The sequence below is a fragment of the Oncorhynchus nerka genome, linkage group LG5, assembly GCF_034236695.1.
Source record: "Oncorhynchus nerka isolate Pitt River linkage group LG5, Oner_Uvic_2.0, whole genome shotgun sequence".
NCBI classification, from domain to species: Eukaryota; Metazoa; Chordata; class Actinopteri; order Salmoniformes; family Salmonidae; genus Oncorhynchus; species Oncorhynchus nerka.
Window position 1 is genome coordinate 61,799,762 of NC_088400.1, and position 140,369 is coordinate 61,940,130.

Genomic DNA, 140,369 nt, shown 5'->3' on the forward strand with positions numbered 1-140,369 from the left:
ATCTTATGGGGACAGTTGAAGAACGCTTTTGGAACCCTCTTTTCTAAGATTGTATACTTGTGCACATACAGGAACACATACAGGAACACATACAGGAACATACAGGAACACATACAGGAAACATACAGGAACACATACAGGAACACATACAGGCACACATACAGGCACACATACAGGAACACATACAGGCACACATACAGGAACACATACATGCACACATACAGGAACACATACAGGAACACATACAGGCACACATACAGGAACACATACAGGAACACATACAGGCACACATACAGGAACACATACAGAAACACATACAGGCACACATACAGGAACACATACAGGCACACATACAGGCACACATACAGAAACACATACAGGCACCCACACACACACACACACATACAAAGGCGCATACGCATACAAACACTCTCCTACTCAATCACTGTCTTTATCGCTCTCTCCAGGTATACTGTCAGGTGATCAAGCAGACCAATCACGTACCTCAGCCCAATCAGCCCAATCAGCGGGCTCATTGGCACCTCCTCACCTGTATGAGCTGTACCTTCCTCCCAAGCCGGACCATCCTCAGATACCTGCGCTTCCACCTCAAAAGGTGTGTGTGTGTGTGTGTGTGTGTGTGTGTGTGTATTCCCAAGAGGTGAGTGCATGTCCCAGGTGTTAGTTTTTACTTGGTTTATTTAGAACCTAACAGACAACTTGGAAACGCTCAAACCAAGTTTATTCACCTAATGGGTCAAACAGCTGAACAGACAAAGACATGTTCCCACCAGCACAAGTAAATATACCCCACTTTAGGTGAAGTCTCCTCCTTTTCTCTAAACATGACTTCTTTGTTGCTTGGCAGGAAGTTAGGTGATGTGGGTAATAAACTGCTCCTTCTCCCTTCATGTGACCCGACCTGACCTCAGCCCACATTCCTCACTAATCCACAGCTCTCCACCCTTATCAGTGACCGCAACCATGTGCTTGGCTTTCCCTTAACTCAGTAACAGTCCAAGCCCCTGGCTCATGTCCAACCTTTAATTGACCCCCACCATATACATTCCTCCTACAGACAACCATTCACTTCTGGTGTAGCAAGTATTTCAAATTACAACCCATCAACTGAAACCAGACTGTGGCCCTTCTCCTTTCCATTGGATACCTGATGTCAAACCATAACATGTTCTGACAGAACGTAAACGTTCTGCCTTCCCCTCTCTCCTTCAGCACCATGAAAGAGGATATTTCAAAGTTCAAGTGTAGAAGTCAGAACCCATCACAGTTTTAGAGATGTTTTATTAGTGTGTGTGTGTGTGTGTTGTGTGTGTGTGTATCATGACTGTCTCTGTGTGTGTTCTCCCAGGGTGCGAGAGCATTTCCCCAACACAGAGATTGAGCGTTATTCTGCTTTTATCAATGAGTCTCTGAAGAAGACCAAGACCAGGGACTTTATTCCGTCTCAGGAGGAGATCGTGGCCCTACTGGTGAGGCAGGAGATGACAACTACAGTCTACTGCCATGGAGGAGGCTCCTGCAAGATCTCCATCAATTCACACACCACCGCTGGAGAGGTACACACACACACACACACACACACACATATACTGCCAGACATACACTGACTGTACAAAACATTAAGAACACCTGCTCTTTGCATGACATAGACTGACCAGGTGAAAGCTATGATCCCTTATATATGTCACTTGTTAAATCCACTTCAATCAGTGTAGATGAAGGGGAGGAGACAAGTTAAGGAAGGATTTTTAAGCCTTTAATTGAGACATGGATTGTGTATGTGTGCCATTCAGAGGGTGAATGAAAATATTGAAGTGACTTTGAACAGGGTACGGTAGTAGGTGGCAGGCGCACCGGTTTTTGTCAAGAACTGCAACGCTGCTGTGTTTTTCACACTCAACAGTTTTTTTTATGTGTATCAAGAATGGTCCACCACCCAAAGGAGATCCAGCCAACTTGACACAACTGTGGGAAGCATTAGAGTCAACATGGGCCAGCATCCCTGTGGAACACTTTTGAGACCTTGTAGAGTTCATGCCCCGACAAATTGAGGCTGTTCTGAGAGCAACTCAATATTAGGAAGGTGTTCATAATGTTTGGTATACTCAGTGTATACACATACACACTCACACGTCTCTGTAACATCTCTCCTTTGTGTGTGTGTGTGTGTGTGTGTGTGTGTGTGTAGGTGGTGGAGAAGTTGATCCGCGGCCTGGCCATGGAGGACAGTAGGAATCTGTTCTCTCTGTTTGAGCACAACAAGGTGACGGACCGAGCTCTGGAGAGCAGGGTCATAGTGGCTGACGTCCTCGCCAAGTTTGAGAGGTACGTAACGTGTGTGTGTGTGTGTGTGTGTGTGTGTGTGTGTGTGTGTGTGTGTGAGCGTGTGTGTGTGTGTGTTGCTAACCCTATCTGTGTGTATTCCAGGCTGTCAGGGACTGAGGAGGAGGAGGAGGAAGGACAGTGGAGACTCTATTTTAAACTTTACTGTTTCCTCGACATGGAGAGCATGCCTAAAGAGGGGGTGGAATTTGCTTTCATGTTTGAGCAGGTGAGTACACACAGACACACATACACACACACTCCTTGTCCTACTCCGTCTCACTCAATTTCAATAAATGTCTCTTTCCCCCTCCCTCTCTCCCTCCTTTTGACACCCCCTCCTGCCTCCTCCCTTCAGGCCCATGAGTCTCTGATCAGTGGTCACTTCCCGGCCCCAGAGGAAACTTTGCAGCAGCTAGCCGCTTTACGGCTACAGTATCTCCATGGAGACGGGGCCAGCCGCGCTGGGTGGAGCCTCGGTACTGTTTACCCAATGGGGCGCCTCCGCTCGCGCATCTTCCACTCCACCAAACAGGGAGGCGTGGCAGGAGGAGAGGCAGGAGGAGGGCAGGTGGGAAGTGTCAAGGGGGACGGGCAGGATAGAAGGAGAACCCCCAGCTTCCTGGATGGAAGTCTGAGGCGCAGCTTCAAGACGGGCTCGCTGAAGAAACAGAAGGTGGCGAAGGGCACACACACAAACACACAATTCATTTGCATAAAACATGCATACACACATGCTGACATCACTATTGCAATATTTTTTCCTAGCTGTAGTTCTCAATATGTCCCATAGATGGCGCCTCTTGTAAATCACACATGATCATCTATTGACTGGAGCGTCGCATATTCCATACAGAGATATCTTGCCCTGTCGCCTCTGATTGGGTTTGGGATTGATTGATTTGTTGGTTCATTTATTGATTGAATAATTGATTGATTGATAAATATGTTTGTAATCCTGACCAGGAGGAAGAGGGGCAGCAGGTGGAGATGTGGGTGAAGGAGGAGACATCGGCCACCAGAGCCCATGTTCTGGATAAATGGACCAAGTTACAGGGACTCCCCCAGCACCAGGCTCTGCTCAAATACATGTCCATCGTCAAAGAGTGGCCCGGATATGGCTCTACACTGTTCGACGTGGAGGTGTGTGTGTGTGTGTGTGTGTGTGTGTGTGTGTGTGTGTGTGTGTGGACCTTTGTGTTTTACTTCTATCTCCCTCTCCTCCTCTGTCCGCTTCTCCTCCCTCTCTCTCCCCTGCAGTGTAAGGAAGGAGGTTTTCCCCATGACCTGTGGCTGGGTGTGAGTGCTGACAACCTGTCTGTGTATAAGAGAGGGGAACCCAAACCTCTGCAGACGTTCCAGTATGAGCAGATCACCTTCTTTGGAGCTCCACAACCCTGCACCTACCAGATCACTGTCGACGGCAACGACTTGTTCTTCCACACTCCATTGGTAAACACACACACACACACATATTCTGAAACACACACACACACTTACACACTTAACACACATACACACACGCATGCATGCATCAGACAGTCACAACAAAAACAACCTCACACAATGGAAGAGTGAATCCCGAATATACTGCACAAAAACACTGATGTGCTCTCTCTTTCTCTCTCTCTCTCTCCTTCTCTCTCTCTCTCTCTCTCTCTCTCTCTCTCTCTCTCTCTCCTTCTCTCTCTCTCATTCTCTCTCTCTCTCTCTCTCTCTCTCTCTCTCTCATTCTTCTCTCTTCTCTCTTCTTGCTCTCTCTCTTGCTCTCTCTCTTTCTCTCTCTCTTGCTCTCTCTCTTTCTCTCTCTCATTCTCTCTCTTTCTCTCTCCCTTTCTCTCTCTCTCATTCTCTCTCCCTTTCTCTCTCTCTCTTGCTCTCTCTCTTATTCTCTCTCCCTTTCTCTCTCTCTTTCTCTCTCTCTTGCTCTCTTCTCTCTTTCTCTCTCTTTCTCTCTTGCTCTCTCTCTCATTCTCTCTCTCTCTCATTCTCTCTCTCTTTCTCTCTCTCCTTTCTATCTCTCTCTCTCTCTCTCTCATTCTCTCTCTCTCTTTCTCTTATTCTCTCTCTCTCTCTCATTCTCTCTCTCTCTCTCTCTCTCTATGCAGGTGATGGAGATTGCTAAGATCATGAAAGCCTACATCAACATGATGGTGAAGAAACGCTGCAGCATCATGTCTGCTTCCAGCGTTGCCAGCACCTTTGTCAGGTGATCAACCAGCAGCCAGTCAGAGCCCTCTATTCAACAGTACAGGCCTATCAGAGAGAGGCAGGAAGTGGATACAATCCACGGATTGGTCGGTCGGTTGTTGTTTTGGTGGAGTCAGCTGATCTTGGAAAGGGGTAACCACAAAACAGAGGACAGTCAAGGATCTAAAATGGCATCCGATTTCACAAAACTAAAAGGGGATGGACACTGCAGCTAACTATTCTAGACTTGGGAATTGGGTGGATTGGGTTAAATATCTGTTCGTTAACAATGAGCATGGAAAATGACCCATTTTGGGGAGGACAACTCCAGCACCTCCCAACCCCCAGTTACCCTGCATGTCACTGTCTTATAGACAGCAGGTCCAGCACATTCTAACTCAACCTTACTTCATCTAAATATCTCTTATTACTCCTTTTATATCAATCTCTAATCTCTCTCTCTCCTCTGTCATCCCTCTTTCTGTTCTCTCTGGACCAAACCCATACCAACGACAAGCACAATAGCCCAGTCAAGCCATACCACCCGCAAAGCCCCTGTCGCCCCCTTCTCAAACCAATAGCACACCCCCAGTCGCAGTCCCAACACACTGCCAGCTAGGAGAGATCAAATGAAGCCTGTTACTATTTCTATCTTCCTTCCTCTGTCTCTTACCCTCTCTCCCCCATTTGATATAACTCTCTCTTTCTCTGTCTGTGTGTCCCCCATTTTGCCTGCATCACTCTCTTTACAGTTAAGTGTTAATTTATTCTCTGTTGCTTGCTTCCTTTCCTCTCTCTTTCTCTCACTCAATCTCTCGTTCATCTGTTGTTATCCGTGGTGACTGAGATAAAGGACTGTTTTGTGTTTTCATCTCGGGGTCGAATCAGAAAATCCGGTCCCTTCTTCATCAGACTGCACAGTACTTACTTCCTGTGTCAACGGAAGTGACATCACATATGGTCAAATGAAGTGGCCTCAAACAAACCCCCTCAGAGAACCAGGGCTGGAGGCCCATCCAGGGCCATCTCCCCGGGATCATCCTGACTCAGAGGCTCTTTCAAGGGGTAGCTGTCTGGCTCGGTCTGGGGGGGGGGGGTCTCCATGGGAGGAGAATGAAAAATGTTGACTACAAGATCAACCAAGGGAGATTGAGAGAGCTTTCTCCTATAAAATGTCCACATACTATGAACATCACATATATTACATATTCATGTCCAACCTACACATACACACATACACTTATCAAACACTTGAATATCGCACCTCATAGGAACCCTACATAGATTTTGGTGGTCACTGTACTGTATGTATATAAATATCATTATAAATGCCATTTGATTCATTTATTGTATGTGTAAACTAAATGCGAAGGAACAGAGATATTCACTGCTGTGTGTCTAATATGCCAACGCACCCTTATTCACTAGCAGTGCCATCTGACTAAATCACAGGTATATAGAGGGGTTTCACTTCTTGATGTAGAATGAGTAGAGTTCAGTCGCGGCGGCCATATTGGTAGGGCGGTTTGGGATGGTTGCCTGCATGCGTTTCTCTGTGCTCTAGTGAAATGTAGCCTCTAGTGAAATGTAGCCTTCGTATCATCCTTCTGGCTCACGTTTCCATATCGGGGTGGGTACTTTTTTTTTTTAAACATGAGGAATCTACAATCTTGTCTTCTCTACCCATTCTGTTTCTATGCTATGTGACTGTTCTCGAGTTCATGAGTGAATATAACCTGTTTTAAGTCATGTGACTAGTGTACTGTGCGTTCCCAGTGTCTCCCCTCCTGCAGTGCTGTGTTTGGAATGCTAACGTGAGCGTGTGTATCTGTGTCATAATGCAAGTGACTGACCAACTACCCCACCGGGGGGAAGAAGGGAACCATATGAAGAAAAGAAAGAAAGTGTGTTGTTGACAAATAAGAGTATTATCTATCTGGATAACCTTTATAAGAGAATGGTGTTGTGATTTTAAATGGGGAAGAGTTTGGGAAGGGAGGGAGAGGGGAGGATGGGGTATTTATTTGTTATAATTATTGCAGAGGGAGGGAGGGGATATGGTTACAGTATGGAATTCTGTGAAAGAAGAGAAGATCACACATTGAGGAGGTATGCTTCTAGGAAATAGGAATTCAGAATTCTGGGAACATGGGAATTGTGTTTGTTTCTGACTGTGTGTCGTCACTGCTTGTGGGCCTAAGCCCACTGGAGGACCAGTCTATAGAATGAGAATTACTGGAAAAGACATTCCAATTCAGAACGACATTCCATCCAGTGTTCCACTGGGCCATTTGGAATGACTGAAAAATCCTGTTTTTGCGGACCAGTGTAGCCTACATGAATACATGTTTTTGGCAGACAGGTTGGAATGTCAATTATCATCACATCCAGTGAAATTCGGGAACTGTGTCCTATCTAGGTATTCTCTTTCTATGGCCCTGCCTCTCACACTGCTAGTACACAAAGTAAGATGAAGTTGCCTCTTGACACTGATCTAAGGCAGTGGAGGTTGCTGAAGGGAAGAAGGCTCATAATAATGGCTGGAACTGAGCAAAAGGAATGTCATCAAACACATGGAAACCATGTGTTTGATGTATTTGATACCATTCCATTGATTTTGCTCCATTACCACAAGCCCATCCTCCCCACTTAAGGTGCCACCAACCTTCCTGTGATCTAAGCTCAGTTTTGCGTTTCACACCCAAATGGTAAGGGTAAACTGATCCTAGATCTGTGTCTATGAGCAACCTCTATGCCGGGGTCCTTTTCCAGCCGCAGGCGGCCAGAGTAGGGCCTGACTGTAATCTGTCATGGTTCATATGAATTATTATCATTATATATTGAAACATTGTGATTGTTTTGAGAGAAAAAAGAGAAAGAGAGAGAAACTTGTTGTTCTTTTTTTTTGTAACTGGCTTTACAAACTTATGATTTAATAAATTATCGGAAATTGTCCAGTCTTCTCTTCTATACACGCACGCACGCGCACACAGCTGACATGATTGTTCTATTTCCGCTTGGGTGACCACATAATGGTCCATATTTAAAATACACAAATGCGGGACAACGGAATGTTTTTGCGGGCCAGTGCAGCCTACATGAATACATGTTTCTGGCAGACAGTTCGAAATGTCAGTTATCATCAAATGAATAGGAAGTCTGACTGAAATACGCAACAAATCTAACTTTTTTTGGTAAATGAGTGGTATTTTAATTTGTTGATAAAATACGAGACAGCAGACAAATAGCCAACATTTGGGACTGTCCCGTATTGTGGACATGTGGTCATCCTAATTCCACATGATATTGGTTGGGCGCGCTCCAGGAGAAGGGAGGACAGACCTTTTTGCCTTATCTCAACATCACTTCAAGGGTTTATTTTCTTAAAACGGATTGCCTCTCTCCGTGTTGTTACTTAAATAAGACAACTTTTTTTCAACTCAAGAGTGGCACCATTCACGGGCGGGATATTTTACTGTCAGATTTTAAAGTTTCGAATAAATGATGGGTTTAATAAGGAGTTTGGTAGGCCGACCTGCTGCTACTCTTCGGTGTAGTCGCTGTGTTCGCGCAAACCGCCGCACCAAGGATAGTTGAGTTAGTGACTTCTTTTGTTGTTTTTCTTAACCATTGATTTGTCGCTTATAGATTATTTTGATGTATATGACAACATATTATAGTTAATTATGTTGGCTCTAGTTAGTCTATGACGTTAATCTCCGAAAATACACCTGGTAGTGAAGTACCCTCGAACCAGTATTTCCCCGATTTCACATTGTAGCCTATTTCACAGTGACTTTGCCTTTAGGTAAAACAGAAAATGACTTAATGTTTGTTTTCAGTTCCTTTTATAATGGTGTAATTTAGACTTTCATCAACCTCAACGTTTATATTATTATATTCAGATAATGGCTCTTTAATTTCAAGTGTCTTGGTACATTAGTAACGTATTTGGCCTTTTCACTGTTAGGGAGTTGGCTCTTGCTTTCTGCTAAATGCTTGTGTAACTGAAACCTTTTTAGCGGGAACGTTGGAGTGTTTTCAGTTCCTTCTCAGACACATTTCAGTAGCTATAATCGTGACTGGCTGGCCCTTTTAACTGTTAAGTGTTTGGGTGAAACCAGTTAAAGTGTCCAAAGAGACACCTGTTTCCTGTCTTGGAAGAATCCTTCAGCCTTTTATCCCCATAGAAACCAGACTACCAGGCTTCCACTTCTTATCTGGAGCCATAGAACTAACAGAATGTACACAAACAATTATGTGGAGTCATACAGTCTAACAACCAATGGAAATATCTACAGTAGGCTAGGTCTTACTGCAGGTGAGAAGGCTTTATTACTGCCTCTAACTGCAGTTGTTTAGTGTGTTATGAACTACTGATCTAACGTTGTTTTTTTTCTCAATCAACCGGTTTTCTCTCCCTCCCTCTCAGTGTGTGTGAGACTAAGAATGGAACAAGCTGTGAGGAATGTGTGACGGTGAGTCTGGGATTAGTCTGTCACGTGAGTCAGGCACACTTTTGGGTTTCCTGGTCCTGATTCCCCCACTATACCTCCTGCTCATTGGTCTAACAGGGTCACATGTGTTCTGGTCCTGATTCCCCCACTATACCTCCTCCTGCTCATGAGTCTAACAGGGTCACAAATGTGTTCTGGTGCACATGAATCAGCATATCAGCTCCACCCTCCACACCTGTCAGACAGGTCGGGGGACAAACTGAACACACACCTCTCTCTCTCTGCCCTCATTTATCTCTCTGCATCCCTCCATCCTTGGCATTGTGAACTCTATCCCTGCCAATCCTGAAACCCCTACCCACCCCTACCCATTCATAGTTCACATTCATAGTTCACATATACAGTTGAAGTCGGAAGTTTACATAGACTTAGGTTGGAGTCATTAAAACTAGTTTTTCAACCACTCCACACATTTCTTGTGAACAGACTATAGTTTTGGAAAATCGGTTAGGACATCTACTTTGTGCATGACACAGGTAATTTTTCCAACAATTGTTCAGACAGATTATTTCACTTATAATTAACTTTGCCAGCAGCATACCACTGCTGGCTTGCTTCTGAAGCTAAGCAGGGTTGGTCCTGTTCAGTCCCTGGATGGGAGACCAGATGCTGCTGGAAGTGGTGTTGGAGGGCCAGTAGGAGGCACTCTTTTCTCTTGTCTAAAAAATATCCCAATGCCCCAGGGCAGTGATTGGGGACACTACCCTGTGAAGGGTGCTGTCTTTCGGATGGGGCGTTAAACGGGTGTCCTGACTCTGCGGTCATTAAAGATCCCATGGCACTTATCGTAAGAGTAGGGGTGTTAACCCCGGTGTCCTGGCTAAATTCCCAATCTGGCCATCAAACCATCACGGTCACCTAATAATCCCCAGTTTACAATTGGCTCATTCATCCCCCTCCTCTCCCCTGTAACTATTCCCCAGGTCGTTGCTGCAAATGAGAATGTGTTCTCAGTCAACTTACCTGGTAAAATATCAGTGAGGAAGTTAAAGCTTGGTCGCAAATGGGTCTTCCAAATGGACAATGACCCAAAGCATACTTCCAAAGTTGTGGCAAAATGGCTTAAGGACTACAAAGTCAAGGTATTGGAGTGGCCATCTCAAAGCTCTGACCTCAATCCCATAAAAAATGTGTGGGCAGAACTGAAAAAGCATGTGCGAGCAAGGAGGCCTACAAGCCTGACTCAGTTACACCAGCTCTGTCAGGAGGAATGGGCCAAAATTCACCCAACTTATTGTGGGAAGCTTGTGGAAGGCAACCTGAAACGTTTGACCCAAGTTAAACAATTTAAAGGCAATGCTACAAATACTAATTGAGTGTATGTAAACAGGAATTGTGAAAAACTGAGTTTAAATGTATTTGGCTAAGGCCATGACGTCATTTTCTGGAATTTTCTAAGCTGTTCAAAGGCACAGTCAACTTAGTGTATGTAAACCTCTGACCCACTGGAATTGTGATACAGTAAAATAATCTGTTTGTAAACAATTGTTGGAAAAATGACTTGTGTCATGCACTAAGTAGATGTCCTAACCGACTTGCCAAAACTATAGTTTGTTAACAAGAAATTTGTGGAGTGGTTGAAAAACGAGTTTTAATGACTCCAACCTAAGCGTATGTAAACTTCTGACTTCAACTGTATATTATTATTATTATTATATATATCTTTTTTTAAATATCGTTGACTGCGTGAGTGCATTTATATACAGTTTCGGCCAAACATATTGGCACCCATGCACTTTTCTTAAATAAGTCTCTATTTCTTATTTGTTTATTCAGATCCCCATTAGATTTTGCCAAAGCAGCAGCGTTTCTTCCTGAGGTCCACAAAACATGACACGTAACGAAACAGTGATAGACAACACAAATTTAAAATACAACGATACACAAACAGTACTTCAACAAAATAATAAACAATACAACTAAAACATGATGTGTGTGTGTGTCCCCTTCTAAAATAAGTTTAAAAAATAAAACTTCTGGTCTTCACACCTGATTAGATTTTCAACATTGCAAATCCAATTGTATTTTTGTAAACTTAAATTGACAATTTTTTATTTAGAAAATAAAAAGAAGTGGCATGGACTAAATGAGTGGCACTCCGGAGCAAATACTTGGTTGCACAGCCTTTGTCCAAGGTAACTGCAGACAAACACGTCTTGTAGCAAGCAATGATGTAACCCACTTTTCAGCAGCAAACTACTCTAAATCTTCAATGCTTGAGGGGTGCCCACATCAACTGATGTTTTCAGATCTCTCCACAAAGCTTGCCTTCCACAAGCTTCCCACAATAAGTTGGGTGAATTTTGGCCCATTCCTCCTGACAGAGCTGGTGTAACTGAGTCAGGCTTGTAGGCCTCCTTGCTCACACATGCTTTTTCAGTTCTGCCCACACATTTTTTATGGGATTGAGGTCAGAGCTTTGTGGGGCGGCAGAGTAGCCTAGTGGTTAGAGTGTTGGACTAGTAACAGAAAGGTTGCAAGTTCAAATCCCCGAGCTGCCAAGGTACAAATCTGTCGTTCTGCCCCTGAACAGGCAGTTAACCCATTGTTCCTAGGCCGTCATTGAAAATAAGAATTTGTTCTTAACTGACTTGCCTAGTTAAATAAAGGTCAAATAAAAAAGGTTTTGGATGTGATTCAAATCTGGACTCTTGGCTGGCCACTCCTGAACATTCCAGCATCTCTTCTTGAACCATTCCTGGGTGATTATTCATGTTTGGGGTCGTTGTCCTGCTGGAAGACCCACAACATTCCATGGAGACCCAGTTTTTGGACACTGAGTTGAACAAAACACCTGATAATCTGCTGATTTCATGATTCCTCGCACACGTTCAAGGCCCCCGGGACCAGAGGCAGCAGAGCAACCCCACAGCATTATCAAATCTCTCACATGTCAGACAAGAGTCCGGAACTAAATCGCATCCAAAACCAATGGCGAGATCAGTAGTTGGAGGGAACCCCCTCAAACATTTAAGTATTAGAACAATTTGCTGCTGAAAAGTGGGCCAAATGCCAGTAGAAAGTTGCAGCAAGCTCATTGGTGGCTTCAAGAAGCGTTTGTCTGCAGTTATCTTGGCCAAAGGCTGTCCAACCATGTACTAGCTCCAGGGAGCCAATTTAGGACCTGCCATTTGTCTTTATTTTCCTAATCAAAATTCTCAACCTAGGTTTACAAAAATAAAATTGTCTCTGCAATGTCAAATCCAATAAATGTTTTATTTTTTTCCATTTCAATTTATATTAAAAAAAGGGGTAATAATTTAGTGCAAGGGTGACAATATATTTGGCTTCAAATGTGTAGTGTGTGTGTGTGTGTTTGCTTTGTCGTGGTCAACTAGTGTGAAATTATTCACACTCACACGCACTGACCTACCCCATGGACTGACCTCCAGGTACATGCAGAAGTACTTATCCGCCCTAACGTGTGTGTGGTGTGTCAGGTCTACAAGGTTCGATGCCAAGATGGAGAGGCGGACAAATAACATGAAGGGAAACCAGGAAGAGAGGTAAGACGTCATCATGGCACACGGACATCTGTGTATTTCTCTATATATGTGAAGCAATTTTCAACTAAAGAATGTGTTTTGTTATTCTATGTATCTGTATTTACATGGCTGTGTGTGTATTCAGCTGGCCTACTACAAATCCCACAGGGAGATATGGTAAACGTTACCCAGTCAGGCCCTGTGTGTTGCTGTATTTGACTTTAGTGTGTCTCTGACGATGTGACTGCGATCAGAACAAGGCCCCAAGTTTATTTTGTTCGTTTCATATCAGTTACAGCCAGAGTGACACAAAATAATTACTGGAGCAAACCTTTACATACGTCACAACCAAAGCTAACCGCCCAAACCGGCTTGTGCTCTATTTATGACTTCTTACCAACCTGGCTGGTCTGAAAGGTTGTGCAGTTCTCTTAAAATATGAAGTGTGTGTCTAACCAGCTGGTTGTCTTTGTGTTAACAGATGAAGATGAGGCATGAAGAAATCAGAACGAAATATGGTACGACTTGAGATACACAAACACACCACTCCTGTCTGTGGAAAAACACAATCACTACTCTGATGGAATTTGTTATGAAAGATGATCTCTAACTCCTTGTCTCTCCCTTCCCAGGTCTCAGTGGGTTCAACCCGTACTCCAAATTCTCTTGAACTGATATTTGAACACTGTACTGTATCAACTGCCTGCCTTCTCTTCACCTCTGACCTTTCAACCCCCCCACACACACACTTATTGTCTGTTCTATGCTCAGCTTACCCTCCCCTAAACCATTCATCATAAAAGTCTTAGAGGTGTTTTAAAGGATTTGTATCATTTCAGACTAGTTTTGAATGTAGCGCTCACAAGCCAAAACGGGTCGCCAAATATTGTGCACAACGTCACTTATTTCGTATATGTTACATCCTGCTAAAAAAAAAAAAAAAATCCTGCAATTTGTATGATGTTACGAATTCCAATTCACACAATATGTTACGAATGTGTAAGTGCTTAAGATCCCGTTTAATTTCTTTAACCGTTTGAGGAGAATACATGAAACTGGCCTTAGATCAAAGTTTTGGTACAACCTGTTTATACAACATTATCTGCCCATGCAACACAGGTCATTAAACATTGTGTTGAATGTAATGAACAAAGTATTCTACGAATGCTTAGCTAGAACAAGTTCTGCGCTGCTTGGTGAGTGGTGCAGTGCTGAACATGTCTTGTAGTGCTGAACATGTCTTGCAGTGCTGAACATGTCTTGCAGTGCTGAACATGTCTTGCAGTGCTGAACATGTCTTGCAGTGCAGACTGTGAGAGCAGTGGAAAGGTGCAGTAGCTTTAGCAACTTACCTTATTTATACCATCTTCCTTCTGTGACTACTACTGTATTATAAACTCATGATGGTATTTGAGGGTTACTACTTGGTTATAGGAGATCTTGCCTATGCTCTACTTGATTGAGAAGATGCACTCCAGAAAAGTTGACCTTTTCTACGTATATTTATCTTATGGGGATCTATCGTTAATGTGTCCAGTGCACACCTGTACTCCATCAAACAATAAACTTGTATAGATGTATTGTCCTAATTTAAACCAGAATTGTACTTAATGATGCACTATGCAGAAATCCCTCTGCCATTTCCTGCTTGCTAAAATTCTAATAGTTCACCTAATTTCAGTTTGTGACAAAACAAGCAAGCATAGTTTAGAGAATCATTGTACCATCTAAACAGCTGTGGAATATGTTTTCCATACGCTAAGCATAGAAATATTGCACATACAACAGGTCTGCCGCTTCTTAGACTTGCTTTCAAAGAGAGTGACAGATCTATAACTCACATTTCTATTTGAATTTGGTCTGATTGCCCAAAAAGTTACATATTGCAGCTTTAAATAGGAGTGTGTTCAGAAGAGTTGAATTCTCAAAATTGCAGATAGAAATGTACCCTATCATATAGAATATACACACCTTGTACAATGAGACAAAGAATGTCAGATCTAAGTAATACATTTCTACCTGTGACAGCTTTCTCATTACAGACACCAGCTACTTCCGTTAGAATCTTGTCAGGCCAAATTAAGCCATTTTTTTATTGATGTCAAGTTGTGTAATAAACTACCCTTTGTCTGTTGATTTGAGCAAATCTATTTTTACTTAAATTAAACTTTCCACTATGTAAGACTTGTCTCTTTGGATCTTTTCAACTCCTAGTTCCTACAATAACCTCTACCTCATATTGAGAAACCTACAACAACCATATCAGACCTGTGATCGTAACCTCAATAATAGTAGAGATAAAAAATAAACAGGAATTCCTGCAGTTCTGACTCAATCTCAATATACTATTTTTATCAAGGATACGTATACTCTTTATTCAAGCATTTTCTATGAGCAGAGCCACAGAGAGAGAGAATCTTTCTGGAATTGGAACCCAGGCCTCGATCCCTACCAATCCTTCCCTTTCTTCCTTAAGAGAGAAATGACATGTTGACTTGGGGCGCCCCCGATTGGTCATCAAAAGCCTTGTTTCGGGTAGGCAACGAGACTGGAGATCCACTATCACCCCTCTACTCTCAGTTTGCTTCCATGTGGTTATTAAACGGATTCTGTAATGAATACACCCCATTTCTCTATCCATTATGATGATGGAAGATTTGGCTTGATATAATTTGTATTTTACAATATTATTCTGGTACTCCCTGTACATAGCCATGTTAATACATTTTCAGAGACTCCAGTCACCCAAGTCAGACTGTTTTCTCTGCTACCGCACGGGAAGCACCGGAGCGCCAAGTCTAGGACCAAAAGGCTCTACCCCCAAGCCATAAGACTGCTGAACAATTCATCAAATGGCCACTGGACTATTTACATTGACCCCCCCATTTGTTTTGTACACTGCTGCGCTGCTATTCGCTGTTTATTATCTATGCATAGTCACTTCACCCCTACCTACCTCGACTAACCTGTACCCCCGCACATTGACTCTGTCAGGTTCCCCTGTATATAGCCTCGTTATTTTATTGTGTTACTTTTTATTATTTTTTACTTTAGTTTATTTGGTAAATATTTTTTTTAAACTCTTCTTGATCTGCAGTTGGTTAAGGGCTTGTAAAGCACGCATTTCACGGTAAGGTCTACACTTGTTGTATTCGGCGCATGTGACAAATAACGTTAGATTTTTTAATGTTTATTCATTATAGTTATTCACTGTGTATCCCTTGTGTCAATATTTAAATGTTGTATCTTTAACTCTGCATTGTTGGAAAAGGACCCGTAAATAATAATTTTATTGTAGTCTACACCTGTGGTTTACGAAGCATGTGACAAATTCAATTTGATCTGAGTGTAATGTGTGTATTTATTTGAGATTAACCAAGGTTAACCATTAGCCCTGCCTTTGGCGGGTTCTTAATGTCGCGTGGCCGAGTATTTGGCTGAATTGCGCGTCCCCGAATCCGCGTCCGAGAGAATATGTCACGTGATTCCACGAAAGCCAATCAGTGTCTGCGGAACGAGAGACCAAAGCGCGTTCCCGTGTTTGCGGAGGAGAAGAGCATATAGCTTAAAGAGGTGCAAACGAAAACATAGCCAAAATTACATTTTAACCCGAAAATCCTTTAAAGAAAACCCACCAAAATGTCGGAGGAGAAACCAAAGGTAAGGCTAGTCGGCTATCAACATGTGATGGCTATTTAAGGTGATTAAAACAGTCTAATGCTGAATAGCGCCTGAAATATGCAATCAAAAATGGCCCGGTTTGCACGTTTGTCTGAATCGGCGCACTGTTTGTTTCGTAGTTAAATGAATGGAGTGCTGCCTCCGGATACGATATTTCTAAGTTGGTCAGATATACAAGCTATTAGAGATGTTATGCGAAGTATTTCAACCAGAAAATAGAATTGTTGAAACAAATTCCACTTACATTTCGAAGTTGAATACACGGATAGCGTTAGCGGGTTTTTCTTTGTGGAAAAAAAGACCACGCTAGCAGCTGGCTAGCTAAATGCCGCAATAATAGCGGCACAAAATGTAACACAATTTGGAAGCCATATTCGAGTGATTTGGATGCATTCGTCGGCATCCACTTATTGAAATGGATAAATAACATAATTAGTTAACGCACTGTTTGTATATTCTAGGCCAGTAAACACGCATGGCGTTGGCCAGGCGCCGGTAAGACCAGAATTAGCTAGCTTGTTCATATCTCGTCTGTACGAAATAGTCCCTAACCACTGATTGATACAGGATTCATATTTTTTTTCTCGATTTGCGGTACTAGGAAAAGCTGAACGTGGGTTTTGCTACGGATAACGCCTGGGTCTAGTAGCTGGCTGCTTCAGTCACAGCCTTCGGGTTTCGCACATTTCCCAGACCCAGTACCACCCGCAGGCAACCCTAATTTTACAGACAAGAACACTACCTTGCTACATCGTCCAGAGACGTGTGCGGAGTCTTAATAGTGGTTGTACAAGTCAATTGTTTGGCTCTCCAAGACAGGTGTATTGAAGACTGAATAACTACAATGTTAATCCTTTCATTGCTGTTTGGTTGTGTTTCAGGAGGGCGTGAAGACTGAGAACGACCACATTAACTTAAAGGTAGCCGGTCAGGACGGCTCTGTGGTTCAGTTCAAAATCAAGAGACACACTCCGCTCAGCAAACTGATGAAGGCCTACTGCGAACGTCAGGTCAGCACAGTCGCCAATCAGACACCTTGCCCTCCTACCTGCCGCCTCAATGGCGAAGACTGGAGCAGGGGGCACGCTGAGCATTGGGCATAAATATTATCAAGAGCTGACCTGATTCCCAATACTAGAGGAATATCTGTCCCATGTATTTTTTTTGTCTTTCTCCTGCAGGGGCTCTCGATAAGGCAGATCAGGTTCAGGTTTGACGGACAGCCAATCAACGAGACAGACACACCTTCACAGGTACACTGCACAGACAACTGGCAGCGCTCTATATTCTTTAGAAACACCCTCTACTCACTTCTCTTGGCCCGTTCTTAATCACTCTAAAGCACAGCATATCTGGCACCATTATCATTCTCTCAACTAAAGCACACCTGCTCTCAATGAACTTGATTGCTTTCTCGCTGTACTTCCCACTACATATCCCCCTCATGGAATCACTCTTTACTAGATCCCTCTCTCCTTCCATCTCACACATGTTAATTCTCTCTCTTTAGCTGGAGATGGAGGATGAAGACACCATAGATGTTTTCCAACAGCAGACAGGCGGTCTCTGCTAAGCCCCTCCCGTTACAGTGATTGACATACCCAAACCACGCCCACTGCTCCTCTCCTCCAGTCACTTCAGCTTCTGTGTTCCTTTGTTGTTTTAAAAAAAAATGTCTGTCTCAGTTTTGTCCTGGGGTGTAGGATTGGGATGAATTTGCCCCCTAGACACTGATTTAAGGTCAGTTGTTAGTTTACCCCATATTGGATGAGGTTAGGTTTAGGACACGATGAGCTGATCCTAGATCTGTGGTAAGGGGCAACTTCTATTTTGAGGCTTCCCCATCGTCTGTTTCCTTGATCTTATTTTAAAAGATGTCTGGCACGTTTTTGGATGGGGTGGGGGGAGGGCTCCCCTCAAATGTCTGTCTTAGTCAACATTGAACTCTTGAACTGTCTTGGACAGCTTCTGGGTCTTTCCAATGCTAAGAATCATGAGTTTTGATCTAGAAACAACCCCCTACACCTAAGCCACTTGTGTAGTGTTTTGTATTTATCCAACACCTTAAATCTACACGAAGTGCCTAGGCGTTAGGGGGTGGCTTCTGGACCCTTCCAATGGTTTGACATGGGGGACGCCCTGGTTTTTCAGAGGGTGAAAACTAAGGGTGCATCTCAAGTCTTATGTTCCCTCCTTCATTAGGCACCGATCTGAACATTCAGGCTAAGGTGGATGCTGACCATGGAATATGCTTTCACCTGTCCAGTTCTTTAGTGTCAGTTTTACGAGGAGACCCCTTGTCTCAAGGAAGCTACTTATACTGTTGAGATGCACCCCTAGTTTTTTAGGGCAGTCAAACGGGAATATTCCCTGATACCATATGGGGCCATTTCTTTCTTTTTTCAGTGGTCAGTTCATACAGCAGCCCTGTCAGTGACTCTGCTTTCGGTGTTTGGGTGGGGGTGTAAGGCAGGAGGGAGAAGTCATCCTTGAACACTGATACAGGGTCAGATAATTTGCATCCCCGGAATGGTTAATGTTTTGTGGGTTCCGGTTTTCTGATCCTAGGTCTGTGGTTAGGGGCTACGTCTACTTGGAGCATAAGGGGAGGGGCAGTTAAGTTCTTTACCCACATGTTTTGTCATATGTTATTTGTTTGGTTTCTCTACTGATTTGTACATTGTTTGGCGTCTTTTACTACTGTAAACAATAAATATAGTTTGGTACTCAGACTCCTTGTCACGGCTCCTCCTTTACAAGTGTGATATAAAATGGGCTCATTCAGTGGACTGCCGGCAGTCATGAGAATCATGAATTGTATGTTCAATGTATTGTTTATAGTCGTATCTACTACCAATTGTGTATGTTGGACCCTATCCAGCACTATTTGAATGTACTGTACTGAAATGTTTTCTCAGCTGCATAAAAAGACCAGCAGGGGGTGCTACTGTCTATTGGTACAGTTGTCTGTCTCCCCATCCCGGTCTTTCCTTTCTATCAGCAGAAGTAAAGCGGGGACATTATCCCGAGTGCCTGTATTTGTGTGTTTGCATGTTTCTGTTCAAGCGTTTAATCATGACGAGGGCCGCTGTGATTAGATTCTTATTTGGGCCAAAGCCGTCCTTTCCTCCGGGAACCGATAAGTGGTTGAGGACTGTCAGTTTGTTATTAGGTGACTGGAGAAGTCTACCTCTTGTCCTTGAAGTCTTCCCATGGAGGAAGCACAAGTTCATCCTTGGAGTCTTCTCTGCCGAAATCCACTACCCTCCTTTGAATAAGCTGCTGCTTTCTCGGAGGACCTGCATGCTTACATTTAAATACATTCAAATTCATTTTGACCACTTTGGACTCTTATTTTGGGATTCCTCTGTAAACAACATCCTAGTGGAGAAGGAGTATAATTGAATACAACTGCATTTGTTTTTTCTCAATCTTTGACCGTTTTCAAAAGGAGGAGAGGACGGAGGAGAATCTCCCTCTGTTTTCATTACATCTCTGCCTGCGGTCAGCCATCTGTCAGGATGTTAAATCGCTCTGTGTGATTGGCTGATGCAGTCAGATTAAGCACAGTCGATTGATAGCCTGATGGGATAGAGAGATACAATAAGGAAGAATGTTATCATCATGATCCTGTCAGATCCTGTAGCCTTGAAAAGAAATGGCCAGGAGAAACACTAGTCTATAGGACATCTTCCTCCTGCCCACTGATCTGCTAAAGTGCACAAACCTGCTCTTGAAGAAAAGGACAAACAGAGCAGTAAAAGTGTATAACAAAGAGTGAACACTCCTCCTTTCTCTCCTTGGTCTGTATGGGAATAGCTATTTGAAGCCTGGGCATGGCTAAAATACACATGTACACAGACACACATTGGTCCAACCTCCCGGCTCTGCACCTGAGAGTTGTACCTAATTCCCCTCTACAATTTTTATTACATTTTCTCAGAATGCAATATTAGAAAATCCTTTATGAGAACAGCTGTCTTACATAAACAAACTCACGTACATAGTCATCCACTCCTCAGCTACTACAATAATAAAGGTCCTAATAACAGGGATCTTGGTTAATATGGTAATAGCTTAGCCGGTATCAAGCACTCTTGGTGGAGCAGAGGTCACCGGTGGTATGCATGTTTTCCAAATCATTTTTTCCCTTTTTAAAAATGACTACTTGGACTATATGGTGTTTATCTAATGCAAGGTTATGTTGTAGTACAGCTCTTTATCTCTGTATCTATGGCCCATACAACTCCACCTTAGGTATACATCTTGCTCTTTCTCACACACACACACACATACACACTCTCAGAAGAGTATTTGAGCGATACAGTCGGCTTCCGTTCTACTCTGTGAAATGATTGACAGACTGGTTAGTGATTTGCATGGGCCTGGTATATAAGAGAAGGGGCCGGACCAGACAGAACTAACTCATTTAGGAGCCTGCCTGTCTGCCTCGGCTGCAGTCAGATGTAGAGTAGTTTAGATCCAAGCTTCACCTTGTCATCTGGACTCTGTCTGTTGGAAGATGATGCTTTCTACGGACACTCTCTAAGGACCATCTCTAGACACACCTCACACACAAACGTACACGCTACCCCACACATACTCACACACGCGTGTTGTAGATGAGCGTCAATTGGCGTTCGGATCAGTCACAGTGTTTGTGATTGGCTGGAGCAAGCTGGGATGTCATCGCCGATGCTGCTGTTGCCTCTGCTGCTGTTACTCGGGTTAAGGGTCATCAACGCAGCTGCAGAGACACGGAGACCATGCAGTGGTACGTTCTATTCTGTTAAATGCGCTGTGATAATATCGGCGTGTGTGTGGGTGTTGTAACCTATCCGGGGACACATTTGATTGTGACACATAACATTGTACTTCCTGTCCGATAGCGGCTCTCTCAGATTATACTGTAGAGTGGCATTAAACACACCGCTCTTTCTTTCTCTTGTTTGCATGCAGTAGGGATGCTACTTCAAATAGTAACTCATTACATTTTCCTTGACACCCAAAAGTACTTGTTACATTTTGAATGCTGAGCAGGACAGGAAAATGGTGGTGTATGCTTTGCATAATATAAGAAAATTGATACTTAAGTGTATTTTAGCAATTACATTTAGAACTAAATACTTTTGGACATTGACTCAAGTATTATTTTACTGGGTGACTTACTTTTACTCGAGTAACTTTCTATGAATGTATCTATACTTTTACTCAAATATGACAATTGAGTACTTTTCCCACCACAGTGTGTGTGTGTGTGTGTGTGTGTGTGTGTGTGTGTGTGTGTGCGTGTGCGTGTGTGTGTCAGAGAGATATCAGCCGTGTGCGTGAGTGTTTGATGTGTTTAACTTGATTTGCCAAAACTTTGATGCAAATCACTCATGCCCAGATAACTCTGTGTATGCACAGATCATGCCAAAAACCTACCAGACATTTCCCAGCCATCCCGTAAACCCTGACTAACCTTACCTGATATCATGAATACACAAGAAGCTCCAACACCTCATCTTGCTGCTCTCACCATCAGTTTCCCACTATTTAGGAAATGCTAACTCCCCCTCTCCCCCTCCTCTCTCTCTCTCCCTCTTTTTTACTTGCTTTCTCTCCCCCTCTCTCTCCCTTTCTTACTCTTTCTCTCCCACTCTCTCTCACTTTCTTACTCTTTCTCTCCCTCTCTCTCACTTTCTTACTCTTTCTCCCCCTCTCTCTCACTTTCTTACTCTTTCTCTCCCCCTCTCTCTCACTTTCTTACTCTTTCTCTCCCCTCTCTCTCACCTTCTTACTCTTTCTCTCCCCTCTCTCTCCCCTTCTTACTCTTTCTCTCCCCCTCTCTCACTTTCTTACTCTTTCTCTCCCCCTCTCTCTCACCTTCTTACTCTTTTTCTCCCCTCTCTCTCACTTTCTTACTCTTTCTCTCCCCTATCTCACTTTCTTACTCTTTCTCTCCCCCCTCTCACTTTCTTACTCTTTCTCTCCCCTCTCTCTCACTTTCTTACTCTTTCTCTCCCCCTCTCTCTCACTTTCTTACTCTTTCTCTCCCCTCTCCTCACTTTCTTACTCTTTCTCTCCCCCTCTCTCACTTTCTTACTCTTTCTCTCCCCTCTCTCTCACTTTCTTACTCTCTCTCACTTTCTTACTCTTTCTCTCCCCCTCTCCCTCACTTTCTTACTCTTTTCTCCCCCTCTCTTTCTTACTCTTTCTCTCCCCCTCTCTCTCACTTTCTTACTCTTTCTCTCCCCCTCTCTCACTTTCTTACTCTTTCTCTCCCCCTCTCTCACCTTCTTACTTTTCTTTCTTCTCTCACTCTCCCCCTCTCTCTCCTTTCTTACTCCTCTCCCCTCTCTCACTTTCTTACTCTTTCTCCCCCCCTCTCTTCTTACTCTTTCTCCCCCTCTCTCACTTTCTTACTCTTTCTCTCCCCCCTCTCTTTCTCTCTTTCTTTCTTCACCTTCTTACTCTTTCTCTCCCCCCTCTCTCACTTTCTTACTCTTCACTCCCTCTCTCTCACCTTCTTACTCTTTCTCTCCCTCTCTCTCACTTTCTACTCTTTCTCCCCTCTCTCTCACCTTCTTACTCTTTCTCCCCCCTCTCACCTTCTTACTCTTTCTCTCCCCCTCTCTCTCACCTTCTTACTCTTTCTCCCCTCTCTCTCACCTTCTTACTCTTTCTCTCCCCCTCTCTCTCCCCTTCTTACTCTTTCTCTCCCCTCTCTCTCACCTTCTTACTCTTTCTCTCCCCCCTCTCTCTCACCTTCTTACTCTTTCTCTCCCCTCTCTCTCACCTTCTTACTCTTTCTCTCCCCCTCTCTCTCACCTTCTTACTCTTTCTCTCCCCCTCTCTCTCCCCTTCTTACTCTTTCTCTCCCCTCTCTCCCTTCACTCTTTCTCTCCCCCTCTCTTCTTCTTCTCTTCTTACTCTTTCTCTCCCCCTCTCTCCCCTTCTTACTCTTTCTCTCCCCCTCTCTCTCACCTTCTTACTCTTTCTCCCCTCTCTCTCCCCTTCTTACTCTTTCTCTCTCTCTCTCCCCTTCTTACTCTTTCTCTCCCCTCCTTCCCCTTTACTCTTTCTTCTCTCTCACCTTCTTACTCTTTCTCTCCCCTCTCTCTCCCCTTCTTACTCTTTCTCTCCCCCCCTCTCTCTCACCTTCTTACTCTTTTCTCCCCCTCTCTCTCCCCTCTTTCTCCCCCTCTCTCTCCCCTTCTTACTCTTTCTCTCCCCCTCTCTCTCCCTTCTTACTCTTTCTCTCCCTCTCTCACTCTTCTTACTCTTTCACTCCCTCTCTCTCCCCTTCTTACTCTTTCTCTCCCCCTCTCTCTCCCCTTCTTACTCTTTCTCTCCCCTCTCTCTCACCTTCTTACTCTTTCTCTCCCCTCTCTCCCCTTCTTACTCTTTCTCTCCCCTCTCTCTCCCTTCTTACTCTTTCTCTCCCCCCTCTCTCACCTCTTACTCTTCTTATCTCTTTCTTCTCTCCCCTCTCTCCCCTTCTTACTCTTTCTTTCCCCCTCTCTCTCTCTCACTCCCCTTCTTCCCCTTCTTACTCTTTCACTTCTCTCCCCCTTTCCCTCTCTCTCACCTTCTTACTCTTTCACTCCCCCTTCTCTCTTCTTACCTTTCTCTCCCCCTCTCTCTCCCCTTCTTACTCTTTCTCTCCCCTCTCTTTCTTCTTACTCCCTCTCTCTCCCCTTCTTACTCTTTCTCTCCCCCTCTCTCTCACCTTCTTACTCTTTCTCTCCCCCCCTCTCTCACCTTCACCTTCTCTCCCCCTCTCTCTCCCCTTCTTACTCTTTCTCTCCCCTCTCTCTCACCTTCTTACTCTTTCTCTCCCCCTCTCTCTCACCTTCTTACTCTTTCTTCCTATCTCTTTCTTACTCTTTCTCTGCCCCTCTCTCTTCTTACCTTTTCTTATCTCTTTCTTACTCTTCTCTCCCCCTCTCTCTCACCTTCTTACTCTTTCTCTCCCCTCTCTCTCCCCTTCTTACTCTCCCTCTCTCTCACCTTCTTACTCTTTCTCTCCCCTCTCTCTCCCCCTTCTTACTCTTTCTCTCTCTTCTCTCTCTTTCTCTCCCCCTCTCTCCCCTTCTTACTCTTTCTCTCCTCCCCCTCTCTCTCCCCTTCTTACCTTCTTCTCTTTCTCTCTTTCTCTCCCCCTCTCTCTCACCTTCTTACTCTTTTCTCTCCCCTCTCTCTCCCCTTCTTACTCTTTCTCTCCCCCTCTCTCTCCCTTCTTACTCTTTCTCTCCCCTCTCTCTCACCTTCTTACTCTTTCTCTCCCCCTCTCTCTCCCCTTCTTACTCTTTCTCTCCCCCTCTCTCTCCCCTTCTTACTCTTTCTCTCCCCCTCTCTCTCCCCTTCTTACTCTTTCTCTCCCCCTCTCTCTCCCCTTCTTACTCTTTCTCTCCCCCTCTCTCTCCCCTTCTTACTCTTTCTCTCCCTCTCTCTCCCCTTCTTACTCTTTCTCTCCCCTCTCTCTCCCCTTCTTACTCTTTCTCTCCCCCTCTCTCTCCCCTTCTTACTCTTTCTCTCCCCCTCTTTCTCCCTTTCTTACTCTTTCTCTCTCCCCGTAGACCTGCTTCCCCTGGACCTTCTGTCCCGTGTTCTCTCCAGGGCAGGGGAGGGGGCGAGAGGGGTAACAGGAGGGGGGGTGCATCTGATCCAGTCTGGGGGTGTGATGGGTGTCCGTCTGTCCCGTCCTCACCCTTCCCTGGACTTCCCGTCCTCACAGCACCTCGTCAACTGTCACCTCTTCCCCAGAGAGTTCTCCATCGTCACCACCCTGAAGGTCAGCCTCGTCGCCCCTAAGGTAAGGGCCAGGGGTTAGAAACAGCATTACAGCAGGAAGTGACATCATCGATGATGTGGGGAAGGTTCAGTGTATTTTTTTATTGCCTCTTCCCACTGTGTGATGATCTGTCTCATCCTGTCTTTCAGAAAAACGAGTACATATTTTCTGTGGTGGAGGAAAAGGAAGAAGAGGACGCAAGGATTGGAAAGAGGAAGGGGGAGACACAGGGAGGAACTGATGGAGATTGGTACAGAGAGAAGGATGGAGAACGAGGAGGGAGGGATGATGAGAGTGATGAAGAGCGGGATGGAGAGACAGATGGAGGGGGAGAAAGACTAATCGACGGAGAGAAGAGGAAGGGAAGTAGAGATGGAGAGAACAGCAACAGTCAGGGACGGCTTCTGATTGGCCTGCGGTTCTCCAGAGACAGACTCCACTTCCTGTTCAGAGGTCGCAGCGGGGGGGTCATGGCGCGCTGGGTTTTCCGAGGCATCGAATTGGCTGATGATCGCTGGCACACGTTGGTTTTAGCATTTAGTGGACACTACGCTACTCTCACTGTGGACTGCAACACACACCTGGAACTGTGAGTTGCTTTCTCTGGCTCTCCTTCTTTCGCTCTCTCTTTCTATGTATCCCTTTTCTCTGTCTGTTTGTCCGTCTATCTGTATTACATTTCTGTAATGATGATGTCATCATATGTGTTCAGCAGGGTTCACTCCAAGTCGTTGCCCTCTGACCTTAGTGTTCAGGGTTCCAGATTCCACATCGGCAGCCGAGGGAGATGGAATGGCCTGTTCTCAGTAAGAACCAAAACACACGACAACCCTCTCTCTCTAGAACCTTTGTACACTAGATTTACACTAGTAGTAATGATGGCTTGATAAGAGTGGTTATGCCAACACTCTCCATATAACTTGCTTCTCTCTACTTCTCTCCTTTCCTTTCCTCTCCGCTCCTCCCTCCCCCTGTCCCTCCCTCCTTCCCAGGGTCTGATCAGACAGCTGGTCCTGGTGCCAGGCTCTGATGCCACCCCTCGTGTCTGCCCATCCTCCAACCCCGGGCTGGCAGAGCTGTCTGTGCCTGCGGTAATGCTAGACCTACCACAAAAAGAGACTAGGAGTGACCTCACGCTGCCTTCATATGGTATATTGTCTCTCTCCTATTTTCACTGTCCCCTGATCTCTCTCACAAATGTGACTCTTTTCTCTGACTCTTTTTTTCTCTCTCCCCTGTCCTGCCTCACCCTGTACGTCTATCCCCTACTGCCCCCTTCCCCCTCTACCCCCTCCCACACTCTACTCCCCCTCTACCCCCCTACATGCTACCCCTTCCTTCCCCCTCTACCCCCTCCCACACTCTACTCCCCCTCTACCCCCTCCCACACTCTACTCCCCCTCTACCCCCCTGCACTCTACCCCCTCCTTCCCCCTCTAACCCCCTCCCACACTCTCCCTCCCTCCCCTCTACCCCCTCCTTCCCCTTCTACCCCCAGAGTCAGAGGTGCGGGTGTCTGTGGGGCTGGAGAAGTCCTGTTCCAGTTCAGTAAGAGGACAGCTGTGGTTCAACCCCATCAGGAGAGCTCTCTACCTCTGTGACGGTGCACTCTGGGTCCCTATGCTGCAAGGTGAGTCCTCCTCTCTCTCTTTCTCTGACCTCTCTCTATCTCTCTCTCTCTCTCTGACCCCTCTCTCTCTCTCTCTCTCTCTCTCTCTGACCTCTCCATCTCTCTCTCTGACCTCTCTCTCTCTCTCTCTCTGACCTCTCCATCTCTCTCTGACCTCTCTCTTTCTCTCTCTGACCTCTCCATCTCTCTCTCTGACCTCTCCATCTCTCTCTCTGACCTCTCCATCTCTCTCTCTGACCTCTCCATCTCTTCTACAGAGTCCCAGAGACTAGACTATGTCTTGGAGCAGCAGGTCCTCTCCACCAGTTCAGAGACGTATGATATTGAGGTAAAACATACACTATATATGTGGACATCCCTTCAAATTAGTGGATTCGGCTATTTCAGCCACACCCATGGCTGACAGGTGTATAAAATTGAGCACACAGCCATGCAATCTCCATCAACAAACATTGAAGAGCTCAGTGACTTTCAACATGGCACCATAATAGGATGCCACCTTTCCAACAAGTCAGTTCTTAAAAACTCAGCCCCGGTCAACTGTAAGTGCTATTATTGTGGGGTGGAAACGTCTAGGAGCAAAAGCGGCACAGCCGCAAGCTCACAAAACCACAAGCACACAAATGGGACCGCCGAGTGCTGAAGCACGAGGTGCGTAAAAAATCATGTTTGTTCAAACTGCCTCTGGAAGCAACGTCAGCACAAGAACTGTTTGTCTGGAGCTTCATGAAATGGGGTCCATGAGCAGCCGCACACAAGCCTAAGATCACCATGCGCAGTGCCAACCGTCGGCTGGAGTGGTGTAAAGGTCGACGCCTTTGGACTCTGGAGCAGTGGAAATGTGTTCTCTGGAGTGATGAATCACACTTCACCATCTGACAGTCCAACAGATGAATCTGGGTTTGGTGGATGCCAGGAGAATGCTACCTGCTCCAATGCAAAGTGCCAACTGTAAAGTTTGGTGGAGGAGGAATAATGGACCGGGGCTGGTTCGAGCTAGGCCCCTTAGTTCCAGTGAAGGGAAATCTTAACGCTACAGCATACAATGACATTCTAGATGATTCTGTGCTTCCAACTTTGTGGCAACAGTTTGGGGAAGGCCCTTTCCTGTTTCAGCATGACAATGTGCACAAAGCAAGGTCTATACAGAAATGGTTTGTCAAGATCTGTGTGGAAGAACTTGAATGGCCTACACAGAGCCCTGACCAAACATCAGTACCCGACCTCACTAATGCTCTTGTGGCTGATTGGAAGCAAGCAATGTTCCAACATCTAGTAGAAAGCCTTCCCAGAAGAGTGGAGGCTGTTATAGCAGCAAAGGGGGGACCAACTCCATATTAATGCCCATGATTTTGGAATGAGATGTTCGACAAGCAGGTGTCCACATACTTTTGGTCATATATTTTAAATATATTTTCTTAATATGAATATAAACTCAGCAAAAAAAGAAACGTCCTCTCACTGTCAACTGAGTTTATTTTCCTATAACTTAACATGTGAAATATTTGTATGAACATAACAAGATGAGACATAAACTGAACTAACATAAGTATGAACTGAGACATAAACTGAACAAGCTCCACAGACATGTCACTAACAGAAATGGAATAATGTGTCCCTGAACAAAGGGGGGTCAAAATCGAAAGTAACAGTCAGTATCTGGTGTGGACACCAGCTGCATTAAGTACTGCAGTGCATCTCCTCCTCATGGACTGCACCAGATTTGCCAGTTCTTGCTGTGAGATGTAACCCCACTCTTCCACCAAGGCACCTGCAAGTTCCCGGACATTTCTGGGGGGAATGGCCCTGGCCCTCACCCTCCGATCCAACAGGTCCCAGACGTGCTCAATGGGATTCAGATCAGGGCTCTTCGCTGGCCATGGCAGAACACTGACATTCCTGTCTTGCAGGAAATCATGCACAGAACTAGCAGTATGGCTGGTGGCATTGTCATGCTGGAGGGTCATGTCAGGATGAGCCTGCAGGAAGGGTACCACATGATGGAGGAGGATGTCTTCCCTGTAACGCACAGCGTTGAGATTGCCTGCAATGACAACAAGCTCAGTCGGATGATGCTGTGACACACCACCCCAGACCATGACGGACCCTCGACCTTCAAATCTATCCCACTCCAGAGTACAGGCCTCGGAGTAACGCTCATTCCTTCTACGATAAACGCAAATCCGACCATCACCCCTGGTGAGACAAAACTGCGACTCGTCAGTGAAGAGCACAATTTGCCAGTCCTGTCTGGTCCAGCGACGGTGGGTTTTTTCCCATAGGCGATGTTGTTGCCGGTGATGTCTGGTGAGGTCCTGCCTTACAACAGGCCTACAAGCCCTCAGTCCAGCCTCTCTCAGCCTATTGTGGACATTCTGAGCACTGATGGAGGGATTATGCGTTCCTGGTGTAACTTGGGCAGTTGTTGTTGCCATCCTGTACCTGTCCCGCAGGTGTGATGTTCGGATGTACCGATCCTGTGCAGGTGTTGTTACACGTGGTCTGCCACTGCGAAGATGATCAGCTGTCCGTCCTGTCTCCCTGTAGCACTGTCTTAGGCGTCTCACAGTACGGACATATCAATTTATTGCCCTGGCCACATCTGCAGTCCTCATGCCTCCTAGCAGCATGCCTAAGGCACGTTCACACAGATGAGCAGGGACCCTGGGCATCTTTCTTTTAGTGTTTTTCAGAGTCAGTAGAAAGGCCTCTCTAGTGTCCTAAGTTTTCATAACTGTGACCTTAATTGCCTACCGTCTGTAAGCTGTTAGTGTCTTAAAGACCGTTCCACAGGTGCATGTTCATAAATTTTGGTTTGGTTTCTGGTTCATTGAACAAGCATGGGAAACAGTGTTTAAACCCTTTACAATGAATATCTGTGAAGTTATTTGGATTTTTATGAATTATCTTTGAAAGACAGGGTCCTGAAAAAGGGACGTTTCTCTTTTGCTGAGCTTATTATATTTGTTTAAATTAACACGTAGTTGTCGATTCAACTGGTTTTCAACGTGTCTCTCTCTCTATCGCTCTGTCTGTCTGTCCATCTGTCTGCGATGTCTAGGTGTTCAGTGTACAAGGGCTGGGTTTGATGGCAGCAATGGCCCACCGCTCCCCCTCCCTGGGCTCTGCAGTCTACCTCTGGAGAGATGGAGGCTTTCACCTTTACCAGAAGATCAGCACACATGGAGCTCTCTCCTGGAGACACTTTACGATGGGGAAGAAGGTACAGGAAGACATCTTAGAGATGTTAAAATACACTTTGAAATACAATTGTATTTGTTCATTTGTTGATTTAACTTGTTGTAGATATTCCTGGTGGTGTCCAACTCCAGGGAGAGCACAGGGAAGGAGGAGACAGTGGAGAAAGATGAACTGTCAGTGATCTACAGGTGGAATAAAAAGACACAGAGGTTTGTTCATTACCAGGCGCTCCAGACACACTGTGCACGGGACTGGGAGGCCTTCCGCATCCAAGGACACACCTACCTCGCCGTGGCCAACCACAGACAAGGTAGGAACTGGCTACGGCCAACCACAGACAAGGTAGGAACTGGCTGCGGCCAACCACAGACAAGGTAGGAACTGGCTACGGCCAACCATAGACAAGGTAGGAACTGGTTACGGCCAACCACAGACAAGGTAGGAACTGGTTACGGCCAACCACAGACAAGGTAGGAACTGGCTACAGCCAAATCTTTGTAAAGCTGAAAAGACCTTGTAGAAAAGTATGTTCTACTCAGTTACGGTACATGAGCTGCACAGCAGGTTGATGGCACCTTAATCGGGGAGGACGGGTTCATAATAATGGCTGCAATGGAATAATGGAATGGTACAGAACTCATCAAACACATGGTTACCACATTTCATTTCCTCCATTCCAGACATTATTGTGAGCCGTCCTCCCCTTAGCAGCCTCCTGTGAAGAGTTGCAATACTAGTAACTCAGTTGCAATTATCTCGTCCTCTATCTACCCCCTCCCTTCCTCTAGGTAATACCAACCACACCATAGACAGTGTGGTCTACAAGTGGGACCGTGGTACGCAGCTGTTTGTACCACACCAGGCCCTGCGGACCTCTGGGGCTTACGACTGGGAGGCCTTCAAGGTCGGACCCTACCACTTCCTGGCTGTGGCGAATGCGTTTGACGGACAGACCACTCACGTTGACTCGGTCATCTATGTCTGGGTGGATGGAAGTTTCCGCTTGTTTCAGACTATTAAGGTGAGAGAGATGAAGGTGAAGTAGAAGGAAGAGACAGAGTAAGGAAGAGGGGGTTGGCAAGGGGGAAGAGAGCGAGGGGGGTAGATTGGCAGAAATCCTAAAACAGCACAACCACCCACACCACGGAACTAAGAGAGGACAAAAATAGACCATGTATAGCGGGGCAGAATTTGCATGTTAGATCCAGCTTTGACAGATAACTGATAGTGAATCAGACATTTGAATGGAAACACATGTGAGGTGAAGTTGACTGACAGGCAGACTGAAACCACAAAAAGACTCAGCTTTGATTGGGAGGGAATTCCAGTGTTGGCATTATTCTATGGTCTCTCTTTCTTTAATTTCTTCCTCTCTTGTCTGTCTGTCTGTCTGTCTGTCTGTCTGTCTGTCTGTCTGTCTGTCTGTCTGTCTGTCTGTCTGTCTGTCTGTCTGTCTCTCTCTCTCTCTGTCTCTCTCTCTCTCTCTCTCTCTCTCTGTCTCTCTCTCTCTCTCTCTGTCTCTGTCTCTCTCTCTCTCTCTGTCTCTCTGTCTCTGTCTCTCTCTCTCTCTCTGTCTCTGTCTCTCTCTCTCTGTCTCTCTGTCTCTCTGTCTCTCTCTCTCAGACGTTCTGTGCCACAGACTGGGAGATGTTCCAGATCGGCAGCAGGGTCTTCCTGGTGGTTGCTAACGGACACCAACTCCATGGCAATGGCCCCGGTCGCTATGCCATCAACTCGACCATCTACGAGCTGGACATGAGCTCTCAGCTGTTCCTGCGTTTTCAGGACATAGTCACATACAGGTACACATGCACCTTCATACAGGTGCACATTTCCCCCACCTCTCCTCTCTCTTCCTTCCCTCTCTCATTTCTCGATCTGTCTCCCCCTTCAGTGCTGTTGACTGGGAGTTCTTCACAGTAGGAGAGGAGAGTTACCTGATTGTTGCAAACTCCTTTGATGGAGAGTCTCACTCTCTGAACAGCATTATCTACAGGTATTCACATGAATACACTAGAATTGGTCATGGTGCTATAATTGAATGGGTGATATGTGAATTTACAAATATTATGGTGATGTTATAAACTCATCATTATCACGATTTGTGTTTTGAACTTGAACGTGATATGGATGAGCGCAGGTGGCAGGGATACGAGGGGTTTGTTCCCATTCACCGGCTTCCCACCATCGGATGCAGCGACTGGGAATTCTTTACTTCCGGAGAGGATTCCTATCTGATCTACTCCAGCGCCACAGCACCTCTCTCCAAAGTCTTCCGTCTGAAAACACACTGACACGTGACACAATGTCATATCAGGGACAACATGGAGAAACATACAAAATGAAATCTCAACTGATGTAATAATGAATGTTACATTATGTTGTTGTACTGGGCCACATTTGCAGAGAAAGAGAGAGTATTAGTAGGTACACCTTTTTATGTATAAGTACTGTATATAACTTTAACATTAGTCATATTTGTTGCCTATAATTTTGTGAAAATTATTTATTGAGGTAATACAAATGTGTAAATACATTATGTTTCATTTGTGTCTTACTGCAAATTCTACCGCTTATTTATTTATTTATTTATTTCACCTTTATTTAACCAGGTAGGCTAGTTGAGAACAAGTTCTCATTTGCAACTGCGACCTGGCCAAGATAAAGCATAGCAGTGTGAACAGACAACACATGGAGTAAACAATTAACAAGTCAATAACACAGTAGGAAAAACAAAAGGGGGAGTCTATATACATTGTGTGCAAAAATATTGTAAGAAAAAAAAAATTATGTAAGAATATTGTTTCTTTTGCCCAATCTACATTTTTCTGTAAAAGCTGTTCACCACTTCAACCAACGTCCAGAAACCTTAAAGAGATACTTCAGTATTTTGGCAATTTTTGTATTTATTTAACCTAGCCCTTTATCGACGTCAGATAAACTCATGGATACCATTTTTATGTCTCTGCGTGCAGTTGAAAGAAGTTGCTAACTCGCGTTAGCGCAATTACTGGTAGTCTATGGTAACTGCTAGCATGCTAGTAGATACCATAGACTTCCAGTCATTGCAGTAATGCTAGTTAGCATTGGCTCGCAAAACTACTTCTAACTACTGGATACAGAGTGAAAGAGAGTAATCCGGCTCCAGGTGTTTTAGTGGTTTGTGACTCACTGAAACCGTCCCCGGTTAGAGGGGAATAAAGCTGCCTAAGAGTTAACACACAGGAACTTTAAACACACTGAGGAAGATGAACATGGGGATGAATAGTGGGAAAGGTAGTGGAATGGTACTAGTTCTGTTGAAGGAAATGAAAGGCAATGAATATACTGTACATACGATAACACAAGAGCATAATAACAGTAATAAAGGTGTGTATAAATGGCATATAATCCCTGAACATGTTTACGGGTTACAAGCTGTACATAATGCAACAACAACAACTAACTATTAAGAACAATATATACATGTCACACCACTCACTTTGGGAACACACACACCATCCCACAAGTCCAGAGATATGAGTGAGTCCAGTTGTTGATCGGCAGAGACAGATGTTGCTCTCTGCCGCTGCTTGAGGGAGACTGCAAGTATTGTGTAACCTGCAGCGTCAAGAGGATGGGTAGATGTCCTGCCCCCTAGTAACTACCCTAGCAACCTATCAAGGCACAGGTCAGAGAGTTTTAGAGGCAGGTTTATGGTTCCCCCTAGACTCTCGGGCTCTGGTTGTAGTGGATGGGGAGGGGAGTTTGCTCAGGGTTGTGAGGTGCTAACAGTCACCGACAGGGAATTCTTAACACAGAGACAAAAATGCTATCCATGAGTTCATCTGACCCTGGGGAAGTAGGTAAAGGGCGTCACTGCTAAAATCCCAAAGTATCCCTTTAAAATGTGTGGCTAGTGTCAGTGCTTTTACACAAAAACTGAACAGGTGGTTAAAAGACCAGCATGTTTGTAGCCACATATGAACCTTCTTTAAGAATACCAGCAGAAAATACATCACATTTCAGTTCAGATTTATGTGTTGTGTGTGTTTGAGACATCCACCGGATGACAGACAAGCCATGTTATAAAAACTACAAGAGGATTGATGCTCCTGCGAAATCGAAGAGAAGACTTGGTGGACATGTAGTTTATTCAGCCGAGGTGCCAACCTGTGATTTTTAAAACGACACTACAACTACCACAATGCCCCACTCTACCCTTTGGTTTTAGGACATTATGGCTGCGCACTGTTCATCAATGGTGTTTTTATTTACGTTTTTTCGTTTTTTCTCTTATTTAAAACAGAGGAATGTAGACAGAGTTTGGCTTCGATTATAACTTGACAAAAAAAGCATTAGGAGATTTCTGGAGTTAATGCTCTATTTGCGTCAGGAACGCTGAAACACGTTTTGCTTGATAGCTAACGAGTCAGATAGCCAGGTAGGATAGTTGTCTGTCACCGGTCCGAATTTAGCTGTTGTAAACTCAGTTCACACTAAATTAACTCGTATTGTAAGGGTCAATGATTGTATAGCTTGTTAGTTAACCGCTACAATAATTGCTATAACTCGATCACTATACGGGAACACACTAGTTATCTATTCATAGCTATGTTTACCCCTGTAAAGTCGTCTTATTTCAGAGTCAGTCCCACTACTATCAACAGAGAGCTAGGCAAGACCAAGATGAGATAGCAAGAGGAGTTATTGGTTAGCTAGCTACGCGATCGTGAACACAATTAGACATTCAATTAAGTACCCCGAAGGTGCGTTTCACAGGAAAGAGAGAAACAGACGCAAGCCCAGCCATGTTTGGGAGTCTTTTCGAGGAAGAGGAGGAGGGATTTTCTCTGGCTCCCTCAGGAGGTAGAGTTGTTAAGAGGGAAGGGGAGCCACCTCCACCCCGGGGAAGAGTAAATCTCAGCGGGATTAAAAACCAGGGAGGGACGTGCTACCTCAACTCCCTGCTCCAGACCCTGCTCTTCACCCCGGAGTTCAGAGGTGAGAGGTCAGGTCACTTGGTGTTCTGTCTTTGGCTCATACTGTATTTGCAATACTGTGTGTGTGTGTGTGTGTGTCTGTGTAGAGGAGCTGTTCAGTCTGGGTCCAAAGGAATTGGGCTGCCTGGAGGACAAAGACAAACCAGAGGCCAAGGTAAAGAACCAACCATGGGAGTGTGTGTGTTCCTCACTGTGTGCATGTCTTTATTTGTATTGGTGTGTTTGAGTAGTACATTAACTCTGTCCCTCAGGTCAGGGTTATTCCATTGGAGCTCCAGAGGCTGTTTGCTCGTCTACTCTTGGTGGACCAACAGAGTGCCTCTACTACTGATCTCACTGACAGCTTCGGATGGAACAACAGCGAGGTAGTGTGTGTGAACACGAGCATGTGAACGAGTGGGTGTATGAATGGCGGTGTGTGTGACGCAGGGACTAAACTAGAGAATGAGGCTTGCTTTATATAATGCTACATCGCTTTCTCCTACAGTATTTTGCTTACCACTCTCTTTCATCTCTCTCCCGTAGGAGAGCAGGCAACATGATGTGCAGGAGTTGAACAGGATTCTGTTCAGTGCCCTAGAGCACTCCCTGGTGGACACCAGCGGTAGTGCGTTCATCCAGCGCCTCTACCATGGCACCACTGTCAACAGCATCCTCTGCAAAGAGTGTGGCAACATCAGCCAGAGACAGGTTTTTATTTATTTAACCATTATTTTACTAGGTAAGTCAGTTAAGAACAAATTCTTATTTACTTAAGGCAAAAGGCCTCCTGCGGGAACTGCGGCTGGGATTAAAAATATAGAACAAAACACATCACGACAAGAGAGACAACACAACACGACATAAAGAGAGACCTAAGACGACAACACAGCATGGCAGCAACACATGACAACACAGCATGGTAGCAACACATGACAACAACATGGCAGCAGCACAACATGGTAGCAGCTCAAAACAGGGTACACACATTAGTGGGCACAGACAAGAAGGTAGAGACAACGATACATCATTCAAAGCAGCCACAACTGTCAGTAAGAGTGTCCATGATTGAGTCTTTGAATGGAGATACACACATGTAACAGTTTTATCTTTGTGTTGCTTACACCTCTTTCTCTTGGCTCTCAGGAGGACTTCCTGGACCTGACCGTGTGTGTACGTGGCGTGTGTGGCCTGGAGGGGGCGCTCTGGGACATGTTTGTGGAAGAGGAGATGTTTGAAGGCAGTAACCTCTACCGCTGTGGCCAGTGTGACCAACTAGTCACTGCTGCTAAGGTTAGTAGGAGTATTGGCATGGATTTAAAATGTACTTGTTTATTCTAGAATTGGTACTGATTCCAGAACTCTCTCTCCCTTGCGCCCTCTTTCCCTCTCTCTCTCTCTCTCTCTCCCTCCCCCCTCTGTAGTCTGCCAAGCTGAGGAAGCTCCCTCCCTTCCTGACAGTGTCTCTGTTGAGGTTTAACTTTGATTTTGCCAGGTGCGAGCGTTACAAGGAGACTGGTCGCTACACCTTCCCTCTCACCATCAACCTCAGGCCCTTCTGTGAACAGGTACAACCTCCACCCACACTAATCTGCATTGCTTCACTGCCACTTACTCTGTGTGTACTCTACATGACTTAGTTCAAATAATGTCAAACCATTTAAAAAATATGTTATGTCGCGTTATAAGGTATGTCACCCTCTCTCCCAGACTGAAGACGAGGACTCTGAGTACTCCTATGAACTCTTCTCTGTCATCATCCATAAGGGAGGCTGTTATGGCGGCCATTACCACGTCTACATCAAAGACATGGACCACCTCGGCTTGTGGGAACCGCCGGTGAGAGAGCGCGGGAGGGAGGAGGAGAGAACAACAATTGCATATCAGACAATCAAGGCTTGGAGTATGTCACTAAATGTGCTAATAGCGAATTGTGTGTTTGTGTGTGTCTTTGTATTTACGCGCATGCGTTTGTATCAGGAGGAGGATTCCAAACCCAAGGTTCAGAAGAAGAAGGAAGTGAGAGTGTATCCTGAGCCGGAGAAAGACGACCCTCTATCTGTACTCTCCTCCATAATAGCCCAGGTAACGCAAAGCATGCTGGTTTAACCCGATGGAACGAGAGCACCACGGGCCACATCGTCAGTAGGTCCAGTGACTGTGTCTGATCTTAATGTGGTGTTGTTCCCATCCTGGCCTGTAGGAGGAGAGCAGGAGCATGCTGCTGGACCAGCTGGGCCAGAGACTGATGGACAAGATCGGTTCTTCTTGGAGCAAGAAGTACAGGAAACTCCACGGCCCCATAGGCAAGGTAGGACATGACTGATGGGCGTCCCCAAGAGCTCCACAGCGTCACATGAACGCGTACCTTTCCTTATCTCCTCTACATCGTTCTACATGTTATCCTTCCACTCATCCCCCTCTCCCTCTCGCCTCCTCTCTCCCTCTGCAGTTCCTCCAGAACCACAGTGACGTGTTTGTGTTGGTCAATAACGGCACTCGGGTGGCCCTGAAAGCCAACCCCCCTAGCCCGGTGACCCAGCCCTCCAGCCCAGCCCACCCAACCCCTGGCTCTAGCTCTACCCCAGACCCAGTCCACAACAACACTGCCAACGCCCAACCAGAACCAGGACTGGAGACGGCACCAGAACCACAGGTACACTAGTTAGACCTCTCATGGTTCTGCTTTAATGATGGTGTGTCTGCTATGTTGATGCTGCAATTGGTTAGGTTTAAATCTCTATTCTGTCTCTCTCTGACTCTCCATTGATCCATGCATCTTTCTTCCTCTCTCCATCTCTCCACAGGGCAGCCACTGGTTTAATCTGAATGACTCCACAGTGACGTCGATCCATGAGAGAGACGTAGAGAAAATGTACCAGGGAAAGGAGAGTGCCTACATGCTGTTCTATAGGAAGACACTGCTACGCAGGCCTTCTGGAGGTACGTGGGTGTTTGTGCGTGTGTGGGAGAGAGGTGTAAGACGGAAAGGGAGGGAGGGAGAGAGTGAGTGAACACAAGAAAAGCAGAGCCGCATCCAAACTTGATGCGAGTGGGAGAGAAAGAGAGATGGTGACAGAGAGACGTGAAAACGCACACGGATACAGTCTTTAAAATGAGGTTTTCCCCCTGGCAGCCCTGAGGAATCCTGGGTATAAGGTTCCCCCTCACCTCTTGGAGATGGCTGAAGAGGAGAACAGAAGACTACAACAAAGACGGTACACACGTGCGCACACACACACGCACACTGTATTGTGTTATGTTTTGCTGATGTTTTTTGGCTATCCGTTTTGTGTGTGTGTGTGTGTGTGTGTGTACTCTGCTATAGGGAGGAGTTTGAGGCCAGCAATAACAGTGTTGAGCTGCGTCTCCACCTAGCGCCGCGCTATAGGTTGGAGAACGGAGCTCTTAAGCCAATCAGCACAGAGCAGAAAGAGGCCACCAACCTCACCTTTGACCTCCGCAGGACCGTAGGAGACTTGCGAATGATCATCTACCAGGTGATGTCATCACTCCGACTCATTAACTCACTTCCTTAATGACGCCATGCCACTTTGCAAAAAGCTCAAATCAGTGTGTGTGTGTGTTCAGATGCAGAATCTCTGGGATGGGGATATGACTCTGACTGTGGCCAAAAGTCTGCCAGCCGGCCTTCACCTCTACAACACTCTCACAGGTGAGAGACACACACACACACACACACACACACTTTTGCAACATGTACATTCTGTGAGAGTTCATACTGAACTCTTGTACGTGTGTTTCAGATGACGAGGTGTCTCTCTACAGTGCAGGCATCTTGACCGGCACTGATCTGTTTGTGTGGAACGGCAGAGAGGTGAGGAGACACTCGAATCAACACAATCCACCGTTGTACACACTGCTACTGGACGTCCTAGAACCAAAATGGCTGTCGGGTCATATCATATCCCCTTTATTTCCTCAGGTTTGTGGGGCGACTGTCCAAACAGGAATCGAGTGGGAACCAATGCTGCTGACCGTGGTTCGCCCCTCTCTGGGAGAAGAGGAGGAGGACGGGGGAGGCGAGGGAGAGGAAGGAGGCGAGGGGCTGTCGAAGGAGTCGAGGGGGTTCGCTGGGAGGGTGACTCTAGGAGAGGTGAGGGAGGCGTTAGGGGAGCCACAGGAGAGCCTCCTGTGTCAGGAGAAGAGGGGAGGGGAGGGAGGGGGGGCCAGCGGGTGGAGGGTATTCCCTCCTGGAGACATGCAGAGGACCCTGAAGGAGCTGGCCTTGAAGGATGGAGACGCACTGCTGGTGCTGGAGCCACAGACACAGGACAGCAGGTGGGCAGCGTGGTGTGTGTGTGCGAGGCAGTGTGTCAATCTGCGTAAGTGAGTGACAGACATGAGGTGTGGTTGGTGTGTTTGCTATGGCTGTGTGTGTAATGTCTCTCTCCCCCAGTGTGTTCAGTGTGAATGGTGATATGGTAACCGTGACAACACCATCAGACTGTCGCTGGCTTCAGGTGGAATACCGACCAGAGAGAAGAAGAAGAGGAGGAGGAGAGGTGGATGAAGATGAGGAGAGGATGAGGGCAAAGGTCCCTGCCTCTGGAAACATGGTGAGCTAGCAAGTGTGTATGTGTGTATAGTATATTAGTGTGTGTTTACTATATTTGTGTGTGTGTGTGTTTAGTATATTAATGTGTGTGTGTTTAGTATATTAATGTGTGTGTGTTTAGTATATTAATGTGTGTGTGTTTAGTATATTAATGTGTGTGTGTTTAGTATGTTAATGTGTGTGTGTTTAGTATGTTAATGTGTGTGTGTTTAGTATGTTAATGTGTGTGTGTTTAGTATATTGATGTGTGTGTGTTTAGTATGTTAATGTGTGTGTGTTTAGTATGTTAATGTGTGTGTGTTTAGTATGTTAATGTGTGTGTGTTTAGTATGTTAATGTGTGTGTGTTTAGTATATTAATGTGTGTGTGTTTAGTATGTTAATGTGTGTGTGTTTAGTATGTTAATGTGTGTGTGTTTAGTATATTAATGTGTGTGTGTTTAGTATATTAATGTGTGTGTGTTTAGTATGTTAATGTGTGTGTGTTTAGTATGTTAATGTGTGTGTGTTTAGTATATTAATGTGTGTGTGTTTAGTATATTAATGTGTGTGTGTTTAGTATGTTAATGTGTGTGTGTTTAGTATATTGATGTGTGTGTGTTTAGTATGTTAATGTGTGGGTGTGTGTTCTTTTCTAGCTGCTGTGTGAGGTGAAACAGAGGGCCATAGCAGAGCTGCAGCTACAGGAGCAGCTAGCAGGTCAGATAATGTTATTATTACCACTCCTAATAGCAGCAGCTAGCAGGTCAGATACTGTTATTATTATCACTCCTAATAGCAGCAGCTAGCAGGTCAGATACTGTTATTATTACAGCAGCAGGTCAGATACTGTTATTAATAGCAGCAGCTAGCAGGTCAGATACTGTTATTATTACCACTCCTATTAACAGCAGCTAGCAGGTCAGATACTGTTATTATTACCACTCCTAATAGCAGCAGCTAGCAGGTCAGATACTGTTATTATTACCACTCCTAATAGCAGCAGCTAGCAGGTCAGATACTGTTATTATTACCACTCCTAATAGCAGCAGCTAGCAGGTCAGATACTGTCATTATTACCACTCCTAATAGCAGCAGCTAGCAGGTCAGATAATGTTATTATTACCACTCCTAATAGCAGCAGCTAGCAGATCAGATACTGTTATTATTACCACTCCTAATAGCAGCAGCTAGCAGGTCAGATACTGTTATTATTACCACTCCTAATAGCAGCAGCTAGCAGGTCAGATACTGTTATTATTACCACTCCTAATAGCAGCAGCTAGCAGGTCAGATACTGTCATTATTACAACTCCTAATAGCAGCAGCTAGCAGGTCAGATACTGTTATTATTACCACTCCTAATAGCAGCAGCTAGCAGGTCAGATACTGTTATTATTACCACTCCTAATAGCAGCAGCTAGCAGGTCAGATACTGTTATTATTACCACTCCTAATAGCAGCAGCTAGCAGGTCAGATACTGTTATTATTACCACTCCTAATAGCAGCAGCTAGCAGGTCAGATACTGTCATTATTACCACTCCTAATAGCAGCAGCTAGCAGGTCAGATACTGTTATTATTACCACTCCTAATAGCAGCAGTTAGCAGGTCAGATACTGTTATTATTACCACTCCTAATAGCAGCAGCTAGCAGGTCAGATACTGTCATTATTACCACTCCTAATAGCAGCAGCTAGCAGGTCAGCTACTGTCATTATTACCACTCCTAATAGCAGCAGCTAGCAGATCAGATACTGTTATTATTACCACTCCTAATAGCAGCAGTTAGCAGGTCAGATACTGTTATTATTACAACTCCTAATAGCAGCAGCTAGCAGGTCAGATACTGTTATTATTACCACTCCTAATAGCAGCAGCTAGCAGGTCAGATACTGTTATTATTACCACTCCTAATAGCAGCAGCTAGCAGGTCAGATACTGTTATTATTACCACTCCTAATAGCAGCAGCTAGCAGGTCAGATTACCACTCCTAATAGCAGCAGCTAGCAGGTCAGCAGCTAGCAGGTCAGATACTGTACCATTATTACCACTCCTAATAGCAGCAGCTAGCAGGTCAGATACTGTTATTATTACCACTCCTAATAGCAGCAGCTAGCAGGTCAGATACTGTTATTATTACCACTAATAGCAGCAGCTAGCAGGTCAGATACTGTTAGCTAATAGCAGCAGCTAGCAGGTCAGATACTGTTATTATTACCACTCCTAATAGCAGCAGCTAGCAGGTCAGATACTGTTATTATTACCACTCCTAATAGCAGCAGCTAGCAGGTCAGATACTGTTATTATTACCACTCCTAATAGCAGCAGCTAGCAGGTCAGATACTGTTATTATTACCACTCCTAATAGCAGCAGCTAGCAGGTCAGATACTGTTATTATTACCACTCCTAATAGCAGCAGCTAGCAGGTCAGATACTGTTATTATTACCACTCCTAATAGCAGCAGCTAGCAGGTCAGATACTGTTATTATTACCACTCCTAATAGCAGCAGCTAGCAGGTCAGATACTGTTATTATTACCACTCCTAATAGCAGCAGCTAGCAGGTCAGATACTGTTATTATTTACCACTCCTAATAGCAGCAGCTAGCAGGTCAGATACTGTTATTATTACCACTCCTAATAGCAGCAGCTAGCAGGTCAGATACTGTTATTATTACCACTCCTAATAGCAGCAGCTAGCAGGTCAGATACTGTTATTATTACCACTCCTAATAGCAGCAGCTAGCAGGTCAGATACTGTTATTATTACCACTCCTAATAGCAGCAGCTAGCAGGTCAGATACTGTTATTATTACCACTCCTAATAGCAGCAGCTAGCAGGTCAGATACTGTTATTATTACCACTCCTAATAGCAGCAGCTAGCAGGTCAGATACTGTTATTATTACCACTCCTAATAGCAGCAGCTAGCAGGTCAGATACTGTTATTATTACCACTCCTAATAGCAGCAGCTAGCAGGTCAGATACTGTTATTATTACCACTCCTAATAGCAGCAGCTAGCAGGTCAGATACTGTTATTATTACCACTCCTAATAGCAGCAGCTAGCAGGTCAGATACTGTTATTATTACCACAGCAGCTAGCAGGTCAGATACTGTTATTATTAATATAGCAGCAGCTAGCAGGTCAGATACTGTCATTATTACCACTCCTTAGCAGCAGCTAGCAGGTCAGATACTGTCATTATTAATAGCAGCAGCTAGCAGGTCAGATACTGTTATTATTACCACTCCTAATAGCAGCAGCTAGCAGGTCAGATACTGTTATTATTACCACTCCTAATAGCAGCAGCTAGCAGGTCAGATACTGTTATTATTACCACTCCTAATAGCAGCAGCTAGCAGGTCAGATACTGTTATTATTACCACTCCTAATAGCAGCAGCTAGCAGGTCAGATACCACTCCTAATAGCAGCAGCTAGCAGGTCAGATACTGTCATTATTACCACTCCTAATAGCAGCAGCTAGCAGGTCAGATACTGTTATTATTACCACTCCTAATAGCAGCAGCTAGCAGGTCAGATACTGTTATTATTACCACTCCTAATAGCAGCAGCTATCAGGTCAGATACTGTTATTATTACCACTCCTAATAGCAGCAGCCAGTATTATTATCATAGATATGTGTTGTCTCTTCACTGGTGTGTGTATCTCTGTCCAGGTGTGGCATGCTGTCTGAGGCAGGTGGACCGTACAGGGAAACTCCTGCCCCCAGGTACTGTAACCCCCAATGACCCTCACGCATAGACACATGCATCTCTTACTTCGTCCTAATTGTGTTTATGTATTGATGCAGGGATCGACATACAGGGTTGTCTGCTTGACCGGGGAGGTTTTGGAAGCCCTCCGGGCCAGTCAATCTTCCACTACAAAGGCCCCCCAAAACATATTTTATTCATGATAGTTACAGTCCTGGCTATATATATAATTGTTGAAAAAAAAACAGACAAATTCCCAAAGCTGTTAGTTCGTGATGCAGATTATCACACGCACACAGACTAGTTAATCTGTTATGCAGCAAGAAAGAGCAGCTCACCACTGGTTGTTGCGTGGAGCAGCACACAGAAGAAGGACAGTAGTAGGGTTGCTGGTAGGGTATGTAGGAAAGATGTTTCAACGTTCAACTGGTAGATATTATAAGGCAACAATGTGTATGTAAAACAGGTATTTACGATGTTTGGCCCCAGTCGTGGTTAAATCTTTGCAATGCACAGTTTCGTCGTCATGCTCTGTTTGAATGAACGTTTCTCAAGGCTTTCCCGAACCTTCCCAGTTAAATGTTGACTAAACAGACCTTAAACGTGGTCTCCAAATGTGGTTTAAGCATTGTTGTGGACTTGGAACATCCAATTGTTGTTGTTTTTCTATAAATCATTTTTAAAAAGTGTGATTTTTGATAGTGAGAAAAATAAAATGTCATTATTTCTGTATGGAGGGTAGTTATTATCGTCTAACTTGCTCAGCCCGCAAACTAAAGATATAATCACCTGATCTCGCTTTATTTGGGGTGGCGCCATTAGCTTTTAGTTGGCGATGGCCCGGTGTGCCACTGGCAAATTTACCTGAATGTCAAGCCCTGTCGTGTATGTGTTGCCTCCCACAGTGTGTGAGGAGCTGAGCGTTCGTGACGCTGGGGTTAGGCTGATGACCTCCCTGTCCCTCTGTCCTGGAACGGCCCCCAAAGACACACAGCTGTTCCTGTACTTCAGTGTGGGGACAGCACCCTCCTCTGGCTTGGAGGGGGAAATCATTGTAGAGCGCTCCAGCACAGTTAAACAGGTGGGGAATGACTGCTGGTCTGCTGGTCGGTCTATCTGGCTGCCTGCCTGTGTCTGTCTCTCTGTCAGACAGTGTATCTGCTTCTCTGCTAATGAGTGCTTATCCTATCTATTCTATTGTAGTGTCTCAAGAAAATGTTGGAGTCAGCAAGACTTGAAGGTAAAACTACTAGATTATAGAGTGTGTCCCTTCTCCCCTGTGTGTGCATTTGTGTTAATGGTGTAGGGTTAATGGCGTAGGGGTAATGGTGTAGGGTTAATGGCGTAGGGGTAATGGTGTGGGTGTGTGTGTGTGTGTGTGTGTACAGGGGACGGTTGGCATCTAAGGAGGCTGGACTGGTGTGAGGAGGTGGGAGAGGCTTTGATGGACGAGGTCAGTAACCAGAATTATAAAACGGGTTGTTTGGATGCCGATTGGTCGATACAGGGAGTTATTCACGACAATCCAATCCCCCAGGTAATGCCTGTTAACAGTTTTCATTTGAATGATCAATGCTCCTTCAGCGTCCCACAGCCCAGCCAGGCAATTAATAAACTCCCCTGGAAAGAAATGTCTCGACAGGATTTCCCCATGCTTCCATCCTAGCATTTGGTTTGCAACAGTTGAGGTTTGTCTAAACCTTGTTGCCTGCCACGCTGACCTGTGCAACAATGTTGCAGGTTTTTTTTGCGATCTCCACCGTGCCATAGAGAATGATCGTGTCCAGAGGAGACTCATTATAATGGATATATCCAAAGAAATGGCAATAGAAATAAAGGTAAAACAAATGAAAATGCACATAGTTTGCTGTAGGTTCAGCTGCTTGTCGTGATTGTGGGTTTGCTTTAATTGACTAGTTGGCAAAGGAGAGGTAGCCAACTTGCAGAGCAAAAAGTGTTTTGCTGAGAACGGACGACCAGCCCGCTTGGCTGACAACCATGCCAATAGAATAGACGACCAGCCCGCTTGGCTGACAACCATGCCAATAGAATAGACGACCAGCCAGCTTGGCTGACAACCATGCCAATAGAATAGACGACCAGCCAGCTTGGCTGGTACCCGGGGATTATCGTGATCAACACCCTCCTAAGGGATGTTCCCTCGTACCTCTTCTTAGCGTCGGGCTTTTAAGAACAGACTATAGTCGGGTGTTATTGTCACGATAATCCCTGGGTTCTAATAAATGATTGCTTAAGCGAAATCAGGAAGTGGGATACATTTTCCGCTCTCTTTTTCACTCACTGCCACAATCTCTCTCGTTTCTTCTCCAGGAGGCGTCTCTCTCAGAGCTGAAGATGAGTCATGGAGACGCTCTGGTGATTACTGAGGGACGACTTCCTCCCAAGGTACACTCAACTTCCTGTCCACTTCCTGTTCTCTTTCAACCCCATTCGCTCTCTACAGACACGTATTCCCTCTCTCACGTCCCCCCTCTCTCTCTCAGGGTTTTCTGAAGCTGTCAGTCTGGCTGTATGTGGAGCCGAGAGCCGATCCCGTGGTCTCCATGGAAACAGAGGTCAACGGCACAGCCGAGGGGTCCACGGAGGGTCAGAGGTTGGAGGTCATGACTGCAGGTGAGACACACACACACACAGTATGAAACTAGGTAGGAAGGTATGAAACTATGTCCACTGGTTAAAATGTGTGTGTGTTTAGTGGGCGGGGCCATGGTGGAGCTGAGGACTGTGGGACAGGTGGAGATCTCAGAGGAGGCTACACTGGAAGAGCTGAAGACTCAGGTAGTGTGTGTGTGTTGATACTGCTCCTTCTAGCGTGTGTATGTCCATGCTGTGTGTGTGTGTTAATACTCTGTGTGTTAGGTGCTGACCCTGCCGGCGCTGCAGTATGTGTGTGTGCCCACTCCTGCGTTTCTGCGTGTGTGGCAGCTGGAGGGACAGAGACTGACACGTATCCTCAGAGGACAACAACACACACTCAGGTACACACACACACACACACACACACACACACACACTCCTCCCTCTCACTCCTGTCTATCTCCTCTCATCCCTTTTCTCAACAACAAGTATCTGTTCACAGGAAGTTGAAGTTGTGCAGTGGGGTGGAGTTTTGTGTGCAGCAGCTACTGAGAGAAGAGGATCTTGGGTAAGCCTGGGGTTATTCTACTCTCATTGGTCAGTTAAGCAGATATCGGAAACGTGATTTCTGGATCTGTTGCTATCCTTCGCTCTTCTCTTCCTCTCCCACCATCTTATTGCCCCATTCCCTGCTCCCCCAGTCCTAAAGAGGTGTTGCTGCGTGTCCAGATGGGGGTGCCAGGGGAGCGGGGTTACTACCCTCCAGAGGACCTGGTCTGGGATGCTTCTCGAGACCCTTCCCCCAGATCACTACGCTCTGCCCTGGCCTCAACATACGGCCTCTCTCCTGACTCCCTGCTACTGGCCAAGCACCAGCCACACACACACACCTGGGAGACTTTCTCCAACTGGGTAAGAGATGTGGAAGGAGGGAGGGAGCCTGATGTTTTGTCACTCTCCTATGGTTTATTTTATGACTCTTCCTGGCGCTTGTTGATGATGCGTGCACACAGAGCCAGCAGGTGTCCAAACGGAAGAAGAAGAAAAAGACGGAGTCTCTGCTTGGAGCGCCTTTCCACCTTAAAGACGGTGACATCGTCGGTGTCAAGGTAACAAACGCAGCTCTGTGGTTCATCGTATTGGTTGCGTTCCAGCCTGCTCTGCTTTAATTGGACAGAACTTGCTTATTGAATGTGACATGGTTTTCTGATTGGATAATACTTCGACAGTAACATGGTGTTTTCTGATTGACAGAACCTGTTGATTGACAATAACCGGGACTTTAGCACCCAACAGGATGAGCAGAGGTTGAGGGAAGAGAAGGAGCAACGCAGGAAAGGGTGGGGCTTCTTAAAATATCCAATGAGACTCAGGTCACAGTGTTGACACTGCTTTTTGTGTATGACATTAGCTTTACAAGAAAGTGTATTTATATAAGTAAATGTCTACAGTTTAAGTTGATACTATTTCCTCTTTACTCCTGCAGAGGGCAGGGTGCGGGGGCTGAAGTTGAGACCAACCAAGGGGTGGGACCAGAGAAGAAGATGGGGCCAATCAAGGCCAGGAAGCCAGAGGTGGCCCTGTCAATCAACGTGGGGGTGTTCAGATAGCCTCGCCTTACACACACACAAACAAACACATACAGTACACATGTGTGCACACACAGACTTTCTCACCGTGGCATCGCTCAACATCACGAACAATCTTCTGGACATCTGTTTGTGTGCCAAACATTTTTGATAATGTGTTCACACAGCATGACCCCCCCATAGGTCTGCTATCTACTGCTAGTGTAGGTCTGGTGGTGGGATGACTTACTGGTTCGCTATACAGACCTCTGTCGACTCAGTGTCACAAGCTGCAGTCTCTGACTCTCTTTCCATCTCTCAGTCACTACACCTGGATCCCTTCTCCCCTCTACATGAGATCCAATAGGAACCAGTATTTCTACCTGAGATCCAATAGGAACCAGTATTTCTACCTGAGATCCAATAGGAACCAGTATTTCTACATGAGATCCAATAGGAACCAGTATTTCTACCTGAGATCCAATAGGAACCAGTATTTCTACCTGAGATCCAATAGGAACCAGTATTTCTACCTGAGATCCAATAGGAACCAGTATTTCTACCTGAGATCCAATAGGAACCAGTATTTCTACCTGAGATCCAATAGGAACCAGTATTTCTACCTGAGATCCAATAGGAACCAGTATTTCTACATGAGATCCAATAGGAACCAGTATTTCCACTCATAGTACTGGGTGTATTACATATATATTGGTATGTATTTACAGTATCTGCTGACTAGTTTGCAATGGTACACACCACAGAGGTTTATTTTTTATTTATTTCACCTTTATTTAACCAGGTAGGCTAGTTGAGAACAAGTTCTCATTTGCAACTGCGACCTGGCCAAGATAAAGCATAGCAGTGTGAACAGACAACACAGAGTTACACATGGAGTAAACAATTAACAAGTCAATAACACAGTAGAAAAAAAGGGGGGAGTCTATATACAATGTGTGCAAAAGGCATGAGGTAGGCGAATAATTACAATTTTGCAGATTAACACTGGAGTGATAAATGATCAGATGGTCATGTACAGGTAGAGATATTGGTGTGCAAAAGAGCAGAAAAGTAAATAAATAAAACAGTATGGGGATGAGGTAGGTGAAAATGGGTGGGCTATTTACCAATAGACTATGTACAGCTGCAGCGATCGGTTAGCTGCTCAGATAGCTGATGTTTGAAGTTGGTGAGGGAGATAAAAGTCTCCAACTTCAGCGATTTTTGCAATTCGTTCCAGTCACAGGCAGCAGAGTACTGGAACGAAAGGCGGCCGAATGAGGTGTTGGCTTTAGGGATGATCAATGAGATACACCTGCTGGAGTGCGTGCTACGGATGGGTGTTGCCATCGTGACCAGTGAACTGAGATAAGGCGGAGCTTTACCTAGCATGGACTTGTAGATGACCTGGAGCCAGTGGGTCTGGCGACGAATATGTAGCGAGGGCCAGCCGACTAGAGCATACAAGTCGCAGTGGTGGGTGGTATAAGGTGCTTTAGTGACAAACGGATGGCACTGTGATAGACTGCATCCAGTTTGCTGAGTAGAGTGTTGGAAGCCATTTTGTAGATGACATCGCCGAAGTCGAGGATCGGTAGGATAGTCAGTTTTACTAGGGTAAGCTTGGCGGCGTGAGTGAAGGAGGCTTTGTTGCGGAATAGAAAGCCGACTCTTGATTTGATTTTCGATTGGAGATAGATATGTACCAGTAGATTATAGATAATATATACACCTATATTTCTAATAAGAGTTAGTGGGTTTATATCCATGCCTTAACATGGACGAGCCACAATTCAGCTCAGTCCGGAATAGTCCCCCCTTACCTCATTTCTCTACCTCTCTGTTGCGCCCTCTCTCTCTCTACCTTTCTTTCCCTCCTAACTTCATCTTCGCTTCGTGGTCTCACCCTCTCGCCATTTTTCTTACATGGGAAAGAGTCCCAAGTGTTTTCTCTGTATCCCATCATGCCTCTGCACCAGAGTTGATCACGTTAACCATGCTATCATTATGTTTGTTTCATGTGCATGCAGTGGGGGTGTGTGGGCGAACTTCAGGGAGTTAAAATAATTCATGGATCATTTGACTAATATGTCATCCATAACTTTTACAAGTGACGGTTGGACAATGAATGCGAGCGACTTTGTTTTGGATTATGAGATTATTTGATTTCCTAACTAATCTGATGTTTTTATTTTTGCATTTGCTGGAAGTATAACTGAAATGTAGTTTTGAGTACTGTATGACTTCTGGGTCAGTGCCAAGATGCAAGGACAGATGGAGAGTTTTGGATTAAATACAGAATAAAACGGATCAAGAAATAATGTTTGCAAATCTTGTTTTATTTATTTTGGAGTCCTGATATGCATGTTTACAGACCTTTGTCATTTGCACACTCTTTTGCAACTACGAATCATAGTAGGCCAACAGATTTGAATTTACAGCATGCTTCCAGCGCCAAGAAGCAAATTCTCCATTCAAGCCTTATATTTGGCTATACCCAAAATGATGCTTATCAAACATAACATCAATGTATACATTTGACCTTTACAATCAATCATCTATGTGTATATATTTTGAAATATGAAATGCTCACACAAGACAATATCTGAAGATAGGGGTTAGGGAATATTGTTCAGGGCTAGGCTAATACATATTGAGTGGGGGCAACGTGATGGGGCAGGTCACATGCTGCACGGACGGCATATGAGGCCCGCCCTGCCCTTCAGGTAGCGACGACGTCATCGAGGGCCACATGGGATAGCCAATGGGAGGTAGCAGTTGGGCCTGGGGGCCGTAGTGATGGTGGTGGACGGCGTTTCCTCTTGGTTTGACCGCTGACCTCACAACAACATCCTGGATGAGGTCAACATCAAGATGAAAACAAAGTAACAAATATAAGATGTTAAGAATGGCCATCTTTGGTATGTGGGTGACAGGAACCATAAGACTGTTGAACAATTTATCAAATTTCTTGAATTACATTGTTGGTTAAGGGCTTGTAAGTAAGCATTTCACGGTTAGGTCCACAACTGTTGTATTCAGCGCTTGTGACAAATACGATTAGATTTTGACATAAATGATGTGGGTGTGTGTGAAACGGACCTGTCCTGGGTTAGGTGGTGACAGGGCCGTGGGAGGAATTGCTTTCAGCATCATGTTGTGCATTATGATCTGATGCATCTGAGCATTCTGCATCAACATCAGCTCCACCATGTCTAATACACACATACATACATACATACATACATGAAAATTAACATTATATATATACACACACATACACACATACATCAGTAGCTGCACTTTGCATTTGTGTGTGTTTACCTTCTTTGATGCTCCCAGACCTTGGTGCAGGGTAAGGCTGAGGAGGGGGTATCTGTTGTATGAGGGGCTGTTGCTGTGGTAACTGCTGAATGAAGGTAGTAGGCTGCTGGGGCAACTACAGACCAAGAGAGAAGTCGCATCAGCTGTCTGTGTGTAAGAGAGAAATAGCATCAGCTGTCTGTGTGAAAGAGAGAAGTCGCATCAGCTGTCTGTGTGAAAGAGAGAAGTCGCATCAGCTGTCTGTGTGTAAGAGAGAAATAGCATCAGCTGTCTGTGTGAAAGAGAGAAGTCGCATCAGCTGTCTGTGTGAAAGAGAGAAGTCGCATCAGCTGTCTGTGTGAAAGAGAGAAGTCGCATCAGCTGTCTGTGTGCAAGAGAGAAATCGCATCAGCTGTCTGTGTGCAAGAGAGAAATAGCATCAGCTGTCTGTGTGAAAGAGAGAAATAGCATCAGCTGTCTGTGTGTAAGAGAGAAATAGCATCAGCTGTCTGTGTGAAAGAGAGAAATAGCATCAGCTGTCTGTGTGAAAGAGAGAAATCGCATCAGCTGTCTGTGTGAAAGAGAGAAATAGCATCAGCTGTCTGTGTGAGAGAGAAATCGCATCAGCTGTCTGTGTGTAAGAGAGAAATAGCATCAGCTGTCTGTGTGAAAGAGAGAAATCGCATCAGCTGTCTGTGTGTAAGAGAGAAATAGCATCAGCTGTCTGTGTGAAAGAGAGAAATAGCATCAGCTGTCTGTGTGTACGAGAAAAAGCAGAGCAAGAGGAAGATAGATGGAGAGAAAGAGTGATTTTTGTCTCACCATTTGCTGGATGATGCGTGGGGGCTGTGGCGGGGGCTGTGGCTGGGGTGGAGCGGGGGGTGCAAGGGCAGGCTGGTAGATATGGATGGGGGCCGGAGTAGGAGGCAGGGGGACAGGAGGAAGGAGGAGGTCTGGGCGGTACCGTCTCCCTGTCCCACCCCAGGTGTGAGGTCTGCTCAGGTCCTCCAACATGTGCTGCTCCTGCAGGCAACACGCACACAGACAGTTACCATGTGAGTTTGGTGATAATGATGGTGATAAATATCTTAATAATAAGGATGTCATACCCTCAGTCTTTGCAGCAGGTCCTTTTTTCGTCTAAGCACACTGTGCAACGCATCCGCCTGTCCATCAAAACTCCCTGGCCAATCAGAATTAGGAATAAAGTAACTTCAGAAAACTTACACACAAAAAGGAACAATCAGGGTTTGCTTGTACTTCAACACTTCATTACAATATTTATTTTCAAACATGTTGTAGTCTTACTGGTGGACAGGGCAGACTCTGCTCTGCTGTCCTTGTTGTCCCTCTCGTTCTCCAGTCGCTGTGGACATGAAGACAAGCAGGAGGGGAGTAGTCAGCAGTCAACAAGAGGCCATGTGCAGCCAGAACTCACATCAGAAAACATGATCTCTTTTACTACTCTTTGTTACACTAATAAGTTAAAAACATGGTCTTTCTGTCTATCAAAGTAAATGATCAGATGATTATTTGATATGCAAAACTTTAAAAACTCAATCAATCAAATAATCAATTACCTTCTCCAGCAGCCTGAGTTTGAGTCTGGTCATCTGGGCAAGCATGGGATCAGTCATTCTGAGAGTACTGTATTCTCCACACTGTGAAGTTGTGCACACACACACACACACACAATAAGTGACTGAGGGTCACCGCTGTACACACCCCCACTCTCCCGTCCCCAATTTACCTGTAGCTCTTTAGCCGTATGTCACAAACCTATCGATCAGCTCTCAGTCTCTACGCCAAACTGAGACCACTCCCTGGTTACTAAGGGACACAACTGTTTATGCCAACCAAGCCACGCCTACTGCTTGGTTACCATTCCTGGTTTTGGTCTTGATCCTAGGTTACTGTTTACCATCTGAGCTGACACAAACAGTGTATTTCTCTTGAACAACAACCCAGTAAGGCAACTAAAGAAATGTAAAAGTAAGGGTCCGTGAAATTGTTTAGGATAAGAATAGAAAGTCATATGTACAGAAAGTTAGAAATTGGTACAAACTTGGGTGGTCATTTACCAGATTGGCACCCAAATAGGATCTGGAATGAGAAGCTCTATGCTGAAAATGTATAAATGTAGTCTTTATTGGAGGGATTGGATGTCTTCTCCTGTCCAAAAAGTTGGAACCGGACCCAGGGACGAACATAGTAATTTGGAGGCCCCAGGCAGAGGCCAGTCTGAGGGCCCCCGCCCCACCTCATAAAAAAAAGGGATTTATAGTAAAGACATATAATTTAACTTTAAAAAGATATGACCTTTTAACCCCATAGAGTCTAAGGGCCCGGGCTGGGTTTCTACTAAGCTAACCTATGGAATTGTTTTAAGATGGTCATACCAATGATCATTTAGCTATTTACTTTTGAATTTTAGGACCCATGTAGGTATCAAAAATCTATATGAAAAAATGTATTTGATTAAACATCGAATTTGGCCTTACTGCAATTTGTATTATTATTTATTTCTGCCTCGAGCAGAGGTATTATTTCTGTTTAATGGTAAGTCCGCCAGTGCCCAGACCTGAAAACAATCAGACCCATTCCCAAATGGACCCGAGGACAACCTCTTCTAGTTAACGAATAGATCAATATATGTTGGCTAGGCCTTCTATAAGTCGATACATTCACCTTAATTGCTTAAAATAAATATGCTATAGGTCAGGGGTATTCAACTCTGACCCCATGAGGTCCAGAGCCTGCTGGTTTTCTGTTCTATCTGCTAATTAATTACACCCACCTGGTGTCCTAGGTCTAAATAAGTGCCTGATTGGAGGGGAACAATGACAAAAAGTAGTGGGACGGGCTTTGAGGTCCAGCATTGAGTTTGAAGACTATAGGTTATACAGAGCCATGGTTGTGTCCATTTGGGCTCACGCTGGTCTATCGGCTGTAGTTACATAGACCCAAGACCAGTTGACAATCAAAGGCTGTGTTCACACAGGCAGCCCAATTCTGATCGAAATTTACTGGGGGAGAGGGGCTGGTTTCGGTGCCAATGCACCACACAACCAATAAGCGAAGCATGCCGACTTCGTGCACTTCAATGTCATGGTTTGCATTTTCAACACCACAATAAATAGACTAGTCCCCAGGTCCAGAACCGAGGCTGGGAAACGCACAGTATTAAATAGAGCCATGACTACATGGAACTCTCTGCCACCACAGGTAACTCAAGTTTTAAAAAGCTGATTTAAGAACACCTCATTTGCACTGTACTTTGTATTAGTCCTAGATATTGTGTGTATGTACCGATATGTCGGCTGTGTGTGGAGTTTTAGATGTATGTATTTCAGTCCTTGACTACTAATGTTCTGTACTATGTCATGTTTATGTGGACCCCAGGAAGAGTAGCTGATGCTTTTGCAGTGGCTAATGGGGATCCTAATAAATACCAATCTTGACAAACAGAAAATACATTCCTCCCTACCTTGTAGGCTTACCCAGTATAGAATGTAGGGCTTGACTTTTTGGTGTTTTGTAACAGATGTCTCTTTCCATTCATCAATTGGCTGCTGCACAGTTTGAATTAATTGATAGATTTGATTTGTCAGTAAAAAAAAAAAACATATATTGTTGTCCCTATTCTTTTTACATAAATACATATGCAATTACATAGATACAGACACATTACAGAGACAGACATGAAAAAATGCTCATCCTCCAGATGAGTATGAGGGGGGAGTTTAAGTACAATTCTTGCAAGCTTGTTTGGCTGGTACCTCAAGCACTGCAATGCCTTAGACCGCTAAATAAGCTTTTTTTAATTTTTATGTTTGGGGCTGCTGGTGAACCATGATGTGCAGGCATATTCAAAGTCACACTGGACTAGCACATTAGCTAGGTTTCCATCCAATTGGCGACAGATTTTCATGCCAATATTCAAAAATCGTCATAAAAACAATATGCCTAGGGCCTCCTGAGTGGCGCAGCGGTATAAGGCATTGCAGTGCTTGAGGTGTCATTATAGACCTGGGTTCAATCCCAGGCTGTGTCACAGCTGGCTGTGACCGGGAGACTCATGAGGCAGCACACAATTGGCCCAGCGTCGTCCGGGTTAGGGGAGGGTTTGGCTGGCTGGGATTTCCTTGTTCCATCACACTCTAGAGGCTCCTTGTGGAGGAGAGCCTACAAGCTGACTTCAGTCACCAGTTGGACAGTGTTTCCTCTGACATATTCGTGTGGCCAGGTTAAGTGAGCAGTGTGGCTTGGCAGGGTTGTGTTTCAGAGGACGCATGGCTCTCAACCTTTGCCTCTCCCGAGTTCGTAGGGGAGTTGCAGTGATGGGACAAGACTGTAACTACCAATTGGGGAGAAAAAGTGGTAAAAGTACAACAACAAAAAAGTATTTATATGACATTTCAGATTTTCTTTTAGGAAAATTTGGCACCGGACATGATACGGAAGATTTTAATTTACCAGACATTTGAGAAAATGTATCGGACATCCATATGCATTCAGACCCGCCATCAACAAATGAGAGATATTGACCAAATTAGCCACATTTACGTCTTTAAAAACAGCCTATAACAAAAAAAAAAAGATTTAAGATATATTTTTAAATATATATATATATATATAGCCTATATAAAATAAGAAAAGCTTAGGCCTCACCCCAGAGAGATATATATGGAGAAATGCCAGTGGCATGCTACGTCTGCTATACAGATATAGACATACAGGAGGCTAATTCATATATATATTTTTTAATCAAAATATTTTGTATAAAGATAAGCATTATATTGTTAGATTACAGGAGTAAAACTCTGGTAGGCCTGAAACAGTCTTCCTCCCCTCAAATTCAACTGTCAGAGTCAGTTGGAACACTGGGGTGCACTGCTGTCATATCATAGGCCTGCAGTAGCTAAAGCTTAATAATAGCTTATTAAGCTAAAGCTTAATAAAAAACGCACTACCCTCCCATGTGCCTCCCCCCAGAAAATACACAACCCTCCCCAAAGCAAAAAAATTAGTTTGACAACCCTACCTATTTGGACCACCACTCCCCCCAGTACATTTCGATCTGTCCCTAACTGGTATTTTGACCAATCAGATCAGATCTGAAAAAGATCTCACTGAAAAGATTAGAGGAAAAGATATCTGAATTGTGCTGCCTGTGTAAATGCAACTCAACCGGACCCAACCTGCACAAGTTTGCATTTTGGACCCGGACCGGGCAATCGTGTTCGGATGAACCCATGAAGTGCTCTAATATGTAGTTAGCGGACTAAATCCGTCGTCAAGATACATCAGTTGACAGTTGAGTTTGGGTAACCCAAAGCTATGCTGCTACTGGTTAACTAATTTCCCCCGGGCATTTAGCGCGCCGTTTGCAAAGGTGGAGTAGTTGGTTTAAAAAGCTTAATTGATCCAGTCAAAAACACGCATACATTAAAATAAATATTGTATTGGTGGACTATTTTTGTAACTCTCTATATGTATTGGCTAATTCCCTTATCAATAAAAGTTTAGCTTCACCATTTAGTCCTCTGATTGGTTTCCAACTTGTCAGACAGGGACCTGTAGAATATGGGAAGGAGTTTTTGACTGTGCATGTAAACACTTAGAGAGCATGATTTCCATTGGCTGGGAAATTCGCTCCGAGTGTGTTGATTGGCCATATTAGCGGAGGAAACGTGATAAGGGCGGTGCTAAAACGACATGGCGGCCATATTGAATTTCATATTGACAGTTGTTCCAAAGATTTTGCATCCGAGGCACAAGAAAGTGAAAGGTATTGATAGGTGGAATAATCAGCGATTTCAGGACATTTGTCCTTAACCTTTAATGGTTGTGTTTCAACCAAGACATGGACGAAGATGAACGACAGAGGAAACTAGATGCTGGAAGAGCAAAGGTTAGTAACGACTTATGGGTAATGCATCAAAGTAGCTGTCTAGCCATCAAGCTAACCTCGCTAAACGTATCAGTAACATTGTCGTACAATAAAGTAATAGGTTGCAGTTGCTTGATAAAGGTCCTTGCGTAAGTTCAAGTTTTAGCAACTAGTTGAATCGATAACAAAGCTAAACTGCATTTACATGTAGCTAAACTAGCTACAGTATAGTAACTGGCTAAACCCTTTGTTATTTATGAATTATAATGACCCAATTTGTGGCTTACTTAAACAAATGTTGGTATTGTTCTACCGTTGACTCAACAACCCAGCTGACGTTATACTGCCTATTTGAACTACCCTATTGTCTCATCTACTGTTTGACTTAACTAAATGCACCAAGTTTACTACTGATTATTAACGTAGCTAGCATTTGGCTAATTGTTGTAGAAACGGGATCTTATTCAGTTTGCTACCCAGCCCAAATCTATTCCCCTTCTGTTTACTAATTAGTGTGGGCCACTTACTGGGAGAGTATCATCCCTGCTTGCCAAGTCGATGCAGGTGGTGATGGCAGCCAGGATTGGGTTCGTCTGTATGTGGTTACGTTTGAGATACACATCATATGCACAATTCTACGCAGGTGATCCGATATTTGCAATGCATGGAGAGGTGTGAAACACTACCACTGAGGTTTAAAATCTCAAGACCAGGCAGGTCAATGTAAAATAACGACCCTATAATCCGCGCAGACTTTAGAGAAAAGGTCTTGACCTGTCACCTGAGCATCAACCCTGCCATTCCCCACCACGGTGTCTATATCGCTTCGGGTATGACCTTTGCTTAGGGTGGCTTTCTCCCAACAGTTGTTGTTAATTTAGATTTGCATGAGTCTTGAAAGGATGTGTGATCTACCTATTTTTGGGACACCTCAAACCTGGGTGATGCTCACGCAGCAGGTGTATGATGACTTTGTTCACAGTACCTTAATTGATAAACCATTGTTATTATGACAGAAATCCACCAACATGCAGCACAGTCAGTTGGTGAAGTGAAGTGAAGTGAAGTGAGGGGTGGCATGGCTCTTGGGTTGTGGTGATTCTGTCTATTGATCTAGAACAGGGGTGGCCAACCTTCCTCCAGGAGAGATACCAAGTATTATTCAGGCATTTTGCACCAGCCGTGCTCCAACACACCTGATTCAGCTTATCAAGGTCCTGGTGAGCAGCTGATTAGCAGAACAAAGTCTGTGGTAGCTCCAGCTCTGCATGTGGGGGTTTGACCACCCCTGGTCTATCTATGGGATCTATTGATCTGTTTTGGGATGTTGTTAACTCATCACTGTCTTGCCTCTGTCTGTTTTTGGGGTTCTGTTTTTGTGGATGGGACTGATAGAAATGCACCACACAGAGACTTCTGTTCATTTATTTCCACATGATTGAAGTTGTCCCCCTAGACACTAATCCACAATCAGTCTTCAGTTGTTGTTGTGTTCCCCCCCTAATGGTTGACTTAGTGGAGGGCTCTCTGATATCATAGCAGGTGTGTCAATGTGAACACACACCATCAGATGGCGCCATGACACTAAACCTGGCCTCTGGTCCTCCAGTAACCCCAACAGTACACGTTTTTATTGTAACCCTGGACAAGCATGCCTGGTTTAACTTGACAACTAATCATGAAGCCCTCAATGAGATGAATGAGGTGCGTTTGTCCAGGGCTACAATGAAACTGTGTACTGTTAGGGGTACTCAAGGACCACGGTTGGGAAACACTGGTCTGAAATAGTATAGAAAAAAGGGTGCAGTTTCAGATAACAGAACACATTGGATCCCAGTAGGCCTTCTCTTGCAGTTAACGTCCCAACCCTCACATGACACTTCTGAGGGAACTAGTATGCCCTCAAATATAGCAACAGTATTAGAAAAGTTGAAAACAAATGGGCATGACAGGCTACAGTAGGCTTTTTCATGCTGTACTTAATTGTGAAATCGTCAGTGAGCCACTTATGGCAGCTGTTGCTATGGTGACATGCCACGTCTGCATCAGTTGTCTTTTGATTTGAGGCATACGAAGCTCCAGTCTTCAGTTTGAACACGCAACCTACATACGTACACACACAGAGCTGCCTGTCTGATAGTGTTCATGTGTAGAGCAGCGTCTTCGACTACAGCTAAGTCTCACTTTATCACAGTCAGACACAGGAGGCTGAGGATGGTGAGTGGGTGTAGAGTGGGTGTATCTGTACAGTATCTGCTGAAAGCTGGGCAGACTTCAATCGAGTAGAACAGCCCACATGTAGAGATCAGGCATTGACACACACACACACACTCTCTTATGGGTCAGTAGCACTGCTCAATGCAACATGAGTTCTGGGGCTGGACATGGCTTGGGTTGGAACAAAACACGTGCTACCACCTTGACACACACTTTGGGCTCGGGACAAAGCTCCTCCTGCGTTCTCTGCATTACACTGCCATCCCAACCCTCGGCGGGAGGTTGAAGTGTCATATTGAGACTAGTGTGCTTGTCTGCCGTGTGTGTTGTCTTATCTGTGTGGGATTGATAGATTAGTTTGACGGTTTGAAAGGGAGAGAAAGGCTGCGTGGGGGAGAGGGAGCATCAGAGGTGGAGTGTTATAGGAGGGTCTCTGAACCACTGTAATCTGATTTTTAAGCTGCTTATAGGAGCGAGAGAGAGGGAGGGAGTGAGAGAGAGAGACAGGGATGTTGAAAGATGCACAATTACACGGACTGAATCAGTGCACTTGGCCTTCAAAATGTCAGGAGGTTTTTCCGATCGCTTTGTTGGGAACCAGTGATAGTGGTTTTGGGAGAGATGCTGGGAGGACGAATGTTAGGACTAAGTGGAGACTGTGGCTGGTTGACTGCTTTGGACTGGCAATGTGCTGGGGCTTTCATTCTCTGCTGGTTCAATCAGGGATGTTACCTGAGTGCTGGGAAGATGATCTGAATCAGACTCTTGTTCTTGCTCATTGGGCGGATGAAAACCTTCACCCCTTAAACCTATAGCCTTTTCTGACTTCTTTAATCACTGGGATGATTGATTGGAACTTTGGCCTTTTATTCCTTGATCGGAATGATGGATTTGAACTTTGATGGACTTTGGTGAACTCTGACTTCTAACCCCTAACATGCTGATAGTGTGGTGGTGTTCAGCCCTCCTGACCTACGTGTCCCTCTACCTCTCCCTGTCCTTCCTGCGTAGCTTGCTAGCTTCCGACAGAAAAGGGCGAAAGGCGACGGTCAAGTCGCGCAGAAAAAGACGCAGAAGAGGAAGGGCCCGTCTCCAACGCAGAATGACGGCCCAGCGCAAGGTCGCCCCCTAGGGATGGACCTCCGGACAGACGGCAACGCCACACAGCAGGACTGCATGTGTAACAATGAGGTGAGCCTCTGGCTGAATGAATGAAGGGAATGTAAATATCCACACTGTTGCATAGGCTGACTCTATAGTTTAATGCAGCATTTCGATCATCAGGTCTTTGTCAGATTTGATTGTATGCCAATCCCAACTCTATGAGCATGTATCTCTCCATGGGTCAGAACATGTCATTAGTGTCACTGTGGAAAGAAATGGGTTACTAAACACAAAGATGCTTGTGGCAGCTGGTTGTCATAGCAACATGAATGGGATTACTGTGTACTCTATGTACAGGCTTTAAAGGGGAAGTCCACCTAATTTCATGGAAGTAATAAAGCAAGTGTGTTCAATGAGTTGTGTTTGTGCAATGCTAGAACAAAAGCCTGCACCATCACCCTATAGCTCTCAATGGCTAAGATTAGATAGTCACGCTGCTTTGAAGGTATAGTTCACCCAAATGATCAAGCTTGTCTGGTTTTCTAGATAACCAAGCAATTAGTCTATGAATATGTGCAATATGACTAGGTTTACTTACCCAAAACTTTTTTTGAACCCTTAAGGAACCACAATGTTTTGGGGAGACAGATCAGAGCCATCTTCCAGAGGTCCAGTGGAGCCAGGGGCACTTGGAGCAACACCATCCCCAGGAGGGAAGCAGTGTCCGGGGGAGGCAGGCGGTCAGTGGGCATCCTGAGGAGATAGCGGTTGTGGGAGAGGAGGTCCTAGTGGTTCGCACTGGAAAAGATCAGCTCAAGGTACTGAACTGTACCGACACAGACGGTTTATTTAAGCAATAAGGCCAGAGGAGGTGTGTTATATGGCCAATAAACCACGGCTAAGGATACAGTGCTTGGATACAGCCCTTAGCCATGGTATATTGGCCATATTCCACAAACCCCCAAGGTGCCCTATTGCAATTACAAACTGGTTACCAACGTAATTAGACGAGTAAAACGTTTTTAAGATGTTGTACACATGGTATACGGTCTGATATACCACGTCTTTCAGACAATAAACATTCAGTCTTTGTATATGAATTAGGAAATATGTCAAGCTTTTCCTATTGTTGGGGATGGATGGGGGAGAAACGGCTTGAATTCTATTTTCATTATTGCTGGAGAAATGACAAACGTTTTTAAATATGTACCAGGAGAAATGGGTTAGATGTGTGTTCGTATGCATGCCCTGCAACAAAAGTTACACACACACACACACACACTTCACTTGTGTGTTGTACCTCGTTTCCCTCCTTCAGGGAACAGTAGTTATATTCATAACTTTATGGTTAGATGCACTTGTTTGACACACACCACCCACAAACACACACATACACACCACACACATCACTCCTAACTGGGTTGGGTATTTTCTCGTTTGGATTCATTTGTTCTCATGCTTTTTTACCCATAAGAACCCGGGGCTGCTTCTGAATAATTAGAGAGTGCCTTCAGAAAGTATTCAAACCCCTTGAGTTATTCCACATTTTGTTACAGCCTGAATTCAAAATGGATTAAATAGATAATTGTTCTCACCAATCTAAACACGATACCCCATAATGACTAAGTGAGAAAATGTTTTTATAAGTGTCAGCAAAGTTGTTGAAAATGTAATATCTCATTTACATAAGTATTCACACTCCTGAGTCAATACGTAAGTCTCTAAGAGCTTTACATACCTGGATTGTACAATATTTGCCTATTATTATTTTCAAAATTCTTCAAGCTCTGTCAAATTGGTTGCTAGAAAACCATTTAAGTCTTTCCATAGATTTTCAAGCAAGCAACTCCAGTGTAGATTTGGCCTTGTTTTAGGTTATTGTCCTGCTGAAAGGTGAATTCATATCCTGGTGTCTGGTGGAAAGCAGACTGAACCAGGTTTTCCTCTAGGATTTTGCCTGTGCTTAGCTCCATTCCATTTATTTATTTATTTTTATCCTGGAAAAACTCTCCAGTCCTTAATGGTTACATACCCAAAACATGATGCAGCCACCACTATGTTTGAAAATATGGAGTGGTACTCAGTAATCTGTTGTATTGGATTTGCCCCAAAAATAATACTTTTGTGTTCAGGACAAGAATTTAATTCCTTTGCCACATTTTTTGCTGTGTTACTTTAGTGCCTTGTTGCAAACAGGATGCATGTTTTGGAATATTTTTGTGTTCCTTTCACTCTGTCAATTAGATTAGTATTGTGAAGTAACTAAATCTACAATCCTACATTTTCTCCTATCACAGCCATTAAACTCTGTACCAATAGGTGCCCTTCTTTGTGAGGCATTGGAAAACCTTCTTGGTCATTGTGGTTGAATCTGTGCTTGTAATTCACTACTCATCTGAGGGAGAAAAAATGTATGTGTGGGGCAAAGAGATGAGGTAGTCATTCAAAAAGCATGTTAAACACATTGCACACAGTGAGTCAATGCAACTTATTATGTGGGTTAAGTAAATCTTTACTCCTGAACTAGTTTAGGCTTGCCATAAGTGTTTGAATACTTATTGACTTCAGACATTTCAGCTTTTCATTTGTAAAAATGTAGATAAACATAATTCCACTTTGACATTATGGGGTATTGTGTGTAGGCCAGTGATGACAAATTTCAATATAATCCATTTTAAATTCAGGCTGTAAAGCAATAACAAAGTCTAGTGAATACTTTCTGAAGGTACATCTTTCTCATCCATGCTTCTCTCTGCTCCCTCCCTAACTTCCTCCCTCCCCATTTCTCCCAATTTCTCTCTCTGCTCTCCCCCCTCGCTCGCTCGCTCTCCCCCTCCCTCTCTCTCCATCTCTGCCTGTTCCTCTCACTCTGTTATATTTTGCATTCCCCTTGCAATCATATATGTGGCATTTAGCAGACACTTTTAATCCAAAGTGAACAGAATAAAATGTAATAAAGGTGTTTTACGTCTGTGTGCGTGTCCGTGTCTGACTCTATAGTCTCTCTCTCTGCAGCAGTTACAGGCCGCAGTAGAGAAGCGTAATGAGATCATTAGCAGACTGAGCTGTAACCTGCAGGAGGCGCTGGAGAGCAGAGACCAGGAACAGCAGGAGGCCTTCTCCCTCACTGGACAGATACAGGCTCTGAAGATGCAGCTACAGCAGGTTCACACTCACACACACACTTCAAAAAATGTTAAACAAGTACAGTACACATGATTGTGATTGACAAAATTAAAATGTTTTATTTTATTTTACTGCTATTAATGAAATAGTGAATGTAAGCTCTTCGATGTCCCTGTTGTCTTTTCCAGACCTCTCAGTTCTTTCCCTCCAGGACCCAGTGGGGCTCAGAGCTCTCCCTAGCCCAGCGGCAGGCCTCCCGGCCTGGCCACAGCTCCCACGACCTTCCCTCACTCCCCAACCACCTGGAGGTCCCAGTAACAGAACCAGGGAACCAAATACGCACACTCCGAATGGGACATGAACAGACTGGAGCTGGGTGTGAGAGCCCAGCACAATGTATTGATCCTGAGATGGATGTACTGATACACACATTGTGGAGAGAGCTGCTAGAGGAGAGGGAGAAAAACCAGCTCATGCTTTCCCAACTAGAAGAGGAGAGGACAGGGAGGGAGGAGGAGAGGAGAGAGATCCACCAGTACAAGGAGAAGGAGGTGTTGAATAGGGAATTGCAGGAGCTAAGGAGGAGACTGGAGGAGGAGAGGGAGAGAAGGAACGAGAGGGAGGATGAGCGAGAGATCAGGGAAAGACAGGAAGAGGAGAAGAGGAGACTTGGAGAGGAGGTGCAGAGAGTCCGACAGGTGTTGGGGGAGAGAGGGAGAACGAGGGAGGAGTTGGGATTCAAGGCTTCTAAAACTGACAAACTGAACCAGGCAAAGGCCAGTGTGGAGGAGGAGGATGGAGAGAGTGAGGGGGAGAGAGAGGAGTGCCTTCTAGACCTGTCCCTCCCCACTGATGGCACCCCGCTGTTGGAGCGCTACCTCCCCTCGGCCCTCCCCTCACACACACACTTGTCCTGGGCCAATGAAACTCTGGAGGAGTGCAGCTTTCTGGAAGGAAACAGCCTGCTGGACAACTCTGGCAACTACAGGTCAGAGGGAAATTACTGTATGTGTGATTTTGCCCGTATGGTGGATTTTTCCCCCATACGAATCACCTCTCCTAATCTCTCTCCTTTCAGTCCTCTCATCCCTCTCTCCCTACATCCCACCACAGGTTTGAGCTGGACAGTGACATCATCAGCGGTGGTGACCAATCCCAGCTGTCCTTTTCGCAGGAAGAACAGACTCACTTTTCTGTCCCACAATCCACTGCACAGTCCCACCACCCTGACCCTGAGAACGAAACCTTGCCCTCTTTCGCCTCCCAGTGGCAGAACGACCCCCTCTCTGTCTCACGAGACACCAGCGAGACCTCTGAGAGGCTCAGTGAGACGTCGGAGAGTCAGGAGGTCTCAGACCTGGGCAAGGAGCTGCTCATCCAGCAGTGTGGAGACCTCAGGGAGGAGGTGGCTCTGAGGGAGAGGGAGAAGGAGGTGGTGATGGAGGAGTTGAGGAGGAGCGCTGAGGAGCTGGAGGAGGCCAGGGCCAGGTGAGTGTGTTATAGTGTGTACTTGTCTACCATACCTTTGTGTTGGAGAACTTGTTCATGGTGTGTGTGTGTGTGTGTAGGTGGGCCCAGGTCTCTGAGGAGCTGCAGGAGGTGCACTGGGAGCTTGAGGAGGAGCGAGAGAAGAGGAGGCGAGCTGAGGAGGAGATCAGCCTGAAAACACACGAGGAGGACAATCTGAAGAACAGACTCTGCACCTTAATGGAGGAGAGAGAGAAAGAGATGGAGAGACTCAACTCCTCTCCTCTCCTAGAGGAGGGAGGTACCCTCCTCCTCAGCCAGGAACGAGTGATGGAACAGCTAAAAGTGGAGAAATCTCTCCTCCTCGCTCGTCTAAAACAGCAGGAGGAGCTGCTCTCCTCTGTCCGGTTGGAGAAAGGAAGCAACGAGGAGAAAGAGGAGGAGGAGGGAGGAGGAGGAGGAGGAGAAGAAGAAGAGTGTCCTCTCCAGGTTGAAGCAGCAGGAGCAGCTGGTCTCTTCTCTGCAGGAGGTGAAATGGGCAGGAGACTCTGTCTCCTCTGAAGTTCATGCGCTGTTTGGAATACGGCTACAGTCACTACAGGTAGCTAGGAGCTTTCTTCCTACTCCCTCACTACTTCTCCCTCTTTTCACTTTTTCCTCTCGTCCTCCCTCTCACTCTTGTTTCTCCTCATCTTCCACTAGCTAATCCTGGTGTTCTTCTCTCCCTCTAATGGATTTGTTTGGTTCTAATTGGGTCCAAGCTAATAACCCCGCCTCTCCTCTCCAGACCCATCGTGACCAGCTTCTAGCCCTGCTGGAAGAAACTAAAACCAGGCACAAAACCACCACCGCTCTCCTCAGTCAGAAAACCCTGGAGCTCGACACCGCTCAGAAAGAGATGGACAGAGTCCAGAAGGAGGCGGAGACAGCGAGGCAGGAGGCGGAGACAGCGAGGCAGGAAGCGGAGGAGAGGGAGAGGAGGATAGAGCAGACGGAGAGGGAGAAAACGGAGGTAGAGTCTGAGTTGCTGTGTCTGAGACAGAACCTGTGGAACCTGGAGGAGCTGCAGGCCCAGGGAGTGAGGGAGGGTAGAAGGAGAGAGGAGGAGATGGACAGAACCACGCAGAGGATGGAGAAGGTGATGGCGGAGGAGCTGGAGGAGTTCCAGAGACAGCTCCGAGACAAGGAGGAAGAGGTGAGGAGGAGGGTGGTTGTGATGATGATGAGGAGGATGATGATTAGACTATGATATGTATATGGACCTGTTCAGGAAGTACTGAACAGACATGAATTCTATTTTTCAGGTGGCGGAGGAGAGGGAGAAGTGGGAGGAGGAGAGGCAGGAGAAGGACGAGGAGGTGCAGGGGGTGAGACGCCTGCTGGAGGAGCAGCGGAGGGAGAGGGAGCAGGAGGTGAAAGCGCTCCTGGAGCAGCAGATGCGGTCTGTGGAGGAGGCCACCGAGAGACTGAGAAGATCTCACAGTGAGGACGTGCAGGAGCTGCAGGAGAAACACCAGGAGGAGGTGTCTGAGCTGAGCGGCCGTCTGGAGAGAGAGCTGTGTGAGCAGAGACACCGTCTGGAGGATGAGCAGAAGAGACAGATCAGCCTTATCAAACAGGTACACACACACACACACACACACACTACAACAACCTATTCACATACCTGTGTTCTGCTAGTCATCCACCCTCTATCTCTTGTTTTCTGTCTCCAGGTGAACGAGAGAGAACACCAGAGGATAATGTTGGAGATGTCACAGCAGAGGGAGGAGCTTAGCCGTTTGAAGGCAGAGCTATCAGGGGACCAGAGGGAGAGCATGGAGACAGCCCACCAAGCAGAACTACTGCAGATACAGGTACACACACAACTAGACACAAGCACACACACACACACAACCACCCCTACCAGGTTTTCCGTTAGCCGATAATAGCCGGCCAGTTGTCCCAAAAAATATTAAATAATTCATTGATGGAAATACCAGACTATTTAGTGAAATTCAATTAGCGTGTGTATTTTCGTTGGTCGTTATGTTTATCACACGCACAGCATACAGATACAGAACCTAATATGAGCGGAAAATCTGTCAGCGGCGAGAGCTGCTGCTACAGGTCCTCAAACAGCTCATTCCTTCCTGCTGGAGTGAAACATGCTTTTATAAGCCCAATCATCTCGTGTTAAATGTTTTGATGGCCACGATTTAAAGACTTAGTATTTTTATTCCTCAATTGGTCATTGTAGCTCGCTTCCCATTCGCCATTCAAGTACAATAGTAGGCAGGCTTCAATCTGTCACACTCCACTTTACAATGAGCTGGAGGCAGTTTGCATTTGGAGAAAATATTGTTAATAGTTTGAAACCTGAAAGTTTTACTTCATATTATGAGGCATGTCTTGCATTGCTTCAAAGTAGAATCCGACCATAGAAATGTGGAGGCCATTATTTTACGAAGACTTCCATATGCCATTGAAACCAGAAGCCTTTCTCTTTTTACATGTTCTATTGCTTCTCAAATCAACTTTATTTCATTGTCCAGTAGCCAAAGGCACAATCCTAGTCATATTACCAATTCACGCTAGCTCCTGCATCTTTAGATCTCCCCTCTTTCTACATTTTGAACAGATTTTTTTTCATCTGTCACATGCAACTGTTTGCATTTGCGGTGTGCTTTTGACAACTGTGTTCTCCTGCTAATTGCATTATGGAACGAACATGCGTAGCTTTGGTGTGTTGCTGCACTAATCATCTGAATAAATAATAGTTTATTCAAATGTTACGCTAAATGTTCAGATCTGTTGCATTGGCCTCATTGCCTTTTTAACATTTTCATTTTTATGTCTCTTAGCTTACTGGTTGTATGAATTTAGGATCTATCATCCCACAACTGTCCCAGAGTCTGTTTGGAATAGTTTATCTCTTTCTCCCACAGAACGACTAGCTGACCAATAGATTATCGTAACTATTATGGTCAAGATTGACATACGCTAGTGATTTTGCCGTTCGTTACTCGTCTTGTTGGCTGAGGAAAAGTAATTGTGGCAGGTCATCTATCATCTCCAAAGTGCTCATCGGTTTTTGGTAAGGATGCGTGTCGTTGCATCCTCAAGTTGCGTGTTCTGTTAAAGCTGCAATATGTCACTTTTTGGGAGACCCGACCAAATTCTCATAGAAATATGTGTTAGAGATCTGTCATTGTCATTGAAAGCAAGTCTAAGAAGTGGTAGAGCTGTTTTATGTGTGGTATTTCTATGCTTCCCATTAAGATATTTCACAGTGGTTTAGATGGTACAATGATGCTGTACACTTTACTTGCTTTGTTACATAAACTGAAATTAAGCTAAATATTTGAATTTTAACAACCAGGAAATGGCAGAGCGATCTTTAAAATGAATAACCATAATCTAAATGTGTTTTCTGTCATTCTGATCACTGTGGGTGTACGCCTTAATTACGTTGCGCACTCGATACGAATGGGTCAAGTACATTTCTCATGTTTCCATTAAATTAAAATGCTTCCTTCAAATGTCCGGCTTCACATTTTCCTAATGGAAACCCTACCCCCTACCTACCTCTCTCCCTTATCTATCGCGCTATAGGGCCAACAGGCTCTGGAGCTGGAGGCGCTGCGTCTGAGTCTGACCAACCACCAAACGACCCAGCTAGAGCTCTCCCAGACCAACCTGCAGCGGGAGCGGGAGGCCTCTCTAAGCGAGCTCCAGGCTTCCCTCAGGGAGAAGTGGGCCCAGGAGAGGGCCGTGCTGCAGGCCAGACAGCAGTTTGAGGTGGAGAGGCTGAGAGCTGAGAGTGAGGAGAGGATCCAGCGAGAGCAGCAGGAGTTTCACAGGAACATGGGTGAGGATGATGGTGGTAGAATAGGGCCTTCTCACGCAGATGCTCCAATGCATAGCTCTGTTTAACAAATGGACCTTCATCTGACCTGATCGAGTAAACTGTCATTGGTGACCATTTTTGTCGTTGTGTGTGTAGATGCTCTGAGGCAGGAGTGTGAGAGTCGTCTCTCCCAGGAGAGAGCGTCCATGGAGGAGCGGCAGGCTGCAGAAATAGTGGCCTTGAGATCCCGGTGGCAGCAGGAGTCCGAGAAGGCCCAGTCAGAGCTCCAGACTCAGCTGTCAGAGGCTCGGGTATCACTCTCCTCTACCCAGGCAGCCTTCACCCAGACTGGGGCAGATCTGTCCGAGGCCCGGGCTAGCCTGGAGGAGCTCCAGAAGCTGGAGGGGGAGCTGAGCCAGGCCTGGACCGACAGGGACGCTGCTGCCCGTGAGTCGACTAATAAGTGTTATTGATTTTGTCCATATGTTGTAAGCATGTTGTAAACACGTGGTAGGGATGTTATGAATGTGTTACTGCTACTCTCCAGGTGCAGTGGAGGATCTGGTGTCCAGACATCAAGTGGTGCTGCAGGAGAGAGAGGAGCAAACACTGCAGCTACAGCAGGAGGTGAACACACACTTCTGTTTCTGAGATTTGCTTTATGCTTTGGATGGTGCCTTTCCTAAATGTCTCGCTCTGTCTCCCCCCCCTTTAGGTGTGTCGTCTGCATGGGGAGCAAGTGACTCTGAGACAGACTTGTGACCAGGAGGTTGCTCAGCTAGACAACATGAGGACCAACCGCCAGGAACTGGGACGTGAGTATATACACACACACACACTCTGGACCTATGCTAGAACATAATTGGTTTGATTGGTCAGCCATCAGAATTTCAGATACCTTCTCATTTTCCTTCGCCTCGCTCTCCAGAGTTGAAGGAGCAGCTACTAGCTCGTTCGTCGCGGGTGGATGACATCGAGCGTCTGCAGGTGGAGTTTAACGTGCAGAGGCGGGAGATCAATGAGCAGAACGAGGTCGAGCTGGAGAACCTGAGGAGGTACACACACACACACACACACACACCTATGCAGCTGAATGTGCTCTCCTACACACACCTATACAGGTAGGTACATGCACAAGGTATACAAGTGAACACACACCAATGTAAACCCATGCATGTGAACACACACTTACAGCCCATTCATGTATATCCGGTCAGGTACTTTGAGCAGCGTCTGCGAGTAGCAGAGGAGAGCTACCGGGAGGAGATAGCCCTGCTGCAGTTGAGACTGGTGGAGGGAGCCTTGGAGGACTCTGTACTCAAGACCCAGGATGCTAGGTATGCTAGTAGGCCTTGATCGGCTAATCTGCCCACCAGCCGCCAATTGCACACAATCTATAAGCCTGGGCCAGTGGTGGGCCATCTTACTGACCGCTGTTGTGTGTGTAGTTTCCTGTCTGAAGGGAGAGGGGAGGAGGAGAGGAACGATGTTCTGGCTGAGATCACACTGAAACTGGAGAAACACCAGGAGGCGTTTGACCAGCTGCGTGTCCAGTTGGAGGAGAGACACACTAAGGAACTACCTAACCTACGGTCCTCTCTGGCCCTGCCCTACAGAGAGGAGCTGCTACAGGTACACACACACACAACAGGGTTTTACCGTTAACCGGTAATAGCCAGATTTTGCCCCCCCCCTCCAAAAATATCAAAAAGACAATATATAAAATTGGCCTTGCCAATTAATTGTCCGGGAGAAATAAATAAATCCCATTGGCCAAAATGGCAGTATTCATTGATTGAAACATCTGTTGATGTCGCGTGAGAGCTGCTGCTACAGATCATCAAACCGCTCGTTTATTGCTGCTGGAGTGAAACGTGCTTTTATAAACACAATCATTGCGCAACAGTTCTTAATGCAGTTTTGATGGCCACGATTTAATAATAGCTTGTTATTTCTCACCTGGTAGTTGAAGCACGCTTCCCATTCACCATTTCAAGTGCCGAGGCAACTAGGCAGGCTTCAGTGCGTCACACACCACTTTGAGATGTGCTGGAGGCAGTATGCATTTTGAAATTCATACTTAATTGTTTGAAACTACATATTATTAGGCATGTCTTACCTTGCTTCAAAATAGCAAAATCCAAGCAAATGTGCAGGCAAGACTTCCATATGCCATTTAAACCAGTAGCCTATTTCTCTTATGTTGGTTTTCAAATCAACTTTCATTGTCCAGTAGCCAAAGGCACAATCCTAGTCATATTAGCAACTCATGCTAGTTGTTGCATCTTTAGATCTCCCCTCGTTCTACGTTTCTAACAGATATTTTCATCTCTTGAAATCGCTGGCATGTGCGGTGCCCTTTTGACAAGTGTTTTCCGCTAACTGCATTATGGAATGAACATTCACACGTAGCCTACTGCCTCGCGCGCATTGCTGCGCTTAGAATGTAAAGAAATAATAGTTGATCAACATTTTAAGCTAAATGTTCTGATCTGTCGCATGAGCCTCGTTTCTTTTGAATGTTTTTTTGGGGTGTATCCTAGGCCTACTGGTTGTATGAATTTGGGATTTATCAACCCACAACTGTCCCAGAGTCTGTTTGGGGTTGGCTATTTCTTTCTCTCACAGAACAAACTTTTCTTCTATGTGAAATAGTAAATTGACGTAGGCTTGTGATTTTGCTGTTCGTTTACTCCTCTCGTTGGCTGAAGAAAAATACATGTGGACAGTGATTCTAACATCTTCAAATTGCGCATCGGAATTCGATAAGGACACAAGCCATAGACTCTGATGCAAAATGGGACTTCTGGAATTCAGAGCACTGAGGGTGGGACGCCCTAATCAGGTTACGCACCCAATGCATATTGGTCCGGCAAATGTAATAAATGTCCGGTAAATTAAAATGCTGCCGGTCAAATGTCCGGGGCCACATTTTACGAGCGTAAACACAGAGCGAGCGCACGCACAAACACACACACACACACACACACACACACACACACAGGAGCAGTCTCACCTATGATCAGGCCTAGTCTTTCCCCTCACTCTTTCCTTTTCTCTCTAGGTGCGTTTGGACCTGACTGATCGTTACTATGGCGACCTGCAGGAGCTGAAGACTTGCCACGCCCTCGAGATGGAACAACTCCGCGCTAAACTGTCAGACAGCCATGTCAGAGGTATACAGACACACACACACGCGCAATTGGAATATTCTTCAACATATAAAAAGGTTTTCTCTTTCCCTCAATTTATCCTTTTCCTCTAATCTCTTCCACACAGAGCTGACGAGGGTGCGTCTGGAGGCTGCCATACAGGTGGAGGTATGAATGATGATAGTGAATTAATTAGATTCTGTGAATCGAAGTTCTGTTAAGTTTCCAGTGGGAGTAGGTTTGCTAATGTGATGTGAATAGGTGGAGGTGGAGCATAGGATGTGGTGTCACTCTGAGGAGCTGCAGACCAGAACGACCATGATCCAGAACATGGAGACACAATTGGCTGCCGTGGCAGACACACACAACATGGAGCTATGCGCACGCACTATGAAGGTACACACACACACACACACACACTGACAGCAAGTACATACAGTTGAAGTCGGAAGTTTACATACACCTTAGCCAAATACATTTAAATTCAGTTTTTCACAATTCCTGACATTTAATCCTAGCAGAAAATTGCCTGTCTTAGGTCAGTTATGATCACCACTTTATTTTAAGAATGTGAAATCAGTCAGAAATCATTCTCTCTACTATAATTCTATCAGCTTTTATTTCTTTCATCGCATTCCCAGTGGGTCAGAAGTTTACATACACTCAATTAGTATTTGGTAGCATTGCCTTTAAATTGTTTAACTTGGGTCAAACGTTTCAGGTAGCCTTCCACAAGCTTATCACAATAAGTTGGGTGAATTTTGGCCCATTCCTCCTGACAGAGCTGGTGTAACTGAGTCAGGCTTGTAGGCCTCCTTGCTCGCACATGCTTTTTCAGTTCTGCCCATACATTTTCTACAGGATTGAGGTCAGGGCTTTGTGATGGCCACTCCAATACCTTGACTTTGTTGTCCTTAAGCCATTTTGCCACAACTTTGGAAGTATGCTTGGGGTCATTGTCCATTTGGAAGACCCATTTACGACCATGTTGCTTCAATATATCCACATAATTTTCCTGTCTCATGATGCCATCTATTTTGTGAAGTGCACCAGTCCCTCCTGCAGCAAAGCACCCCCACAACATGATGCTGCCACCCCCGTGCTTCACGGTTGGGATGGTGTTCTTCAGCTTGCAAGCCTCCCCCTTTTTCCTTCAAACATAACAATGGTCATTATGGCCAAACAGTTATATATTTGTTTCATCAGACCAGAGGACATTTCTCCAAAAAGTAGCATCTTTGTCCCCATGTGCAGTTGCAAACCGTAGTCTGGCTTTTTATGGCGGTTTTGGAGCAGTGGCTTCTTCCTTGCTGAGTGGCTTCTTCCTTGCTGAGCGGCCTTTCAGGTTATGTCGATATAGAACTTGTTTTACTGTGGATATAGATACTTTTGTGCCTGTTTCCTCCAGCATCTTCACAAGGTCCTTTGCTGTTGTTCTGGGATTGATTTGCATGTTACGCACCAAAGTACGTTCATCTCTAGGAGACAGAACGCGTCTCCTTCCTGAGTGGTATGCTGACTGCATGTTCCCATTGTGTTTATACTTGCGTACTATCGTTTGTAGAGATGAACGTGGTACCGTCAGGCATTTGGAAATTGCTCCCTAGGATGAACCAGACTTGTGGAGGCCTACAATTGTTTTTCTGAGGTCTTTGGCTGATTTTCTTTTGATTTTCCCATGCTTTCAAGCAAAGAGGCATTGAGTTTGAAGGTAGGCTTTGAAATATATCCACGGGTAAACCTCCAATTGATTCAAATTATGTCAATTATCATATCAGAAACTTCTAAAGCCATGACCTTATTTTCTGGATTTTTCCAAGGTGTTTAAAGGCACAGTCAACTTAGTGTATGTAAATGTCTGACCCACTGGAATTGTGATACAGTGAAATCATCTTTCTGTAAACAACTGTTGGAAAAATTATTTGTCATGCGTACAGTAGATGTCCTACCCGATTTGCCAAAACTATAGTTTGTTTACAAGAAATTTGTGGAGTGGTTGAAAAACGAGTTTTAATGACTCCAACCTAAGTCTATGTAAACTTCTGACTTCAACTGTATAAACATTATTGTGTGACAGCGTAATGAGTGTTGCTACATGTTGACCCAGAATGACCATATGTTGACCTGGATGTTTTGACCCTGAATGACTATGTTGACCTGGATGTTTTGACCCTGAATGACTATGTTGACCTGGATTGTTTTTAGCTGAAGCAGAGCTTTGCTGAGGAGCTGGGTGTAAAACTAGCAGAGGAACGTAAGGAGGAGAGGGAGCGAGTGATGGAGGAGATGACCCTGAGGAGAGCGGAGGAGGTGCAGAGGCTCAGACAGGAGCTCCAGGAGGAGGGGGAGGCACGGGTCTCTGCCCTGAGAGAGGAGATGGAGAGAGGGATGGCAGCGGAAAGGAAAGCTCTGGAGAAAGGGATTGAGGAGGCGAGAGCAGCGCTCAGGAGTCTACAAGCCTCACTAGACAACGACCAGAGTAAGTACATAAAAAAGTTTCATGTAGTTCAACAACTCTCTTATTCTCCTGTCTCTTCTGTATGGTCTTTCCCCTTTGTCTCACATGTCTCTCCCCCAGACCCCCAGGCGGTGGCAGTGAGACAGAGACTAGAGTCCCAGTACGAAGCTGAGCTGGCCAGGGCCAAGTCCACCGTGGCTGCTGAGGTCAAGGAGCTGACCGCTCTGCTTCAGGGGCAGGGAGACCAGAGGCTGCGCCAAGCCCAGGACAGGTGAGACCTGGCTGGGGTAAAACACCCAAAGAGACTGGGGGGGGTCTGGAGGTTAATATAGTGTATTTCATATAATACCAGAGATTCTCACGAGCTAGTGAAAGTTTGCCCCATAGTAAACGAATGCATTCACAGAGAGAGTTAACACTCTATCTGTCCTTTCATCTTGAAATGAATCTGGCTGACCTGTTCTGCATGTGTGTAGGTTCCAGGAGGAGAGGGAGGAGTTGGCGCAGCGTCTGGCCCAGCAGGGTGAGGTTTCTCTGGGGGAGCTGAGGGAGGAACACATGGCCGCCATGGAACTCCTGAAAACCACGCTACTGACCAACCACACAAAGGACATGGACACACTACGAACCAATCACAAAGTAGAACTGGAGTTCTTGTTGGCCAATCACAAGGCTGAGCTCAAAGCAATGGCAATGGAGATCGCAACAAAACACAAGGAGGAGCTTGTTGTCTTGGAAACCAGCCTTGAATCAAAACGCAAGGCAGAGCTCGATCGCCTGGAGGCAGTCCTACAGGAAACCAATGAGGCTCAGCTAGAGGCACAGGAGGCAGAGTTAGAACACCGGCATCAGGAAGAGAGGGAGGAGCTGGAGAAGAGGATGCTGGGTAATATGGACACACTGGAGACCACGTACCTGAGGGAGATCCAGGTGAGAACATGCGCGCACACACACACACACAGAGTTTTAAATCTTGTATATCTATATTCTACATTTCACATCTATTTTATCTTCATGTTCCCTTATCTCAGACTCTACGCTATCAGAAATTACAGCTTGAGGCGGAGCATATGCGGGAAGTGGAGTGTGATGGGTTGGAGCAGCAGTCTGTCAGGGAGGAGCTGAGGAAGAAGCTGGCTCAGCTTCACATGGAGAAGTTTAGCGCCATGGCAACAGAGCTCAGCCACACCCACCAGGTGAGACAACAGTGGTCATTTGATGTCAAGGGAAGATGCAAATTCACCACAGTAAAAAAAGAATGGTCTTGTGTATTCATTAGACAATTCTGTTTTCTCTTTTATTGCTCTCTCTCTCAGAATGAGTTGACAATCCAGAGAGAGGCCTTAGAAGCTGAACACCACACGGCTCTGGAGGCCCTCAGGAAAAAGGTACTCATCCCTCCACCCCTTACCTGGTCTATCCATTAGTCTGAGCATCTGTCCGTCCATTCAGGTGTGTTTTGATCTGGTCGTGTCTGTCTCAAGGTCTTGGAGTTGGCGCAACAGCACTGCACCGCATTAGAGGGGCTCACACGCACCTACACCTCAGAGACACAGCAACTCAACACACAGCACCAGCAGCAGCTTCAGGTCTGACACACTTACACACCATTCCAGAACATCCCATTCCCCTTCTCAGTAGTCTTAATGCTGACTGTGTCTCTAATGGCATATAAAAGTGAAGGGATTACTCTCTCATTGTGCGTTCACACACTGTATTAGACGAGGGGTGTGTGGTGTGTGTGTGTGTGTAGGAGCTAAAGAGTGCGTCTGTGAGAGAGCTACAGGCGTGTCGCCGGGAGCTGGAGGAGTCATTGTCACGGCAACGGCTGCACTTCCTGGAAGAGGTTGAGCTTCTGAAGGCCCAAGCAGAGGAGAGACTTCAGCACAAGATCAGCCAACTGAAGGTGAGAGGAGGAGAGATATGGAGAGGAAGAAGAATTAACTTGCTGTCTGATAGGCTAGAGGAAATATTCATCGTATTGCTTGGAAGGCAATCCGAAGAGGGAGAGAGGGTGGGGGAAACGGCGTGAGGTCTTCATCAGCTTTAAACATTGTAATGAACTATACAGGAAGGTATGTAACGGTGGTGGGTGTCTTTTAGGATGCATTTGGCTTGAACACATTTTTTTATATTTTTTTTAACCTTTATTTAACTAGGCAAGTCAGTTAAGAACACATTCTTATTTTCAATGACGGCCTAGGAACAGTGGGTTAACTGCCTGTTCAGGGGCAGAACGACAGATTTAAACCTTGTCAGCTTGGGGATTTGAACTTGCAACCTTCCGGTTACTAGGCCAACGCTCTAACCACTAGGCTACCCTGCTGCCCCGACTGTCGCCATTCAGTTGTGCATCTGACTAGTTATCACCTTTCCCTGTCTTGATGTCACAGTCGTCTGCCATTGTGTTCTACGTGTAGATCACTGAGAGAAACTGAATTCTGACAGATTACATTATATAATGGGGCTAGATTTTGGAGGTCTGTCTCTTTCTGTGTGCGCGCGCATATATGTGTGTACACCCTAGCAAGACTAGGGTTAGCCCATGCCTGGCCAGTGTCCCATGAGATTTACACAACCATCATAATCCTTTCTTCATATAGGACGGTGTGTGTTTTTCGTATCGGTGGTATCCGTGTGTGTCTATTTCAGTGGTTGTGTGTTACTGCCATGTGAACAGTGGCTAAATGGGATGGATTTGAGCTTTTGATCCTCTGATGCAGAAGGTTTTATTTTGTACACTTAAAAAAATATATATATGAAAAAAATGATGCATTTGAGCTGAGCGAGAGCTAGCAGTCTGTTAGTCTGAATCAGCTTGGGAGTTTTTGGTTGTAGTTTTAACATTAAACGTTGGAAAAGGGAGAGCTGTTACCCAATAACCTTGGTGTGAGTTTTAGGACAAGTTCTTAGAACAGAAGTGCTCTCTGGCGGTCTGGACAGCATTACCAGCATCTCTTTCCTCTGAAGGCGGAGTTTGAGGAGCAGAAGGAGGCGGAGCTATCAGAACAGAGGCAGAGCTTCGGTGCTGAACACGAGCAGAAGGAACAAAGCTACACCGACAAGATGAGCCAGCTCACTGCACAACTGCTACAGCTGGACACTGTGGTGTCACAGGTAACCCACACCACACACACCAGAGTATTTGCGCGTGTCCAATATGACTGGAGCGCCGAGCGAGATTCCCAACGGCTGGAGCGTCGGCCTTCTCGCCCGCTCCAACTTCACTCCAGTAGCGTTTACTTCAGGAGCTCAGGGCATGCCCGGCCCAGCATGCACTTGTCGTCTACTTGTGTGCAGCTATAGCCCCTTGCTTTAGCTACTGTCTGTTTGCTGAATATTTTCAGAAACAAACTAATAAAACACACAGGTGCAAAATCAAGTTGACTTTCAAAGATGAGGAGCAATAAGAGGGGAGTGCGGTGATCCAATGGTAGTGTCCACAACTAAAGAGTCATTGTAGAATCTGAGGAAGCATGATGGTATACCTACTATGTGCACATGCTAAAAGAATAAAGTATGTGGGTAGATATCGAAGTGTCATTGTAGCAAAGTATTTATAAACCAAGAATCGTATTTCTTAAACGCTTCGTTCATCATACAATCGACCATAATTGATTTTGGTCCAATATGCCTGGCATATTCCCACGTTCAGAGAGCTTTGTCTTGATTGGGTTATTTTGCCTAAAGACCTTTGGGCCTATCTATAGAAAAGTAAAAACAACTCTGCATCCCTGGTGGCTCTGCAAGTGTGGAGAGGATATTCTCTGCTGCTGACCTGCTCTCACCACACCATCGTATGAGCCTGAAGCCACAGACTGGCCAAACTCGGGCTTCTAAAAATGAAGGCACTAATAAGTCATTATTTTATTTGTATTTAATTCTATGTAAGTCACAGCCTACATGCACATTTTCTAGATTATAATGATTGAATACGCTTTATGTCCCTACCAGCTTATTGTGTCGACACTAGAAAATGCTTCTCAATGTTTTTCTTTTTTAGGCTATAGCCTTGAAATAATAGAAATAATATAGCCTAAATAATTCATTCCCGTTCCTTTTTAGACTCCCTGTCGGTCTCCTGACCTATTTAGAGTGTTTATATACTGTTTAATATGACATAAAGTCTATTTGAAATGATGAGCACCTCTTACATTCACCTTTTCATGTTTATTATAATACTTTTCATTCAAATCATATGGTTTGGTTTCAATACTTCAAAACCAAATGGTAGGTCCAGGTAGTCACAAAAATAGATGGGTGTTGGTTAAATTGGGATTTTAATGAAGGGAGCAAATGCGGTAGGAAAGGACATGGTGTGCGGTAGGAAAGGACATGGTGTGCGGTAGGAAAGGACATGGTGTGCGGTAGGAAAGGACATGGTGTGCGGTAGGAAAGGACATGGAGCTCCAGCATGAGCGAAGACTGGGATTTCCAATCGCTCAACCTCCACTCACATACTCTGAAACACACACCACACACTGTTAGTATGAAATGAATTCTGTGGGCAAGACCAGACAAGCCCAACTATCACCAGACCGAGGGAGGGGGGCACAAAGGGAGAAAGAGGGGAGAGAACAGGAAAATGAGAGAGGAGATGGTGATATATAAGAGTAGATGAGACAGAGGGAAGAGGATGATTGTGGTGGGAGACTTGCAGGAGGAGAATAAAAAAGAGGATGTTTTTTATCACTCTTAATGTCTAGAACCACACTCTCACAGCCCTGTGGCTCTTCTAAAGGGATTATCTTCCTCATTAATCTCAATACTAATCCCGTGTGTCTGCTGTCTGGCGTGCACACACTCTGCTGTCTGGCGTGCACACACTCTGCTGTCTGGCGTGCACACACTCTGCTGTCTGGCGTGCACACACTCTGCTGTCTGGCGTGCACACACTCTGCTGTCTGGCGTGCACACACTCTGCTGTCTGGCGTGCACACACTCTGCTGTCTGGCGTGCACACACTCTGCTGTCTGGCGTGCACACACTCTGCTGTCTGGCGTGCACACACTCTGCTGTCTGGCGTGCACACACTCTGCTGTCTGGCGTGCACACACTCTGCTGTCTGGCGTGCACACACTCTGCTCTCTGGCGTGCACACACTCTGCAGTCTGGATGTAAATCTCTAATCTCTCCATGCATAATGACATTTCAGTTACATGCACATTTGTTTATTCAAAAATGATTTTCATTCATCTATTCCTCCTAGTATGTTCATCACGGCAGAGTTCCCAAGCTAACCATGACCGACAGTTCTGCTTACTATCCAACTTTATTCACAGAGACTATCTATTCTATTCCAATGCTATTTTAGACCCCCCCACCACCAGGGGTGTGGATGTATTTGTTTCAATAGTGTCTGTTTCCATGGATCAGGTAGTGTGGGGTATTTGTGCTCCAACAACTACCTCCCCCCTTAGGGATATGGGGGGGACTGTTGCTAAGGCAACTAGTATTGGTTGTTAGACGGAGGGAGAAAGAGCGAGACTGGGAGGAGATGGAGAGAGGAGCCAAGTAAAAGCTTTGGGAAGGAGAGGTAAAGGGATTCAGAGGGACAGGGGGAGAGGGAAGAAATGGGAGGGAGTTCAGATTTCAACTCCCTCTCACTAAATGTTTGTGTTGAAGCAGAGCTGCTGCCTGCCAGGCACACAGGATTACACCATTGTTTGTGTAGCTCTACGTTTGTGTGTGAGAGTGCTTCCTGCAAGGCTAAATAGGCAAATCTCAAACTAATGCTGACTGAAAATGGAGACTGTCCGTCTCTCTTTCTCTGATTGGACATTACAAAACACATGGTTCTGCTTTTGGTTCTGTCATGTAAAGGGAGTGTGATGTTGAATGCAACTGTGGTATCTATGACTGGGAGGACAATTCTTGGATCACGTCTTGTGATGACTGGTTTCCTGTCTCTGGTTTCTTTTCTCTCTGGCTCTCAGACACACACCTCTGTGTGCAGCTGTCTGTGTCTCTGTCTGTCTTTTGTATTGGTACTGCTGTGCTATGACTCTCTCTCTCTCGCTCTCCAGCTGCGAGCGGAGGTGTGTAGTCTACAGGGGGAGTTGGAGGGGAAGAGGTCAGAGATGGAGACCCTGGATACACTCCTCCAACGGCGAGAACGAGAGAGTCAGGAGGGAGGCAACCTCCTCAACATGCTTACTGAGGACCTACACACTGCCAAGGAGGAGAGGTGAGGCTGTCTGGATGAATGTAGGCCTGACAATGATCAGCTAGAGTGTGTATGCTTCATTAATTCGAGCTTTCGAGTTTAAAAAACAAATGGAGTGATTTTGTTGGTCTCGTCTCACTTTGACCTCTAGGCACACTCTCCAGTCAGCCAATGAGAGGCTGAGGAAGGTTCTGATTGAGGTGGTTCTGAGCACCATGGCAATGGAGGAGCTAATTGGCTGCCGGGTCAAAGCCTGTGTCGGGGTCAGAGGTCATGATCAGGGTGAGAGGCCAGGAGAGGAAACAACCAATCAAGAGGCAGGTGGGTGGAATCTAACAACTGATACATTTATGACAGGGAGTGAACAAGGACACACTTGGGAAGAAAGGTCTGATAATGGTGTGTGTAATACCTGACCTGTCTCCTCTTTCTGTAGCAGACATGTCGACAGGCGCTCTAGATCTCTCTCAGCGTGTGTGTGAGAGCCTTCTACTGGCAGAGTCCCAAAAAAACTCTGGAGGAGAGGAGGCAGCCCTGGGAGAGGAGGCAGCCCTGGGAGAGGAGGCAGCCCTGGGAGAGGAGGCAGCCCTGGGAGAGGAGGCAGCCCTGGGAGAGGAGGCAGCCCTGGGAGAGGAGGCAGCCCTGGGAGCCTGCAGCCAACTACGCCACTCTGTGGACACACTCCTGGAGATCCTCACACGCGCTAGCACACAGGTAACACACACACACACACTAGCTTGTCGGCATGCAGTGAACGCTTGAGAGGTTAGTGGGGGTCAAACACAACATTCTATGCATTGAATTTGCATGAAGCTCAGCCACTGATCTTTGTGTTCCTCTGTCTGTCTCTCTCGCTCTTTTTTGGTCTCTCTAGTTGGAGGAGTCTTGTTCTGTCCATCTGTCTCTGGAGGAGAGATTTTCCCAGGGCCGTTCAGACTCCTCCCAGATGCTGCTCCAACACCAGCTCGTGTTGGATCAGCTGGACCAGGAAGCGGGACTCAAGAGCAAGCTCCAGCTGGAGCTCCACAAGGCCGAAGGTCTGTAGAGATACTGTGTGTCTCTCCGATGTGTTTTTAGAATCTTTGTTTGTAAAAACAGTGTGATAATGTGTGTGCATTCATGTATCTGTGTGTGTGTATACTGTTTTTGTGTGTGTAGGTCTGTTGGGGGGCTATGTGGCTGAGAAGGCAATTCTGGAAGAATCTCTAGAACAAAAGGAGGCTCAGGAAGAACGGCTTGTTGATGAGCTGGAGGGCCTCCGGGCGCAGCTGCACCAGATGGATGGCCTCACGGTGGAGCTGGAGGGCCTCAGGGTGCAGCTGCATCAGAAGGAAGGCCTCACCTCTGAGCTAGAGGACCTCCGGGTGCAGTTGCAGGAGCTAAGCGAGGAGCACAGTCTCCTCCAGCGCCAGAAGGTCCATCTCACCGCCGGACTGGGAGAGAGAGAAAAGGGTGAGGGGATAGATGAGAGAAATTGTGGTTTAAGCTTAACTGGGATTGATTATGTTGCATATGTTTTGTGTACACGTTAAGTCATGTTCTTAGTTGTCTGTTCTTCCTGTAGGGTCCTGTCAGAGTATAGAGGGGGACACGGGTTTGTCGCTCAGTTTCCTGTGTGTGTCTGTGTTTGTGCGTTTTAAAAACTGCCCCGTCTCATTTCTTATACAGAGTCCATGGCATGGGGATTAGTGTGTGTGAGTCGATTAATGCAGAATGTTTATTTGTGTGGTTGTATTTGTTTGCGATGACTTGTGGCCAAGTTTTTTAATAAAAAAATAAATGTTGTTTCCTGACCAATTCTATACTTACCCTTATCTATAGAAAGTGCATGTTTGGAAGGATTTGTGTGTGTGTGTTCCTAACCACCTGTGTTGTGTGTGTCTAAAGGCCTCCTCGTTGAGGCAGATCGTCTGGCCCAGGAGAGGCTGTGTGTGCAGCGGCAGGCGGCGAAAGACCGCAGCTCACTGTCTCTGCGCCTCAGGGCTCTGGAGACCGAGCTAGAGGAACAGGAGAACCAGGGCCTCACGGCGGAGCAGCAGCACAGGGCTCAATCAGAGGACCTCCAGCAGCGCGTCCAGGCCCTCGAGAAACAGCTCAAACACAACAGGCAGTTTATAGACGTAAGTGTCACGCTGTGGGGAAATGTATGGATGTGTAAAACACACACTTGCACACACTCAAGTTTATCTCTGTGTCTCTCCAGGAGCAGGCAGTGGAGCGGGAGCATGAGAGAGATGAGTTCCAACAGGAGATCAGAAGTCTGGAGGCTCAGCTCAGACAGCCAGCCAGACACTCTGCTGGGACCAGCAAGGGCCAACGGGTAAGATACACACACACACACACATCCTTACCTTAGTGTATTGGTGTGTGTTAAGTATTTTATACTGCAGTGTTTAGTCAAGACAATATCTGATGTTGAGTCATTATAGATATTTAATGTTTGAGGTCCTGCTCCTGAATGGACCTGTTGCTGACTGTTTGTTTTGTTTTATTTCACGGAATGCTCTAGATTGAGGACTTGGTTCTGCAGGTATGGAATCTCACCAGTGACTCCTAACGCTACATGCTACTCTGCCCCCACCGTGTGTGTGTTGTGATCACACCTGCGTGAATAACTGATACATAATCATTGAAGATCCATCTGCCGTTAGAGCGCTGCCGCTTCTCTCTCCTTTTCATCCCCCTTTTCTCCATCTCATCCTCCCTTCCCTTCCATCCCTCTGTGCTGTGTGTTGCTGCTCTGTCTCATGGCTTCAGTAGTTGTAGTGGCTGCAGACCCGGAATGGCTTTAGTAAACCCAGCGTACAGCTTAACATGGGAAACTCCATAGGACCCCTGGCAACTGGCGCCCTGACAACCGACATTACCCCCCCTGTGTTTCTTTCTCAGGTGGAGAGCCTTCAAGCCCTCATCAGGGACAAGACAGAAGACCACACCTCCCTGCTGGCAGCCAATCAACAGGTCCAGCTCGAGGTTGCTGAGCGCAATGAGGAGATTGACAAGCTGGCTGGACGAATTAGGGAGCTGGAACAGGCGTTGCTAAGCAGCTCCGAGAGCAGCAGAGCTGTCGGTCAACTGGAGCAGGAGCTGCGCAGAACTCGGCAGAGAGAAGAGGAGCTCACACAGGTAAACTCTATCACTCTCTCACTCTCTCTCTCACACACACACTAAATGACTCTCTCTCCCTCCAGGATAAGGAGTCATTGCAGCAGCAGCAGTTGTCAAATCGTCTCCAGATTTCAGCACTGCAGTCGAAACTGGACGAGACCCGTTACCGTGACAACAACACTAGCACCCCCGACCCCATCCAGCTTCTCCGAGACGCGTTGGACACCGCACAGCAAGACCTGCAGAACAAGGAGCAACAGGTGTGTGTTTCCAACCTCAACACCTGCTTTAGTCTAAGGTCTAACAGCTTAACTGCTACCTGCTGGCTAGTGTATGGAGATCTTTGGCCAGAGAAGATTAGTTTTCTTGGTTGCATTAATTTGTTAACGTGTGTGTGTTCTAGGTGTGTGTGTTGGTTGGTCAAATGGAGGAGACTCAGAGAGACCTGACCATAAAAGAGGCGGAGTTAAAACACCTCAGTCTCCAGCTGGAGCTCCTGACCAATCAGAACACGGATACCATCACCCAGCTTCACGACCAAGTCGCTTCTCTCAAAGTGGGTCTGCTACAGTTTTCAGTCATGCTAGTACTTGTTAGTCCTCTCTAATGCCAAGAATGATTGTCCTACTGTGTTCTAAATCTCCTCCCTGTGTCTTTCTCTGTTTAGGAGACAGTTTCAGCCCTTACCTTTCGCCTGGAGGAGAGAGAGATTGGAGAGGAGGAGAGTCTCCCATCTGCTCTGTTAGAGGAGAAGAATGACGAGATAGACCACCTGACCCAGGAGATGCACAAGCTAGAACTGAAGCTGGAGACCGCCAGGGACATCACGGTACACACACCCACCCACCCACACACACAGACCTCCATAATTCAGCCCTGTTATATAATGACATAATCTCTCAGAATTCAAACTACTGTGACCTCAATGTAGTACACACTACACACACACAATGGAACTGTCATTATTTTTGCCTGAACTGGAAGCCATTCTCCCGGTCTCTCTACAGGCCTTCCAGACAGAACTTGAAGACCTCCGCTCCCAGGTGGAGCACCTCCGCTGTGACATCATCAGGGTGCGTCAAGACAAGCAGGAAGAGGAGGAGCGGTTTCACGAGGTCATCAGCACGCTACAGGCGGAGCTAAACACCCTTGGCCCCGCCTACCACAACGTCAGCGACCTATCACAAGAGGGCGACAGTGTTAACCCTTCATCTGCTCCCAGCCCGGAACCTGCCAACTACCCCCAACCAGAGAGAGGAGGAGAGGGCGACAGTCTTAAGCAGGAGATGCGTCTCCTCCACTCCTCATCTTCTCGTTCTCGTGTGGAGGCCATGCAGGGGCAGCTGGAGGTGACGGTGGGAGAGAAGGAGGCGATGGAGAGACTGCTGCTCTCTCAGGAGGAAGAGTACAGAGGACAGGGGGAGGAGATGGGGAAGAGGCTCAGGGAAGAGAGGGAGAGAGGGGAAGAGGTAAAGAGAGAACTCCATCTAAAAGAGGCTGAGCTTGAAGAGGTGAGAGCCAGGAAAGAAGGGCTGGAGGAGGAGAGGGATGCAGCTATGGAGGAGAGCGGTCGCTGGCAGGCTCTTGCCCAGGAGACGAACTCCCTGCGAGGGGAGAAAACTCGGCTGGACTCCCTGGTCCTGGAGCTAAAATCAAGGGTTGAAGAGCGGGAGAAAGAGACTGAAGCCCTTCTACAGACCGTGGTGGCTGTCGAGACAGCGAAGGCAGAACTTTTGTCAGAACGCGAGGCCCTGCGGAAGAAGGAGTGCAGACTCCAAGAGGAAATAGAACGCCTCCAGCAGGAAGTGACCTCTCAGAGGGCCTGCCTCCAGGAAGTCAGCCGTCAACTAGAGGAGAGGCGAGCCAACCAGGAGGAGGCTCAGAAGGAAGTGCTGGTAAGTGGCGGCAGCGTTGATCCAATTAGATTGACTCAACATGTGGCATCAGTTTAAACACATTTCTTTCTAGCCAAGTAGGAGCGGTGTTATATTTAGTATTATTAGTTATTTGTAGAATTAGTTGGTAGGTAAAGGTTGACGCAGAACGGATAAGTTGTCGTCTTTGAAAGCCTGCCTGATGTTTTCATTCAAACTTGAGTAATCCATTCCATTTAGCCTCTTTAAGCCTAACTTGCAACACTAAGTAGCGTTCACTATTTAGGTATTTTGCTGTGTCAGCTCTGCTCCCTCTAACCCAGCTGGCTATGGTTAAAGAGGGAGAGAGTGAATGAGAGATTGACTCTTTGGAGAAAAAGCATCAGCTAAATGGTATATTTATAGAGGGGAAGAGACTAAGAGTAGGCATAAGAGAGAGAAACTAGGAGATGTTGATGTGTTGGCACCCAACAGAAGAGTGCTACTCATAGAGGAAGTGACCTCATCAGAAAGAGGAAGCCAGGAGTGGTCAGAAAACAGTTCCGTGTTGTGAGGTTCTTTCACACTGGCATTTATTTACTTTCTTTCTGAGAATGGAGTATAGGTTTCTCGCCATGTGTTCTGGAATGCGACTTGCCAATCACTATTTTATTTTAAACACTTTTGGTGAGCAGTTTGCTATAGATTTGTGTTTGGGGAAAATAATGGTGTTGAGTAGGGTTAGTCGCACAGCATCTTCTGCACATTGTGGGTAGGAAGGGTAAGGGATTTGTGTTGGTGTGCGTTTTGCATATGTTTCTTGTTGTCTTCAAGGTTTTTAGTGCTGTTCTTGAATGAATCAAAGCCCAGGATAATGGATTGCAAGAAAGCTTTTGTGCAATGAAGACTGATTACATATTTGATGGTGCTGTTGATATTGATCATACTGATGATGATGAAGGCTCTTCTCTTAGACATGTGCTGAGGAAACTCTGGCGAAGGCTGACGCTGCCCTGAGACAGAGGGAGGAGGAGCTACAGAGACTAGGGGCAGAGCATCAAGCCCTGGAGGCAGAGTTAGCAGCTGTGAAGGAGGGTCTTTGCTCCAGCACAGAGAGAGCTGAGAAACTACTGGAGGAGGGACAGGTACTGTGTGTGTGTGTGTGTGCATTTAAACTGAACATGTCAAACAATGTATTTTGAACATAACACTGTTTTCTCTTATTTCATTCACCTGTCAATCAGACCAAGGACCGGGCCCTGGTTGACCTGGAAACCAATAACCAGCATCTGAAAGCGGAGCTCCGGGGTCTACAGGAAGACCTGGCCGTGCAGGAAGAGGAGCTGGCCTATCAGCAACGAGAACTGCTGCAGCTCAGACAGACCTGCAACCCGCACAGCAGACAGACACACTCATTGAAGGGTGAGTACACATTCAAGCTGCTACACAGACAACGGTGTTTCTCTGAGGGCAGAGCTGTTGGATGAACCGTGATCATCATCTTCCTCCTCCAGACAGAGGATTCCAAGACGGTGTGTCTCCCAACGAGTCCCTAAGTTCTCCCGAGGTTCTCCGTCGACTGGACTGTTCTGAGGAGAGAACCAGAGAGGACAGGTTCCACCCCTCTGTTCTCCACGGTTCTAGACTGTCTGACCTCAGTGCTTTAAACAGCACAGGCCTGGGGCTCCAGGCTAAAGCCTCCCCCCGGGGAAGGAAAGACCAGTCCTGCCCAGGGACAATCAGCCCAGAGCTGGGCACACACAGCACCCACTCCCCTGGGTCCATCTCTGCCTCGGACAACCTCTCCATGTTGGACTCAATGGACGCTGACAAGGTGGGTGGAAAAAGTGTTGGGAAATGTGTCCCACACACACATGTATATTAAACCTCTCTCACCTGTCAGGTGCATGAGCTGGAAGCCCTGGACCTGACGGCCCCTCCCTCATCTCTTGGCTCCGCCTCTCCTCTGTCTGCAACGGAGTGGGCCAGTGATGGATATGGCAGCAGTAAGTCTGTTTGTCTGTCATTTTGTTGGTCCTGTCTGTCTGTGTTCATGTGTCTAATATCTGTCTCTGTCTGTGTCTTTCTCTCGGTCGTGTAGATGTCCGTTCAGAGCTCGGTGTAAGACTCAAGGTAGAGTTAGAGCAGACAGAGAGGCTGGACGCACAGTTCTTGGATTACCTGCGTTGTCGAGGCATGAACCCCGCAACCAACACACACACAGGCAGCGCCGCCGGGAGTATGAGCTACAACGACGAACTGTTGTCTCCTGAACTACAAGTATGAACACACACACATGCCTTAAATGTTTCAAATGAACCCTATACCAAACTATGTGTGTGTTTCCAGGGTCTATTGAAGAGAGTGTACCAGGAGAGCTGCAGGGTTCTCGCCCTCTCCCAGCGTAACGCCCCCTCTAACCACCTCTCATTGGCCCAGAAGATCTGTCAGTTAGACTCTAAAGCTCCTCCAATGTGTTGGGAGCAGGAGAAGAGGGCGTTACAGGAAACTGTCATCGCTCTGAGAGAACTGCTCTGTCGGATGGCACAAAGACCGGTGAGTGTGTGTGTGTGAGATCTGTGCTTAACTTCTGCATGTGTGCATACTGACCCTCCTGTGTGTTTTAACAGGAGAACTCGGTGGATGCTGGTTGGAGCAGAGGGCTTCAGGCTGCAGTAAGGGGTGTGTTTGACTGTGAGAGGGCAGGGCTTCGCTCTGAGCTGCAGGCCTTTCTCTCCTCCCACCCTGAGATAGACTCCATCCACCTCCTCCGTCAGCTGGAAACACTGCTACAGAGACAGGTGTGTGTTTTACGTGTTTGGAGTGATCTCCACTAAGGCAGTCCTGTATACTGTAAAAAAAAAAAGCTTCACTATCTGCTTAGCTTAACTGAAAGAGTGAAAAAATAACGCTCTCCCCTCCCTCGCTCTGCCTCATCTCTCCATGAGGAGCAGCAGCAGGATCTGCGGCTGCAGCACTCCCAGGGGGAAGAGTCATCGAAAGTGGAGGTGTTATCCAGGCTGAGGGTGGAACTAGAGGAGAGCAGAGAGCGACTTAACTCCTCCCACAGCACCCAGCAGGAACTACAAAACGAGATCTGCAAACTCAGGTATACATACATGCATACATACATACATTTATGTATGCACACACATTAATAAAAATACTGATGTGTGTGTCCTCTCCCAGGCTGTGTATAGAGGACTGTGAGGAGGCTGTAAGGAAGGAGGAGACCAGAGTCCAGGAGCTACAGCAGGAGCTGGACCAGGAGAGAACTCTCACACACCTCCGGGAGAAGGAAGAGGAGCAGCAGAGATCAGAGGTCGTGTCCCTGAGGGGTCTGCTGGACCAGGAGAGGACGACCTCTAGTAACCTCCGACAGGAACTCCAGATAGAACTCTCCCGCTGTCACCTCCTCCAATCACAGCTCGACACACGGCTAGCCGATGCCCACAAGGAGCTGGAGGAGGAGTGTGCCCGTTCCGCCCGGCAACTCGACACATTCCAGTCACAGGAAAAGAGTCGGCTGGAACACTTCCTGAAAGAGGCTGAGTCCCGCCTAGCCAACGCCCACATGAAGGAACTGGAGGAGGAATGCGAGCGCTCCGCCCGGCGTCTCGATGACATCACACGCAGACAAGAAGTGGACGCGTCCCGAGACAGGAAGTTCATCTCGGAGCTCCGCTCTCAACTGGAGCAGGAGAGGAGGCAGGGGGAGGAGCTAGCCACCGTGACAGATGGACTGAGGGCGGAACTTCTGCAGAACCAGAGGAGAGTAGAGGAGGAAGAGAGGAAGAGGAGAGAGGAGGCACAGAGAGATCAGGATGCTGCAGCCCGCCTCAGAGTTACTATGGAGACACTCAAGGAGCAGAAGCAGGAGGCTAGTCGAGCATTGGAGACTGAGAGAGAGCGTTCTGGTCGCTTAGGGGTGGAGCGCAATGTGCTGAGGGAGAGGCTTCGATCGGTCAATGACGAGGAGAGGGAGCGGGAGGAACAGAGGGAGAGGAGGAAGGAGAGACTGGAGCAGACGGTGAGAGAGAGGCAACACGAGAGAACCAGCGACAAACTGGTGAGATTTACACACAACATTTTAGCATTGCCTGTCTGACTTGTAATAAAACTGTGTCTCAGTATACCATCTTTGTCTTGTTTACTTTCCTGTTTTCTCTTCCCTCTCTCTCTCTGCAGTGTGAATTGGAGTTATTGCGGCAGCAGGACCAGCAGAGGATGAGACATCTCCAGCAGACTCTGGCTGAGCTAGAGAGGGAGGAGAGAGAGATGGCCACAGAGAGACTGTCCAACCGACACCAGTACAACTCTAGCCCATTCCAACCCAAGAATAACACCTCGACTGGACCAGACCAGACCAGCACAGCCCTATACAACCACCAGGTACCAGAAATGGCTGATCATAGCTTGGCCCATGCATAGCAACATGATGCACTGGGAGACAAGCTAGTTGGCAGTGTATTTATGGGATTTCGGGGGATTTGCGACTACAATAAATGAGTTTGATAAGAACCATGGTAACCAATTTCTCTCTGCTTGCAGTCTTCGTCTTCTTCCTCGGTGCTGGGGGAGAGGTTGTTGAGGGAGAACTCTGACCTGTCGGCCCGCGTGAAAGAGCTAAGTCAGGAGACAGTTAACCTGAAACTCACCCTGTCCTGTCTGGAACGACAGCTACGAGAGGCAGAGACTGAGAACCGGCCCAGCACTGACCTCAGCAACAGCAAGGTGAGCCACCCGGGCGCGCGCACACACACACACACACTTGACCTCTGGGTTGAAAGTCCCCATGGATCATCTGGTGTGAAGTCCCTTGTCTTGATGTCCCTTTAACCCTGTTTGTGTCTCTGTCCCTCTATTCCAGCGACTGTATGAGCGCTATCTACGGGCTGAGAGCTTTAGGAAGTCTCTGGTCTACCAGAAGCGCTACCTCCTGCTGCTGCTGGGGGGCTTTCAGGACTGTGAACAGGCAACTCTCTGTCTTATCGCTCGGATGGGGGCGCACCCCTCGCCCCCCCACGCCCACACACACTCTCCCCTCTCACGCTTCAGAGCTGCAGTACGAGCTGTCATCGCCATCTCACGGTGGGTTGGGTGTTGTGTTGCTCGTGTGTGTGGGTGGGTGTTATATGTTAGAGCAATGGGTCATTGTGTCATGCATGTTAACCCTTCTCCAGACTGAAGTTCCTGACCAGGAAGTGGCAGAGAGTCATCAGGAGAGGAGTTACAACAACTGTCACTGTCAACGGACACAGCACAGGTGCGTGTGAGAGACATCCAGAGCGATGAAGATAGGATTACCAACGTCACCCAGGCAAGGTACATGGACAGTTTTTGTAACCTTTCTATTTCACTCTCAGCTTCCAGGACTGAGGTTTTGAGGCAGCAGCAGCCACTGGCCAATCACAACTCCTCTCCACCTACTAGAGACAGCAGCCCCACCCGTAAGGGTGTGGTTTCACCAATGAAATCACCCTTCAGGCTGCAAAACCGGTACTGCTCCTTCCAATGTAAACATCCATTCATTTGAGGGAAAATCTCTTTAACGACATAGCTTGAGATTTAATTTCTTTCCTTTTCTTTCTTCCTCTTGTCTTCTCTCTTATTCTCCCCTCTTGTACCCCCTAGAGTGTATTCCAACCCGGTCCTGTCCTCTGAGTGTGCTCCGTCCAGTGTTCTGTCCCAGGATGCCGAGCGGTCTCTGACAGACTACATCCACCACCTGGAGAACGTACAGCAACGCCTGGGGGCTGCACGTCCAGGTACACACACACACCACACACACCCTAGTTACACTTAATAGTTGACCACACACTCACTGAATGAGATGAGGGGGGAGATCAGAGGTGACGGAGAAAGAGGGGCTTTAGCTTGGTGATGGCATCGTACCACTGCAAGTCCACTACCCACAATCCCTGGGTTAGGGGATGGCATTGTTACCATAGACACACTTCCTCTCTGACAAACTGATCAATCAATGTCATGACCTCCAATCCCATCTCCTGACCCAGTTAGCAGGGATTACTTAGCCCCGCCTCCAAGTTCCCCTGATATGATTGGCTATCGGCAGTTGTGGCTGCAAGAGAACAGGACATGGCTGTACCACAGCTGTCTGTCCCTCATCTACCGGTACGGCCCAGGTGAGGACCTAACTACAAGTACCAGAATACACTGCTTCGTTAATATCTCCCCACATCACCCCCACCATACTGAACAAACTACAAGTACCAGGATGCACGTCTCAGGGTAGGGAACAATCTAGTGTAAGCAGGCACGTGTGGGTAGTCACTACGTAACTATTCAATGGACCATTGTTCATTTTAGAATGGCTTTCTTCTGTACTGAGTTTTCCACAGACACCTGAGTGTTCATATGTTTGTGTGTGAGAGTGTGTTGCCCTTTTATCTGGTTCTGACACATTGTTTTCTCTCCTCCAGACTCTCCATCTCTTCTCTCCTACCACAAGAAGTCTGACTGCTGAAGGAAGGAATGAAGCAATGTATGAATGCCTCCTTTCAATGCAACATATTTATGATCCATCTGTGTTCAAATCTACAAGGGAATTGTATTTGTCTAATATCTGATTTAGAAAGTTAGACACTTTTTTTTAAAGACAAATGTATTTTTTTACGATTACTTTTTTCCACAGATATTTCTGTCGGCCTCCGAGTAAATCCTAAGAGGTCTTCTCACCCGAATGCATGTGTTTTTGAAAGTATTAGATCGATATTTTTCTACCCGACCTTTATTCAAGTTTGTATCTCTGATTCTGTATATATGTTCGCTGTTAATATTTGTTCAAGTTTCATGTGGATAAATGTGTCAAGTTTCAGACTGGAATTCTGAGCTAGATCAAAGCTGGTGAACATGTTTTGTCAATGATTTTAATTTAATTTTATATAGATCACCATTTCTACAAAAATCAATAAATATTCTAATTGTGTGATTACCTGCCTTGCGCATATATATTTTTAAGGCAGGATCAGACATGCACAGACTTATATCAATACTTACAGTATTGTTAGATTGTGGGTTGATCAAAAACTGATGGTTGTACAAACACACCTCCATTTTACTTAGTTAATCATTCATTAACGCTGGTGATCAGTTCTGGGGTGCTTTGGACCCACATGTATTTACCATCTCAAAATGAGACTGACAGTTTCACAGACGGGGCAAACAATCTTAATAACCAGCAAAATCTTTGGTAGTTAGGTCTTCAGTTACACTGCAGATCATGACAGTTCACATAGGGGTCAAATCACTGATATGACATTTATTGGTGCTCTGGTAATTATAGATTAAACCATTTCTATACTATATTAGAATGTTTATCCGCAACAATTTCAGCTGGGGCTTAAATCATTGAGATGCCCATTAAATGATGTAATCATTCAGGGCATACAAGGTAGGTCATTGGTTAGTCGAGTGGAACTGGTACCGTTTTACATGCGCACAGTTTTCCAGATAGTAGCTCATTCTGTTTAAGGTCTTATTCCGTATAAACTGGTTACATGCACCTTTGATTTCCCGTTCACGAGTAACCCTGTGGACATGAATAAGCAGAATATTCCTAATTTAAATGAATATGGGTTAAATAGAGTAGTAATTGAAATCTGGACACTGACTGCATATAATCTCACATGTGCCATAATATAAACTGCAGAATTTATGCATGTCTTGCATTAAAATAATAAAAAATATCTTACATTTGCCTCGGGAACAGGAGTGGAGAACTTTACATGTTGCGTTTATTTTAGTTAAGTGTTGGTCTCCTGTTTCATGAGCTGAAACAAAAGATCCCAGAAATGTTCCATACACACAAAAAGCGAGAGTTTTGTGCCCAAATGTATTTACATCCCTGTTAGTGAGCATTTCTCCTTTGCCAAAATAATCCACCCACTTGACAGGTCTGGCACACTTTTTTTTTAAAGGTTATCTGTGACCAACAGATGTATATCTGTATTCCCAGTCATGTGAAATCCAGAGATGAGGGCCTAATAAATGTATTTCAATTGACTGGTTTCCTTCCTTATATGAACTGTAACTCGGTAATATCTTTGACATTGTTGCGTTATTATTTTTGTTCAGTGTGTGCTTTATTTCAGCATCTCTTGAGAAAATGCAAATGTATTATCTTTGACACTTATGCTTGCAGACAGTTTTTTAACCACATCAAATATGCTCCCAAAACGAACTAAAGTCTACAAAGAAACGTTTTGTCCGCTTTTAATTAAATTAAAACCGTTAAAACTGATGCCATTTGTACACTGCACAGGACCAACCATTCCCATTTGTTTTAGTTATTGCGTTCTCCCCGGGTCCCTAAACAAAACAGAAAAATGTAATGGTGATAACTAGATTAATGCATACATTGTATCGATGTCAGACAGTCTGGCGAACACTATTTTATTTAGTCTTCTAGGGCAACACGTTATGACAGAAGATACGCTGCATGTATAAATATAATTGACGAACAAATGGCCGAAATTCTAAACAGAAACTTGACTAAATTTGGGGTGAAAATAGCCATTAGGCTTTACGGTCCAGTACAGAGTATCAGCTAAATCAATTGTGGTGGATCGAACTGCGCAGGTAGCCTACTTTTTTGAAGTAATTTGTTTGAAAATCCAACGAAAACATAATCACACAACACCTATGATATGCAAAACGGAGCACTTAGACAGTGAAAAACTGGCTACGATGTGTTTACATGCCACAGTATCCAGTCTAATGCTGCGTTCAAATACTAGTCGGAACTAGGAAACTCCGAAATGTTTGCTAACTGATTGTATTTATTCAAGTGCCGATGTCAACCGCTTAGCAAGTCATACATTTCCGACTTTCGTAGTTTCAACTAGTAAGGGAACGCGGCATAAGAGTAACATATCCAAGTAGACCGGACGAGGAAGTCTGACGTTTTACCCCTACGGTTTACGGTCTTCACATTTGTGTACATTCACGTCAGTCATTTCAACACGAAGCTAAATGCTAGGCTAACTGTGCTAGATAGAAGGCGAATGGTGGTTTGGCGCAGGTAGAACATTCGTGCCCACTGAGTTTGCATTTTAACCCGCAGTTAGTCCTGGCCCGACCGTACGAGGAAGTTTCCATTCTCTCGTATCTGTCTGTGATGTACGGATGGGTAGTTGACGGACTATCGTCGCTTTTCGAGCCTATAACCGGGCAAAAACATTCCGGTTGGCCTGGTTTGAACGTTGGCGGGGAGAGAGACTCGCAACGGCAGGATAGCAACGCCAGGCCAACCAAAAGGAACTACCAGAGGTCGGTGACTGGCACATGTACTGTCTTCGGTGCTAGTGTATTCTGTGTAGCTGTTTATGTAACGCGGTAGTAAGCTAGCTGGCAAACGCTAGCCAGTCAACTTGCTAACCGCTAACATGTCACCCAAGTTTGCTAACCTAGCTAGCTAATTATTAGCAACAATTTTCATTCATTCCAGTTGGTGTAAGCTGCTTGTTTCAAAAATAAATAAGGCGAGCTAACGCTTTCCTCGCGCCACTTACCAGACATTAGCTAACTTTCCTAACGTACCAAAAAGCAAGGTACTGTAGAAATGAATAAATGTAACAAACTTACTGTAGCTAACTTGCTAACAAATGTAACTTTACTATCTGGCTAGTTATTGTCAGGTAGTTACTGTTCATTGTTGTTGAGTAAACGTGTTTACATTCTGTTACAGCATTCATGTTTCAGGAAATGTTAGCCAGAGTGAACCAGTGGCGATCAAGAGACGGAGAAAAGGTATGGTCACTTATTACCAATAACTTTTAACCACTGTTCTTATAATTAATTGTCATTGTAACTAACGTTAGCTAGTTAGTCAGCTTTGAACTGACTACATCTGTACTGTACTCTCCCATTGTCATAGACATCATTAGTTTTGTGAAGAAGACTGTAGCAGGGGTGGCTGGGCTGCTGAGACTGAGGGACCCACAGTCTCCTGCCAGTGAGAGAAACAGAAAGTACACAGCAAGCCAGGTATGAATGTGTACCAGTGGTGCGTTCTAGTACCGTACACAACACACTCATAAACCACTGCTCTGACTGAAAGACACATACCTGTATATAAACGTTAAAATGTTTGTGCAATAGCTGCACAATATTCACATCTGACTATGTCCTAAATCACTCCTATTATGTAGGGCCCCGTGGGCCTGATGGGAATAGATGAACTCCACACCTCATGGATGAGCAGCTCTGACTGGAAAATGGGTGAGTAACAAGGGCTCTGATTGTTTGATCGATAAGGAAGGAGGACAGCTGTGTTGTACATTACAACATCATGGTGTGTAATGTATGTGTAACAGCAGAGGGGACAGGTCAAGTGGTTGCTTCAACCTGTTTATCCCTCTTTCCATGTCTCCAGAGAAACCAACAGTAGGAGGACAGAGGGAGAGGGGGGGGTCCTCTCCCCCTCTGAGAAAACACAGGTAGGCCTCCTCTTCTGTCTACTGCATACTTTCAGTTCTGGGGCTTTAACACAAAGGTTCTACATATGTGTTCTTCCTTTAAACGTTGTGTCCTCTGTCTTGTTTTCAGTGGCTCAGTGCTGGGTCCAGGGAACCCAGACAGAGGGAGAGACGGAGACGAGCCCCAGAGACGCTCCCTCCAGCTCCTGCCCAGTCGGCCTACCCTGGGGGTGGGGGTTGGGACAGGACCCTCCAGCTCAGACCTACTCCCGCCCACCCCTAACCGCACCCACAGACAGTGCTTGGCAGTGGAGGAGGTGAGTTAAGAATGAGTTTGAAATTAAAATCAACCCTGTGATTGATCCTGGTTTTTATTAAATTCCACGCCAGGTATGTCAGTAGTTGTCAGGTGTTCTGTTTCCAGGCTCTGAAGGAGAGTGATAAGGAGCACTACAGACGGCTTCTGGAGATGGTGTCCGATAAATACAGCAAGAGCCAACCGCTGCCCTTCACCCGCACCAAACCCCAGGGGTGAGTGGTGATGGAGAGTGTGAGATTATAGTTTTAAATCCAGTGGTTCGGTTAGCTAGCTTTTACAAACCTCTGTTTTCTTCGCTTCCTCACAGGGCAACATTTACAAAGGATGGACATAGAATGGCCATTTTGGGAAGAACCTATGAATCTGTGACCCCAAAGACAGGACCTCTTAGAGGTAGACTACTATCACAGCCTCTCTCACCCCCCTTCTCATGTATTGGAAGCTGTTGTCCTAGGCTAATGTTTTCTCCTTCTCCTATCTGCAGCCAACCCCAGTGTGTATATGTGGAGAGATACATCCTCAGCCAAACAAACCAGAGACATGAGAGGAGAGTTGTGGCTCAGTAAGCCTCTCAGCACAGCTGTGGATACACAACCTGCCAGTAATGCAACGGTAGGACACACACTTATGAACTGTAGTAAGGATGCTAGGAAGAGACATAAGGCTGCTATGAAGCATCATAATGTTGTTATAAAGTCTCTCTCCCTCCAGCAGAAGCAGCCAGAGCTGGATCTCTCTGCAGAGGTGGCAGCAAGACTCAACCTGGTTGACAGAGAGAAGCCAACACACACTGACACACTCAACAGTGCTGAGGAGCTCCCCAGGTTCAGCAAGGTGAGTGTTCTTTTTCCCTATAATGGTATGTCTGTGTAGTGTGTTGACATATGAGTGTTCGTATTCTATGGGTCTGTTTTCATTCTGTTTATTTCAAACTGTGTGTGTAGGAGATGGCTGTGGAGGTGAGTCGTGCCCTGTCCCAGAGGGATCCTAACCTGGTCCTGAGCTCAGCCTTCAAGCTATGCATCACACAGAGAGACTTGGCCTCTCTACAGGAAGGCAGCTGGCTCAACGATGAGGTGTTTGGTTGTTGGCTGTTAAGTTTGAGGTTGCGTGTGTGTGTGTGTGTGTGTGTGTCTAACAAAAAAAACTCTCCCTCTCTGTCTCTCAGGTGATTAACTTCTACCTGTCCCTAGTAATGATTCATAGCAGTAGTGCGGGGCAAGGGCTGAAGGTCTACTCCTTCAGTACTTTCTTCTTCCCCAAACTTCATGGAGGGGGGCACTCCGCCGTGAAGCGATGGACCAAAGCTGTGGACCTCTTCCAGTATGACATCATCCTGGTTCCGCTGCACCTGGGAGTCCACTGGTCACTGGCTGTAAATCACCCCAGATTGACGGGGATTCATTCACTTTAGAACAGTGGTCACCAACCGGTTAATCACGGCTGACTGGTCGATTTCCTAGTCAATCACCAAACATTTCTGCACTTGATTAAGCAGCCCTATACTGGGAAGGCTGTGTTCCCATTTTGAACCATTTCATTTGTTTGAAGAGAGATCTCCGCCTACCCGGCAGGCCCATTGAGCAAATCAAGTGCACCTATAGGCAATGCTCCCTCTAAGCTGCACCCTGAAATATCAGCCTGCACAGAGAAGCACAAGATTGAGCATCACTCAACTTTCTAGAGTTTACACTATCAACAGTTCCCTTTACTGTGGGAATTGTGATTGAATCAATGCAATACTAGCCACTTTCAATGCAACATACTGAAATAAAACTAACTATTAAAGTGATTTTGTTGTAGGCAGAAAGCGTCGTAGTAGGTTTCTATTGCATTGACACGCACGACTCAGCCCATACTCTACAGACTGGTGCGGCATAACCAATCAGCAATGCAGTAGGCCTATATGCAAATAGACCATTGCTGTATATGGATCTGTGCCATTCACTTTGAACAGGACTGTGTTTACAGCATGAGAGGTCGTGAGTAGATATGATGATTTTTCAATTATCATTGTTTTAAAACAATCTGAAGAACATTGGCAGAGCAATTCAAGCATAGCCAATATAGCCTACTATAGCACAACCCTCATTGCTACATAATTGTTTTTAATTGGTTAATGTTGCATAGGCTTATGTTTAAGTCCTGTTTTTAAAAAAAAAATCTGAGTGGTTGATCTTGGCTTGCATTTTGAGTCAAAGTGATTGTTACTCAAAGGTTGGTGACCACTGCTTTAGAAAGTCCACTGGTACTTCTCTGTGGTCATTTGTAGATACCTGTGGACTTTGTTTATTTCTTTCTCTAGGTGATAAACTTTAACTCCAGGACCGTGAGGTCCTATGACTCTATGGGACAGAGACATGACGACATCTGCAGCCTCTTACTGTGAGTCCTCAGTCCCCTTCCAGTAATCATTTGGTTTGACAAAAGTACCTGTAATCTGATGACCATCTTTTTTGTAATTTCATTCTGTAATCCTGTAATGTATTTGGTTCGTCCAACCCTGTCCAGGCTGTACCTGAGAGAGGAGCACAAGGCCAGGAAGAACCAAGATCTGGACACGTGCAAGTGGACAGTGGGCAGCTTGAGGGCCAGCGTAAATTACCCAGACAGAAATGCATATCTAATCATCTTTGTTGTTCTTATTTTGTCTTGAATGTATACACAGAGTGCGTCTAGGGCTGTCAGAAATAGCATCCGTTCTCTAGTGATTTGCTTTTCACCAGGATCCTGTGTGTGTGTGTGTGTGTGTAGGAGATCCCTCAACAGAAGAATGGCAGTGATTGTGGAGTGTTTGCCTGTAAATATGCTGACTATATCGCCCAGGGGCGGCCTCTCAACTTCCGACAGGTACATAGGCCATCGCAGGCTATCATACTCACTCGGTGTACACTCATACAATCTCTTTTTCACTCACGCACTGATGTCTCTCACTCGCTCTTCTCAGTGTCACATGCCCCTGTTCAGGAAGCTGATGATCTGGGAGATTCTCAACCAGAGGCTTCTGTACTGACTACATAAAAAGACATTTCAGCTGCAGAACATCTATTACAACAGAAATGCTAACAAACAACGACATCAGACATGACTACTACACAGCCTCCAAACTACAACAGGAAGGACAACTAAGAGTCACAAAAGCAATAAATGAAAAAGACTTAAAGGACCAAAGCTATGGACCACAGAAGGACCTCTTACCCTCTATCAGTGGGTAGAAGTGCAGTCCTGGTAGTGAAGACAGGGTGGGTGCTCTGAAGAATAGAGGTTACAAAGGAATGGTTTGGAATTGATTGTGTGTTCAGATACATCCTGAAGTGCCTTGGACTCCAGAGAGGGTCTCTGTCATACTTCTAGAAAACACTAGATGGGGAAGCAGTTACACACTTAAATCCCTGCTGTTGTAGATGCTATCTTAAACTTGGAACAAGCTTTCTGTGTGAAACCAGAGTGTTTTGTAAATGTTTTGTGTGTGTATATATGTCTATATTAGGTACTTTATTTTTATGACTAGTAGAAAGTGGAGTGACAACTGAGGCATATGTTATGAGTGTTATTGAATGTCTTAATTTATGGTTGAATCGTCATCGAAGGCAGACACAAGAAGGCTGCATGTGTGCGTTTATTTATGTAAATAGATATTTTTTGACAAATGTTTTGGTGCGCGTAGCGGAGTTTAGCTGCTTTCATTTTGGCTGGACTGGAAAAGAGACCGGAGTGTGAGGTGTGCCATCTCTAGCAGAGCAGGACCCCATCTTAATCCCTCACCACCACTAACAGATGGGGACAAATCATTTAAATCCTAAATGTGTAACAATAGTTTATTTATTTGATGCGGAAGGCTTTTCTTTTATGGCATGTATATAATTTAATCCAGCAGTAACCGCATCCGTGTAGACGTTTTTGCCATGAACTTTATAGCAGTTCTATTGGATTGTATGAGTTTTCATTAAAGGCATGTAGAGAAGAATTTCTAATGAGTCTGTACTGCTTTAGATTGGGTGTGCCTCCGAAATTGCTCCCTATGACTTAAAGTGGTGCATTATATAGGGTTCCATTTCCAATTGGCCCTTGGCCAAAAATCTGTATATGCTTTAGCTTACTCCCCTGTGGTGTTCAGTGTGATGGTAACCCTGTAGCTAACATGTATGGGACGGTAAAAGAAGTTGGCTAAAGCGCGTACAGATCTGGGACCAGGCTAGTACTGCTTATGCACTGGTCATTACACTGCGTATTACATTGTGTATTTCTGCTGCTATTATTCATGCGTGCATAGAGCCGTGCTGACAACCTCAGTCATATTTTTGTATGTAATAAAGTTCAGAAGGAAAGAAATGGATCTGCTTGTGTTATTGACTAATCACTGGCATGTCATTTATGAGTGTGAGTGGCATTTCTGTCTTAGTGTGTGGATATCCTTTGTTTATGGAAGATGTATACAAGAGCTATGTTTCATTATACTCCAAACCTACAGGTGGCAGTATTGTGACTTGGCGTCTAGTCAACCATTTTTCTTGTATGAGGGAGAAGCCCGGCGCATGCGTGACTGCACAAAAATTGGACCATCGAAACAGACCGACTTCTACGCAATATTACTTTCAAGAGTGATCTTGCTTAAAGTAGTTTGAAATGTAATGTATTTGCCTTAATCTATGTTTGATATACCTTACAAAGGGCCGTCATTTTATATGACCGTATTTGTGTGATCTCCAGTGCAAATTCGTTGTTCTGTGGTAGTGTAGTTTGTTTGCAATATTTGGCATGTAGCTGGCGGGAAGTGAAAATGTTATCATATTTATCCCTTTACGATATTTTCATTAATTAGCCAAAGGAAGATGTCTTTTTAACCAGGGCGTGCCCCGCTTAATGTTTTTGAAAATCACGGTCGATTAATGTGAGAAAAGTACTTACACCGGGGCTTTTTCTGGATGGTAGCGTCCCACTGGAAGGATCCGCTGTGAGTCTGCTTTGTTTCTAAAACCATACATACATTTTATCTGCTCTCCCACAGGAGAATTGTTTAACAATTGCAATGTGAGATTTATTAATATGTTATCATTCTTCGATTAACAGCCATCAGCCCTTTTTTGTCCCTTTTCTTTTAAAGCACTCTGACATTTCCACCACAATGTCTCAGTCAGAGACGTGTTGCATTTGTGGGGTGAGGTTTGTGAGGGGGCCCAAGGGTTACAACAGGAGGAAAGTCACCACGCTGACCAGCCCCAAGACCTTCCAGCTAGTCTTTGACATCACTCCTGATGACTCATCCTTCCTCTGCTGGGTCTGTCTTGGTGTGCTCAGAAGGAAAACCAAGCAGGATGGGAAGCTTTGGACTTGGTCAGATTTGCCAACAAAAGTTGGCAGACATCGAAAGCCCTGTGCCGAAATACCTAGCTCATCCACAACATTATCCAATCAAACTCCAATTATAACCAACCCATCCTCGTTATCCATAGACGAGTGCATTGCTTCTAAAAAAAACAAACGGAGGCCAGTTCGTCAGTGGGACGGGGAGAAATGGACCACCTTGACATCTCGTTCCCCAGAATCCCATTCAACGGCCATCAGACGACCTCAAACGCCCATAGCCACAACCACACACTCCTCTTCAACACCTTCAAATCAAGTCAATTCCTCCACATTATCAAGTCAAACTTCAAATCAGATCAGTTCTCTGTTCTCCTTTGGAGAGCGGACAACAAAAAGACGTCCGAAGGCTCCCCAACCTACAACATGCTCCACACTCCAGTCTCCGTTCCCCGTTGACGAAGGTATAAGGCCCAAGAAGAAGAAGCTCCCTTTCTCCAAGACTAAGCAGACCTATGGGTTTGGCCCTCATGCCAAGGCCCTGCATTACATGCACAGCCACCAGCACCTGAAGGCCTTCAGGTCCCTGATGAAGACCAAAGCTAGGGAAGCCATGACTATTTTCCTCGCCGAGGTCATCGCCCAGGAGGTAATTGTTGTTTTAACATAACATAATTCATTTAAAGAATGTATTTGTTTATAGGCTACCGGCAGTTTATGGCTCATCGGGTGTGAGTGTGTCGTTGTTGACGATGTGTTTGGCAAAGAAATGTATGATTGATCCATTTGTCTGATTTACCAGAGTAAGGTATTGATGAAGGACCAACGTGGGCCGTTGCGTCAGCCGCTGACTGAGGCGAGTGTGAGTGGATTTTCCTGGGACGCGGTTCTAGCGTGGGGGGAAGAAAAGGCCCCTATGACCCTGGCCTGTCTTAGGGCCATGTTCCCCAAACCCAACACCATCGGGACACAGGTTATGATGGGAGCAAGGGAAATTAAACGGTGAGAGATCAGAGCTAATCAATTAATAATAATTGATTGTAGGCACTTTTCCAGATGATCAAAGCGTTTTATATTGTATGGGGGTCACAACAGTTTTTTTTTAAGTTTTTTTTTTATGTACATTTAAAATTCTGTTTTGTACTTGAAAACAGGGTTCCACAGGGCTGAATTATGTGACTGCTGTTCATTATTAATGACTTGCTCTCTGTGTGCATGAAAGCATAAATTGGTTGTAACATGTTCTCCATTGATCTCTTTTGAAGCCCGAGGACAGAAGAGGCGGCAGGTGATATGGTCAGCCAGAGGGCGGGGCTTATCCTGGCCATCGTCCTCTACACCTCCATGCAGAAGTGCAACTTCATCCAGGCCTCTCTGGGGGTCGAGTTCTGGAAACAGGGCTGTCCTCTCAGCGTGTTGAAAGCCCTCAGTGCCCTGGGGGTGTGTCCCGGTGCTGCCTCTACCAGGAGACACGCAGAGAGGCTGGCAACCGGCTTTGATCCACCTCAGCAGGACCGGACAGAGGGGGGGGTGGTGGTGGTGGAGGAACCTGGGGTAAGTTCTATTCCCTCAGCAGAAAAAGTATTCTGTTTGTTTACTTTTGTATGTCTCTTGGTGTCTGTATTAAATGATTTTTGAAAATAATTTCCCCTTGGTTTGTTCTGGTGTGGCTCTTATTCATTTGTGGTCCCTGCAGGACTCCTTTTGTAGATCTGAGGATGAGAGTTGTTCTGAAGAGTATCCCAGTTCCTCTCCGACCCACTCTCTGAACCTGTTCTCAGACCAATCCCACTCCAGAGACGGGTAAGAACCATTTCCTGGAGGGAGGGGTTAGCAGTCCGTAGCTACTCTTTTGGTAACCACAAAGTCTGTCCATAAAACTACCTCGCACAGAAAGGTGGGATTAACTGGAGCTAATTATGAGATTCTCATCTATTTATCTATGTGCCTTTAGGTCCTCGTCCGATCGGAGTTCCAGACCTGACTCCAGATCTCGCTCCAGGTGAGAGTCTGTGTTTTTGATGTGTTTGTGTTTGATGATGATCCCTCTCTCCTTGTGCCACCTGACCTTTCTCCTCTCGTGTCCACTGCAGGAGCGACGACTACCAAGGCCCTACTCAGAGGCCTGACTCCCGGGAGTACCAGAATTTGATCAAAGAACATGGTTACCACAAAGTCCAGAAGTAAGTTATAGAGAAGTGATCCTCTACGGAGCTGTAGCAATCTAACTGAATTTCGGTTGAGGACCTGTGTATACAGGTTTTCACTTCAACCATTTGCTCTTATCTCAAGGCTATAACCTACTCGTGTCTTCCTGTCCCTCTCATGCCTTCACAGACCTACATTGAGTCGATGGACGAAGAACAGTGAGGACAAAAGGGAGGCAAAGGAAAAACCTGTTCAAAACCCCAAGAGAAGGAAGATGACAAAAAAGAAACCTGCTCAATCGCCTCCAGTAGTAAACGCAACTGGCGCGCACCGTTCAGACACGGAGACTTCTCATATAAGTAAGGTAAACATGGAAGTCGTTCAAACGTCTCAAGTAGACAACACACACGTGGAAGTCGTTCAAACGTCTCAAGTAGACAACACACACGTGGAAGTCGTTCAAACGTCTCAAGTAGACAACACACACGTGGAACTCGTTCAAACGTCTCAAGTAGACAACACACACGTGGAAGTCGTTCAAACGTCTCAAGTAGACAACACACACGTGGAAGTCGTTCAAACGTCTCAAGTAGACAACACACACGTGGAAGTCGTTCAAACGTCTCAAGTAGACAACACACACGTGGAAGTCGTTCAAACGTCTCAAGTAGACAACACACACGTGGAACTCGTTCAAACGTCTCAAGTAGACAACACACACGTGGAACCCGTTCAAACGTCTCAAGTAGACAACACACACGTGGAACCCGTTCAATTGAGCGATACAAACAAGAAACATGCTCATATAAGTGAGACAAATGTACAACCTGCTCAAATGTCTGTAATGAGCGAGACAAACATGGAACAAATTAAAATGCCCAAAAGAGGCAGGCCAAGGAAGGAACTTGCTCAAATGTCTGTAATGAGCGGGACATGCATGGAACAAATGAAGATTCCTAAAAGAGGCAGGCCAAGGAAAGAACTTGCTCAAATGTCTGTAATGAGCGAGACAAACATGGAACAAATTATAATGCCCAAAAGAGGCAGGCCAAGGAAGGAACTTGCTCAAGTAAGTAAAACAAACATAGAACACACTCAAAGTCCACAAATAACCGACACACACTTGGAACCTGCTCACAAGCTCAGAAGTCCAAGGAAGAAACCTGTCCAAACGCCCCAGGTAACTGACACACAAAACAAACCCATTCAAGTAAGCAATCCAGACATTAAACTTGCTGAGATAAACAAAGAATCAGTTGTACAGGCCAAGAATGGGAGGCCAAAGAAGGGATTTGTTCAAATTCCACTATTAACCGACACTTGCATGAAACCCATTCCGGTAAGCGAGGTAAACGCGGACACCACTTTAATGCCCAGTAGCATGAGATCAAGGAAGAGACCCAGACAAGTTCCCCAAGTATCCAACCAAGAACTAACTCAAATGCCCAGAATAACCCAAACCAACGAGGAACCCTCCGAAATGCTTCAGAAAATGGACACACGCATGGCACCTGCTGCAACATCTAAAAGAGGGCGGACAAGGAAGGGACCAATTGAAATGTCTCAAGAAACCGACTTAGACACAGAAGCCGGTCTAATGCCTCAAGTTGGTGAAATGAATCAGCAACGTGTCGAAGGACGGGAAATAAATAAAGAACCCGCTGAACCCCAAAAACTCACTGGAAAGGCTAAAGTAAATCAGAGAAATAAAGCACCTGCAAAGACACCTGAAGAACTAGATCAAATGGAATTAATTTCAAAGCGCAAAAGAGGCAGGCCAAGGAAAGAACTTGCTCAAGTGATCAACACAAGCAAGGAAACCCCTTCAATGCATAAAATAAGCAAAACAGGCAAAGAACCTGCTCTTACCCGGGAAATAAAAATTATTGTCAATAGGATGGAAAGCTGTAGTGCTGCTGAAATGCCCCAAATACGTGAGATGAACAATGAACCTGTTCAAAGACTGAGTGGGGGGTCAATGGAGGGACTCGTTCAAATGCCCCAATTAAGCTGCACGGACATGGAACCTGGTAAGTTAGGCAGGACCATCATGGAAACCACTTCAACGGCAGAGAGGACTGACAAAGAACCTGTTCGAAGGCCTCAAGCAAATGAAACAAAAGCAGAACTTGCTCAAACGTCTCAGATAATGGAAACGATAAAGGAACACATTCAGGTAACCAACACAGACAAGGAAAGCGCTTCCGTGCCCAAAAGAAGCTGCACAGACATAGAACTTGCTAAAAGGTACAAAATGAGTGACTTTCAGACCCGGGTAATAAGAATAGTTGACACTAGGATGAGGGCAAACGAATCTGTTTCAATGCTTCAAGTACACGACCCAAACCAGGACCCTGAACCTGCTGCAACACCTGAAATAATTGACACAAACAAACAAGCCCCGCGAGTGATCAGAATAGTTGTTAACAGGAGGATACCGGCAGACGTATGTAGTCACACCCGGAAAAGCCTGGAGTGCCTGGCTGAGGTAGCGGCCAAATGTGCTCCATTAGATGTTAAATCTGCCGAAGAGGATGGATAGGTAGGTAGACGCATGTTACTTATCAAAATGACAAACTTCACAACCTGACGTCTCAGGAATATTTTTATTTTTTTGTGGAAGGGTATAACCCTAACCTAAGGGGTGGGGAATAGTCTGCCTCTTGTCTTCTTCTGTATTGGTTTTACTGTAATTGTACATACCAGGCCTTTGTCTTAGCAATTGTCTTCTCCACCTTGTTCATTTGATATGTACATAATCCCAGCAACCTTCTTGTGTTTTTTTTTGTCATTGTGTCCACTGTGGATTTAGTGTATTTGTTAGTCTTATTCCATTTTGTATTTAGTTGTTCTGGTTGTACTTCTGTGGTTGTTGACAATGTAATATGTACAATGTAATAATGTATGTGTTTTGTAGAAAGGTTATTCCTGCAGTCATAGTATCATGCTAATTTCAGGGTATTTGTTTTCATTACACTTACAAATGTAATTTCACTAAAAGCAAAGACTGTGAACCAAAACAGATTTGCCCACTAATCTTTAAACTAGAAAATAAATCGTTAGAAAACAACCACAGCGTTTATTTTGACTCGAGGCTTTTCCTTTCATACAGTTTTTGATGTATACATTCTTGCAATAATATTGCGTGGTAATACTTGTGATAATTTTGTGTATATTGCTGTTGTCTTATGTAAAAATGAAGCTCACAGAATAAACAGTACAATTGTATACATGGATACCAATGCTTCATAATAAAACATATTTGAAACTAGAAAAACAACCACAGTGAGATTCAAGCCTCATTCATGCATCAACAACATTAGAACCAGTAGCCTGGTCCACATCCCTGGAGCTAGTCCAAGGTGCCATCAAGGGTAGGGACAACCTTATTTTTTTTTCACATATTTAAAGCTGTTCAATCGGTTAGTCATTTCGAATTTTTGTAGATTAGAAATGTGATAAGTGAAGTGTATATTGGGTAAGATTGGAAAACAGTTGAAATCGAGAAGGTAAATGCTGACCTTTTGGTTGCACACATCCAGATGATGCTGCGTACCAATTTGGGCAATGACGCTGTAGGTGTGATCTAGGTGTAAAAGCCTTTTCTAATATTTGACTCTCACCTTCAATAACACCTACAGCATCATCAAGCAATCAAATGTATTTATAAAGCCCTTTTTTACATCAGCCATTGTCACAAAGTGCTGTACAGAATCCCAGCCTAAAACCCAAAACAGCAAGCACCATAGCTAGGAAAAACTCCCTAGAAAGGCAGGAACCTAGAAAGGAACCAGGCTCTGAGGGGTGGCCAGTCCTCTTCTGACTGTGCTGGGTGGAGATTTTAACAGCACATGGCCAAGATGTTCAAATGTTCATAGATGACCAGTAGGGTCAAATAATGTGTTTGTAGAGGGTGCAACTGGTCAGCACCTTGGGAGTAAATGTCAGTTGGCTTTTCATAGCCGATCATTCAGAGTTTGAGACAGCAGGTGCGGTAGAGGGAGAGAGTCGAAAACAGCAGGTCCGTGACGAGGTAGCACGTCCGGTGAACAGGTCAGGGTTCCATAGCCGCAGGCAGAACTGTTGAAACTGGAGCAGCAGCACGACCAGGTGGACTGGGGACAGCAAGGAGTCATCAGGCCAGGTAGCCCTGAGGAATAGTCCTAGGGCTCAGATCCGCAGAGAAAAATAATTAGAGGGAGCATACTTAAATTTGCATGGGACACTGGATAAGACAGGAGAAATACTCCAGGTATAACAGACTGACCCTAGCCCCCCGACACATAAACTATTGCAGCATAATTATTGGAGGCTGAGACAGGAGAGGTTGGGAGACACTGAGGCCCCGTCCGACGATACCTCTAGACCCGGCCAATCAGGCAGGATATAACCCCACCCACTTTGCCAAGGCACAGCCCCCACACCACTTACTACCCTGAGACAAGGCTGAGTATAGCTTACAAAGATCTCCCCCACGGCACGAAGCCGAGGGTGGTGTCAACCCAGACAGGAAGATCATGTCAGTGACTCAACCCACTCAAGTGACGCACAGATCTTAGGGACGGCATGGAAGAGTACCAGTAAGCCAGTGACTCAGCCCCTATAATAGGGTTAGATGCCGAGAATTCCAGTGGAGAGAGGGGAACCGGCTAGGCAGAGACAGCAAGGACGGATCGTCGCTCCAGTACCTTTCCGTTCACCTACACACCCCTGGGTCAGACTACACTCAATCATAGGACCTACTGAAGAGATGAGTCTTCAATAAAGACTTAAAGGTTGAGACCGAGTCTGTGTCTCTCACGTGGATAGGCAGACCATTCCATAAAAAATGAGCTCTATAGGAGAAAGCCCTGCCTCCAGCTGTTTGTTTAGAAATTCTAGGGACAATAAGGAGGCCTGTGTCTTGTGACCATAGCTTACGTGTAGGTATGTACGGCAGGACCAAATCGGAAAGATAGGTAGGAGCAAGCCCATGTAATGCATTGTAGGTTAGCAGTAAAACCTTGAAATCAGCCCTCGCCTTAACAGGAAGCCAGTGTAGTGAGGCTAGCACTGGAGTAATATGATCAATTTTTGGGGGTTCTAGTCAAGATTATAGCAGCTGTGTTTAGCACTAACTGAAGTTTATTTTGTGCTTTATCTAGGTTGGGTAGCCGGAAAGTAGAGCATTGCAATAGTCTAATCTAGAAGTGACAAAAGCATGGATTCATTTTTCTGTATTATTTTTGGACAGAAAGTTTCTGGTTTTTGCAATGTTATGGAAAAAAGCTGTCCTTGAAACAGTCTTGATATGTTCGTCAAAAGAGAGATCAGGGTCCAGAGTAACGCCAAGGTCCTTCACAGTTTTATTTGAGATGATTGTACAACCATGAAGATCAATTGTCAGATCCAACAGAAGATCTCTTTGTTTCTTGGGACCTAGAACTAACATCTCTGTTTTGTCTGAGTTTAAAAGTAAAACATTTGTATCCACTTCCTTATGTCTGAAACACAGGCTTCCAAGGAGGGCAATTTTGGGGCTTCACCATGTTTCATCAAAATGTACAGCTGTGTATCGTCCACATACCAGTGAAAGTTGACATTACGTTTCTGAATGACATCACCAAGAGGTGAAATATATAGTGAAAACTATAGTGGCCCTAAAACGGAACCTTGCGGAGCACCGAAATTTACAGTTGTTTTTTCATCGGACAAACCATACACAGAGACAAACTGATATCTTCCCGACAGATAAGATCTAAACCAGGCAAGAACTTGTCTGTGTAGACCAATTTGGGTTTTCAATCTCTCCAAAAGAATGTGGTGATTGATGGTATCAAAAGCAGCACTAAGGTCTAGGAGCACGAGGACAGATGCAGAGCCTTGGTTTGACGCCATTTAAAGGTCATTTACCACCTTCACAAGTGCAGTCTCAGTGCTATGATGGGGTCTAAAACCAGACTGAAGCGTTTTGTATACATTGTTTGTCTTCAGGAAGGCAGTGAGTTGCTGCGCAACAACTTTTTCTAAACATTTTGAGAGGAATGGGAGATTCGATATAGGCCGATAGTTAAAAAAAAAAAAATCTGGGTCAAGGTTTGGCTTTTTTAAGCGAGGCTTTATTACTGCCACTTTTGGTGAATTTGGTACACATCCGGTGGATAGAGCCGTTTATTTTGTTCAAGATAGGAGGGCCAAGCACAGGAAGCAGCTCTTTCAGTAGTTTAGTTGGAATAGGGTCCAGTATGCAGCTTGAAGGTTTAGAGGCCATGACTATTTTCATCAATGTGTCAAGAGATATAGTATTAAAAAACTTCAGTGTCTCCCTTGATCCTAGGTCCTGGCAGTGTTGTGCAGACTCAGGACAACTGAGCTTTGGAGAAATACGCAGATTTAAAGAGTCCGTAATTTGCTTTCTAATGATCATGATCTTTTCGTCAAAGAAGTTCATGAATTAATTTATCACTGCTGAAGTGAAAGCCATCCGCCATCCTCTCTTGGGGAATGCTGCTTTTTAGTTAGCTTTGCGATAGTATCAAAATACATTTTGGATTGTTTTTATTCCCCCCAATTAAGTTGGAAAAATAGGATGATCGAGCAGCAGTGAGGGCTCTTCGGTACTGTCTTTCCAAGTTAGTTGGAAGACTTCCAGTTTGGTGTAGCGCCATTTCCGTTCCAATTTTCTGGCTGCTTGCTTCAGGGCTCTGGTATTTTCTTTATACCAGGGAGCTAGTTTCTTATGAAAAATGTTTTTTGTTTTTATGGGTGCGACTGCATCTAGGGCAGTGGTTCCCAAACTTTTTGTAGTCTCGTAACCATTTAAACATTCAACCTCCAGCTGCGTACCCCCTCTAGCACCAGGGTTAGCAAACTCTCAAATGTTGTTTTTTGTAAGAGAAGAGAAGAGCTCTAACTTCCTAATCATAGCCTCAATTTTGCCCCACACTTTATATATATCAAATCAAATTTGATTAGTCACATGCGCCGAATACAACAGTGAAATGCTTACTTACGAGCCCCTAACCAACAGTGCAGTTTCAAAAAATACAGATAAGAATAAGAGATAAAAGTAAGAAGTAATTAAAGAGCAGCAGTAAAAAAAAATATATATATACAGGGGGGTGCCGGTACAGAGTCAATGTGCGGGGGGCACCGGTTAGTTGAGGTAGTATGTACATGTAGGTAGAGTTAATTAAAGTGTCTATACATAGATGACAACAGAGAGTGGCGGTGGGGAAATGCGAATAGTCTGGGTAGCCATTTGACTAGATGTTCAGGAGTCTTATAACTTTGGGGTAGAAGCTGTTTAGAAGCCTCTTGGACCTAGTCTTGGCGCTCCGGTACCGCTTGCCGTGTGGTAGCAGAGAGAACAGACTATGACTAGGGTGGCTGGAGTCCTTGGCAATTATTAGGGCCTTCCTCTGACACCGCCTGGTATAGAGGTTCTGGATGACAGGAAGCTTGGCCCCAGTGATGTACTGGGCCGTTCGCACTACCCTCTGTAGTGCCTTGTGGTCGGAGGCTGAGCAGTTGCCATACCAGTGAGTGATGCAGCCAGTCAGGATGCTTTCGATTGTGCAGCTGTAGAACCTTTTGAGGATCTGAGGACCCATGCCAAACCTTTTCAGTCTCCCGAGGGGGAATATGTTTTGTCGTGCCCGCTTCACGACTGTCATGGTGTGCTTGGACCATGTTAATTTGTTGGTAATGTGGACACCAAGGAACTTTAAGCTCTCAACCTGCTCCACTGCAGCCCCGTCGATGAGAATGTGGGCGTGCTTGGTCCTCTTTTTCCTGTAGTCCACAATCATCTCCTTTGTCTTGATCATGTTGAGGGAGAGGTTGTTGTCCTGGCACCACCCGGCCAGGTCTCTGACCTCCTCCCTATAGGCTGTCTCATTGTTTTCGGTGATCAGGCATACCACTGTTGTGTCATCAGCAAATTTAATGATGGTGTTGGAGTCGTACCTGGCCGTGCAGTCATGAGTGAACAGGGAGTACACTGAGGGGCCCCTGTGTTGAGGATCAGCATTGCGGATGTGTTTGTACCTACCCTTACCACCTGGGGGCGGCCTGTCAGGAAGTCCAGGATCCAGTTGCAGAGGGAGATGTTTAGTCCCAGGGTCCTTGGTGTTGAACACTGAGCTGTAGTCAATGAATAGCATTCTCCAGTAGGTGTTCATTTTGTCTAGGTGGGAAAGGGCAGTGTGGAGTGCAATAGAGACTGCATCATCTGTGGATCTGTTGGGGTTGTATGCAAATTGGAGTGGGTCTAGGGTTTCTGGGATGATGGTGTTGATGTGAGCCATGACCAGCCTTTCAAAGCACTTCATGGCTACAGACATGAGTGCTACGGGTTGGTAGTCATTTAGGCAGGTTACCTTAGTGTTCTTGGCCACAGGCACTATGGTGGTCTGCTTAAAACATGTTGGTATTACAGACTCGGACAGGGAGAGGTTGAAAATGTCAGTGAAGACACTTGCTAGTTGGTCAGCACATGCTCGCAGTACACGTCCTGGTAATCCGTCTGGCCCTGCGGCCTTGTGAATGTTGACCGTCTAAAGGTCTTACTCACATCGGCTGCGGAGAGCGTGATCACGCAGTCTTCCGGTACAGCTGGTGCGCTCATGCATGTTTCAGTGTTATTTGCCTCGAAGCGAGCATGGAAGTAGTTTAGCTCGTCCAGTAGGCTTGTGTCACTGGGCAGCTCTCGGCTGTGCTTCCCTTTGTAGTCTGTAATGGTTTGCAGGCCCTGCCACATCCGACGAGCGTCAGAGCTGGTGTAGAGTGACTCGATCTTAGTCCTGTATTGACGCTTTGCCTGTTTGATGGTTCGTCGGAGGGCATAGCGGGATTTCTTATAAGCTTCCGAGTTAGAGTCCTGCTCCTTGAAAGCGGCAGCTCTATCCTTTAGCTCAGTGCGGATTCTGCCTGTAATCCATGGCTTCTGGTTGGGGTATGTACATGCGGTGACTTTGGGGAGAACATCATCGATGCACTTACAGCCAATGACAGATGTGGTGTACATGTTATTCTATAAAATCCTTTCTCTGTAATCAATATTACATGATTGAGCTAATCATGTAAATGTAATTAACTAGAAAGTCGGGGCACCACGAAAGAATGTTTATAGAGCTGTTATCTTCCGAATAAACTCTGAAAGACCTAGTAATATTTTACATCAATAGCGGTCAATATCAATCGTCACCTTATTTCAGTCTCATCACGAACCCTGGCTAACAAGTTGAATCAGCAATACAAAATTGGTTTTAATTATTTATTTACTAAATACCTAACCAATCACACAGAATTACATGTACACAGAATGCAAATTATGTCATACAGAAAAAGTCCCTGTTGGACTGAGCCGACATGACGGCTGGTTACACAAAGGGAGGGGGTTGGGTTTGAGTGAAAGAGCGGGAAGACTGAGGAACAAAGGGAGAAGCTGTGCTATCGTAAATACAGTATCTTATGCATTCTAAATTACTGCCCATTTGGAAAAGGAAAATGCAATAAATATTTACTCTTCAAATCAAATTTATTTATATAGCCCTTCATACATCAGCTGATATCTCAAAGTGCTGTACAGAAACCCAGCCTAAAACCCCAAACAGCAAGCAATGCAGGTGTAGAAGCACGGTGGCTAGGAAAAACTCCCTAGAAAGGCCAAAACCTAGGAAGAAACCTAGAGAGGAACCAGGCTATGTGGGGTGGCCAGTCCTCTTCTGGCTGTGCCGGGTGGAGATTATAACAGAACATGGCCAAGATGTTCAAATGTTCATAAATGACCAGCATGGTCGAATAATAATAAGGCAGAACAGTTGAAACTGGAGCAGCAGCACGGTCAGGTGGACTGTGGACAGCAAGGAGTCATCATGTCAGGTAGTCCTGGGGCACGGTCCTAGGGCTCAGGTCAGTTGAAACTGGAGATGGCCTAACTCTTGAGCTGCGCTTCGGTAGGTTGGTCATAGATGCTGGCGGTGTTGGCCAACAGAGATCTTCCTGTCCTCGGAAGAATGTCTCTGGTGGTAAATTGGATAGGTTGTAGTAACTTTGTTGTGTGTTAGACTGGATACGTCGTCCGTCCTTTCCTAGCCCACGTTTACAGCTGCTGTTGCTAACTCAATGGCTAGGATGTCTCACTTCTATAGTGAATAAGAGTTCAAAGTTCATACCATTCACAACCAAAGCTCACGCTGAGATTGGCTTAGTTCTGTAGTTGACATGTTAGTCCTATCGTCCTCGGAACAGAAGGTTACATTTTCGTCAAGGGCTTATATAGTGGAGGGAAAGAAGGGTGTGTTTCATAGTTTATAACCAATGTCTCTTCACAGGGGCGCGGAACAGAAGGTTACATTTTCGTCAAGGGCTTATATAGTGGAGGGAAAGAAGGGTGTGTTTCATAGTTTATAACCAATGTCTCTTCACAGGGGCGGGCCACTGATTGAGCAGAGCTCTAACCTTATGAAAACCTAATTCTCTCATTTCGCATATTTTCAACTGGTTCTATTACCGAAATATGGTTCCTTTCCCCCACCGGTGGATGTTCCCAGACTCTTTATGTTTAACAAATTCTATTCAAGAGTCCTTCAGTAGAGTCTAGAGAGAGAGGGGAGAAAGGTATTTATGAGGTGGTCATAAACCTTACCCACAGGCCAACATCATGACAGGCCCCCACATTTTGGGTTCAATCTTGCGATTAACCTGCCTGTTGCAAACCAACATAAAAAGTTGTTGCAGTCCCCCCTCTGGTGGTTGACCCGGGTAGGGTGTCTGCAAATGAAGTCCGCTCCATGGCTCGGCAGCGGATGTCCAGATTGGGATCGCCGTTCCGGACCCGTCGTCTGGTTGTCCAGACTGGAAGATCTGGGCAGTAACTTAGGCAGATGTTAACAATGCAAGCACACACACTCATGAAATATATCATTACATTTCCTCCTAAATGAGCGGCGTTATGGCACTAACTGATGGTTGAATGGGGGAGTTGTTTATGGCTCTATCACTTTCTACGTGCCAAAGAAAATAAACAAAATGAATGAAAGCATAAACAAAACTAAATATAATTATGCCACCTTAATCATCTAACTGGACTGTATTCTATCTACGTCCATGGTCTTGGCAAAATGACCCTATCATGGCATTGTCTAATGTCCTATCTAGGGCTTTCCTAATTTGCGGGGTGTTGCTTAGGGTACTATCCTAAGTTGATAACTATATGATAAGTCTACAGCTGTAAGGCACTAGTTTTGGGCAGTCAACAGGGATGACCTATTCGACTTCTGAGAAGAAAACTGGTGAGTGCTGTAGCTGTAGAGTTAAAGGCCTCAAAATAAATGTTCAACTTTACTAAGGCTGGTATTTTGCTCGAACCCTTAAGTGATCCTAGCATAAATCCTAATTGGATGTATGTTAGTGGAATTATTAAATTCCTATATGTTTTATAGCCAAAATCAAATTCGCACTCACTCTAGTTCATTAATGAGGTGTAAGTTCATTAATTATGCATGAAGTAGATCGAGACCAGTCTTAAAAGCCAGGTAAACAGTGTTTAATTCAAGAGAGTACTGCCACATACACATATTTCCACAGGTTATAAACTGAAAATGACGTCAGCGTTTTCTAAACGTTATATCTATTTCACCAGTAGAGGGGCCCCCTAGCTCTCGAGCCTTCACTCTACGCCTGAAGTCAAGGTCAGTCAGTATAAATCAGCGTTCTAGACAGTCTGGAGATGGGCCGTTCCTGCCACCTGGAGATTGTACAAATGAATGAACTAAGGAACAGACCTTCATTGTTACTAAACTCCTGACTACATTATATACAATTGGGAATGGGAGCAAGAGAGAAAATTCATATGTACAGTACATTATAGCATTTGGACTAGTCAGTTCTGATTGGAATGTATACATAATTAGTCATTTCAATCATAATTTCCTCTAACAATCCTCCCTTTGATCAAATATTATACATTCAAATCTACATCTAATTTTATCAAACATAAAAAATAAAAATATGAACCAACATTATTATAAATGTTTATCCGACTCTTCACCCATCCTTAATCAAATCTAACCTTAACTCCAACTGTTTTTAAACCTACATCAGAATCATAACTCTTCTTTCAGGATTTTCGTTACAACCTTCATTAAAAACAGTCTAATCATTGAAACAAATTACAATCTAATTCCCCTTCATCTCAACACTAGTCTCATCAAACATAAATTCCCCACAAATGAAAGATCCAGATTCGTCCACTTCCTCTGTAGACATGCCTTCAGTCCTCCATGGGTCAGAACCTGGAATCGTCCCACACCGCATCATCTATTGTCATAGATTACTCCAGAGTCCTGGAAATAATAACTTTGATACATACACGCAATCAACCACGTCCGTACAAAACTAACACAGTCACACAGGTGAAGGTAGCCCATGACACAACATTTTTCCATACACACTGTCAACCCAATTTAGTTCAGAGAAGTATCCACCCCAGAGTTTCTGCCAACCCGTGAGCCAGGGTGGTCAAACCAGCTGAGGCTTCGGGCACTGATTCGTCCGGAGCTGTGTTATTTGGGATGTAAGCACAAACATGGTCCTGATAATCACGCATACTACTCCCTTTTCAGCCATTAACATATCTAATGCAATTCTATTCTGCCAAACCATCCAGCTGGTTGCTTCAGTCTGTTCTGCAAAACCTTTAATAGCATCTCTGGTGTACTTGTTAAAGCGCTGTTGATTATCATGAATATAATTAATCCAGTCCACGTTCTTATTGAGAGTAGACCCCCCGGAAATGCTTAACTCAAATCCTGCCAGGATCTGATTTCTTGCTTTGACTCATCTGGCACCCCCCTTGGAACCCCAATGTTATCAATGTGTACTTAGTCAATAAGAGACCCGGATGGAATAGCTCTTTTCTCCCATTTGGCTATACTTCATGTCTTGGTGTTGAATGAGTGTCAAAGGCATTACAATGGAGCATAATCCTGTCCAATCTGTTGGTAAAACCTCGCCCTGACATCATTTCCCAAGAGTACTGTACCGGGCCAAACGGTAATAATCTCCTCCGGTCACTGTAAAGGGAGGAACCTGGGGATTTAAATAGTGCAAATCAATACAACTGTCATTATCTGGCATTCCTGCTTTCGTGAACAGCTTTACCATACCGACCCAAACTCCTCTACCCAGAACCGTACTAGGGTGTCGACCAAGACCTGGTCATCTCCCTACCACAACCCTTGATCCTCCTTCATTTCTATTTAAAAGGTTAAGCGTATCTTTATGCCACTCTACTCTACCTTCTTCCATACTGGGTGAGTGGATTCATATAGCCCTCTCTCCCAATGAGCTATGACCTGTGTCCAAGATCAATATGGGAACCTGCACCGATATCTCTTTTATTTTGGAACAAAATCCTCATCGTCTAAACCATGGGTCAAATTACCACTCTCCGCATACTCGAGTAGGACGTGCTGTATCAGGAATATGTCACCCACGATAAGACAGCTCAGACGAACAGCTTCCATGTGAAGCCCCACCCTCTCCCCTAGAACACATCGCTTAGCAAGAGCCAGACACATCTTCACTTCTATGAACAAGAACAGTGAGGAAAGGACAGGTAAGGTATTTTTCATTCGAGAGATGGCCCCCAGAATTCTGTTAATTCCAGTTCTCCTCTCGAACTCTGTTATTGTTCGAAAGTGTCAATGTGCCTTACCCTCCCGCAGTGCGATATGAATCCGGGTAGCTCTTTCAGCTAGCTGTCACCAGGAGTCCTTGGTATGGTCCCCCCAACAGGCCTATGGGACTGGATTGAGTGACTTCACCTGTAGTTCACCTGTAGTGCATAAAATCTTGGACATACAGGTTTGGTTAACAAACAGTTTCTCATTTGTTCTGTTTATTAGCTAAAAAAAAAAAAAATTATCAGTTAATTATCCCGTAGGTCACATCCTATTCTAGAACACCATTTACCCATCCCCCCTTTGTTACCTGGCTCTGCCCAGGTAACAACCTTGCCTTATTCTTAAACAATGACTTAGGTAAGATTTAGTGAATTATCCTTATGCCTGACATCATCATGTAGGAGCCCCCTTTAATTTTCCACATGTCCAATTCTCCCTTGGGCGTCCCTTCGTGTCAATCCTGTACCAATTCCCTGTCAAGTTTCTTATCTACTTTTATGAACTATCTGCGCTACCTATATATTTTCTTAAATATATATTTTTACCAATTTAAACCTTTTCTCTCATATCTCTCAAATAGCACTAAGCTTCCAAACGTTTGACTTAATCTAAAATCATGTCTATGCGCGGCTTTTCTCTAAAGTCCTTACATTTCCTTAATCAATCTATCTCAAACCTAACAATAATCCTAAATCATCACAGATGTCCTATATTCCTGTTAAATGTAATACTATTTAAAAAACTTATAATAATCAAACAAGGTCTAATAAATGCTAACCATATTAAAAATCCTTCCTACACTAACAAGCCCTCTCCTTCGGGGACCCTCAGTATTCTATCTGACAATAACATGAATTTAATATGTGTTGCAAAGTGTGGAATACCTTTATCTACAGTAATTTATCACCCTTAAAAAACTGCAACTTATTTTTCTATATAATTCCCTGCCCTATTGGCTTAATCTATCTTATCTTCCCCTATTTATTCTCAATGATAAATATGACTTTTTCTCTGTTACAATACCAAATCATTAATAGCCCATTCAAAAACTTCACAGCTAATGTTGTAAAACAGAATCCTGAACCACTTTCTCATTTGCGGTTCAAACAGTAATTCTAACCCCTCAACCAAAACTCCTTCATTTCAAATGAATTTACATTAAAACTAGTAACTCAATATGACCACATTCATTATACAAATGACTCTCCCCTGAGGCTGATCAGACCTCAGAAGACAGTCACGATAAGATCAATAGGTCATAAAATTTAAAGAGAATTCACTTGTATAATTAAAACTCATAATGTTCCATATGTGAGTGTGCCTCTTTAAAATACCTTTGCACTAGAAAAATAGCCCTAACAATGGTTTTATGTGTATATACTTGCAGTCCTGTTTTCCATTCTCCCCCAGATTATAATCCCAGGAAACATCTAAAATTGAGACACTTTAAACATCAATTTTCCCAGAAAAACACAACACTCCTAACTAGCATTCACTATGCTAATTCCGATTCAGAAACTCAAAAGTGAACTATAAACTAAACCTAATGATGATTCCCCTTTAACTAAAATCATTAATCATAAGTTTTAAACACCGTCAATGTATATATTTACTTAAATGAACATGTTACCCTTAGATACAATTAACCCGATACATTTCTCAGTGTAAGAAATCCGTAATTCAATCCCCGATATATAATAAATATGCATTCGCTTTCTCCCATGGCTCCTTTTTGGTTGTGACTTATTTTAGATAACTTCCATCCGTCCCGGAGTAATGAACCTACTTAAACACGCCAGAACACAATGTTTAACTAAGTTAAATCAAACCCTAAAATTGACCATAACCAGTAAACAAATAAACAAAACACTTTTACCAGCAAAAAACAAACTATATGGAAACTCACTACTATAATGCTTCAGATGGCAAACTTACTCAGAGACTCACGTTTACATCTGTTAGTTCCTCAAGAAAAAAACCCACTTGCCCCTGTTACGGATGTCTACGCATCAGGGGAAAAGCTTGAATAACCAAATTCAACCTAGCTAATTTCCCGAAACATATGCCGTTATGTTTTTCTATAGAGGTTGCTTTTCAACTTTAAATACCCTAACATGGTTCCACACAATGAAAACAGTGCTCAAATTCACTGGTGTTACATAAACAATCAAACCTGGAATCGACAACCATTCGGAATCCATTATCACGATGTTTTACGATTCAGACATCCAGTCTCCCTCTCCCATAGCCTAATCCAATCCAAATAAACGCCACAAATCTTATGATGCCCACCTAGCGTATCAGCTGCTAGTTTTTAGCATCTTTCCTGACTATCCTGGCGACTCTCGAATTACTTTAAAAAAATGTATTTTGTAACTTTTATCAACTTCTGAAAAGTGACTCAAAACACTAATGCACACATTTTCCTTCTAAAAGACAAACAATTTTCTCCGTTACCCCCCAGTCACAACATAATTTCCGTGGCGACCAAAAGTGCTTTGCGAGTGACGTCATCAACAAGCGCTCAACCTCGGCAATGAATTTAAATAATTGTTCGATAAACCAAACCTAATTTATCACATCTGTTCAAATCTTGAATTATAATTTACAACACCAACCAATATCTCTAAATTCGCTAATTTTATAAAACATTTTGATGGACATAAATCGTAATTGTCTTTTCGTTGTTTTTTTGTTTGTTTTTTGTTTTTTAACAGGGAAATCCCCTTAACCAAAACTTTTACTACAACAACGAAACCTAATAATTCTGATAATCCCTTCACATCATTTGTTTTAAATCTCTCGATGTTTCATGTAACTTATTTTTCTATCTTCAAATTGTCGTCCCACAATATTTTTTCCACTGTCATACACTCAAACCACTGTGATTGACGTGCACTGTCCCTTTAAGATAAGACATTATTTTTCCCCGTAAAGAAAAACAGAGAAAATAGATAGTGTTATTTTTTTTTTTAAGGATACTTTAACTTCTAGTTCGAATTCCCAGGCGTTACCTAACCAAAAATCAATACTCGGAAAAACAATCACAACTTTTTACGATTAAACTATTCTTACCTATTTAATAGTCCAAAGCGTTGCACTATATAGCCCATTTAGTGCCTGGCGCTTCCGTTGCAAGCTGTGGCATCTTTACGATACTTCTCCTTTTGAAATGAAATGTATCTGGATGGTTCTGGCCGCTTTTGAAAAGTAACTCTAAGCTATAATGCACGCATTTTCCCTCTAATTGCCACAACCCCTTTTCTGTTTAAATTTGAGGAAACGATGTTGTTAAACGTGCAACGTCATCACACATCTGCCTGCCTCTGTAAAATATATATATTCCCTATTCAGATTGCGTTCAGTTTTAAATTCTAATCATCAAAGTAACCCCAACCCAACTTCTCAACTTACCATACTCTAACATTTAAACATACCATGTTTTGTGCTAAATTTATCATATGTCAGTCGATTCATAAATAGCTATAACGTCCGGATAGCCCGAAATTGTATCGTATCTCTTCGTTATTCCCTACATTTAACTTTAGGTGACTTTCTCTTCTATGATACATTTATTTAAATACGACTCCCATCTCAATACATTATTCCACCAGATCATTTTGGGCAAAATAGCGTTTTACATCGAAATTGTCTCGCCATTATTTTTAATGCCTTCTTTTTTTTAAACAAAATGTATTCAATCTAAAACACATAATAAACGTTCAGTTATATTTAGTCAAACACATGCAAATGGGTGAATTTCACTCTAATATCAGTTTTAGTTAACCGCCTCAGCCGGGATTACAATTAAACCATCTTGTATTTTTCTTTTGACTCACCTTATCCATTTTTCTCAACATTATTATTATAATTGTCCGTAGTCCCAAAACTTCGACACCGGGAATTCCCAGAAAATCGTCCTAATTACGGATATAGCAAGGAAGGGTTTTAAATATCAGCTTCCATTCAGGTTCTTTGTCTGAGTCAGATTTTGGATGCTTCCCTTCCGTTCTCTTTGTTCTCGTATTACGGTAATCTCCCGCTAGTTTTTCGACACTTCTTTTGAGGAATTTCTAAACAATCCTTCCTTTTCTGTCTGACTGTTTGTGTGTCTCTTTTATGGAAATCTTACCAATAGCTTTGACTTTTGAATCAGATATTAGGTCTGACCTTACAACTATAAGCCCAGGGTTTGTAAAGCCCTAGTTAAAATCTTATTTTCCGGTTGTGTCAGAGGGCTTTTAAAGAACGCTAATAATCGTTATCTCACGCCACTAATTGTTAGACTCCCCTCTCGCATGGAACTATCCTGTCTATAGATATGGCTTTTATCTAATTTCTTTAGATTTAAGTTCCCTCTCCTCCTTATTTGGATATTTCCGTAGTATTAGTTGAATCGGAACGATGATCAATACTGCCACTATTCAAATGACCAATCCAGTTATCTTGCGCATTCTTGCCGTCTCCCTACGCCCAGTATTTGTACAAACTCACCGTCCTATCCCCCAGTACCTATTTAATATCCCGTCTTAATCTCGGGCGTTTTTACCTCTCATGATTAAGTTTAGTTTGTTTATGGTAGTGCACATTACCACAGGTTATTTTCAAACCTGCTTCAGTGTATATCGGTTATACAAAACCCAGTGTATGATGGTCATACAAACCCTGTGGGAATAGCAAAGCTCCCATTATTGATGAATTCTGAAAATTTCAGAACATCAATTAAAGAGCTCAAATCCCCCCAGAATCGAGAATAAAGGCTACTTTACCTGATGCCGGCTGGGAAAACATTGTTCGTTTGAATCTAGTCACCTTCCCTGTGTCCGTGATAATACGCAGGCCTGAATTTTAACCTCAATTCAGAGGTCAGGTCTTTAGTAAAACGAGTCAAAAACTCGTCCGTGCACGATTTTCAGCGTACTACCTCCTGATAACAGGGAGGGGTATTTAGATCCGGGATCGAAGGACCAAATTGTTTGTGGAATTATTAAATTCCTATATGTTTTATAGCCAAAATCAAATTTGCACTCGCTCTAGTTCATTAATGAGGTGTAAGTTCATTAATTATGCATGAAGTAGATCGAGACCAGTCTTAAAAGCCAGGTAAACAGCGTTTAATTCAAGAGAGTACTGCCACATACACATATTTCCACAGGTTATAAACTGAAAATGACTTCAGCGTTTTCTAAACGTTCTATCTATTTCACCAGTAGAGGGGCCCCCTAGCTCTCGAGCCTTCGCTCTACGCCTGAAGTCAAGGTCAGTCAGTATAAATCAGCGTTCTAGACAGTCTGGAGATGGGCCGTTCCTGCCACCTGGAGATTGTACAAATGAATGAACTAAGGAACAGACCTTCATTGTTACTAAACTCCTGACTACATTATATACAATTGGGAATGGGAGCAAGAGAGAAAATTCATATGTACAGTACATTATAGCATTTGGACTAGTCAGTTCTGATTGGAATGTATACATAATTAGTCATTTCAATCATAATTTCCTCTAACAATGTACCGTTGTGCATGTGCGTTTATGCTTACGCAAGTGCACATGTCAAGGGAAGGAAACCAAGTATCCTGGCAGATTACAACTTGTTCAGAGTGAGTCTGACGTAGTCAGGCAATTTTCAGGTCAATGCCTGGAGGTCAGTCAGAATAGGTGTTGAGGGTGTCTGTAGTGGTTTTACAACCAGTCACTGTCTTCCACTATTGTAGTGGCGGTAGGTATGAAGAAGTCTACTTCATAGCTATGTTATCCACGGAGGAGCTAACCTCACGACGGAAGTACTCTAAGTATTAGACCAGTCGTACGTGGTGTGATCGTGGTTCATGACAATTTGGTATCGTTGCGGAGGTCAGAGATCAATCCTTTTATGGGTGGCGGTTCACTAATTAGCGGAGGAGTTGTGACCACCTCCTTTGATAGCTTGCACATTATTAGAAAAATTTAGAGGACAAATATCATGTTTTTTTTCAGGGTTTGGAATTCATTGGAAGCTGCAAAGACAAGTTTAATCTATTTATAGATGTTGACGAACCATCAGTACCGTACCAGTAATGTGGAAGTTGGACGTGAACGAATTTGCAAAAGCACATTTAATTAATTAATCAATGCCAATGATTAATCCTACCTGGGTAGGCTATCTGGATATTAAACTTTAATTAACCTGAGAGGTTGCTTCATCCAGGTTAATAGGAGAAGTTTAAAAGTGTCTCATTTGATTGGAAGAACAGGTATATTCAACAATTTAACGTTTTGGGGATACTAGATCCCCTTTGGGAACACCCCCCACCCCCCCTGAGCTGTAATGTGGCGCAGGGAACGCAAGAAATAATCCTAAAAATATTTAACCTCCACAGAATCGCTTGAAAAATGGCTCAAATGAAAGATAAAGAAGTTATTTATCTACCCAGCAAGTCAGATTTCTAAAATGTTTTACGGCGAAAACATAGCACATATTTATGTCCAACCACCACTGCATACATACCTCATTAGCATAGCCAAGTAGGAAAAAATATGCAATCAACAAACGCAGGATTAAAAGAAAAATCATTTCACTAACCTTTTGAAATCTTCATCAGATGACAGTAATATAACATGTTACACAGTACATTCATTTTTTTTTCAATAATATGCAATATATATCCATAAATCTCTGTTTACAATTATGCATCGTTCAAAAAAATGCTACTGCAATGTCAGGAGAAATAAAATAGCTCCGGCAGATAACGTCAGCTAACAAGGAATACACATCATAAACTTTGACTAAATATGCATGTTTTACATATGTATGGCAAGATAAACTTCTTCTAAATGCAATCGCTATGTTACAATTATTTTTAACGTTCCATTTTGCGTTCACTAGGCTATAATAGGGAGGCGGCGCTCCCATTTAGCATACTGACTCCTCTATCTTGGAGTCGACAGAAACCCAAAATGAAGACATAAATATTCCCTTACCGTGGCTGTTCTTCCATCAGAAGACCTGGAAGGGTTAATACTCACCAAGTTAGCGTTCAGTTTTCAAGTCTGTGTCTTTCGGTTCTCAAACTAGCCACTTTTCGGTCTAAATGTATGCAAATTTCAAGTGGATGCGCACCAAAACGTCGAAAGTATACATTATATTTTGAGTAAACTTGTCAAACTATGTTTATAATTAAGCCTTAACATGTTATAAAGGTCTACAGCAATCGTGAGGGCGAACAGACACACACACGTTGTTCAATCCATCCTGAGGGAAAGAGAGAGAAATATCCCAGCGCGCATTGGGGAACTTTTTTTTTGCGTCACCGGGACGTTTGGGCACGCTGAACGTCTCGTGAGCGTGCGATTCTCACAGTTACATGCCTCATCGAAAGCAGGCTTCACGCTGAAGACGTAGAAACTGTTTCCATGGTTATAACTGCTTGGGAAGTGTGTATACGATGACGTTGAAGTGGTGGCAACTTTTTTCATTACAAGAGAGACTTTGGGAGAATGCATGCCCTGAGACTTCTGCTTTACATAGAGACAAAATTTAAACGGTTTTAGAAGCTTTAGAGTGTTTCCTATTCGATAATAATTTTTATATGCATATATTAGCAACTTTTGACAAAAATGTATCATGTTTTATATGGGTACCGAATTCCTCCAGAAGGGGCAGTATTCAGGGCTAGCCTTAATTAACCTATTAAATTGAATGAGACGATAATCCATACAATCTCCATTGATTGGATATTATAAGTGTAAACAGTAGATCAAATGTTGGGAACATTCACCACTATGGTACACTTCTCCCTAAGGCCGAAGCCACATGGGATTCCCGCTGGGGCGGGGCTTCTGTCAGTACTGGATTACTGAATGGGTTTTGCAAAAAACAAATTTTACTGATTGATCAATTTAATGATAAATCAAACCTGTATAGGCTATTTGGGAATTAAACTTGAATTAACCTGAGAAGTTGCTTCATGTAGGTTAGTTTGGAAAAAGTTTACAATGTCTCATTTAGAAAACTCATCAATTTGGATATTATTTAAAAGATCCATTTGAGAATGTAAATCTGGCAATTTCACTTATTAGTTCAATTGAATAAGACATCGATATCCGTCTGGATATCATAAGGAATGACTTGAGTGTGACCTGAATAATTCTTCTTGAAGGAATGTACTGGCACACTTCAGCGGTCACTGATTTGCACACGCTGGGGGGGGGGGGGTTCATTTGATCTAGTTACTGGTGCTTCTTGCTTTCATTTTTGCTTGTAAGCAGGAATCAGGAGGATGAAATTATGGTCAGATTGTCAAATGGTGAGCGAGGGAGAGCTTTGTATGCATCAGTTTTTAATGTCCCGTTGGTAGTTTAATCTTCCCAATAACTTGTCCCTTTTATTGTCCAAAGATTGCATGTTTGCTAGCAGAATTGAGGGAAGTGGGGGTTTATTCAATCACCTCCGACTTCTCAGAAAGCAGCCCACCCTCCGGCCTCTCTTTTTCTGCCTCATCTTCATGCAGATCACTGGGGTCGGGGCCGGGGCCTGTTCCCGCGGGAGTCAAATATCCTCTGCCTCGGGCTCGTCAGCGTTGTGAAAGTAGAAAAACGATTCTGCTAGTCCGTGGTGAGTAATCGCAGTCCTGATATCTAGAAGTTATTTTCGGTCATAAGAGACGGTTGCAGCAACATTATGTACAAAAAGAGTAAATAAATAAGTTACAAACAAAAAAACACAATATAGTTGCGGAGAGTCCCTGTAATCCTAGATTCAAATCATTCAGGCGAGAAAAAACATCACCCAGATAGGCCAGTCGTGTGAGAAACTCATCATCATGCAAGCGGTCAGACAAGTGAAAACTTTAAACTCGTCTCTCAATTTAAAAAATTTTTTGTCAATACTTTGCCCCTTGATAACCAGCGCACTTCTGTATGTTGTAAAAGCGTTACATGATCGCTGCCCATATCATTGCATAGTGCAGAAAATGCACAAGAGTTCAGGGGCCTTGCTTTAACAATGTCAACCATTTTCACTGTAGTGTCCAAAACATCTTTCAAGCTGTCAGGCATTCCCTTGGCAGCAAGAGCCTCTCAGAGTATGCTGCAGTGTACGCAAGTGGCTACGGGAGCAACTGTTTGCACATGTGTTACCACTCCACTATGTCTCCCTGTCATGACTTTTGTGCCATCAGTACAGATACCAACATGAGCAGCAGCTACATTTGGCTACATACCGACCGTTAGTGGAATTCCCGCGAGAGAGTAACGGTTAATGTGATTGGATGTTAATTATTTGACTAGACTACCTGTATTTGACATTGTGTTGTTATTTCGCTGTACACTAGATGGTTTAATTTAATTTTTGGCAGTGAAAGGAGGCCACTCAGGTGAGAGAAAAAAAAACATCTAAATGTATAGCCCCAGTTGGATAATATAAATGGACTGGTTGAAAATGTGAATCACATTTTATTTGACGTACCCCCGAAGGCATTGGGGGTATGCATACCCCAGTTGGGAATACCTGATCTAGGGTATTACCCAAGGATAATTTGAGTTCCTCAGTTAGGTGGTTAGGTGGAAGGAGTCTGGAAGGGCATCTAGGAATCTTTGGGTTGTCCGAGAATTTATAGCACGGCTTTTGATGATCTTTGGTTGGGGCCTGAGCAGATTATTTGTTACAATTGCAAATTTAATAAAATGGTGGTCCGATAGTCCAGGATTATGAGGAAAAACATTCAGATCGACAATATTTATTCCACAGGACAAAACTAGGTCCAGAGTATGACTGGTAGGGAGTAGGTCCGGAAACATGTTGACAAAACCCGATGATGGCTCCAAAAGCATTTTGGAGTGGGTCCGTGGACTTTTCCATGTGAATATTAAAGTCAACAAAAATTTGAATATTATCTGCCATGACTACGAGGTCTGATAGGAACTCAGTGAGGAACGTGGTATACGGCCCAGGAGGCCTGTGTCACGCCCTGGTCTAAGTATTTTGTGTTTTCTTCATGTATTGGGTCAGGCCAGGGTGTGGCATAGAGTTTTTTGTATTGTGGTGTGTTTTGTCTTGGGATTTTGGAATGTGGGTATAGTGGGATTGTAGCTTAGTGGGGTGTTCTAGGAGAGTCTATGGCTGTCTGAAGTGGTTCTCAATCAGAGGCAGGTGTTTACCGTTGTCTCTGATTGGGAACCATATTTAGGCAGCCATATTCTTTGGTTGTATTGTGGGTGATTGTCCTGTGTGTCTTGATGTCCTGGTTAGAGGTTAGTAGACACTTGTATAGGCTGTTTTCGGTTTTCGTTTTATAGTGTTAGTGTTTTGTTGTGTGTTACGTTTGTTTATTAAAGATGAATCACAATAGACACGCTGCAGTTTGGTCCGACTCTCCTTCACCATTAGAAAGCCGTTACAGCCTGTAAACACTAGCTATAAAAAGTAATTGAGTAGGCTGCATAGATTTCATGACTAATGCAGTCATTTTTCTTTTTTGTAAATTGAAATTTGCTATTGTAAATGTTAGCAACACCTCTGCAGGATGCGTGGGGGATATGGTCACTAGTGTAACCAGGAGGAGAGACCTCATTTAACACAGTAAATTCATCAGGCTTAATCATGTTTCAGTCAGGCCAATCACATCAAGATTATGATTAGTTAATTGACTCTAACTGCCTTGGATTTGAGGGATCTAACATTAAGTAGCCCTATTTTGAGATGTGATACCACAATCTCTTTCTATAATGACACGAAAGGAGGAGGTCTTTATTCCAGTGAGATTGCTAAGGCGAACACCGCCATGTTTAGTTTTGCCCAACCTAGATCGAAGCACAGATACTGTCTCAATGGGGATAGCTGAACTGACTACATTGACTGTGCTAGTGGCAGACTCCACTAAACTGGCAGGCTGTCTAATAGCCTGCTGCCTGGCCTGCACCCTATCTCATTGTGGAGCAAGAGGAGTTAAAGCCCTGTCTATGTTCATATATAAGATGGAGTGCGTCACATCTCAGCAGGCCAGGCTTGGTCCTGTTTGTGTGTGAGTACCAGAAAGAGGGCAAATTATCTACAAATTCTATAGTTTGGGAGTGGCAGAAAACAGTTTTCAACCAGCGATTGAGTTGTGAGACTCTGCTGTAGAGCTCATCACTCCCCCTAACTGGGAGGGGGCCAGAGACAATTACTCGATGCCAACACTTCTTTCTAGCTGATTTACACGCTGAAACTATGTTGCGCTTGGTGATTGTTTCCTCCTAACGCCGTTGGTGCCGACGTGGATAACAATATCCCTATACTATCTACAATCACCAGTTTTAGCCTTAGCCAGCACCATCTTCAGATTAGCCTTAAAGTCGGTAGCTCTGCCCCGTGGTAAACCGTGTATGATCGCTGGATGATTGTTTTGAAATCTGATACTGTGGGTCATGGAGTCGCCAATGACTAGGGTTTTCAGTTTGTCAGAGCTTGTGGTGGGAGGCTTCGGTCGTCTCAGACGCTGTAACGGGTGGAGGAGAGACCAGAGAAGGCTCGGCCTCTGACTCCGAATCGTTGCTTAATGGCGAGAACCTGTTGAAAGTTTCTGTCGGCTGAATGAGCGACACCGGTTGAGCATTCCTACAGCATTTCCTTCCAGAAGCCATGAGAAAATTGTCCGGCTGCGGGGACCGTGTGAGGGGATTTATACTACTATCTGTACTTATTGGTGGCACAGAAGCTGTTTTATCCTTTCCGACACATAAATTACCCTTGCCTAACGATTGCGTCTGAAGCTGGGCGGCACGGCTATCCTCACCATAAGGCGATCGTTCTCCTGTATATTATGTGTACAGCAACTGCAATTAAAAGGCATATTGTTAATGCTACTACTTAGATTCGGCTGGTGGAGGTCCTGTAGAACCATGTCCAGATAAAGAGTCCGAAAAGGGGGGGGGATAAAATATGGAACTATTATTAAAAAGTAAAAACCGTAAAGTTGGCAGGTAGCAAAGTAATGTTAGCAACAAACCGCACAGCATCACATAAACAAGGCCACAAGATGTGACAGGAAATCATGTGTTTTGGTACACCAGAAGTACATTAATTTCCAATGGAACGCTGTGTTTGCCTACAGCATTCTGTGTGGTGCATATGTTGGATTTATCGAACGCAGTGGTGGGCCGTCAGGGCCAGCAAGGCCTTCTCTGCTGGCCTAAACATCATCAGAATATAAATTTTTTTTAAATATATTTTCCCACAAATATGTATTAAATTATTCCCCAGAGTAAGAGTTACACTCTTCATTTCATAGCGTTCCTCTTGGTTGCACTGCTTCCAGCCCCAGGTTGAGATTTGGAGGGCTGGTCTTTATGTTAGATCTTTTATCCAATCATATTCAGCCATCATGTGTTGCCAGGGTTCTAAAATCTGACCTCAGGCCTTCAGAATCAACAGTGCGGGCGCTTGTTTATTTATTTATTTTATTTCACCTTTATTTAACCAGGTAGGCAAGTTGAGAACAAGTTCTCATTTACAATTGCGACCTGGCCAAGATAAAGCAAAGCAGTTCGACAGATACAACGACACAGAGTTACACATGGAGTAAAACAAACATACAGTCAATAATACAGTATAAACAAGTCTATATACAATGTGAGCAAATGAGGTGAGAAGGGAGGTAAAGGCAAAAAAAGGCCATGGTGGCAAAGTAAATACAATATAGCAAGTAAAACACTGGAATGGTAGTTTTGCAATGGAAGAATGTGCAAAGTAGAAATAAAAATAATGGGGTGCAAAGGAGCTAAATAAATAAATAAAATACAGTTGGGAAAGAGGTAGTTGTTTGGGCTAAATTATAGGTGGGCTATGTACAGGTGCAGTAATCTGTGAGCTGCTCTGACAGTTGGTGCTTGAAGCTAGTGAGGGAGATAAGTGTTTCCAGTTTCAGAGATTTTTGTAGTTCGTTCCAGTCATTGGCAGCAGAGAACTGGAAGGAGAGGCGGCCAAAGAAAGAATTGGTTTTGGGGGTGACCAGAGAGATATACCTGCTGGAGCGTGTGCTACAGGTGGGAGATGCTATGGTGACCAGCGAGCTGAGATAAGGGGGGACTTTACCTAGCAGGGTCTTGTAGATGACATGGAGCCAGTGGGTTTGGCGACGAGTATGAAGCGAGGGCCAGCCAACGAGAGTGTACAGGTCGCAATGGTGGGTAGTATATGGGGCTTTGGTGACAAAACGGATTGCACTGTGATAGACTGCATCCAATTTGTTGAGTAGGGTATTGGAGGCTATTTTGTAAATGACATCGCCAAAGTCGAGGATTGGTAGGATGGTCAGTTTTACAAGGGTATGTTTGGCAGCATGAGTGAAGGATGCTTTGTTGCGAAATAGGAAGCCAATTCTAGATTCAACTTTGGATTGGAGATGTTTGATATGGGTCTGGAAGGAGAGTTTACAGTCTAACCAGACACCTAAGTATTTGTAGTTGTCCACGTATTCTAAGTCAGAGCCGTCCAGAGTAGTGATGTTGGACAGGCGGGTAGGTGCAGGTAGCGATCGGTTGAAGAGCATGCATTTAGTTTTACTTGTATTTAAGAGCAATTGGAGGCCACGGAAGGAGAGTTGTATGGCATTGAAGCTTGCCTGGAGGGTTGTTAACACAGTGTCCAAAGAAGGGCCGGAAGTATACAGAATGGTGTCGTCTGCGTAGAGGTGGATCAGAGACTCACCAGCAGCAAGAGCGACCTCATTGATGTATACAGAGAAGAGAGTCGGTCCAAGAATTGAACCCTGTGGCACCCCATAGAGACTGCCAGAGGTCCGGACAGCAGACCCTCCGATTTGACACATTGAACTCTATCAGAGAAGTAGTTGGTGAACCAGGCGAGGCAATCATTTGAGAAACCAAGGCTGTCGAGTCTGCCGATGAGGATGTGGTGATTGACAGAGTCGAAAGCCTTGGCCAGATCAATGAATACGGCTGCACAGTAATGTTTCTTATCGATGGCGGTTAAGATATCGTTTAGGACCTTGAGCGTGGCTGAGGTGCACCCATGACCAGCTCTGAAACCAGATTGCATAGCAGAGAAGGTATGGTGAGATTCGAAATGGTCGGTAATCTGTTTGTTGACTTGGCTTTCGAAGACCTTAGAAAGGCATGGTAGGATAGATATAGGTCTGTAGCAGTTTGGGTCAAGAGTGTCCCCCCCTTTGAAGAGGGGGATGACCGCAGCTGCTTTCCAATCTTTGGGAATCTCAGACGACACGAAAGAGAGGTTGAACAGGCTAGTAATAGGGGTGGCAACAATTTCGGCAGATCATTTTAGAAAGAAAGGGTCCAGATTGTCTAGCCCGGCTGATTTGTAGGGGTCCAGATTTTGCAGCTCTTTCAGAACATCAGCTGAACGGATTTGGGAGAAGGAGAAATGGGGAAGGCTTGGGCGAGTTGCTGTTGGGAGTGCAGTGCTGTTGACCGGGGTAGGAGTAGCCAGGTGGAAAGCATGGCCAGCCGTAGTGAAATTCTCAATTATGGTGGATTTATCAGTGGTGACAGTGTTTCCTATCTTCAGTGCAGTGGGCAGCTGGGAGGAGGTGTTCTTATTCTCCATGGACTTTACAGTGTCCCAGAACTTTTTGAGTTAGTGTTGCAGGAAGCAAATTTCTGCTTGAAAAAGCTAGCCTTGGCTTTTCTAACTGCCTGTGTATAATGGTTTCTAGCTTCACTGAACAGCTGCATATCACGGGGGCTGTTCGATCCTAATGCAGAACGCCATAGGATGTTTTTGTGTTGGTTAAGGGCAGTCAGGTCTGGGGAGAACCAAGGGCTATATCTGTTCCTGGTTCTAAATTTCTTGAATGGGGCATGTTTATTTAAGATGGTTAAGAAGGCATTTTTTTAAATATCCAGGCATCCTCTACTGACGGGATGAGATCAATATCCTTCCAGGATACCCCGGCCAGGTCGATTAGAAAGGCCTGCTCGCTGAAGTGTTTCAGGGAGCGTTTTACAGTGATGAGTGGAGGTCGTTTGACCGCTGACCCATTACGGATGCAGGCAATGAGGCAGTGATCGCTGAGATCTTGGTTGAAGACAGCAGAGGTGTATTTAGAGGGCAAGTTGGTTAGGATGATATCTATGAGGGTGCCCGTGTTTAAGGCTTTGGGGAGGTACCTGGTAGGTTCATTGATAATTTGTGTGAGATTGAGGGCATCAAATTTAGATTGTAGGATGGCTGGGGTGTTAAGCATGTTCCAGTTTAGGTCGCCTAGCAGCACGAGCTCTGAAGATAGATGGGGGGCAATCAGTTCACATATGGTGTCCAGAGCACAGCTGGGGGCAGAGGGTGGTCTATAGCAGGCGGCAACGGTGAGAGACTTGTTTTTAGAGAGGTGGATTTTTAAAAGTAGAAGTTCAAATTGTTTGGGTACAGACCTGGATAGTAGGACAGAACTCTGCAGGCTATTTACATTTACATTTAAGTCATTTAGCAGACGCTCTTATCCTATCTTTGCAGTAGATTGCAACACCGCCCCCTTTGGCAGTTCTATCTTGTCTGAAAATGTTGTAGTTTGGAATTAAAATTTCAGAATTTTTTCAGAACTTCCTAAGCCAGGATTCAGACACAGCTAGAACATCCGGGTTGGCAGAGTGTGCTAAAGCAGTGAATAGAACAAACTTAGGGAGGAGGCTTCTAATGTTAACATGCATGAAACCAAGGCTATTACGGTTACAGAAGTCGTCAAAGGAGAGCGCCTGGGGAATAGGAGTGGTGCTAGGCACTGCAGGGCCTGGATTCACCTCTACATCGCCAGGGGAACATAGGAGGAGTAGAATAAGGGTGCGGCTAAAAGCAATAAGAATTGGTCGTCTAGAAGGTCTGGAACAGAGAGTAAAAGGAGGTTTCTGGGGGCGATAAAATAGCATCAAGGTATAATGTACAGACAAAGGTATGGTAGGATGTGAATACAGTGGAGGTAAACCTAGGTATTGAGTGATGAAGAGAGAGATATTGTCTCTAGAAACATCATTGAAACCAGGAGATGTCATTGCATGTGTGGGTGGTGGAACTAATAGGTTGGATAAGGTATAGTGAGCAGGACTGGAGGCTCTACAGTGAAATAAGCCAATAAACACTAACCAGAACAGCAATGGACAAGGCATATTGACATTAAGGAGAGGCATGCTTAGTCGAGTGATCGAAAGGGTCCGGTGAGTGGAGAGGTTGTTTGGGGGTCACAGCGATTTAGACAGCTAGCCAGGCCATCGGTAGCAAGCTAGCATAGGATGGAGGTCTGTTATTAGCCACCTCTTGCGTTCCATCAGTAGATTAGTGGGGTTCCGTGTGGTTGAGGGGATTAATCCAAATCACACAACAACAACAAAAATAAAAACAATAGATATAGTTATAGAGGCCCAAGAAGAAAACATAATAATAATAAAAATAAATAAATAAATTGTCCGATTGTCTATTCAGATAGCAGCCGATAAGACAGCTAACGGTTAGCAGGCCGCAGATGGGCGTTCAGGTAACGTCGCAACGGAGGAGCCAGCCGGATAACTCCTTCGGGTAGACAACGTCGGCAGTCCAGTTGTGAAGGCCCGGTGGGGTTCCGCGTAGGCAGCAAAACGGGTCCGGATAGGTGACTGCAGCCCAGGAGCGATTGATGGAACTCAGGAGTGATTGACGGAGCTGGCTAGCTCCGGAATAATTGATGTTTGCTCCGGAATCGACGAAAGCAGATAGTCACACGGATAGCAGCTAGCTAGCTGTGAGATCCAGGCATGAATGTCCAGAGAGCGGTTGAAATCCAGGGACATGGAGAGAAAAATTGGTCCGGTATGTTCCGTTCCGAGCCGCGCTGCGCTGCGCCGTACAAAACTGGGGACAGATTTTTCGAGCCAAAGGATAGCTGACGACCACAAACCGTGGTTAGCTGAACACTAACGATTTGCCAGTAAAGAAGCCAACTAGCTTCTGAACTAGCTTCCGATTAGCTTCTGGACTAGCTTCTGGGCCAGCTTCTGGCCAGCCTCTGGCCAGTTTCTGGCCAGCCTCTTGGAGTTTCTGGCTAGCTTCTTGGAGGACTACAGATTTGAGGTAAATAATACTTTTTTTATAAATATAAATTGGTGAGGTGGGTTGCAGGAGAGTGTTTTGAAGATGAGTTGATGGAAAATTTAAAAAAATGTATGTGAAAAAAGTTGTAAATATATATATATATACGGGACACGACAAGACGAGGACAAAAGACGTCTGAACTGCTATGCCATCTTGGATGGCAGCTTGTAGCTTAAAGTGAATGGAAATTAACATTTAGTGTCAACCAATCAGCTTTAGAGTTGGCTATTGTACGCCTGCTGGCTGGCTCCAGTGTTACACAGGAGCCAGCTAGCAGGCGTAGTGCGTGCACGTCTTTTGATTGGATACCAATATTGAGAGGCAGGTCCTATATGGGCAGGTCTCAGAACTAGGAAACTGAAATTGATCAGCGAATTAATTCGCGTACTACTAAGCTGTTTTTTCAACCCACAATGGCGGAAGGAGAAGATATCGATTTGGTCGAGGATATAATTATAATGCCATTCTCAAACTTTTCAAGTAAAGTTAGACATTGTCAGGAGAGGTAGACGCCGACGTTACAAAGCCTGTCACAGGCGGGAAAGGGGTTCGTTCGCCACTTTCAACTATGGGCGCTATCAATGACTCACAGCTCCGAGAAGCACTGCAAACTGCACTGCTGGGAATGCCTATTATTTGCAAGTGATCGATTTGGTGTTTGGAGCCACACTGGCTTTGCAAACCTGAGTTGTCTAACCAAGGCAGCAACGAGACACCAAAGTATGGCTGGGCACTTACAAGCAATGGTGCTTTTGAAAGCTTTTGGGGACACCCGAGTGGATCTACAGCTCAACGAACAAGCGAGCAGGGCAACGAAGCTTCACAATCAAAAGGTATTGTACTCTTCCCCTGCAATTCTCTGAATAAAAATGTCAATTTCAAGGTGACGCAACGCCTGGTTTAGTTGGTGTTTAACTACTGGAGAGAGAATGCAAAACGACGACGCTGGACAGAGTGGAATCAGGTGTAGCAAAAAGTCAGTTTATTGAGTCAAAGATATCTTGTCCTGCATCGTGCACGGACCTAAGCAATGTGACTCTGTGAGGAGTCAGAATAATTAGGCTGCCTAGCCAGAGTTTACAACAGAATGTATACACAGAATAATGTAGGTGGAGTCTCGTCGTGTTGGTCTTCTGACTGGTCCTGAAGAGTTGGAGGCAGGCCTGCTCTAGCCAGAGCGGGAGCCCCATTGGTGCACAGCAGAGTTCTCTGCTCACATCACCCGACCAGTAGGGGGGGGTGGAGTGTGAGTGTGCGTTGCTCATGAGATGTATGTGTGTCAAGGAAGCGTGGATTTAGGGACTGGTAATGTCTGCTTTAGGCTCGGGTGTTTCCTGTTTATGCAGGAGTGCATGTAGGGTTCAATGTCAGTGAGATAGTTTGGCACTCTAAGCTCGTTAGTGTTGCAGGCTGTTTTTTGTAGTTACAGGGGAGTATATTTGCGTGATGGCAGCTGTGTGTCCTTCGGATAATCATGTTATTGCACGTAGGCTCTAAACTTGACTGAGGACACTGGGCCCAGAGTTATCTGAGGGCATCCGGTTTAACCAGAGCTTTGGTCTGCTAGTAATGCTTGATATTAGATTATTTATATAACAAATCCCCCTCTTCACTTCTTATTAGACGTGAATAATAGAAATAAAATATGAAGCAACCAAACAATTTGGTAGGAACCAAATTTTTGAGTCCCCCTCTTCACGTCTTTTAAGACGTGAAAACTATAGCAGAAAGGAGAAGGAGGATATAACGAAAACAAGAAGCCCCCTCAAGTATGCAGCGAAGCGAGGTAGTGCAATGGTGGTGGTTGCATTTGTGGGTATACATAAGGTGGTGCTTCTAACCTTGTCTGGTGTGCATGGTGGGTCTGTAGGTGTAGTGCTGCGTTTTGGGACGGGAGTGTTGGGAGTGAGTGATGTTAGGCACGGTGTCAGGGATAGGGGTTGGGGTGGGATAGTTGTTCAATTAACCATGTGAGAGTCCCCAAGGACACCCCAAAGATCAGTAGGAATATCACGAACAAGGGGCCAGATATCCCCAGCCTCACCCAGAGAGGGAGAAATGTCCCTCTAACTGGGCGAGGTTCCTTTTTCAGGGGAGGCGGAGTTTGATGCCACATCACCTGAGTAAGGAGTGTCTTCATTTGGAATCGAATTTAGGCCGCTCAAATCAGCTCTGACTTCAGTCAGTGTTCTATAAGGAATTGGGGCTGGAGTGCAATGTGTAAGGTGGTGCCAAGGTGCGCCTGATTTACCTTTGACCTGGACTGAGTGTGAAGTAACCTCCTTCACTTCGTACGGTCCAGTCCACCTGGGTCCCAGCCACTTTCTCTTGTGGACTTTAACCCTCACCCAGTCACCAACCTTTACCTTCAGTGGTGGCGTGTCCCCCGGCAGCTCCCCCTCCTGGACCTTGTGAACCTGGGTAGAGAGTGCTGCAGAGAGAACCGTCAGTTTTTTCACATAATCAGACATTACAATTTGTTGTACATCAAGGGCGGGCATATGACCTCCCTCCCTTGGTGGACCAGGCATGACTCTACCAGTCATTATCTCATGAGGAGAGAGATGGGTGCCTGCTCCTGGTGATGCTCTCATGGCCATCAACACCAGAGGCAGGACTTCAACCCATGTCAACTTTGTACCTGCACATACTTTAGCTATCTTAGCTTTCAGCTTTTGGTTTAACGTTCCACCAGATTTTGGGACCGGGAGTGGTACACAGAACCAAATCTGTGTGTTATGCCAAATCTTTCTTCCACCTGTCTCAGGTTTTTGTTAAATGTGAGCCATTTGTTAAATTTGATTTGTCTTGGGATGCCATACCTGGGTATTAGTTTGGTTTGTCGCCACTTAACGACTGACCTAGCATCCCCCTTCGCTGTTGGTATTGCTTCTACCCATTTGGAGAACCTATCTACCATAACTAGGAGATAGCGTTTGCCTTTAGATACATGGTCGGGGCCCATGTCGGTGTAGTCTATGAGCCCATTGGTGTTTGATATGGTTTCTTTGGGTTGTGGCTGCCACAAATGTTGCATTCGTCACAAAATAAATCATTGTCATAAAATAAGTCAGTCATATTTTTTATGTGAGGGTGCCACCAGATGTGCGATACCTTTTGAAGGGTCTTTAGTTTGCCGTCATGTGTGTGGCTATGTGCTTCTCGTAAAAGTTCTGGGTCCATCAGTGTGGACTGCTCCATGGGCATAGGCTGAGTCTGTATAGATATTCACAGTCTTTCCTTTTCCTCTGATGAGGGCCTGCGTCAATCCAATGATTTTAGCTAATTGGGCCGATGCTGGTTGAGGGATGATGGCTGATTCAAAGGTAACGTGTGAGCCGTCTGGGAGTTGCTGCACCATCGCATAGGCTGCTATGTTTCCTCCTTCTCCTTTGTAGCAGCAGCCATCAGTGTACAGCCATTGGTCGGGATTGGTCAGTGGTTCATTCTTCAGGTCTGGTCTCAGTTTGACCTTGTAGCCCTTGGTGGCTAGGAAGTCTGGCAGTGTTTTTGTTATTTGTAGGCAGAGGTCAGATGTAGGAGCGCCTAGTAGTAGATCGTCAACGTATATGGAAACAGATGACAGCATTTGGGGGAACTTGATAGCAGAATAGGTGCATCCTGTGTTTACCAGGAACTGATGGAGGACACCCTCAACTTCGCACATCATTGTTGGTTCAGTGTGCTGTTGAAAATGTTGTCTCCCTTCTCCTGCCGTGGGTGGTGGGCATCTTTATGGCCAGGGCATGGTGTTCCCTGCCATACTTTGGAACTGTGGTTGGTTGTAATCTTGCTGTTGCATGTGATTAGGAGAGGGTCCTCCTCTTCCTCTTCCTGGTGCCCCTCCACGTCCTCTTTCTCTCCATTGCTGTTGCTGCGGGGAGAGTGGTTTCCTGCAATCTCTGGCAAAGTGACCGGGAATTCCGCAGTTATAACACTGGTAGTTTCCCCCTCTGTATGGTCCAGTGTAGGGGCCCCGTTGTGGCTGTTGCTGTTGCAGGATATACTGCGGTGGGGGAGGGTATTGGGGTGGTGGGGCCCCCATAGGGGCAGTGAGTGGGGCTGCCTGCTGTTGGATCATCTGAGAGACAGTCTGTGCTACGATCTGAGTGTTATCTGGCTGCTCCCCTTGGTCTTGAGTTTCTTCTGCAATCATTTGTTTGGGCGTGGTGGCTGCAGACATTTGATCTAATTCGTCTGATAATGTGTATAATGCGTTTATCTAAGTTTTAATCAGTCCTTTGTGTGGTGTTTATTTCTATCTTTGTATACCCAGCCCGTCCTTGATCGAGACCAGGGATGTACTGTGGTGCTAGCTCAGACTTCTCCCACGCGCCCCCACCCTCGCACAGAAAGATCTTATCAGTAACGTGGCGGCAGTTACGTGTGTGCCTCTCCGGCATGTAATTTGAATTTGTTCAGCGAATTATTTAGGTATTTTCTAGAAATGATTCGGCGATTTCCTTTTGGAACAATATATTAGTGAATATATGCGGTTCTATAACAATTGTCAGAGTAATTCTAGCTCTGTAGGAAATATCGAAAAATAGAAAAAACAAAAACAATTGTTCAGTGAATTATTTAAATACTTTCTGCAAATAATTCAGTAACTTCCATTTGGAACTTATATCAGTAAATTCAAGCGATTCTATAACAATTGTCAGAATAATTCTATATCTTTAGGAAATATGGATAGAAATAGAAAAACCCAAAAATCAGTGTTTAGCTTAGCATCTGTCAATCAAAGTCTGTACTCAGCTCGGCGGCTTTATTTAAATACTTTCTAGAAACAATTCAGTGACTTCCTTTTGGAACTTATATCAGTAAATTCAAGCGGTTCTATATCAATTGTCAGAATAATTTTAGTACTTTAGGGACCGGTTTATTTTATTCGGATTTGTTCAGTGATTTATTTAAATATTTTCTCCAAATAATTCAGCAATCACCTTCTGGGACAATATATCAGATAATTCAGGCTATTCTATAACAATTGTCAGAACAATTTTAACACTTTCGGCAATACCAACAGGAAAGAAAGACTGAAAATGAGTGTTTTAGCCCACCGGCTGTCAATCCAAATCGGCACGGTGATTCGACTACTAGGTAGCTAGACTATCAGTACGAGTACATTATAGCCCAGTTACGTAGCTCAGCATTGCGGTTACTCCGCAACAAACGTTTCTCTCAATTTAATTTCCCCGGTCTCAAAATCGTGGAATGCCGCATCAAACTTTCGTCATATGTCAAAAACAATTCACTCAGTTACATTGGTCAGTTTACATTAATTTCAGTATCCATTATACACTAGAACACAGCCTCGGTTCAACACTTCACTTCACACACAACCTATTCGGTAGGACAGTTTTCTGTGCAGATTTTCATGAACGAACCGGATCCCAGGGGGGAATCTAACGTATTGGTCAAACAATTCACTTATCCATTCATTATACACTAGAACACAGTCTCGGTTCAACACTTCACATTATACACTAGAACACAGTCTCGCGTTCAACCTATTCAGTAGGACAGTTTTCTATGCAGATTTTCATGAACGAACCGGATCCCAAGGGGGAATCTAGCGTATTGGTCAAACACAGTTCACACATTCCATTTAAAATAACTCAGTATAGGCCAATTAATAAAAATATAAAAATAAAAACAAGCAAAACAAGATATCCTTGATCAATGCCTTAGGTTCTTATGTAAAATAATTTGGCAACGATTCATACTCACGCTCAGTAGTTTCTGATCATAATTTGGTTTAGGCTAAGATAAAATATGCAGATTTCGATTTAACAGGCTATGCTTACCTTTTAAGTAGAGCGCTCTGATCAGATTTCCTGAGGCAAGATGAATGGCTGATTGTCTCTTGGACAGGTCACACTTCCGTCTGATTTTGAGCCGTCATCAGTTTCATCCTCTCACACCAACTTATCATAGATCGAATTCAGGAAAAACCATCCTCATGCTACCATTTTGTTGGTGTTTAACTACTGGAGAGGGAATGCAAAACAACGACGCTGGACAGAGTGGAATCAGGTGTTGCAAAAAGTCAGTTTATTGAGTCAAAGATATCTTGTCCTGCATCGTGCACGGACCTAAGCAATGTGACTCTGTGAGGAGTCAGAATAATTAGGCTGCCTAGCCAGAGTTTACAACAGAATGTATACACAGAATAATGTAGGTGGAGTCTCGTCGTGTTGGTCTTCTGACTGGTCCTGAAGAGTTGGAGGCGGGCCTGCTCTAGCCAGAGCGGGAGCCCCATTGGTGCACAGCAGAGTTCTCTGCTCACGTCACCCGACCAGTAGGGGGGGGTGGAGTGTGAGTGTGCGTTGCTCATGAGATGTATGTGTGTCAAGGAAGCGTGGATTTAGGGACTGGTAATGTCTGCTTTAGGCTCGGGTGTTTCCTGTTTATGCAGGAGTGCATGTAGGGTTCAATGTCAGTGAGATAGTTTGGCACTCTAAGCTCGTTAGTGTTGCAGGCTGTTTTTTGTAGTTACAGGGGAGTATATTTGCGTGATG

General features: G+C 44.9%; 8 protein-coding genes and 1 long non-coding RNA gene across 16 annotated transcripts in view; 8 read left to right on the forward strand and 1 right to left on the reverse strand.

Moving 5' to 3' along the window:
* LOC115129875 (unconventional myosin-X-like) overlaps positions 1 to 5,609 on the forward strand; it is a 47,959-nt gene extending 42,350 nt beyond the window's left edge. The window contains exons 32-39 of the mRNA XM_065018827.1: positions 468 to 616; positions 1,370 to 1,577; positions 2,210 to 2,346; positions 2,449 to 2,572; positions 2,702 to 3,019; positions 3,310 to 3,486; positions 3,604 to 3,795; positions 4,452 to 5,609. Of these exons, the coding sequence (XP_064874899.1) occupies positions 468 to 616; positions 1,370 to 1,577; positions 2,210 to 2,346; positions 2,449 to 2,572; positions 2,702 to 3,019; positions 3,310 to 3,486; positions 3,604 to 3,795; positions 4,452 to 4,556 (1,410 nt within the window). The 3' untranslated portion in view covers positions 4,557 to 5,609. The remainder of the gene's footprint in view (positions 1 to 467; positions 617 to 1,369; positions 1,578 to 2,209; positions 2,347 to 2,448; positions 2,573 to 2,701; positions 3,020 to 3,309; positions 3,487 to 3,603; positions 3,796 to 4,451) is intronic.
* A 6,761-nt stretch (positions 5,610 to 12,370) lies between these two features.
* LOC115129985 (uncharacterized) lies at positions 12,371 to 13,268 on the forward strand. The gene is made up of 3 exons (XR_003863716.2): positions 12,371 to 12,556; positions 13,017 to 13,053; positions 13,168 to 13,268. It is a non-coding gene; the product is annotated as an uncharacterized LOC115129985 (long non-coding RNA).
* A 2,778-nt stretch (positions 13,269 to 16,046) lies between these two features.
* On the forward strand, positions 16,047 to 18,948 carry LOC115129784 (small ubiquitin-related modifier 3). The gene is made up of 4 exons (XM_029660497.2): positions 16,047 to 16,195; positions 17,098 to 17,226; positions 17,398 to 17,469; positions 17,727 to 18,948. The coding sequence occupies exons 1-4, from the start codon at positions 16,175 to 16,177 to the stop codon at positions 17,787 to 17,789; spliced, it is 285 nt and encodes a 94-aa protein (XP_029516357.1). The 5' UTR covers positions 16,047 to 16,174; the 3' UTR covers positions 17,790 to 18,948.
* A 1,711-nt stretch (positions 18,949 to 20,659) lies between these two features.
* Positions 20,660 to 32,383, forward strand: tspeara (thrombospondin-type laminin G domain and EAR repeats a). The gene is made up of 13 exons (XM_029660679.2): positions 20,660 to 20,990; positions 24,781 to 25,016; positions 25,145 to 25,584; positions 25,708 to 25,801; positions 25,988 to 26,144; positions 26,494 to 26,625; positions 26,883 to 26,953; positions 29,687 to 29,848; positions 29,932 to 30,136; positions 30,615 to 30,847; positions 31,450 to 31,628; positions 31,721 to 31,822; positions 31,967 to 32,383. Exons 1-13 carry the CDS (start codon positions 20,900 to 20,902, stop codon positions 32,118 to 32,120), a joined length of 2,256 nt encoding a protein of 751 aa, XP_029516539.1. The 5' UTR covers positions 20,660 to 20,899; the 3' UTR covers positions 32,121 to 32,383.
* Positions 32,384 to 34,028: 1,645 nt separating this feature from the next.
* On the forward strand, positions 34,029 to 49,554 carry LOC115129877 (ubiquitin carboxyl-terminal hydrolase 40-like). The gene is made up of 31 exons (XM_065018829.1): positions 34,029 to 34,809; positions 34,895 to 34,962; positions 35,060 to 35,173; positions 35,334 to 35,498; positions 35,934 to 36,080; positions 36,212 to 36,355; positions 36,498 to 36,626; positions 36,768 to 36,872; positions 36,991 to 37,098; positions 37,240 to 37,443; positions 37,595 to 37,730; positions 37,924 to 38,005; positions 38,116 to 38,287; positions 38,379 to 38,463; positions 38,555 to 38,625; positions 38,734 to 39,089; positions 39,208 to 39,367; positions 40,004 to 40,064; positions 43,031 to 43,084; positions 43,973 to 44,148; positions 44,271 to 44,307; positions 44,456 to 44,520; positions 45,399 to 45,473; positions 45,572 to 45,701; positions 45,784 to 45,866; positions 45,948 to 46,066; positions 46,168 to 46,233; positions 46,367 to 46,577; positions 46,679 to 46,774; positions 46,920 to 47,005; positions 47,152 to 49,554. The coding sequence occupies exons 1-31, from the start codon at positions 34,617 to 34,619 to the stop codon at positions 47,273 to 47,275; spliced, it is 3,822 nt and encodes a 1,273-aa protein (XP_064874901.1). The 5' UTR covers positions 34,029 to 34,616; the 3' UTR covers positions 47,276 to 49,554.
* On the reverse strand, positions 49,554 to 52,501 carry zgc:112416 (uncharacterized protein LOC550509 homolog). The gene is made up of 7 exons (XM_065018830.1): positions 52,117 to 52,501; positions 51,845 to 51,902; positions 51,646 to 51,719; positions 51,359 to 51,559; positions 50,558 to 50,672; positions 50,336 to 50,448; positions 49,554 to 50,086 (listed from the first exon to the last, which is right to left on the reverse strand). The coding sequence occupies exons 1-7, from the start codon at positions 52,171 to 52,173 to the stop codon at positions 49,877 to 49,879; spliced, it is 828 nt and encodes a 275-aa protein (XP_064874902.1). The 5' UTR covers positions 52,174 to 52,501; the 3' UTR covers positions 49,554 to 49,876.
* A 3,779-nt stretch (positions 52,502 to 56,280) lies between these two features.
* LOC115129878 (pericentrin-like) lies at positions 56,281 to 91,864 on the forward strand. Its single transcript, XM_065018831.1, is given in 58 exon segments — positions 56,281 to 56,450; positions 59,658 to 59,837; positions 60,374 to 60,568; positions 62,766 to 62,915; positions 63,065 to 63,864; positions 63,990 to 64,364; positions 64,445 to 64,786; positions 64,788 to 64,944; positions 65,131 to 65,538; positions 65,648 to 65,962; positions 66,059 to 66,199; positions 67,938 to 68,193; positions 68,329 to 68,619; positions 68,720 to 68,799; positions 68,888 to 68,987; positions 69,101 to 69,227; positions 69,390 to 69,509; positions 69,621 to 69,804; positions 71,237 to 71,348; positions 71,452 to 71,492; positions 71,586 to 71,720; positions 73,530 to 73,803; positions 73,903 to 74,053; positions 74,259 to 74,712; positions 74,814 to 74,978; positions 75,099 to 75,170; positions 75,267 to 75,371; positions 75,536 to 75,688; positions 76,753 to 76,899; positions 79,809 to 79,969; positions 80,100 to 80,269; positions 80,385 to 80,662; positions 80,823 to 80,985; positions 81,107 to 81,400; positions 81,836 to 82,068; positions 82,152 to 82,268; positions 82,458 to 82,478; positions 82,838 to 83,074; positions 83,140 to 83,316; positions 83,460 to 83,612; positions 83,724 to 83,885; positions 84,064 to 84,951; positions 85,884 to 86,054; positions 86,154 to 86,331; positions 86,424 to 86,743; positions 86,813 to 86,915; positions 87,011 to 87,189; positions 87,259 to 87,465; positions 87,540 to 87,710; positions 87,858 to 88,018; positions 88,099 to 88,978; positions 89,098 to 89,301; positions 89,461 to 89,643; positions 89,780 to 90,000; positions 90,093 to 90,175; positions 90,276 to 90,408; positions 90,544 to 90,677; positions 91,353 to 91,864. Coding segments are annotated over 58 exon segments (12,504 nt in total). The 5' UTR covers positions 56,281 to 56,402; the 3' UTR covers positions 91,397 to 91,864.
* Positions 91,865 to 93,785: 1,921 nt separating this feature from the next.
* On the forward strand, positions 93,786 to 99,634 carry LOC115129787 (sentrin-specific protease 2-like). 7 transcript variants are annotated; one of them, XM_065018836.1, is made up of 16 exons: positions 93,786 to 94,200; positions 94,619 to 94,680; positions 94,808 to 94,917; positions 95,082 to 95,151; positions 95,306 to 95,369; positions 95,479 to 95,665; positions 95,758 to 95,879; positions 95,975 to 96,060; positions 96,152 to 96,279; positions 96,364 to 96,501; positions 96,612 to 96,626; positions 96,836 to 97,042; positions 97,973 to 98,052; positions 98,179 to 98,263; positions 98,422 to 98,517; positions 98,615 to 99,634. In XM_065018836.1, exons 1-16 carry the CDS (start codon positions 94,049 to 94,051, stop codon positions 98,678 to 98,680), a joined length of 1,668 nt encoding a protein of 555 aa, XP_064874908.1. In that variant the 5' UTR covers positions 93,786 to 94,048; the 3' UTR covers positions 98,681 to 99,634. The 7 variants fall into 7 exon arrangements, with proteins under 7 accessions (XP_064874908.1, XP_064874904.1, XP_064874909.1 ...); XM_065018832.1 differs by having other exon boundaries at positions 93,789 to 94,200; positions 96,612 to 96,743; XM_065018833.1 differs by having other exon boundaries at positions 93,792 to 94,200; positions 96,379 to 96,501; positions 96,612 to 96,743.
* A 584-nt stretch (positions 99,635 to 100,218) lies between these two features.
* Positions 100,219 to 106,399, forward strand: LOC115129788 (proteoglycan 4-like). 2 transcript variants are annotated; one of them, XM_029660505.2, is made up of 8 exons: positions 100,219 to 100,621; positions 100,772 to 101,620; positions 101,774 to 101,973; positions 102,237 to 102,525; positions 102,668 to 102,774; positions 102,926 to 102,973; positions 103,065 to 103,154; positions 103,309 to 106,399. In XM_029660505.2, exons 2-8 carry the CDS (start codon positions 100,793 to 100,795, stop codon positions 105,659 to 105,661), a joined length of 3,915 nt encoding a protein of 1,304 aa, XP_029516365.2. In that variant the 5' UTR covers positions 100,219 to 100,621; positions 100,772 to 100,792; the 3' UTR covers positions 105,662 to 106,399. The 2 variants fall into 2 exon arrangements, with proteins under 2 accessions (XP_029516365.2, XP_064874910.1); XM_065018838.1 differs by having other exon boundaries at positions 100,219 to 101,620.
* The last annotated feature ends 33,970 nt before the right edge of the window (positions 106,400 to 140,369 follow it).

Excerpts from the sequence above, each read along its gene's own strand:
- LOC115129787 (XM_065018832.1), top strand. The coding sequence starts at position 94,049 with ATGTACGGATGGGTAGTTGACGGACTATCGTCGCTTTTCGAGCCTATA. Across the intron at positions 95,666-95,757 it reads AGTGCTTGGCAGTGGAGGAG|GTGTTCTGTTTCCAGGCTCT; the intron begins GTGAGTTAAGAA and ends AGTAGTTGTCAG. Across the intron at positions 98,518-98,614 it reads GGCCTCTCAACTTCCGACAG|TGTCACATGCCCCTGTTCAG; the intron begins GTACATAGGCCA and ends CGCTCTTCTCAG.
- LOC115129788 (XM_065018838.1), top strand. The coding sequence starts at position 100,793 with ATGTCTCAGTCAGAGACGTGTTGCATTTGTGGGGTGAGGTTTGTGAGG. Across the intron at positions 101,621-101,773 it reads CCGAGGTCATCGCCCAGGAG|AGTAAGGTATTGATGAAGGA; the intron begins GTAATTGTTGTT and ends CTGATTTACCAG. Across the intron at positions 103,155-103,308 it reads GGTTACCACAAAGTCCAGAA|ACCTACATTGAGTCGATGGA; the intron begins GTAAGTTATAGA and ends ATGCCTTCACAG.
- LOC115129784 (XM_029660497.2), top strand. The coding sequence starts at position 16,175 with ATGTCGGAGGAGAAACCAAAG. Across the intron at positions 17,227-17,397 it reads AGGCCTACTGCGAACGTCAG|GGGCTCTCGATAAGGCAGAT; the intron begins GTCAGCACAGTC and ends TTTCTCCTGCAG. Across the intron at positions 17,470-17,726 it reads AGACAGACACACCTTCACAG|CTGGAGATGGAGGATGAAGA; the intron begins GTACACTGCACA and ends CTCTCTCTTTAG.
- tspeara (XM_029660679.2), top strand. The coding sequence starts at position 20,900 with ATGTCATCGCCGATGCTGCTGTTGCCTCTGCTGCTGTTACTCGGGTTA. Across the intron at positions 20,991-24,780 it reads GACACGGAGACCATGCAGTG|ACCTGCTTCCCCTGGACCTT; the intron begins GTACGTTCTATT and ends CTCTCCCCGTAG. Across the intron at positions 26,626-26,882 it reads CTGGGTCCCTATGCTGCAAG|AGTCCCAGAGACTAGACTAT; the intron begins GTGAGTCCTCCT and ends TCTCTTCTACAG.
- LOC115129877 (XM_065018829.1), top strand. The coding sequence starts at position 34,617 with ATGTTTGGGAGTCTTTTCGAGGAAGAGGAGGAGGGATTTTCTCTGGCT. Across the intron at positions 36,627-36,767 it reads TCGGCTTGTGGGAACCGCCG|GAGGAGGATTCCAAACCCAA; the intron begins GTGAGAGAGCGC and ends CGTTTGTATCAG. Across the intron at positions 39,090-39,207 it reads CCACAGACACAGGACAGCAG|TGTGTTCAGTGTGAATGGTG; the intron begins GTGGGCAGCGTG and ends TCTCTCCCCCAG.
- zgc:112416 (XM_065018830.1), bottom strand. The coding sequence starts at position 52,173 with ATGACTGATCCCATGCTTGCCCAGATGACCAGACTCAAACTCAGGCTG. Across the intron at positions 51,903-52,116 it reads AACTCAGGCTGCTGGAGAAG|CGACTGGAGAACGAGAGGGA; the intron begins GTAATTGATTAT and ends TCATGTCCACAG. Across the intron at positions 50,673-51,358 it reads CACGCATCATCCAGCAAATG|TTGCCCCAGCAGCCTACTAC; the intron begins GTGAGACAAAAA and ends CTTGGTCTGTAG.